Source organism: Diabrotica virgifera, chromosome 7 (genome assembly GCF_917563875.1).
Source record: "Diabrotica virgifera virgifera chromosome 7, PGI_DIABVI_V3a".
Lineage (NCBI taxonomy): Eukaryota > Metazoa > Arthropoda > Insecta > Coleoptera > Chrysomelidae > Diabrotica > Diabrotica virgifera.
Genome location: NC_065449.1, coordinates 111,153,488 through 111,275,383, shown reverse-complemented (window position 1 = coordinate 111,275,383; position 121,896 = coordinate 111,153,488). Strand labels below are relative to the sequence as shown.

The following is a 121,896-nucleotide window of genomic DNA, read 5'->3' as shown; positions in this document are numbered from 1 at the left end:
GTCATCAATGATATTTTTGTAATAACAATTTTTACCCTTTTTGAACTTGGGGGGGGGGGATTTTTGGGGAAAATAACCGCTACCCTCCAGCCAGACCGGCATTTTTGTATTAGGCTATCACAGAACAGTCACACCTGAAAAATTTTCAGGTTGCCTAAAATACCTACTCAAAAATGTCTCACAGCTCTTATACTATCAGTCACTAATATACACATTACAGAAACTTTGAGTATAAAGTAGCCCACACACGTTAATTGTCAAGATCCGATACGCAAGTAATCACTTTAATTTCATCATTCTTCTTTATAAATACTCTACCATCGTAACTCCATGCCTCAGTCTTCCCGAACTTACTCCTTGCCTTCTTCAATAATGAATACCTATGTTTCGTTAGATCTTCATTCACAAATATTTTTGTTTCTCTTAATTGTCTTCTAGCACTTAGAATTTCCTTTTTCTTCAAATAAGAACTAAAGTCTACCACCACTGTTCTCGATTTATTAGTTTGCAAGTTTAATTTACCTTGTCTGTATAAATTAGAAATTTCGCTGGAATTGCATTTTATTTTCAATGTGTTGTTTATAATATTTATGACAACGGACATCAAATTTTCATTATTAGTTTCATTAATGCCATCAAAATGCAGGGTCCTTTTCTTTTGAAGTGCCTCTATGTCATCAATTGTTTTTGCTATGTTGCTAATTTCTGTTGTGTGTGTTTCTATGTTTGTTTTCATATTTAATATTTGTTGTGATACATCATTAAGTGTATCCTGAACTGCATCAAATTTTTTCTCCAAATCATCAAATTTTTTCTCCAAATTATCTAAATTCTGGTCCAGTTTTGTCATAAATTTTTGACATACTTTTGATATTATGACTTCTAAACTGTTTTCGTCCAAAGAAGCACCACTTGATAAGATTCCGCTTCTAGTTTTTGTTGCCATTATACGTGTATGGATCCCTTTAGCAGTTATTAATTTAATATTCACCAATACACTGTATTACTGTAATTGCTCAAATTTCTCTATTAATTAGTATATTTCTAACTTACTTGGACCTTCACTAAGTACTGCAACATCAGTTGTCACCACTCAACAAAGATGAGAACTTTATTACTGAAACGAATTACTACTTATTTTAAAAATTTCGGGAGCACTCATATACACGACTATTCACAACGAGTGACCATGACTAAAAAAAAAAAAAAAATAAAAAATAAAAAAATAATGTTTAAGTTAATGTTTTATGGTATGTTTAAGTTAATATGTAAATGTACGGTATGTTTAAGTTAATAGGATATGTTAACGTTTAAGAAATATTGCTCAAAGAAATCGGTGTTTTAGGAGAAAAGAAATTGTTCTCTCGGTGTAAAAATCGACTTCGGTCTATGATGGGCCAAGAGTGTTTGAATCATCTCTCTATAATGAGCATTGGCCACGATGCGATGTCTTAATGCAACTAGATATGTCCCACATAATCAAGAAATTTTTAATTAAAATCCCTCGAAAACTTCCCGGACTTTAACCATACATCTTACTATTATTTTTAATATTTTACTGTAACAAGTTGCAGCTCTTGTACTTTTTATTATTTAAAAATATATTTATAAACGTAGATCAACATTTTTTTAATGGTAGGAGGTAGGGCCCCCACTCCAATTCTGCCCAGGGGCCCCCACTGCCTTAAATCCGGCTCTGGGTCCATTGAACTATTAATTTTGTGGTGTGTGTAACACAAAATGGAAATAGATGATAGATGACGATAGGAATATACCACCAGATCGGGGAAGGACAGAAAGTCAATTATACAATTATTATTCGCCAAAGTAGTCATATTTCGCAGCTACGGGCACTGGCATAGTTTCGTGTATCCCCACCATGGTCACGCACGGAGCGAATACGAGGAGGAAGAAATAGCTAAAATGAAAGAAACGTTTTTAAAGATGGTCAAAGTACAAAAGTACATGGTTCAAATATGGTCAAGTATATGGTACAAATTCTAAGGATTTGTTCTAAATAATTTATTTAGCTAGATTAGCTACTAATATTTAATTCTTAACCCTTAAACGCCCAAGGGTGGGTAAAAAATGTCCACCTAATGCGTATTCCCTTGTAACATATTTATTACGTGTTTTAAAATTTTTCAAAAATTATTTATTGTTAAAAATACAGCTCTTTATCTAATGTTAATTTGGTTTTACCGATATTTTTGAAAATAAAAGTATTATCTTGAGTAAAATATGGGCGGGCATAAAAAGTACACCCTTGGTAAAACTTGTTACTAAAGATTTCTCTATAATTTCTCATTGGTAGGAACATAATCCATATAATTATCGAAGTATAATTACATTATCAACATAATTATCCGCCAATGAGGAGACTGAAAGGAAGAATGTGGAGAAAATCGACAAATCTGAATTAATGGCTTTTACTGGTATGTTAATTTTGATGTACATTGTAATTTTGTTGTAAGGTTTGTAAGTTGTTTATATTAATATTTTAGAAGATGCTGTGTTTATTAAGCATAAGATTCTTAAGTTTAATCCATTTCCAACAACTCTCAATAAATATATTAGCTATTTTCGAGGTGGACATTTTTTACCCACCCTTAGGCGTACATGGAACCTAAAAAAGGTTGGGCGTTTAAGGGCCAATTTCTCATATCGAGTTCAACTCCAGTTTAACCTGAACTTCTAGTAAACGTCAGTTTAAGGTCAAAATCGTCTTTCTCAATTCACGTTCAACCGATTGCAGTTTAAACTTGAACGATGCTTGAACGGTGGAATTCGGCCGTTCAAAGATTTCAGAACTCAGTTCAGATGATTCCATGGACTACGCATGCGTTGTACTAACACGAAACGCTGTCATATAATAAATATATCCTATTTTATTATATTAAGCCCAACGATAAATGATAACATTATTTTTGTTTTTATAATATTTATTTATAATTATTAAAATGACTATTTGACTATAAATACTTAAATTTAACTTTATTCAAAAACAGCATAAAAAATTGTAGTTCAAAATGGCGACAGTTTTTTACCTTTTGCCATCTATTGGCATTTCTCGAAAGCTGTAGAACGAGCGCTGACATGAACGCGGAATGAGAAATGCATTTCAAACAAAACCACAGATCACGGGTGAACCTGGTTCAACTGAACCATAGATTAACGCAGGTATGAGAAATCGACCCTAAGGGTTAATTCTTAATGTAACAAAAATGTAGGAAATGCTGCTTATAATACAAGAATATTTTATTTAGCCTTACCTCTTGCGCCATCTAGGTGTTCAGTAGTAGACGAAGAGAACCCGCGTTAATTCTTAATGTAACAAAAATGTAGGAAATGCTGCTTATAATACAAGAATATTTTATTTAGCCTTACCTCTTGCGCCATCTAGGTGTTCAGTAGTAGACGAAGAGAACCCGCGTAAAAGGAAACTGTAAAAGGGCTGGTATGACTTAATGTGCCTTAACAAACTAGCGACGGCACTCTGACAATCTATTGATAGTTCTGCTATCCTTATACTAAACGTTGCAGAGAAACTCATGATAGTCATTCATGATCAGCTTGAGAAAGGAGTGTGTGTTTTTGTTTGGTGGCGGTAGTATGTAGTTGAGTTGCGAATTATTATTATAATAATTATTATTACAGTGATGAGCGCGCTAATAACCGAGAAAATACCGCACAAGATAGAAAACATAATACATTGTAAAGTAAAAAAGGTGAAATTAATAGAGGTGGAAATTATCGATATAATCGTATAAAATTAACATAACATTACGTACATAGTTTCCCACCTTTAGACGTATTGGAGTAACCGGAGGAGTATGACAACTGTCACTGTGGCAGGAGAATTTGATAAAATACTCCTGTCACAGACGTCTAAAGGTGGGAAACTGTGTAATCTAATTTTAATTTATACGTTTATATCGATAAGTTCCACCTCTACTAGTTTTATCTCTTTTTACTGCACAATGTATTATGTTTTCCATCTTTTGAGTTATTTTGCCGGATATTAGCGGTTAATACAATAGCCTGCTTGGCAGTGGCGGCTCGTAATTTTTACAATAGGGGAGGCTATACCTAACTGTAAAATATCTAGACAAATTTGCACTAGCAAAAAAATGCGCCAAAAAATGTAATTTAAGGCCCCATCTTTTGACCATTTTTTATTTACATTTCATAATATCATCCTAATTCCTAATTTCATGATATCATCATTTTAAAAATAGTTAGTCTAATAGTAAAAGTTTAATACCAAAGTTTGTGTCGTTTATTTGTTAACAATTCCATCTATTTGTAAATAGATACCTATGCATATCAAAATAAATACAGATTTGAAGTTTTGCAGTCCATACATAATGAAGCTTCAAATTTTTTAAGATACTCAACTGAATATTTTTAATTCTAAACGCGGCCTACTGCGAATTCAAAAACACGATAAATTACCGATATTTTGCTTTGAGTTAGAGATATCGGAAAAAGTTATTTGAGCAAGTTGTTCCAAATATTATTATAACCCCACATACCAAATTTCATAACAAAATTCGCACTTTTAGATTTTTCATTATTTTTAGTCAGGACCCTAAAATTCGTTGTCCCGAGACGCACGCAACCACGCAACGGAGCCGAAAAGCTATTCTGCCTCCCTTGGTATATCTCCGGGCAGCGTGTGATGGCGCCGTAGATGCCACTGTTAGGAGACCGGGTCTCCGTAAACGCCTGCTGCGCTGCACGGAGCATTAGCAACGGAGAATGCTGGGCTTCTCGGCTCCGTTCGTGCATCTCGGGATAACCCAGGGTCCTGCCTACAATAATATGTAATAAAACTGAGACGCGATCATGCGTTCTAATGCTAATGCTCCGTACGTATGGATAATTAGTGATAATATGGAATTTACACGTTGTATAATAGTGAGAGTAATTGTTGTTTTCGCGATTCATGATAAACAAAACAGTATAGAGTGTGTAAAAAATTTATGGGGAGGCTGAGCCTCCCTTGCCTCCTCTGACGAGCCGCCACTGCTGCTTGGGGTACAAAGCGGTGGTAAGCACGGGTGAGTATAAAAATATATGGGGTTTTTTTGCCGTTCGTGATCGAGATAGTGCACCAAAATTTGGGAATAAGTATATCATGACATTACTAAGTAAAATCTCCAGGGGCGGAACGCTGCGTGGGGGACAAATGTTATACCGGGTCACAAAAAAAATAATTCACACTGCGGCTTTGACCCCTTAAAACTACCCTCATCCCCAACTCTGGTTTCCGGATCTGGGGATTTTACTTAGCTAAGTCATAGTCTACTTATTCCCAAATTTTGGTGCACTATCTCAATCTTTGCACGTCGCAAAAAAACCCCTTATATTTTTTATATTCACACCTACCCCCACCCCTTTATCGGCCACGCAGCGTTACACCCCTGGATATTGTACTTAGTTACCTCATGACCTACTTATTTCCAAATTTTGGTGCACTATCTCGATCATGAGCGTCACAAAAAAAATATAAAAACGGCGATTTTGACCCCTTATAACTACCCTCATGCCCAACTCTGGTTTCCGGCTCTGTGGATTTTACTTAGTTATGTCATGGTTTTACTTATTCCCAAATTTTGGTGCACTCTGTCAATCACGAACGTCGCAAAAAAACCCCTTATATTTTTTGCATTCACCCCTGCCCCACCCCTTTGTCGGCCACGCAGAGTGCCACCCCTGGAGATTTTACTTAGTTACGTTATGACCTACTTATTCCCAAATTTTGGTGCACTCTCTCGATCATGAGCGTCACAAAAAAAATTATAAAAACGGCGATTTTGACCCCTTATAACTACCCTCATCCCCAACTCTGGTTTCCGGCTCTGGGGATTTTACTTTGTAGTATTATTCTATTATTATCTACTTATTCCCAAATTTTGGTCCACTATCTCAATCACGAACGTCGCAAAAAACCCTTTATATTTTTGAAGTTATACTTCTTTACCGGCGATAGAGGGTGATTTTTTTATATGTTAAAACCTATCAGCCCGGCGCATGCGCATTATAACTTTGTTCTGATTGGATGTTCAAATGACATGTCAAAAATTATCCGATATGGCAGCTGTGGTTTGGAGGTAAAGGTAAAGGTAAACAAATGTATAATATATTAGTTTTTTTGTTGTGAGGACAGAAATAAAAAAGTTTATAATATTGTAGTGACTTTTAAATAGTTTTTAAAAGCAACAGGTACGTAATAATTGTTAATGTATCATGGGTATAAACCTACCTGTTTGATCTGCCAAAATACATAGTATGTAATACTTTTATTTATATAATTTGATTACCATCAAAATTTCTATCAATATTCACCTAATATATTGTTTTTTTACTCTATGTTTTGTTGTATTTTTTCAATTCTAAATCATTTCAATTCAAAATTAAAATAATTTTATCAATTTTCAAAATATCAAAATATCACAAGTTTAATCCGTTTAGTTAGTCGATCTTCGTAAATAATGACACATAGTGTCCGTGGCTAAGCGGAGAAGGCGAATGAATTCCAATACCAACCGCTCTTATCAGCGCTGGTTCGAGTCCCAATAGAAACTTTCTTTTTTGTTTTTTTTTAATACATTTTATGATTGTAAGTATATTTATTATATAATTGTATTTTCAGAAAATACGTATTTAGTTAAAAAAATTTTCGACAATTAATGTTCAGATATCATTTGTGGCTTGTTTAATGTGTTTGTGTGTGTTTTATTCTTTTATTATTTTAATTTTTGGCACTGTTCTAATAAAAATGTTTGAGAAGTAGTAAGTATAAATTAGTTTAATATTTAAACAAAATATAAATAAAAAGTATATTAATTTCGTTTAAATCATATAATAGAAGTATAACTTCTTACGTGCGTACAAAGTACACACACATTCTTTTTATATTCACCCCTACCCCCACCCCTTTGTCGGCCGCGCAGCGTTCCGCCCCTAGAGATTTTACTTAGTTACGTCATGACCTACTTATTTCCAAATTTTGGTGCACTATCTCGACCATGAGCGTCATAAAAAAAATAATAAAATCCGCGACTTTGACCCCTTATAACTACCTTCGGCCCCAACTCTGGTTTCCGGCCGTTGGTGAAGTCATCTACACTACTAATTCAACATATCCCCGTATAGTTTTTCCATATTTCTTATCACGCACAAAATCCGCTTCTATCTCTCCGACTAATTCGTTAGACATGCCAGAATAAGGTTCAAGAAGTGAAAAATTCTACGTGAAAAGTGGTCCAAATTTTTTTTAACAATTTTTTTAACCGAATTGCACAAATCAATATTTTCGGTCCAGAAATTTGTTTTAAGTTTTTTGGACCATTCTGGACAAAAAAGGCCTCTTATACGAGGCCTCTCGTAATTTTTCTCTAAAGTTGATCGTTTTCGAGTTATAAGCAATTTAAAATTGAAAAAAAAAAAACGAAAAATGGAGATTTTCAAGGCTTAATAACTCGGTTAAAAGTTATTATTATGAAAGTCGGAAAACGACTAAATCAAAGTTTAAAGCCCCCCATACAAGATCCTGAAGAAATTTTTGTCATTAATTTATTACTAAGGTGTTATTTTTAAGTAATAATAATGAGCGGTAAGATCGTATTGGCGCGGCTGTAAATGTGAGAGCGAGTAAGATGAACAGTTATTGGACTGCCGGAATGGCATTTCTCTCGCACTCATCATTTACGGCCGCCTAACACGTGCATGGCGCTCATTATTATTACTTAAAAATAACAGCTTAGTAATAAAATAATGACAAAAATTTCTTCAGGATCTTGTAGGGGGGCTTTAATCTTTGATTAAGTCGCTTTCTGACTTTCATAATAATAACTTTTAACCGAGTTATTAAGCGTTAAAAATCGCCATTTTTCGTTTTTTTCAATTTTAAATTGCTTATAACTCCAAAACAATCAACTTTACAGAAAAATTATAAGAGACCTTTTTGTCCAGAATGGAAAAAAAACTAAAAAAAATTTCCGGGCAAAAATATTGATTTTTGCAATTTGGTTAAAAAAAATTGTTAAAAAAAAATTGGACCACTTTTTACGTAGGCGACTTCTTGAACCTTATTCTGGCATGTCTCACGAATGTGATTATGCAAAAAAACTCATGGGAATATTTTTTCCAACGAACCCACCATTTCTGCCTTGTCTAATAGAAAGTGACGAACCAATTATTTTTTTAATAGAACTTAAGCGACGTTTATGTAAATGATTCATTTAATTTGTAAATTTATCTCAAAGTCACGTTCTAAATGTAAATAAAGACACCGATTATTTGTTTATCAAGTTTTTTATATTAAATTAATTGACAGAAATAGAAGAATGAAGAATGTGTGTAATTTATTTAATTCAAAATACATTTTACTGTTCTCAGAAATCAGAAAAAAGTTTAATTCAGAAATAAACACTGCTTTTCGCATAAATTCAATGTTCAAACTGTCAAGAAGCAGGTGAGTGGTAGCGTGTGGTAGCTTGAACATTGAATTTAAGGGAAAAGCAAGGTTTATTTCTCAATTAATCATTTTTCCATTTTTATGACAGCAGTAAAATGTATTTTGAATAAAATAAATTACATACATTATTCATTTTGTGTAAATTAAATTAATTTAAAAAGAATATTTGGACACCCTGTATCAATAATTATGTTAATATTTATATTACTAAATAGAAAATTGAATAACCTTTCAAATAAGCTATCACAGGACCCCTATTTTCATAAAAAATCCAACGATTACGTCATCACGCCTAGATGGATGACGTCATTAGTATGATAATATATACCAAAAAGTCATAAGTTAAAAACATAAATCGACCTGTTTCGGCATTTTTCCAAGGGCGTAAGCGCAAAATTTCGGCTCCAGTGCTTTTTAGATGCATTTATTTTTTTTTCGAATCCTGAGAAAATTAATAAATATTTTTGAAAAATTTAAACGCAGAATGAAAGATTACATTATTACCGAGGGCCGAAAGTCCCTTAGAATAAACAAAAAGTTTCGTGTGAATGAGATATTTGAAATTAAAAATCACACTAAATTTTCTCTTTTTTTGCATCCCTGTAACGTATAAATAAACATTATAGAAGTTTTCAAGAACGTTCGGCCTTCGGTAATAACGTAATCTTTCATTCTGCGTTTAAAGCCGAAATTAGGCGCCTACTCCCTTAAAGTCTCCGGTTTACGAAATAATAAATTTATTCCATTTTGCTTTGTCAGACTGTATACGTATTTATACTTTTTTATTTTTGTAGATTAATAATGAATATTCCAAAGAAAGTAGCTAACCAAGAATGCAATTGAGATGTTTCAATAGTTATTTTCCTAACTAGTGCGGAAAGTGATATTTTCACGCACTAGACTGCCGTTGACCCGAACGACGCGATAGCGGAGTTCGGACAAGCGATCGAGTGCGGGGAAGACACTTTCCGCATGAGTTAGGAACAATATTTTTTCTAGGGCCGTACGTTTGGAAAAAAGTCACAAAAAATAGAGTCATATCAATTTTTATTTAGGAGTTAAAATACACAAATAAATTCTTTGACAAGGTTGTCAAAACCAAACTTTCAATATACGACGATATTGGTTTCCATGACGACGCGACGATTCAAAACCATTGTAATTGTCTACTGATCTGACTTTTAAATATTATGTCAAAATAATTTTATTTCACAAGAGCTCTAAAATTATTGAATTTTTCCCGAGTGACACTTTGACAGTTTTGTCAAAGTGTCACGAGGGCAAAAATTCTATAATAATTTTAGAGATTGAGTGCAATTTGTTGCGATTATTTCATGAATAAAACTGTTCACAACCAAAATTTTATTGTAATTTATTTATGTAAGTAAAAATTAGTACAATTAAACACACAGTTGTTATAAATATTTTACGGTTGAAAGTCATCACTTTTATAATTTTTAAAACATTAATTGTCATTAATGTCACTGAATGTATTTTTTCATAGCAACGAAGGGCATCTGACGTATACTTGACGACGGGAAATTATCAAAAATTATCAGCTTAATTTAGATTTCTGTAGCTTTCTATTGGTCAGAATCTCCTATGAATGAAATAATCAGTAATTGCACAAGAGCTCTAAAATTATTGAATTTTTCCCGAGTGACACTTTGACAGTTTTAATTTCACTAGCCGAAGGCACGGTTATTAGACTTTATTATCTAAGAACCGTGAGCCGAAGGCGATTATTTTTTTTGCTGGTTTCATCCACACACATTTTCTTCCAAAGCGAGCATGATTTCTTCGCAACGTTTATTATCGGGATAACAGAAATACCAGTAGATTGTCGTATAAAATGTGCCCGGAGAATTCACCCAACCGATGGACGATGCGACAATCTACTGGTTTTTCTGTTATCCTGATGATATACTTTGCAGGAAGAAATCATTCTGGCAAAGAAGTAGCAAAATTAGAAAACGTAGAAATTAATTTACGATTGATTACTACTGTTCATATCAAAAATATGAAAATTTGGATTTAGGTTCTACTTACCCTCTACTTCAAAGTTGAATTTGTGCCGTTGGTTGCTTTTACCTGGGGGGTGACAGGCACCCCTTCTCGCGGGGTGAAAAACGCGTGTATAAAATAAGCCCGGAAATGGATAAACTGACTGATTATACGCAACTTTCGTTCTATAATGTTTTTTACGAAGTTAATACTTTTCGAGTTATTCGCGATTGAAAATGTTGATTTTTAACAACTCAAAAAGTAAATATTTTATCGAAAAAAATATTCCTATTGTAGCTTATGAAAAAAATGGTGTATCCGTAAAGTCTATAAATTGAGTAAAAGCAAAGTTGTAACTCATGATAAATACGTTCTTATTCGTCTAATTCCAAATCAAATAATTAAACGCGAAATCACCGAAAAATTAAGCACTTTTCGGGAAAAGCTTATTAACATTTTAAAAGTATCTGAAAAAAGCTTTAAATTTGTTTTTTGCAAAAGTTTCTAGCATAAAAAATAACCGAGTTACACTGAAAAAAAAAGTTAGCTCCTTTTTTTGGTAAAAACCTCTCTCCATTTATCACCCTAAATAAAATTAATCGTTACCGCTTTACCATTTATTTTAACTGTATGTGTATTGTTTATATGATCTGTAAGTTTGATTGGTTTAAAGTGCATATTTTTAAAAAATTTGGTTTTATAGTAAAAAAAATTTTCTAAAAATTTTTGAAAAGTTTCCTTTTTTCAAAATAACTTAGAAAGTATTAGTGATAGGAAAAATCTTAAAGAGTAAAAAAATGTAGGTTTTGCTATGATAAATATGCTAGTTTTATTTTGTTTTTCCGCAAGACAAGAATTGGTTAACATATGGCTGTTAAAAATTTTTATACACTCGTGATTAGTGACCCGTTCAAGCTTTTTCAACTATAACCCTTTCAAAAATAAGCACTTTAACCGGCGAGACTGACAGATCATATAAAAAATAGATAAGTAAGTAAATTGTTTGTAAAGCGGTAGCGAATAATTTCATTTGGGGAGCTAAACACAGGGAGATTTTCGAGATTTATTTACCAAAAAAAAAGAGGGCCAACTTTATTTTGAGCGTAACTCGCTTATGTTTAATGCTAGAAACTTTTGTAAACAATTAAAATAAAGCGTTTTATAAACACTTTAAAAAAGTTTGAATGGGTTTTTCCCGAAAAGTGCTTAATTTTTCGGTGATTTTACCTTGAAATATTCGATTTTGAATTAGAAGAATAAGAAAGTATTTTTCATGAGCTACACTTTTGCTAAGGATATTTTTTTCGGTTAAATATTTACTTTTTGAGTTATTTGCGAAAAACCGTCTAAAAACGTAGTTTTTTTGTCGAAAAATACACAGTTTCAATCGCAAATAACTCGAAAAGTATTGACTTACATAAAAAACTTTATAGAACAAACAATGCTTAAAATCAGGCAATTTATTTATTTCCGTTCTTATCTTGCACGTATGTTTTTTCACCCCTGAGAAGGGGTGACTGTCACCCCCCAAGTAAAAGCAACCAACGGCACAATTTCAACTTTGAAGTGGAGGGTAAGTAGAACCTAAATCCAAATTTTCATGCAATTCGGAGTTACCCCTGAAAATTACACGGTATCGCCGTATTTCCCGTTCATTTACTGGGCTAATAATAAATGTAACTGTAGAAAATTGGTCGCAAATTTGGAAATAAATCAGTTAGCGATTAATTAACTGGCGATGAATTGGCAGGCGATGATCTGGCGGCGATGAAACGTCCTAGGCAGATAATATAGGTGTGTACCCGAGGGAGCTTGCGAAGCAAGCGCAATAAGGGGCCACACTATCCCTTCTCCCCTCATTATGACCAATTAGTGTTTAAAATATTTTTGAAGCGAAAATTTCTTTAGCGACGTTGTGCCCTTTTTGGGTGGAAAAAAAGCATTTAATTAGCGACCGTCATCGCTACCGCGAGATATTAGTTATTTATATACAATAGGTTTGAAATATTTATAAGTTTGACCGAAGTTATAATTCTTGGAGGAGCGAGAGAGTGTGTACTCAAAGGAACTTGCGAATAAAGCGCATGAGGGGCCGCAATATCCATACTCCAATCATTATAGGTGATTAGTGATTAAAATATTTTTGAAGCAAAAACTTATTTAGCGACTTTGTGCACTTTTTGGATGGGGAAAAAGCATTTAATTCGCGACCGTCATCGCTACAGCGAGATATTAGTAATTTATATACTATCGGTTGAATTGTGTATAAGTTAGAACGAAGTTATCATGGTTGGAGGAGAGATAGAGTGTGTAAACGAAGCAACTCGCGAAGCAAGCGCATGAGTAATGAGCTCGCTGAAAATTAATATGACGTTGGAAGTGATATCCGGAGTACCTGGCGCCCAGGGTACCTACTGTTTACCTCGTCTTCTGGAATTTTCGGCAAATTCATTAAAAAATTAGTCGAAAATCATTACTCAGAGGTTTTTGGGGTCGGTTAAAACAAATATGATGTCGGCAGTGATCTTCGGAGTACCTGGTACCTAGAGTAGCTACTGTTTACCTCGTCTTCTGGAGATTTCGGAAAATTCATTAAAACATTTTAAGCCACAGATATTTACTTTCTCTTTTTTCTCTTTCTTTTCATACGAAGTGGTTCCTTTGATTTTATAAAGATTCATTAATGTTACCAACAGAATTTGAAGCGCCAAGTTTAAAATAATGTGTTATTTTTTAAAGATATCAAATGAAACTTTATGACGTAGAGGTTGCTCAGAAGATCGATTTCGATATTAAATACGTTTTCAGCGAGCACAAAACCCCCCAAGTATCAAGTTTTGAATAATTATTTATCAAAATTATCGAAAACTCCAGGCGACGAGGTAAACAGTAGGTGTCCTGGGCATCAAGTATCCCAGAGATCACTTCCGATGTTGAATTCGTCTTCGGCGACCCCAAAAACCCCCCGAGTAATGATTTTTGACTAATCGTTTAATGAATTTGCCGAAAACTCAAGAAGACGAGGTAACCAGTAGATACTCTGGGCACCAGGTACTCCGGAGGATCACTTCCGACGTCAAATTCGTTTTCAGCGAATCCAAAAACCCCCCGAGTAATTATTTTTGACTAATTTTTTAATGAATTTGCCGAAAACTCCAGAAGACGACGTAAACAGTAGGTTCTCTGGGCAACATATATTCCGGAGATCCCTTCCGATGTCATATTCCTTTTCAGCGACCCCAAAAAACCCCGAATAATGATTTTTGATTAATTGTTCAATCAATTTGCCGAAAACTCCAGAAAAAGAAGGAAAACAGTAGGTACTCTGGGCACCAGGTACACCGGAGATCACTTCCGACGTCATATTCGTTTTCAGCGACCCCAAAAACCCCCCGAGTAATGATTTTTGACTATTTTTTTAATAAACTTGCCGAAAACCGCAGACTACGACCTAAGCAGTAGGTACTCTGGGCAACAGATACTCCAGAGATCACTTCCCACGTCATATTCGTTTTCAGAGACCCCAAAAACACCCTGAGGAATGATTTTTGACTAATTTTTTAATGAATTTACCGAAAACTCCAGAAGACGACGTAAACAGTAGGTAGGTACTCGGTACTCTGGGCACTGGGCACCAGGTACTCCGGAGATCACTTCCCACGTCATATTCGTTTTTAGCGGCCCCAAAAACGCCCGAGTAACAAAATTGAACTCATTTCCGCCGATAATTGACGAGATCTGAATTTTTTTATTGTCTTTTTGAGATACACTTTAAGAATGCATTTTTGTTGCAGTGTTTCAATATTCAGCCCTGTGAGGTAATATCAAAAAACGTTATATGGCGTATTACACGTTATGTTAAAATAAAATTTGATCATAACAGCCTGTATAACGTGTTGCAAAAAATTAGATGTGGAATGTGATGTATCATGTTTTTAAAGTGCACGTTATAGAGTATGTTATTTTCAAAGTATCGTCTTGCGCGACAAGAATAACAGTATACAGAAATTGAATAAGTTAGACGAATACAGCGCGTATGCATTTTGGGTGTATATTAGTTGGGATTCGATAAGTTGGCTTTCGATGATATTTCGGTACGACGCTTGTGCATTTCACCCGAATAACGAGGGATGATCGGAGAATCTATCAGTGGTTCTGTTATCCTGATGCCAAGCTTTGAAATGAGACGTCCTCTCTTTGAAAGAATAATTAATACCAACCATAAATGGGTGTAAAAGCAGCACAATAAAATAATAAAAATTAAAATTTAAAAATTACGTTTTACCTAACAAATTACGACAGTTTAATAGCTGATCGGGGTTTGACTAGTCAAACCCCGATTTTATAAAATTAAATTCCGACCTGCGCCTTACCAACTTAGTCTCTCCTAGGTTTGACTAGTCAAGGGCCGAAACTGTAATTTATTTCGGGCTTTGACTAAGACCGTCTGCCTGAAATTTTAAATGAGTGCACTTCTAGGTTTGACTAGGCACTAGGCAATCCTCAGGTCTGACTGACGGTCTTAGTCAAAGCCCGAAATAAATTACAGTTTCGGCCTTTGTCTAGTCAAACCTAGGAGAGACTAAGTTGGTAAGGTGCAGGTCGAAATTTAATTTTATAAAATCGGGGTTTGACTAGTCAAACCCCGATCAGCTATTAAACTGTCGTAATTTGTTACAGTAGGTTTAGTAAAACGATTTTTTTTTAATTGTAATTTTTACTATTTTTCGGACTTTTCAATCAACACCTTTATCATCGGCGTATCTGATGCTGTTTAACTCCCCTCCTAATTTCTACTTCAGCGGACAGAATAAAGAACGGAAAATAAGCATTAAAATAAAAAGCACTACCAGATTATCTAAAAATAACCAAGAGAAATAATGCAAAAATATTATATTATTTTTATACAACAAATTATAATAATATGATTAATCCTCTAGTAGATCCAAATATCTCCACAATTTTTCGGGAACGGGTAAACTTCTTATTCCATCAGGGAGTTGGTAGTTTTCCCAAAGTCTGTCTCTGATAACACATCTAAAAAGTATGCCTATTAGTACAGCAAGTTTCAAAAACGGTAACAACGTGTCTAGAATAGGTAAAAAACTGAAAAATAATTGGGGTTTGTTTAGTAAAAAATTTTTGTAACGCAATTTTTTTCAAAATTTTACACATTTTTTATGATTTTGCCGAAACTACTGGCAACATTGTAATACAATTTGGTCGGTTTTAAGAGTAGCACTACAAAAATAGAGATATTAAATTAATCTTTACGGCAGAATTACGAGCTATTTGAGGGCTTTCGAACTGATATAGTTTCGATTTTTGAGCTCATCCCCTTAACCCCCAAAACAACCCTTTAATTGATTCAACTAAAGGAAAAAATGTTGAGAAAAATTAAAATATATCGTATTGCGGATATAATTCATGTAATCATGTAGCGTATAAATTCTAGGAATAAACTCTTAAAATATGCGCACTTCGATTATGGAGCTACAACCCCTTCGCAAGAGAACCACCCCATCTTCGCGGCTTAAGACAGAAATATACAAGAGCGGCTCTCAAAATACACGCCACTCGGTTATTGAATTGCAAGTTCTTTTGTATAGTGCAGTCACTGAAGGTAAAAATCAACTATTACTTTTGATTTCGGTAAACCTCCATCGATTTTCACGAAAATTGTTGAGTGGTTAGAGAATACCTCAAGAAACAAACGTGACAATATGGTGCAACTTGCACTTTTACCATGGGGTTGGATGTCACCCCTTTTCGGGGTTTAATTTCTGCAATTGAGGGGGGCAGCTCAACAGGGGTGAAATTTATTTAATTATTTATTTTTCATTAAGCCAAAAAAGTTAGAGCTCCAAGTCGAAGGCAAAGAGAATAATATTATAAAGAAATAAATAATTTCTACAAAAAATACTAACGGGTAAACATATTATAAGCCAGAAATTTTTTTTTTACAAAAATCAAAGTGGTATAATTTCTCTTACCTACAAATATGCTTTAATTGAGGAGGACTGATACCACATCTTTCTGGAGGTATCAAACCATCTTGAATTAAATCAAAATACCTCTCATACATCTTCTCCAATAATAACTGATAACTTTCCTGTGACATCTCAACGGGTATATCAATTTTTATTCTCGTAACTGTTCTTAGCAACAGCTGCAAACATGCTACTAGATTATAAGGATAAACATGGTTGAACTCGAGAAGACGATTTAAAATATGCTCGAATAATGTAACATCCTCATTTTGGGTATATACTTTTGCTCCAAATCTTAGAAATATTAATAGTTTATCTGGTAGGCCAAGTTGAAGGCAAATCTAAAACAATTAAAAGTATTAATATTTTAGAAATTTCAAAAATTCCTTCATAAAAGGTATATTTTTTTATTAAAATTGCTTAAAGGGCTACATCACAGGACGTTTTCGGAATAACAATTCAATTGTCATTGCTTTTTACAGGTTAAAGACATGCTTGAGCCATAAAGATATGAGTTAGTAACCAGCAACTGTCAGAAAACGTTCTGTGAGGTAGCCCTTTAAGCGATTGTAATAAAATATTTTTCTTCTTAAAGTGCCGTCTCCTCAATGGAGGTTGGCTACTACAATTGCAAACTCTTCTGTGTCTTCAGCTGTTCTTATTAGCTGTTCAAAATTTAGCAAAATTGAGGAATTTTAAAAATTTTCAAAGTTGACTCGTCGGAATGAGAAGTCCTTCATATTCACAATTTAGAAACAGACCTAACGTGATGACTTCCTAGGTCATTTCCTAAAACCTTCGTTTAGTTGTGTAACCCTGAATAATATACTCTACTGTCTCTACTGACTATGACCCTACCTAAAGTTGACCTACCTACGCGAGAATTTATGCATCCAAGTCAAGGGTAACATGTTTTTCTTGTGTTTTTTTATGGCGTTAGTGATGCTAAGACATCATTACTCTTATGTTATTCGTGGTGTAAGTCAAGGATGAAAGAAACCTATGCGTCCGAAAAAACGTTAACATATCTTGCTTTATTTTTGTGTTATTGTTTTGTCTACGATGGCGCATTGCGTCGTTGTAATCTTGTGTTAGTTTTTTTTTATGTTATAGTTAACACATCCATGTCTAGATCGTAAGACATGTTTTGATCGTTCGAGTGAGCCTAAGGTCTCTGAACGATATTATGACATAGTGACTACCATGTGTTTGTCTTCAATTTTTTTTTGACCGTTTTAGTTTCTTTGAGTTCTTTATCCGATTTCGAACTGTGTTTGCACCAAGTTGAAATCGTGGGGGAGGCAGTGCAACGATCCCAGTTTATCGTCCTCTAAAAATATCAGGTCCGATCCTGTAGTGACGAATAAATTAAACGCATGTGTTATACCGCGAGTTTCTTTTATATATCCCAAGGTCTGTATATGATATGATATGTTTTCCGTTTGCCCAGAAGTAAAGAGTTTGTTTATTTTCGGCGAGTTATCAAAAGAATTTAATGTTTTTTGAGACTGAATTCTGTCCACTAGAGCCAGAATGTTGATATAATAAATTCCATAAGTAGCGATAAAATTCTCAAGTGGTTTTGAGTTTAGATTAGTCGTTAGAGCTGAGCTAGCAATTTTGGTGAGAACCGAAAAACTTGTTTACGGAAAATGAGTATTTTCTGATTGGTTTACAACTCTTAGTGGGATGTTCTTAGGAACTTACCTTGGCTTTTTATTGGATAAACTATCTGATGATTGCTAAAATGGGAGGTAACTTCTGTTTTGAGAGAAGAAACCTTGTCTAAAATTGGGACAAGAACGAGGAGTCAACATCTAACTACGAGAGTATAGAGTCACGGACCGATTGGGTCTAGTGAGTTGTCAGATAGAGTGATCTCCATTTCAGTATGTTTTATTGGTGAGAAAACGAATGTTAGTTACAGTGAACACCACGACAGTATGTTTTATGTCTAGTTGTCTAGTGTATTAAAAAGAATAATTTCGTTATGTTGTTCTTAAGAAGAAATTAATACAAGTTCTCAGAACGAGTTTCTCCAACTTCATAATAAAATAAAGAAACTCATTTAAAAAAAAAAAACAAAAATTTTACTATGTTCAAATGAACGGTGCTTACATCGTTCCAATATGGAATGTTCAGTAACAATCAATCATTAGTAGTTACCTTTTTGCTAAAATAAACAAAAACTTTGGAATTTTATTCTCATATTATAAAATGTTGTGAAATATTACTCTAGTTCAAACAATTGTAAAGTGTTAAGTGAAAAGTGTTAGGCAACATCAGTTCCAGTTAAGCTAAACCAGATCCGTGTATCTCTACTCATCAATGCAGTCCAGGTCACCAGGTACTCATAATAAACTGTTTATTCTTTCTTTCGAACAGTCATACTCGCGAAGGTCTACTTAGTTTTATTGAATTATTTCAATTCATTTTTACTTTCTTAATTTTTTTTAATAAACGACTACTATGTTATAACTTATATAAGTATTTTTTCTTTTGCACACTTCACCTTTTATCCTTATTGTTGGAGAGGAGTACAGACAAAATTTACGACCGCAATGGTAAGTACCAACTTACATCAGATGGAACGACATTGCAAGTAACTTTCTTTAATTTTGGATAAGCACATTGCAGTATTCCTATTTTGATTTATTAATGGCGCCCAATATTATCTTTTAATTATATTATTTTAACAACCCACCCCTTTAATCTCTGAAGAATGTAGCTTACCGGGGCATCCCGAAAAGTAGCAGAATAGAACATCACGCCTATGACCTACATAATTACACTGTTTGGATATATTTTTTTTATCTTTATTTAACGCTACTTAATGTTTTACACAAATGACGTTATGACAAATATTTTTTTGTTTATTTAATTTAACGTGTCTAGGTTTTGTTTTCATTTACGCTACACAAATATGTCGCCCACCGTGTTTGGGGTATTACAACGTCAACTGGACGTTCAAGGGATATTGGCACTAAATTGATGCAAACAGATTATTTGGACTTTGCTCGACTCGCTGAACACGAATACGTCATCAGAACCGAGCCTCGGAGCACGTGGTGTCCAGTGTGACTGTTAAGTCACGTCCTCTTCTGGAGTTTCGAGTGTTTTCAGCATTAAAGTGATTCAAATAGATTACTCGATGTTTTTGGGGTTGCCGAAAACGAATACGTCATCAGAACCGACACCTGAAGCACCTGATGCCTAGCCTCACGTCAGGAAATTGATGCACACGGATTACACTAGGGAATTTTGGGTCACGGTCACTGCTAAGGCACGTCATCTTCTGAAGTTTCGGAGTTTTTCGGCCTTGAATGTATGCAAATAGATTACTACGCGGTTTTGGGGCCGCTGCATACGAAAAGGTCATCAGAACTGACCTCCGGACCACCCGGTGACCAAGATCACTGCTAAGGCATGTTATCTTCTGGAGTTTGGAGGGTTTTTGGGCACCAGGTGTATTGTACCCTCGGAGATCCGTGGAAAAAATTTACACCCAAAATAACAAAATTCAGTTTGGCAATACTGTAAATGTTGATAGTAACATATTATTTTTAAGATAAACACAACTGTAATTTAGTCCAAACAAATTAATATATTTTTTTGCCAACAAAAATGAGATTTTTCAACCAAATAATGTTTCAAATATGATGTGCAAAATAATTTTTAATTGGGTTCTGCTAATGGGCTTGCTCTTTTTTTCATTAAAGTAAAAAAAACTTCAAATTTCAGTCATTAAATCATTATTGTCCGGTTATCGTCTTAATTATTTTAACTGTACTAATATCCGCCGAGTAATTTTGAATGATTAATAGGTCGTTAAAACATTTTATCTGTAGCGGCTTCTGGAATATCTTAAAAATATCGAATTTCATTGATAAAATGCACATATCCCACCGAAATTCGCTTCGACCATACCAGGGTTCGGTTCTGTCAGCGACCCCAAAAACTCCTCGAGTAATCTGTTTTCAGATTAAAAGTACTTAGTACTGAAACTGGGCACCAAGTGCTCTGGTGGTAAGTTCTGATGGCGTATTTGTCGTCAGCGACCCAAAACCCCCGAGTAACAAAATTTGGCTCTTAATACACTTATTTTGACATGTTTGTATACTTTCGGATGCATATTATGCACTTTAAAATGCAACTATGCATTTCCACTTATTTTTCTATAGTAGACGATTCGTTTTGGAACAAAGTCGTAAAGAAATAAAATAAATATAATTTTGTATGATATACGACTGGTTAAAAATGTCTTAAAGTACATATTACCCTTTCTGGAATATAGCAATAAATACAAAATAGGACTGTTGTTATTCAATGTTTTTTAACCAATTTGGTGGCACTTAGAACCTTAATAATTCGCTTAGAAAATTTTTATAACACTTAAACCGTCTACCAAATTTCATTAAAATCTTAGGTTTTGCATAATAATTTTAATAGATTTTGCATAATAATTTTGCAATCTATTTTTTTTAAGGAAATGTTTTAAAAACTTTCTGAACAAAAAGTAGACCATTTAAAAGTTTGCTATTTTTTTACATATAAACAGGCTTAATCAGGCTCTATCTAATACACCTTACAGAATTAACATCGGATTATTTAAGCAGTCTCAGCAATGTTTTAAAGTTATAAACAATTTTTTGGCTTATAAACAAATTAGTGCTGTCGCCAGGAGGAAGTGCAACGGCCTCCTATATTTAGATGGACTTATCCTTGTTTTTTTAAGTTTTTTGACCCTAGTCCTGTCGCCAGTGGGGGTACAACGGCCTCCTTAATTCAGATGGACTTACCCAAGTTTTTTATGTATTTTGACCCGTAGAACACGAATGTTTGGGTAACAGTCGATCCGGATGTCGATAAGATTGTTATAAACAAAGAACTTGAGGAATCACATAACAGCGATTTTTCGCAAAACAAAACATTTTTTTGTATTTTGCATATTAAGCAAAAAATGTTTCTACAAGTTTTTTCGTAGGATGCATAGTTTCCGACATAAACGCGGTTGAACTTTAAAGAAATCGAAAAATTGCAATTTTTGAACCCGATTAACTTTTGATTAAAAAATAAAATAACAATTCTGCTTACTGCATTTGAAAGTTCAAACCAAATTCTATCGGTTTTGATTATTTTCATTGCTAAAAATTAATTTTTTATTGTTAAACAAAGCTATAAACACATAGTGATTGAATGATGTTTTCAATGCATTTCTCATTTGAAATCCAACGAGTAGGCGAGCATACACACAATTTCTATAGTCCTTTTCATGACCATTTTTCAGTGCGTAACAGTTTTTCGATTTCTCTCTAACGCATTAAATTGTATGTGACAGAAAAGAAGGCACGTCGGTGATTACTTTGGTAATTATTCTAGTTCGGTGATTATTCTAGCTGTCGATAGATGGCGTCATAATAAAAAAAGAATTATTTATTAAATAAAATAATAATATTATCAATATAATCTGTACCATTTATAAGATTATACAAATCAAAGAAAATACCATTTTATAAATGCAATAGACACAATTGATTTGTTTTTATTCCAAATTGAAAATAAAATTTGACAACTTTCAGATTTAACTAAAATGTCATGTTAGAATAAAAATGTCATAAATGTGTGTTATCACGGACTTACCTTTTTTTCTATAATTTGTGACGCACTGAAAAATGGTCATGAAAAGGAGAATACGTAGATTACGTACATTAAAACGCATGCATTGGGCACGGGAAACACTGTGTGTTTATGGCTTTGTTTAACAAATAAAAACTTAATTTTTAGCAATGCAAATAATCAAAATCGATAGAATTTGACTTGAACTTTCAAATGCAGTAAGCAGAATTGTTATTTTATTTTTTAGTCAAAAAATATTCGGGTTCGAAAATTGCAATTTTTCGATTTTTTGAAAGTTCAACCGCGTTTATCTCGAAAACTATGCATCATACGAAAAAACTTTTAAAAACATGTTTTGCTTAGAATGACCCATAGAATATAAAAAAAAGTTTTGTTTTGCGAAAAATCGCTGTTTTGTGATTCCTCAACTTCTTTGGTTATAACAATCTTATCGACATTCGGATCGACTGTAACCCAAAAAATTCATGTTCTACGGGTCAAAACGCATAAAAAAAAACTTGGGTAAGTCCATCTGAATTAAGGAGGCCATTGTACCCCCCCTGGCGACAGGACTGCCCGTAGAACACGAATTTTTTGGGTTGACCAAAACAGTTGATCCGGATGCCGGTAAGATTGTTATAAATAAAGAACTTGAGGAATTACATAACATCGATATTTCGCAAAATAAAACATTTTTTGTATTTCTTGGGTAATTCTAAGTAAAAAAATGTTCTTACAAGTTTTTTCGTAGGATGCATAGTTTTCGAGATAAGCGCGGTTGAACTTTCAAAAAATCGAACAATTGCAATTTTTGAACCCAAATAACTTTTGAACAAAAAATAAAATAGCAATTCTGCTGAAAGCATTTGAAAGTTTAAGACAAATTATACCGGTTTGATTATTTGCATTGCTAAAAATTAATTTTTTTTATTTTTAAACAAAGCTATTTTTTTATAAGCCAAAAAATTGTTTATAATTTTAAAACATTGCTGAGGCTCCTTAAATAATCCCATTTTAATTCTGTTAAGTGTATTCGATAGGTAGAGCGCCTCTTTATATGTAATAAAATTAGCCAACTTCTAAGTGGTCTACTTTTTGTTCAGAAAGTTTTTAAAAAATTTGAACTTAAAAAAAATTAGATTGCAAATTTATTATGCAAAATCTATTCAGTCGATTTTAATGAAATTTGGTGGACGGTTTAAGTAGGTCATAAGAATTTTCTAGGCGAATTACTAAGGTTATAAGTGCCACCAAAGTGGTTAAAAAGCATTGGATAACAACAAGCTTATTTTGCTCCCTTATTTTGTATTTATTGCTATATTGCAGAAAGGGTAAAACATTAAGACATTTTTATCCAGTCGTATACCATAAAAAATTCAATTATCTTTATTTTATTTATTTACGACTTTGTTCCAAAACAAATCGTTTTAAAGTTATAAGCATAGAAAGCGGAAAAAATCGATGTTTTTCGAAATTTTTAAATATTTTAATTTTTTTATTATCGTTCTCGGCATATTTGAGAAGGAGCATAAGTCAATTATTATTAATGAAGGTGTCACCTAACTTTATCTGCAAAAATCCGAATGCCACCTCTCACATCCAAAAATAGACGTTTTTTCACAGATCAGCCCTGGTTACCTGGACACAATGCAAGTCTCTAAAGGCTGTATTTAAAAATCGATTTATTTTGTGGTAAATGTCCTGGTCTATTACAAAAAACTGGCTAATCCCATATAAACACAATATTTACAATTTAAAACTTACTTTTAAAGGTGAGGCTTTTCCGCAGCTTTCGATTGGTAAATCAATAAACCTAAAACTTTCGTCCTTAGAACTAAAATCTAAGGATATATTTAGTTGAGCCCGGTTTGCCTTATCTAAAAAGTAAACCACCGCTCTTATATTTTCTTCTTCACTGTCAAAGTCACTCTTCCAACCAGCAATGTAATGGGGAGCTTTGTTTCCAAAAATTGCTCCGATTAAGATTCGTTCGAATGTTTTCTCGCATTTGTATATTTCATCTAGTAACATAGTTACCTAAAAAGTATCATTCATTAGGATTGCGTTGCATTGGAATAATACAGTTTTATCTGCCGCAGGTGACATTTTTAGTTATGACTGTTTATATTTTTATTAACCGTAAAAGGTTACTTTAATAGTAGTTAATACAACGGAGTTCTGATTTGAGAAATGATGTAAACATATTTAATAAAAGTTTATTTTCCACATATACACTTGTTTAACAATTATTATACAGGGTGTAACGAAAATACAGGTCATAAATTTAATCACATATTCTGGGATCAAAAATAGTTTGATTGAACCTAACTTACCTTAGTACAAAGGTGCATATAAAAAAAAGTTACAACCCTTTGAAGTTACAAAATGAAAATCGATTTTTTCCAATATATCGAAAACTATTAAAGATTTTTTTATTGAAAATGGACATATGGCATTATTATGACACTAGCATCTTAAGAAATTATAGTCAAATTTGGACACCTTATAAAAATTTTATTGGGTTTAGTTCCTTTAAACCCCCCCAAACTTTTGTGTACGTTCCAATTAAATTATTATTGTAGTACCATTACTTAAACACAATATTTTTAAAACTGTTTTGGCTCCTAGTACTTTTTCGAAAAGTCAGTTTTTATCCAGATATTTTGAATATTTTTCAAATCCACCACATATTTGTATATGGTTAAGTACGATTATGGAGACTTTGTAATAATCAGGGCTGCTTTATCCATTAGGCAATATAGGCAGTTGCCTAGGGCGGCACATTATGAGAGGGCGGCACAAATACTATACAAAAAATATTTATGGATCTGGGTTCTGTTATTAAAGAGTATGAAGCTCTTTCAAATTACTTTACCGCAAGGAAGCCAAAAGATTGTGCCCAAATAAAACATAAAAAGAAATAAGAAAGAGAAAACGAAAAATTCAATTTGACGAGGGGGCCGATGATGAACTAAACTTTTCAGCTAGTGATGAGATGAAAATCCACACATTCTATATTATAATCGATACTCTGATAAAAGACCTGCCTAGACGTCTGGAATCTTATCGACTTATTTATCAACCATTTCGTGTTATTAACAGATTTGCCAAAATTAAGCAATGAAGAAATTATTAAAGAAGCTAAAAATCCGGTACAAAATAAAGACGACCAAGATACATCATTCATGCATGAATGCATTCGGAATGCATTTGGAGTGCATTCGGAATGCATTCCGAATGCATTCGGATACCACAATAAAATCACCAATTGACATATAATATTTAAAGAAAGTTAGTGCAGTCACTGGCGGTGGATATATGAGCTATTACCTCCGATTTCGTTGAACCTCCATCGATTTGCATGAAAATTGGTGAGTGGTTAGAGGATATCTCAAGGAACAAAGGTGATATGGTGTCAACTTGCGCTTTTACCCTGGGGGTGGATGCCACCCCTTCTTGGGAGTGAAAATTATTTTATTAAAAATATCCCCAGAATTCGATAGAGGGGCAAATTCCAAGCAAAATGTGTTACATAAAGTTATTAAAATAAATCAAAACTTTTTGAGTTATTAAAGATCAAAGATTTTAATTTTTTGTGAGAAAAATGCATGTTTTTTACCGATTTTTCATAAATAACTCAAAAACTATAAGATTTTACAAAAAGGTTATTACTACTAAAATCAAATCTAATAAAAAATGAAATAAACTCCTTACTGAAAAGACCTTTTAATGTTAACTAAAAGTGAGTTATAGGTAATTGAATATATATGTTTTTCGGCAAGTAGGTACCCAAATCTAAGTATTCAAGCTTAAATAGCGGAAAAATGATGCATTTTATAACATAACCTTATCAAACATTAATTTGTCAAAGTACTCAGAAATATATATTAACCTTTAACTACCCGCGCATCAAGTTATAACATAACTACACGCGTGGCGTACTTTATACGCCACATGAAAATACACTTAAAAACAGCTGATTTGTTTATTTTTTTTTTGAAAAAATACACTTAGTTGTTTGTTATAAACCTTATTCGGCATCAGTGAATACTTGGAGTTCCTTCTCAGAAAGCCAATTGAGATTTATAACTAAAATCATGAAATAACTGGATTCCATGATAAATAAAATTACTAATAAAAATTTTTTTGAAATGTTATTTTTTACAGGAGAAAAAACATTGTTTATAAAGAAAAATATACTTTGTGCCATAATGACTAAAAACCAATTGAAATATGTACTTATATTACTACTTATATTAATATAATTTATTGTGGCGTATATTGTCCACCACCGGAAACAACAAATAATAAACTGTAAATTACAATCTTCCTAGAACGCCGATTATAACGAAACTAAAACCAAATTGTAAAGCACATTCCAGTGATAGGTTAGAGAGATAAACATGGTCACAAATAAAAATTTTAAACATATTTGCAGTAGAATTCTTATATCTGGCGTACAAAATACGCCAGCGCGTGTAGTTAAAGGTTAAATGAGCCCCCGAACAAGTTGATAGCGTTAAAATTTATGCACCAAATATTTTTCAAAATTTATCTTTTAAGAATTTTTCCAAAAAAGTTATTGTTTTTTTAAATAACTCCGTTAATTTTTACGATATCAGGTTTGCCTTAACACCATTTGAAAGTTAATTTTATTGACTATTTAAACCACGTTGATTTTAATCTTTCAAACTCCTTACTTTTTTTAAAAATAAAAGGTTAAATGGCCCCGGTTGCATATTTACAGATGCTTGCGTGTGTAGACACCAGGGTGTTGAAATCAGTTAGGGTTTGGAAAAACAGTACATTTACAGACGCTAGCGTGTGTTGACACTAGGGTGTTGAAATCAGTTAGGGTTTGGAAAAACAGTACAGTTACAAATACTAGCAGATTTGGACACCAGAGTGTTGAATCCAGCTAGCTTTTTTAGTAATTAATATACATGCATAAATGCTAACGGCTATTGACTTTGATTTTATATACCTACTGCTGTGGAAAAATTTAAGTGATTTAGGTATTAGTAAATAATTAAACGTTGTTGGGATATAAATAATAATATATTAACACAAAAGAACAACATAAAAAATAATGTTGCTCTGAAGCTATTTGCTTGTGGAATTTTTATAATTAACTATTTAGATGGGAAACAAGCCACAATTAAACTGAAAAAAATAATTTTATTAACGTTTCGACGTCCAAATCGGGTGTCGTTGTCAAAATACAAAATACATACTACTAAATTAAACAAAAATGTTGTTGCTTAGTAAAAAAATATTTTAAAATGTATAATAATATATTATGTCTGAATTGCCAATATAAATGAGTCAAATTAAACAAATTATTACAAGAATTTTTTACTAAGCAACAACATTTTTGTTTAATTTAGCAGTATTTTGTATTTTGACAACGATATCGGATTTTGGAGTCGAAACGTTATTAAAATTATTTTTTTTTAATTTAATTGTGGCTTATTTCCCATCTAAATAGTTAATTATAAAAATGCCACAAGCACATAGCTTCAGAACAACATTATTTTTTATGTTGTTTTTTTGTGTTAATATACAGAGAGAGTCTGTAATTTGGAATTAATTCAATATCTCAAATACTAATTGTTTTTTGAAAAATGCTCAGACCCGTTGATTAGTATTTCAAATTGTCCTTTTTGACATACAATAATAATGTATACAGGGTGTCCCAATTTAGAGATATGACGTCATCGTTGATTTTCTTAAATAGCAACACTGTCATTTTGATAGCAATTTTGATAGAGTGTGTAAAGTTATACACAACTGCAAAATATCAAATTTTTATTCTCTACCATTTAAAAGATAATAGAAAATAACAAAGTTATGTCTGTAATTTGGAATAAATTCAATAATTAAAATACTAATTGTTTTTTTGAAAAATGTTCAGACCCATCGATTAGTATTTTAAATTGTCATTTTTGACATATAATAATAATGTATACAGGGTGTCCCAATTTAAAGATATGACGTCATAACTAATTTTCTTAAATGGCAATACTGTCATTTTGATAGCTATTTTGATAGGGTGTGTAAAGATATACACAACTGCCGAATTTCAAATTTTTATTCCCTACCCTTTACAAGATACTAAAAAATAACAAAGTTACGAAAAACAAGTAATCAAATAATAATTGAATTTAATAATTATTTCAATTAAGCAAATACTCATAATGTTGCCCTCAATTATTGTCAAATTGTCAATGGGCAACGTTATGAGCATTTGCTTAATTGAAATAATTAAATTCAATTATTATTTGATTACTTATTGCTTTTCATAACTTTGTTATTTTTTATTATCTTGTTAATGGTAGGGAATGAAAATTTGAAATTTTGCAGTTGTGTATAACTTTATACAGCCTATCAAAATAGCTATCAAAATGATAGTGTTGTCATTTAAGAAAATTAACTGATGACGTCATATCTCTAAATTGGGACACCCTGTATACATGATTATTGTATATCAAAAAGGACAATTTGAAATACTAATCGACGGGTCTGAGCATTTTTCAAAAAAACAATTAGTATTTTAATTATTGAATTTATTCCAAATTACAGACCTAACTGTGTTATTTTCTATTATCTTGTAAATGGTGGAGAATGAAAATTTGATATTTTGCAGTTGTGTATAACTTTACACACCCTATCAAAATAGCTATCAAAATGACAGTGTTGACATTTAAGAAAATCAACGATGACGTCATATCTCTAAATTGGGACACCCTGTATACATTATTATTGTATGTCAAAAAGGACAATTTGAAATACTAATCGACGGGTTTGAGCATTTTTCAAAAAAACAATTAGTATTTGAGATATTGAATTTATTCCAAATTACACACTCTCTCTGTATTATTGTTTATATCCCAACAACGTTTAATTATTCATTAATACCTAAATCACTTAAATATTTTTCCACAACAGTAGGTATATAAAATCAAAATCAATAGCCGTTAGCATCTATGCATGTATAAGCACTAAAAAAGCTAGCTGGTTTCAACACTCTGGTGTCCAAATCTGTTAGTATTTGTAAATGTACTGTTTTTCCAAACCCTAACTGATTTTAACACCCTAGTGTCAACACACGCTAGCGTCTGTAAACGTACTGTTTTTTCAAACCCTAACTGGTTTCAACACCGTGGTGTCATCACGCGCTAGCATCTGTAAATGTACCGTTTCTCCAAACCCTAACTGATTTCAACACCCTGGTGTCTACACACGCAAGCATCTGTAAATATGCGCTCCGGTTACATGGTTCTCGCAGCAAAATTTAAGCTTTAAACGTTTCTATCTCGGTTATTTTTTACCCTACAGTTATATACCCTATAGTTTTATATGGTTATATAAAGTTAAAATATTTGATACAGAGAAAACTAAAATTTGGTTATACATATCACTTTTTACGTATATTTAAGTATTTTTGGAGTTATTATCAAAAGAAAATGAAAATTACGATAATTTTAAAAATTCTGATTTTTTTTAAATTATTTTTTTTATTTATGTTGAAATAAAAAATTGTTTTTAAATTCTAAACCGTCAAAATTGTTGAAATCATTATTTATGCTAATATAAAGAAATTCTTCTAAGGATTACTATAAATTTTAATTTGTGTGGAAATGGCGTATGTTTTATTTTTCACTTTTTCCTAAAAAGTTCTAAAGGGTTCTCTTATTTTCATCATAACTTGCTTAATTGTGATGATATTGACTTCTACTGGAGCTCATTTAATAGGTACTCCGAAGTACTTTCGATAAGTGTTTAGTAGGTATATTTTATAAAATGCATCTTTTTCCCGTTGTACTTGCTTGAATACTTAGATTTGAGTACTCGTCGAAAAAAATATACATTCAATTAACCATAACTCACTTTGAATTAACATTAGCTTAGTTCTTTAAGCAAGGAGTGTATTCAGCTTTTTATTATCTTCAATTTTGATAATAATATCTTTTTTTTAAAAGCTTATAGTTATTGAGTTCTACGTGAAAAACAGCTTTAAAATATGCATTTTTACGAAAAAAAAAATCTTTGATCTTTAATAACTTAAAAGGTATTGATTTATATTAATAACTTTATATAACAAATTTTGCTTAAAATTTCTGTATCGATTTATGGAATTATTAAAAAAAATAATTTTCATCCTCGAGAAGAGGTGGCATTCACCACCACGGTAAAAGCGCAAGTTGGCATCATATCACCTTTGTTCCTTAAGGTATCCTCTAACTACTCACCAATTTTCATGAAAATTGATGGAGGTTCAACGATATCGGAGGTGAAAACCTTCAGTGACTGCACTAAGTGGATTGAAAGATATTTTCCCTAATTTTGACATTGCTTTGCACATTTACTTGTGCATCCCAGGTGCCAAGGTGACCGCTGAAAGGCCATTTTCGAAAATGTCAAGAATTAAAAATAATTTCTCATCAAGTATGACGCAAGAACGTGCAATTTGTCGATTTTGTCAAGAAAATTTTTTGTTTTTTAAAGTATTTTTTGAAAAGAAGTCTCTGATGTGATCGAATTGGAATGACAATTTTTTCTGTTATAGGTATATACACATCGTAGTTTAAATCCATTTTTAATGTTTTTGCAAATTTCTGCAATTTTTTTTGCAAAAATGGTACATGGTTGAAGGGCGGCTACTAGAGAATTGCCTAAGGCGTCAATTGACCTAAACGCGGCCCTGGCAATAATATGAAAATTTATGTATGATTTACATTTTTTGGTATATTTTGAACCGTGTTAAAAAAGAAGCCATATCTCGATAAAAGGTGCCTTCTCGAAAAAATACAAAGAGGCAAAAAAGTTTTAAAAACATTGTGTTTAACTAATGGTATCGCAGTCATAGTTTAATTGGAGCGTACACAAACATTTGGGGGGTTAAAGGAACAAAACCCCCATAAAATTTTTATGTAAACATATTAAAAAAGAAGCCGCAACTTGATAAAAACTGCCTTATCGAAAAAATACTAAGAGGCAAAAAAGTTTTAAAAATATTAAGTTTAACTAATTGTACCACAATAATAATTTAATTGGAACGTACAGAAAAGTTTGGGGGGGTTTAAGGGAACAAAACCCCCATAAAATTTTTATGGGGAGCACAAATTTTACTATAATTTTTCTTTAAGATTCTCCTGCCATAAGAATGCCACATATCCATTTTCAATAAAAAATCTCTAATAGTTTTCGATATATTCGAAAAAATCGATTTTTATTTTGTAATTTCAAAGGGCTATAATTTTTTTTATGTGCATATTTGTACTAAGGTAAATTAGGTTCATTCGAACTATTTTTGGTCCCAGAATATGTGATTTAATTTATGACCTGTATTTTTGTTACACCCTGTATAATAAAACAACTTCAAGTTATTTAATAAAGTCTTATTGTTAACTTATAAACAATTTTAGTTCTTGCAGGTAGGGTAATGTGTACTTAGTTGACTGTTTTTACCTCAGTTAGAACCTTGTTAACTCATCAAAATTTAAAATTCTCTCAGATAGAAACTTGTAGAGATAAAACAACGGTCACTAATTTGCAAAAAGCTTTGTGGCAAAATTAACAAAAAGTACCCCGCACAAAACTTATGGAAATTAGGTCCCAGTGGATTTAGTTCATACTTTGGGAAAATGCCCTTTGAAGCATTGTGACGAAAAGTTCTCATGGGCACAACTCGATCGTATGGAGGATTTTCAAGATGTAGAGGCACAAACTCTAAAAATTATAAGATTTACTGGGTATCCCACTATCCAATGGCGACCTTTACTTTGACCTTGACCTTCAATGGACGTCATCTTCTAGAGTTTCGAGGGTTTTCAGCATTAAATTAATATAAACATATTACTCATGGGTTTTTGGGATCGCTAAACATGAATGTACCATCAGAATTGACTTTCGGAGGACGTGGTTGCAAGGGCCACTGCAAGGGACGTTATCTTCTAGAGTTTCGATGGTTTTCGGCATTTAATTGATACAAATGAATTACTGGAGGGTTTTTTGAGGTCGCTAAATACGAATATGCCAACAGAACCTACTCCCGGAGCACCTGGTTTCCAAAGTCATTGAAAGGGGCTCCTAGAGTTTCGAGGGTCTTCGGTACTACATTGATGCAAACGGATTACTCATAGGTTTTTGGAGTTGCTGAACACGAATACCCCATCAGAACAGACACAGAGTACCTGGTGCCTAAGACACGTCATGCTTTCGGTACTAAATGAATGTAAACTGATTACTCGCAGGTTTTTGGGGCTGCTGAACGTGAATACGCCATCAGATCCGACCCACGGAGCTCCTGGTGCCTAAGGCAGGTCCTCTTCTGGAGTTTCGACAGGTTTCGGCACTGGGGTACCTGGTGCCGAAGGCACGTCATCTTCTAGGGTTTCGAGAGTTTTTCTATCAAAATAGAATATAATAATTCGATCTTAAAATAAATGAAGGAAAAACATTGTCAGATATAAATTGAGTTTATATTTATAAATAATTAAAACAATTGAATAGCACAACATAATTGTTTTAATAAAAATCTACAAATAGCAAAAAAAACTTTTCACCAATTTGTACGCTTTCTTTGAACAGCAACTCAGAAAACCTCCGAGTACTCGGTGTGTACTAATCCGTTTGCATCAATTTAGTACCAAAAACTCTCGAAACTCCAGAAGATGGCGTGCCTTAGGCGATAGGTGTTCTGGTGTCTGTTCTGATAGCGTATTCGTGTTCAGCAACTACAAAAAGTCATGAGTCATCCATTCGTGTCAATTTAATGCCGAAAACTATAAAACTCGAGAAGATGAATAGCTTTAGGCACCAGGTGCTCCGTGGGTCGGATTTGATGGCGTATTAGCGTTCAGCGACCCCAGAAAGCCATGAGTAATACGTTTTTATAATAGTCCATTAAAATGTTACATTTTTTAGGCCGTACCTTGCATTTCTTAGAGGAGTCAATTTTATTTCTTTAATGTGTAGGGGGACCAGTAGAAGCTTAAAATCAAGTTTTTGAGGTCGCCATCCTTGTCCCCCGGTCGCCATCTTGGAAATGGGGTGCAAAGGGGTTTCGCGCTATATCTCGTAAACTACCAACGCTACGGAAAATCTGATTAAATATAAATTGTAGCAAATAAAATTTTCCATAATTTTGTTTCTATTACTTTTTATCGTCAAGTGACCAACAAAAAAGATATAACCAAAAATATGTAGATTTTTTTTAACAAGTTTTTTTTTAGATCTTATAACTTTTTTCAGTTCATTTTAAAATAAAATAACACTTTAGCAATTTTGTAGAGGGTTTTTCAGCGAACAATTTCCACTATAAAGTTGTTTAACTATATTTATTTATATAGGTTTTACAGCGCTCCAAACTTGACCAGATTCTCGAATGCTCATAGGGATACAATAAAAACAAAAGTTAGGCTTATTTTTCTATCTATATATTTTTTTAGTCATACAATTTATTATGATTTTAACATTCCTATGCTATTATTAATCTGTTTTTGTCTTTTCTTCCTACTATAAAACTTATAACTCTAAGCATATATAGAAAAGTCCCAAGAAGTTGTTGGAGGAAAAATTCGCCGCTTCAGAAGAAGAATGACGCAACCGCAAAATGCAAAATTTTTAAGCAGAGCAAAAAAAAAACGATTTTTGATATCAAAATCATAAAGTATGATAAAAATTAGCCATTCACCACACCGTGTTAAGGATCTCGAAATATAAGCGTTTTTTGTGATGTGCCGCTTGTATATGAAGTAACATAACTTTTTTTCTATTATATATTTTGACTTAAAATTTTCCAAAAAAACTCTTCATGAACTGTATTTTATTGTTGTGTTGGTTAAAATTATAAACTAAAAAGTTTGTCACTCAACTTTTTTAAGTAAACATGAAACTAACGAAATATGATGACAAAATGTTAATAAATTAACAACTCCTTTTTTAATCTTTTTAAACATTTTGGACAAATTTCATTGTTATCTACGTACTTCAAAGATGACACAGTAAACTTTTTAAAAGGAAGTATTTACAGCGATCAAAGATACAGCGAGGTAAATTTGAAAAATCATCAAAATTGATTTTTGGCATTTTTGTATAAAATTTATTTTTTTAACATGTTACACCAACTCTAGACAAAAATAAACTTCATATTCGGATTCAGCGACCTGTAAAACATAAAAATAGACCAAAATTGATCATTCACCTTAAATTTGATTTTCGTGGTTGGCATAACGGAATGCCGCTCGTAGATAGAAAAGCATTATTTTTCTACGAGAATTCGAGAATCTGGTCAAGTTTGGAGCGCTGTAAAACCTAGATAATAAATAAAATTAAACAACTTTATAGTGAAAATTGTTTATTGAGAAATCCTCTACAAAATCGCTATGATGTTATTTTATTGTGAAATGAACGTAAAAAAAGTTATAACTTCCAAAAGGAAATTTCTTACAAAATTTTGTCTTATTTTTGTTTATAACTTTTTTGTTGGTCACTTTACGATAAAAAGTAATAAAAATAAAATTGTAGAAAATTTAATTTGCTTCATTTGATGTGAAATTAAATTTTCTGTAGGGTAGCTAGTTTATGAGATACAGCGCGAAAGCCCTTTGCACCTCTTTTTCCAAGATGGCGGCCGAGGGACAAGGGCCACAACCCCAAAACTTGAACTTAAGCTTCTACTGAGCCCCCCTACACATTAAAAAAATAAAATTGACTCCTCTAAGAAATGCACATTAAATGTAACATTTCAATGGACTATAAAGTTAATGCCGAGAACCCTCGAAACTCCAGAAGATGACGTGCCGTAGGTACAATGTGACTCGTGGGTCGGATCTAATAGTGTCTTTAGATAACTTGTTTTAGGCACCAGGTGCTCCTGTGTCTGTGCTGATCACGTATTCGTGTTCAGCAACCCCAAAAACCTATAACTAATTCGTTTGCATTAATGTAGTACCCTCGAATCTCCACGAGACCCTTTTATTGACCTTGGAAACCCGGTACTCCGGGAGTCGGTTTTGGTGGCATATTCGTGTTTAGCGACCTCAAAAATCCTCCAGTAATTCATTTGCATCAATTAAATGCCGAAAACCACCGAAACTCTAGAAGATGACGCCCCTTGCAGTGGCCCTGGCCACCACGTGATCCGGAGGTCAATTCTGATGGAATATTCGTGTTTAGCGATCCCAAAAACTCATAAGTAATCTTTTTATATCAATTTAATGCCGAAAACCCTTCAAACTCTAGAAGATGACGTCCGTTGAAGGTCAAAGTCAAAGTAAAGGTCGCCATTGGATATCCAGGAAAAAATCCTAGACTACTAGTACTTTTCTTTGATTCAAACTTCTACATGTTGCCAGATAACCAGTAACTCAGGGAATTGAAATACCCACTAAATCTTATAATTTTTCGAGTTTGTGCCTCTATACCTTAAAAATCCTGCATACGATCGAGTTGTGCCCCTGAGAACTTTTCATCACAATTCTTCAAAAAAGAGTATTTTCCCAAAGTATGAACTAAATCCACTGGGACCTAATTTCCATAAGGTTTGTGCGGGGTACTTTGGAAAAGCCATGAATAGAAATAACTATCGATACAAAAATGATACTACTGGTAAGTCTAGTTTTTATAGTTGTTACGTATACATCGGAATGCTGGACCCATATGGAGAAATATAAAATGGTTATACATGTATTAGAGATGTACTGCTGGAGACGACTGCTGAGAATTGCATGGGTGGTCCGAAGAGCAAATAAATCTATATTGAACCAGGTAAATACAAACAAAAGCCTAAGAACGCAAATATCAGAACAAATAATGAAAGAGAAATGTAGAAGGCAAATAACTCGAGATAGATCTCCCACGCGATACATGAACCATATTGTTGATGATACCTAGTGTTTCGAACAAGATAACTTTTACTTTAGACTAACTTCTTTATCTTGTTCTACTCCTTATTTTGACAGTTCTTGTCCAAAGGCTTTTTCCATATACGCCTTCAACTTAGCTCCTTCAACAGCAGCATCAAGTTGCAATCTTGGTATTTGCTTTTCTTTGACTCTTGCTACTTTTCCTTTTCCTGAGATGATTGAAACACTTCTCAGGAGTGAAGCTCCCTCTCGCATGATCTCGTACGTAAGCCACAGCTGCAAACTCTTCTTCGCCAGCATCACAAAATCAACAGATGTGAAGTTGGAGTTCTCGATTACAATTCATTTCACGATACAAAAGCGTCTGGGCTGGTCGATCTTCTTTTATTAGTGCAACTTTGTGAAACATCTGTTTGATGTCTTCAGAAATAGCAAATCAATATCTTCGGAATCTCATCAGAACAGCAGCAAGTTGTTTAAGCAGATCGGGTCCAGTGTAAAGAAATGACTTTCCTACTTCTTGCAGCGGCATCAATTTACTGGAGTAAAAGGCAAAGAAATGAGGTAAGTACCATCGCTTGTCCTCTGTTTCGTTAGGGTCGACTTTAACCTTTTGGAGAAAGCCAGCTGAAATATATTCTTGGAAATTGGTTAAGTATAACTTAGCAAAAGCTGGATTTTTATTAGCTTTCCTTTCCATGGTTAACATTCTGTTTCTTGCCATTTATTCAGACGAAGGTAAAAGTAGAACATCATGTTTCTACATTAAGCCTGTTTCCCAACACCCTTCTTTCTTAATCGTCGTTTCTTCCAAAATCTTCAAAGCTTTCACATCCTCTTCGGTTGAAATAAAGTCACTCATGATTTCAGAGAGATCATCTACTTGTGGTATCTCTTCCACTTCAGTTCGTATGTTCACTTCATTTGATTGATTGGTTTCGACGACTTTATCATCATCATCATCACATCCTATATATTGCTCTTCATCCAAACCCGCTCCCACAAAGTACACAAGTAGTGTCCCCGCACACAGCTAATCAAAACTATCTCAGCAAATTAGAAAATATGATAGGAAAACTTACCGAACAAATAGGAAGCATACTTAATCTACTAACCACAGTCATTCATAAAATTGAATAATGGCAGCACAATATAAGTTTAAAATAGGAGTCTGGAATGCTAATGGCCTTCAACAACATATTGATGAAGTAAAGTCATATATAAATAATGAAAACCTTGACATGCTGCTTATATCTGAAGCTCACTGTACAGAAAAACACCACTTCCGTATACTAAAATACAAAGTGTACACTACGAAACATCCGAGCGAGAAGGCACATGGAGGAACCGCAGTAATTATACGGGATAATATTCAACATTTTGAGAGAGAAAAATTTTCTACAGAACACATACAAGCCACGAGCGTAACTATAACAAATGACTCCAGTCCACTAACCATATCTGCAATTTACTGCCCGCCCAAACACAACAATAAACAAGAACAATACGAAGAATACTTCAAGACATTGGGCAATAAATTTCTAGCCGGCGGAGACTACAATGCCAAAAATACCGTTTTGGGATCACGTATAACAACCACTAAAGGCCGAGAACTATTAAAGTCAATGAATGCAAATAACCTCAAATACCTATCTACTAATGAACCTACTTACTGGCCATCAGACATCAACAAACTTCCAGACTTGTTAGATTTCGCAACCATCAAAGGCCTAGATATTAAAAAATGCAAGGTGACCACATCTGATAACCTGTCCTCCGATCACTCCCCGATAATAATCACAATACATTCAAAGATCTTAAAAAAAGAAATGCCCCCTACATTATATAATAAAAAAACCAATTGGGATGAATACAGAAACAATTTAGATAACCTAATATCACTAAATATACCACTTAAAACAGAAAATGATATAGACGTCGCGACAGAAGACCTAACGACAAAAATTCAACAAGATGCATGGAACGCAACTCCAATAATATACCGAGAAGGAGAAGCAAACGAACTACCCCAATCAATTAAAGAGAAAATAAATATTAAGAGAAAACTGAGAAAACAATGGATGAAAAACAGAACACTAGAAAATAGAAGAAAATATAACAGAGCTACCACAGAATTAAAACAGACATTATCGAACAGTAAAAATGAAAACATTAAGAATTATTTAGAATCTCTAACTCCAACGGAAGCCTCAGACTACGCACTATGGAGGGCTACAAAAAAGTTTAAACAACCTCAACAGTTTAATCCTCCAATTAGAAACGGAAATAAATGGGCAAGAAAATGACAAAGAAAAATCAGAAGTCTTTACTGAACACTTAAAAAAAGTATTCCATCCATACGATCCAGAGCAGCATTCAGAAGATAAAGAAATAGACGAAACACTTAATGCACCCTTCCAAATGGACCTGCCTGTAAAAAAAATTCTAGTAAGTGAAACCAGAAATATAATAATGAATGAACTTGACATTAAAAAAGCACCAGGATATGATCTTATCACAGGAAAAGTGCTTCGGGAATCAACACCCAAATGCTTTAAATTACTAACATATATCTTCAATGCCGTCCTCAAACTAGGGTACTACCCAAAGATCTGGAAAGTAGCACAAATAATAATGATCCCTAAACCAGGCAAAAAATTAGAAGTTACCTCTTATCGACCTATTAGCTTGTTACCAACTATCTCCAAAATTTTCGAGAAAATATACGTCAAAAAGCTGAAGTCGATAACAGAAATGATGCACTTAATTCCAGACTACCAATTTGGATTCCGAAACAAACATGGCACTATCGAACAAGTACATAGAATAGTTAACAAGATTAACGATGACTTTCAACAAAAACGATATTGTTCTGCTGCATTTATTGATATGTCACAAGCATTCGATAAAGTTTGGCATATTGGACTCTTCTACAAAATTAAGAAGCTACTTCCATATCCCCACTTCCTGTTACTAAAATCGTACCTAACCAATAGACACTTCCTTGTCAGACAAAACCAAGAATACTCTTCTCTGAACGCCATAAAATCAGGGGTACCACAGGGCAGTGTACTCGGACCTATCCTGTATTTGTTGTACACAAGTGATCTTTCTACTACACCGATGGTTACAATAGCCACATTTGCGGACGATACAGCTGCTCTTTCTTCACACGAAGACCCAAAGATGGCATCAAGACAACTTCAAATCTGCCTTAACAAGATACAAAAATGGCTGTCGAAATGGCGCATGAAAGCTAACGAACTAAAATCTACACATGTAACATTTACACTCCGTAAAGAAACTTGCCCACCAGTACAACTTAACAACAACAATTTACCTCAAGCCGAAGATGTAAAATACTTGGGAATCCACCTAGACCGAAGACTAACATGGCGAAAACATATTTTCACTAAACGCAAACAGTTAGGACTAAAACTAAGCCGTCTACATTGGATTATCGGCAGAAACTCGAAGTTGTCTCTAGAAAACAAACTACTGGTCTACAAAGCCATTATAAAGCCCATTTGGACCTACGGTATCCAGCTCTGGGGAGCAGATTCTAATAGCAACCTAAATATAATACAGAGGTTCCAAAACAAGACGATAAGGCTGATTCTTGATGCTCCATACTACGTACCCAACTACGTGATCCAACGAGACTTAGCAGTTCCAACAGTGCAAGAGGTGATAAGTGAATATAGTGCAACATATCGCGAAAGAGTGTCTGAACATCCTAACGAGTTAGCCAAGCGGTTGTTTGAAGACTTACATGAACATGAAGAAAGAAGATTAAAAAAATTCAAACCAAGAGACTTAATTAATAGGTTTAAGTAATTAGTAATGTACATATCTTTGTAAATAATAACATATTGTAAATATTAGAGGTAATGCCACAAAGTTAGCAATAGCTACACTATAAAACAGGGTGCTTAATGGAGCATCCTGTACATGTCATAATCATTTATCAACAAAGACGCTTATTGTCATTACTGATAGACTGCAGAATAAAGGAGTTAAAAAAAAATACTGCTCTTCGGCGATTAATTGTCGAATGACTTCATATTTTTTCTTTTTAAGCTCTTTAAGATTCTTAAGCTTTTCTTCTTGAACTAAACTTAACGATTGAAGGCCTTGCAGTTTTAGCTGAAGGTACCTTAATGTCTTCTTACTTTTTTGCAGGTTCTTTTGTACATTGACTAACTCCCAGGTATCATCTATACTCAGGTCTTCTGGAGGGATTTCTTTTAGGGTTGAAAAGTCCTCAGAACATTGTTCAACCTTTTCTTCTTCTTCTATGATCTTAATTTGTAATTCAGCAATATTTTCTTCTGTCTGGGAGAGTTTGTCTCTTGGGGCATATTCTTTTTTAAGGTCGATTATCGACTGGTTACTCTTAGTTGAGTATACTGATGAAGCTCGTGACATTGAGCTTATTCGGCTTAAATTGATTATTGGTTGTCTTACTGTAGCTTGTCTAATTGGTTGACTTTCACCTTCGCTTGCTGGCATTGTTGTGGACAGTAGTTTACCTGCGAACTTGAAATAACTGTTTCCTTCTTTTGGAAAGTAGCCAACCTCTTCTTAATTACTTAGATTCCCTGGCTTCGACACCAAAATGTTTCAAACAAGATAACTTAACAAGATAACAAGATAACAATTACTAGATTTTGCATAATAATTTTGCAATCTAAACTTTTTTTAAAAAATTCAAATTTTTTAAAAAGCCAACCTCTTCTTAATTACTTAGATTCCCTGGCTTCGACACCAAAATGTTTCAAACAAGATAACTTAACAACTTAACAAGATAACAAGATAACAATTACTAGATTTTGCATAATAATTTTGCAATCTAAACTTTTTTTAAAAAATTCAATTTTTTTAAAATCTTGCACAACGAAAACTAGAACATACAAAGATTTGTCAATTTTTTTACATATAAATAAGCACTCCACCTATCTAATTAGACCGGGCAGTATCGTCGCCCCCGCTAGCGAAATTATTCCGATTCGATTTTTTTGCACAAACTTACTCAAAAAGAGGTCCTTATAACATATCCACAGGGTGCCGGGTGGTGCCGTGGTCGAAAAATTGTTTAAACAATTTTTTTTTAAACAAATTCACAAAAATAATTTTTTCGTTTCGAACAATGTTTTTTTTAGATAATTTGGGTTATTCTGAACCAAATAGGTCTCTTGTCATTTTTCTTTAGAATTGACTGTTGTCGAGTTATATGCGATTAAAAATTTGAAAAATGCAAAAACGCCTATTTTCAAGGCTTAATAACTCGATTAAAAATTATCATTATGAAATTCAAAAAGCGACTAAATCAATTTTCAAACCCCTTCTTCAAGGTCCTGAAGAGATTTTTGTCATTATTTTATTGCAAAGCTGTTATTTTATGAATAGAAATATGCTTTATTGTCATAAAAAATTTAACAATTTTATAGACAAAGCTTACAAGAATCATAAATAAAAACAATAACAAATACAATTTACTAAAATTATACAAATCGTCAATATAAGTAAAACATAATAAAGTCAAATAAAAATCAGTAACAATCTATTGCAAAATTAAAAAAAATTGCAAATTGCGTAATCTGCCTTAAGAAATTTAATAAGTAATTTAATAAGTTATGCTGCTGCATATGACACTCAAATATAGATTAAGATTCTACTTATACATAACAATACTGTAATTTCTTAGTTATTGGTTAAGAAACTCTGCTATTGAATAATATGGTCTTTCAGATAAATAGGCTTTAGTCATTTTACGGAACTTGGGGAAAGATGTTGCAGATTTAAGTTGTAGAGGGAGATGGTTGTATAGTTTTTTTGCAGAATATAATATAGATTTCTTTACTAACTCACTGGACGGGATCGGTAAATAGATGTCAAAAGTAGAATTTCTGGTGGAATAGTCATGTCTAGTTCTTTCTGGAAAAACATGTAGATGTTTACGAATTAAGCAAACAGTTTCTAAAATATATAAAGAAGGTAATGTTAGAATTCTGTGATCTTTGAAGTAGCTTCTGCAATGTGTTGTTCTTCTGAGGCCAAACAGATATCTCATTGCTCTTTTTTACAATTTAAAAATAACATCGGATTGGGCAGCTGTACCAAAACCCCAAAAAGGCAGACCATATCGAAGATGGGACTCGAACAATGAAAAGTATGTTATTTTGGAAGAGGCTAAATCCATTTCCTTAGAGACAGATCTTATTGCAAAGCAAGCTGAGGATAGTTTCTTGCTTAACACATCGATATGAAGGGACCATTTAAGGTTGCTATCTAAAAAAATACCAAGAAACTTTACAGAATCTACGATACTGATCTGGCTGTTATGAAGAGGTAAGGGTTGAAGAGTTCCTTTATAGGGTAATGCTACTGTTTTATCTACGTTAAAAGAGAGTAAATTAGAATCTGACCAGGATTTTATTGTGAGTAGATCAGAAGTTATAGTAGCAAGAAGAGTTGCGATATCTGAGTTGCTCCAAGTGATACTGGTATCGTCAGCAAAAAGAAAAACTTTTCCATCGATTTTTAAACTAGTGATGTCATTAATAAAGATAAGGAAAAGTAGAGGACCCAATACTGAACCTTGTGGTACCCCACATACAACATTTTTGAGACTAGAGTCTGTATCATTTGCTCTAACCAGTTGTTTCCTATTTTCCAAGTAAGATTGAAACCAGTTCAAAGAAATACCTCGAATTCCATAGAAATCTAGTTTTTTTTATCAAAATGTCGTGATTTACACAATCAAAAGCTTTGGCATAATCACAAAAAACAGTGGCAGTGTGGAGATTATTGTTTAATGCTTGATAAACCTCATGTAGTACAGAAAACATGGCATCGGTGGTACATTTATTATTTAAAAATCCAAACTGATTTTGTGATAAAATCTTGTTATCAACAAGAAAGGACATAAGTCGGGCTTTTAGGAGTCTTTCAATAATTTTGGAGAGTACCGGTAGTAATGCAATAGGTCTATAATTGCAGGCAATAGATTTTTCACCACCCTTATGAAGACGAATAATGCTGGCCGTCTTTAGGCACTCTGGAAATTTACCTTTCTCAAAAGAATCATTTATTAGAGAGATGAGGACTCCCAACACATTGTCTGGGAGATTTGAGAACATTTTTATGGATAGTCCATCGGTACTACAGGAAGATTTGCTTTTGATACTATTGATTGTTTGGATCAGTTCAGATTTACCAACCGGTCTTATAAAGAATGAATTCGAAGCCTTTCCTGAATTAGGGAGATAGAAAATGGGATCTTGTTGTGACACAATAGGTGATGTTATATTTTTACTCACATTAACAAAATATTCATTTAGATTTTCTGGGTCTGGAAGGGAAAATGTTTGAGCTGTGTGAGTTTTATTTCGAAGATCGTTTATTATGGACCAAGTTTCTTTTGCAACACTTTTGGAGCTTCTGAGACGATTTTGATAATACAATTTTTTAGCCGATTTTATAAGTTTTAAATAGATTGCCCTGTACTTGGTGATATATTCAGTAACAGAGACCTTGGTAGTAAATTTCTTGATATACAGTAGTGAACGCATGTTTTTGGCTGATATGCGGACACCTTTGGTAGTCCAGGGTTTGCAATGTTTTTGCTTAATTGTGATTAAAGGAAATGCTTTATTGAAGATACAGACCAGCTTATTCAAAAAATCACTGAAATTATAATCGACGTCCATGGAAGGCAAGTGCCACTCAGAGGTTAAGCATAAATTTTGGAATTTACGAAAGTTCCGACCGGAAAAAATCCTGCCTAAACGTCGAGTTTTCGAGGAGGACTTGCTAAAGATGTTAAGCTTCGTATAAACCGCTTCATGATCAGATAGTCCCGCATTAACAGTTGTAGCGCAGACATCAGGGGGTGAGAAATCTGAGACAATATAATCAATTATGGTAGATGAAGTTTGTGTAATCCTTGTAGGAGAATCAATGTGCATTGATAGACCATATGATTCAAATATGTTGACCAGGGATATTTGTGTAGCACAAGCAGCAGCATAATTAATGTTGAAGTCCCCGCATAAAATTTTTCTGCTTTTATGGGGCAGGTCATTTAACAAATTAAGCAGGTTCTGAAAAAATAGTCCCACGGAAGAGTCAGGTGATCTATAAATGCAAATAATATAAAGATTAAGGTTCTTACTGTAAACTAAGGAAAACTCAAAGAATGCTTCACTTAATAGAAAGTCATATTTTGTCACCAGAGAAAAATCATTATTTGTAGAAAGAATTAGGGTGCCTCCATGAGCTGAACTTGAACGGTCATACCTAGCAATAGTGGAATATTTTTCTACAAAAAAGGCTCGTTGACTTCAAGCCAGTGCTCAGTAACCGCAACTATCGGTGGAAACCCTAATTCCTCTAGAAACAGAAATAATTCATCAGTTCTATATCTTATAGAACGAATATTAATCAGAACCATGCTAAAGTTGTTATCACTAAAATAATTTGAGGATTCTAGTCCCTCAGAACACGTCGTGATGTTTAAAAATTTCGTCTTGGAGAGGCAGCGGAATAGTAGTTTCGGTGGCATTCCCTTGATTTTTGCAGGTCAATAATTCTTTCCGAAGTTAGAAAAGACCTAAAAGCAGCAAGATCAGCGTCTACCTCATCTGCACCAATTCCATAAGCATCATTAAAATCTAGAAGAATTTTTCGTAGATCTTCACTCTTTGTAGGAAGTCCTTCGGAAGCCAGAAACAATTTAACACTTGTGTTGGTATACCCATCATAAAATACTGATGCAGGTTGGTCGTGTAAATAAGCAAGATGAAGTTTAATGGCCTTTAAGATATCCGGTTCCCTTAATCTGGCTAAAAAATATCGACTATTAGAGTTATTGGTTAATCTAACTCTTGGTGGGGTCAATGGATCGAGATTAGTCGATGGTTTTATAGTATCTTTCTTAATGAAATTAATATGGATATGGAACGCATTCTTAGTTTTGCAAATTTCGATGGCCTGTTTGTCTGTTTGTATGTTTGTGCTCTGAACTTCATCTTTGTTGTTGCATAAACTGCTATTTGAATTTTCCAGGATAATAGGACTTCTGATATTCTTCGGATTCTTATGTGACTCAGATGAAAGCGTTGGTTCGGAATATGAAGATTCGATAGACCATTTAATGTTTACACTAGGTGGCCAAATGCCCTTATTAAATAATAGGTTAATAGATGTTCTAGATTTTATACCTATTTTGAATGAAGAACCAGTTGTTGTGTCGGCATCTTTAAGGAGGGCATAACATCTTATATATTCCTTGATACCTAGCTTCTCTTTAATATAGTGAACCACTTGTATAGGGGTGTATATTGGGCTCAAGTTACTAATAACTACAAAGTGACACTTATCTTCTGTAATTTTTGACTTTTGCTCTGCATTTGCTTCGAAATGTTGAGGCTCTTCAGTCTGGGTACTTGAGGTGGCATAACATGTATTTTTCTTCAATACCTCTTTTTTCGTTGGTATGGTAGATAGACTTTTGGTAAGATTGCTCATTTGATTTGATATTTCATTGATGTTTGAAGAGAGCCTATCTAATCCCAACTTAATATCAGTTGAATTTGATTCTTGGATTTGAACCTTAATAGTCTCATCTGAACCCCCGAAAAAAACTGACGATATATTAAAAATATCATGTTCCATCTGCCTAACAGATTTTAAAAACTTTTCAGGATTCAGCAGGTTATTTAGTTTATGGATCTCATCAATTTTTTTCGTAAGATAGTCCAGTTTGTCGTCATTTTTGGTCAACAAATCGTAAGTCTCAATGAAAACAGGCAAATTATCAGTAAGTTTCTTAGTAACTTGAGTTAAAGCTTCAAAGTTCTCTAGTGGTATTTGATTTTTTGATAAATTGGTTATTTTTTCGTTTAAATATCTTACGCTAGGCGAGTCACATACCGTACAAAAGAATCTTAGATGGGGAACTTTTTGTTCCAATAGGGCTTTAGTGGTGGACTTATTTAATTTTGTGCATCGCATACAGAAATTTCTGCGGCAATCTCCATCGCACCGCAATCGATTATATTTATCTGAATCCGCAAACTTTTCAAGGCAGTTGTCTCAGTTGTAAAACATGGTTTCAAGGTTAGATATGCAATAAACTGGGTCGAATGAAAATAAACAAAAAAATTGAACACTTACACTAGTTTCACAAGACTCCAAAACAAAACAATAACAAAACAAAACATTTAAACAATGAGCAGCTGGCCGATGCAAATCAAAACAAAACACAACCGACTGACTCCGCGGCCAAAGACTGACTGAACAATTTTTTTTAAGCAAATTCACAAAAATAATTTTTTACTTCGAGAAATTTTTTTTAGATAAAAGACAAAAACAGAGTATTTGGAATGTTCATTTAAATATGGAGTTACTACAAACAAAATGGTATCTTTGGACGGTGAAATGATTGAGAAAAGCAATAGGTTTAAGTACCTAGGATCGGTATTACAGAGTAATGAAGAAATAGATGGAGACGCATGCAGTAGAATTAGGGCTGGATGGATGAAGTGGAAAGAAGCGAGTGGTGTGTTGTGTGACAGAAAAATTCCAATGAAACTGAAGGGAAAATTCTATAAAACAGCCATAAGACCGGCTATGATGCACGGAACTGAATGTTGGGCAGTGAAAAAGAAAGAGGAACAACGAATGCATGTGGCGGAAATGAGAATGCTTAGATGGATGAGTGGAGTGGAGTATATTAGGGGAAGTCTAGGTGTGGCACCAATTGATGCCAAAATGAGAGAGCATAGGTTAAGATGGTTTGGTCATGTTCAACGTCGAGACGTTAATCACCCAATACGAAGAATAGCTGAAGTGCAGATTCCTGGAAGGAGTAGGAGAGGAAGACCAAAGAGGACCTGGGGGGAGACGATAAGGCAGGACATGTTGGTAAAGGGGATTAACATTGATATGACCCAAGATAGAATTGTGTGGAGAAATGCAATTAGGGAAGCCGACCCCGCATAGGGATAAGGCAAAGAGAATGATGATGATGATGATGAAATTTTTTTTAGATAGTTTGGGACATTCTGAGCAAAAAATGTACCTTGTGATTTTTCTCTAAAATTGATTGTTGTCGAGTTATACGCGATTTAAAATTTGAAAAATGCGAAAATGTCCATACAACTCGACAACAATCAATTTTAGAGAAAAATCAGAAGAAACCTTTTTTGCTCAGAATAACCCAAATTATCTAAAAAAAAAATCGTTCGCAATGAAAAAATTATTTTGTGAATTTGTATAAAAAAAATTGTTTAAACAATTTTTGGAGCACGGCACCGCCCGGCACCTTGTGGATATGTTATAAGGACCTCTTTTTGAGTAAGTTTGTGCAAAAAAATCAATCTAATCGAAATAGTTTCGCTAACGGGGTTTACGATACAGTTGGGCTATAGCGCTAATTGTTAATAATTAAAAATAGCTGTTCTGTAATTAAATAATGCCAAAAATCTCTTCAGGACCTTAAAGAAGGGGTTTGAGACTTGATTTATTCACATTTTGAATTTCAAAATAATAATTTTTAATCGAGTTATTAAGCCTTTAAAATAGCCATTTTCGCATTTTTCAAATTTTTAATCGCATATAACTCGACAACAATCAAGTTTAGAGAAAAATGACAGGAGATCTTTTTTGCTCAGAATGATCCAAGTTATCTAAAAGAAAATTGTTCCAAATAAAAAAATTATTTTTGGGAATTTGTTTAAAAAAAAATTGTTTAAACAATTTTTCGACCACGGCACCGCCCGGCACCCTGTGGGTATGTTATAAATACATCTTTTTCAGTAAGTTTGTGAAAAAAAATCGAATCGGAATAATTTCGCTAGCGGGGGCGACGATACTGTCCGGTCTAAATGCACTTCACAGAATTGAAATCGGATTTTTTAAGCAGCCTCAGCAATGTTTTAAAGTTATAAAAAAATTTTTGGCTTATAAACAAATTAGTGCTGCGTCCAGGACTGGGTGCTACAGGCTCCTTTGTTTAGATGGACTTATCCAAGTTTTTTTATGTATTTTGACCAGTAGAACAAGAATTTTTTGGGTAATAGTTGATCCGGATGTCGATAAGATTGTTATAAACAAGGAATTATGAGGAATTATATAACATCGATTTTTCGCAAAATATAACATTTTTTTATATCTCTTGGGTAATTCTAAGCAAAAAATGTTCTCACAAGTTTTTTCGTAGGATGCATAGTTTTCGAGATAAACGCGGTGGAACGTTCAAAAAATCGAAAAATTGCAATTTTTGGCCGAGAATAACTTTTGATTAAAAAATAAAATAGCAATTCTGCTGACAGCATTTGAAAGTTTAACTCAAATTATACCGGTTTTATTGCATTGCTAAAAATTAATTTTTTATTATTAAACAAAGCTATTTGTTTATAAGCCAAAAAATTGTTTATAATTTTAGAACATTGCTGAGGCGCCTTAAATAATCAGATTTTAATTTTGTAAAGTGTATTAGATAGGTAGAGCACCTCTTTATATGTAAAAAAATTAGCCAACTTCTAAATGGTCTACTTTTTGTTCAGAAAGATTTTAAAAAATTTGAACTTATAGGTCTGGATCCCGCGTATGAAAAAAAAGTTGATTAATAGCAAGCTGAAAATTTGTTAATAGCTTAAGGGTGTCTAGTCGGATAAACTTTGATATATGGGAACACTGGAACAGGGGCAGTTTTAATTGTGGAACAGGTTAAAAATTTGGAACGGTCACACCACGAAAACGGCACATTTATTTTGTCCGACAGAACAGACTTAAACTCTCCGAACAGAGATTAAACTCTCATGCAAAAATCAGACTGCTATTTATCACCTGTCATAATTCCTATCATTTGACATATTCTACATGTTCCACTCATTAAAACGCCCATTTGGTGATAAATAGCAGTCTGATTTTTGCATGAGAGCTTAATCTCTGTTCGGAGAGTTTAAGTCTGTTCTGTCGGACAAAATAAATGTGCCGTTTTCGTGGTGTGACCGTTCCAAATTTTTAACCTGTTCCACAATTAAAACTGCCCCTGTTCCAGTATTCCCATATATCAAAGTTTATCCGACTAGACACCCTTAAGCTATTAACAAATTTTCAGCTTGCTATTAATCAACTTTTTTTTCATACGCGGGATCCAGACCTATTATTTAAAAACATTTATATTGCAAATTTATTATGCAAAATCTATTAAATCGATTTTAATGAAATTTGGTAGTCCATTTAAGTAAGTTCTAATAATTTTCTAACCGAACTACTAAGGTTCTAAGTGCCACCAAAGTGGTTAAGAAACATTGAATAACATCAGGCGTATTTTGCCCCCTTATTTTGTATTTATTGCTATATTGCAGAAAAGTTTATACCTTAATACATTTTTGACCAGTCATATATCATACAAAATTTAATTAGCTTTATTTTATTTCTCTACGACTTTGTTCCAAAACGAACCGTTTTAAAGTTATAACAGTCTCGTGTCAACATTAGGGATGGCGGTTTTTGACAAAACACCGGTTTTCGGTTATACCGGTTTTTTTTTGCTTACGGTTTAACCTGGCGGTTATAACCGGCCAAAAAAACCGGTTTTTCCAAAAACCGGTTTTCGGTTTTTTTAATCCAATAGATTACAATGTTACATTTACAATGCATTTTAGTTTGCGATACTCCACTCGACTCGATACTCGATATCAACATGATCAAAAATTAGTACTATCGAAAGAACATCAATATCAATATAAATAAAACACAATAATTTAATAAAACCATTTTATTCTATTAATTATTATATTCATTTATTATTTTATTATTATTATATATTAATTGATTATTATTAATATAATATAGCGTAAGATTAATATATACATATTGCAATAATATACAATTTAACCCAACCCTTTCAACTTATAAAAAATTTCCCAGACTCTTTCAAATGGGATTTAAAAAAAATAATATCAACATAAATATTTTACTTAAAAATAAATTGGATAATGCAATTTATCTTTTATTTTTACTACCATCAAAAAAAATGTATCATGTATTTCTTTTAACACGTTTGTATATTTGTATAATAGGTACATTTTAACTCATTTAATACTTCCTGTAAGGGTGTATCGTTTTGAAAACGTAGGGAAATCCTTGGAGCTTCGTATTCGTAATCGGTAATTCGATATTCATAGTCAGAACATTATTTTTGGTAATCAGAAAAAGTCATTCACCCACTTCCAATGTCAAGAGTCAAGTGTGGAAAATGGATGATGTTTGCGTCTACTTCAACCAGATCACTTCTTATGTAAATATTATGATTACAAATACCTTTTCAACGAAATATTATAATAAAACTTAATTGTTTCTTGCTGATGTGAGTTTGCACTTTGAGTTTGCTTCTGTATTTATAAAATACAATTTGAATTATGGTTTTGTTTAGAATAAATACTTGAGAATAATAATTATGTTTGGGATCGAAAATAATACCTAACCTAATCCTAATCACCGTAAAAACCTAATAACCGGTTTTTACTTTAAAAAGAAAAAACCGGTTATAACCGGGACAAAAAAACAACCGGTACAACCGGTTATTGCGAAGTAAAAAAACCGGTTTTAGGTTAAAACCGGTAGGTTTTTCCCATCCCTAGTCAACATTGTTTCGAGAAGGTAGTGTTTTGGTGCGATCAAGCGATTAGGCTAATTACTTTATAATTGCTATCATTTTTAGTAGTTTCTTTGTTTATTTTGTAGAAATTCACAAATAAGGTAAGGTAACTTATTATTATTTAATATGAGCAACGATTCCTTCTGGACCGCCCGCTTTGGAATCTAAACAAACAACGGATATGGAAAAAACAGTTGAAAGGACGTATGATTTAAATAATAAATTTTCTGCTAGAGATGTAGGGCCTTATTGTGTTTTTTTTTAGAAAGCACAAATAAAAACATAGGCAAGCTTTTTCCGGTTAGAATAGGTTTTTATCTTCAGCAGGTAGATGAATTTAAAAGGGACATTCTTGATGTCAAACCGGTTGGCTTAAAACGTGTCAAAGTTATTTTTAAAACCTTTAATATTGCAAATTCGCTAATTAGTCATAAAATTATTACTTCTAATGAACTAATTGCATATATTCCTAAATTTTTCAACCATAAAAAAGGCATAATTAGAGAGGTTGATAGCTTTTTTACGGAAGATTTTATTTTAAAGGCGATAGAATCTAATAGTCCAGTCACAGAGGTTAAACGTTTAACACGGAAAGTAGTTAATAATAATACAAATAAAATCGAATATGTAAAGAGACAGCTGGTTGTTTTAACTTATGCAGGTAATAAAATCCCTGATTGTGTCAAAATTAACATGGTAAATTTTCCTGTCGAGCCGTATATACACCCAGTAGTACAGTGTCTACAGTGCTTGCGCTTTGGACACGTTCAGTCGCAGTGCAGGGGTAAACCGCGTTGTAATCAATGCTCTAAATATCATTCAAAAGATTTAAGTGTGATACAGATGAGGTATTCTATATTAACTGTCAAAACAGTGGGCATCCTTCTATTTCTAGAGAGTGTCCTGTGTATAAAGAGCAGTTTGAGATTAAAAAAATAATGGCCTTCGAAAATATATCTTTCAAAGAAGCTGAATTTATTTATCTTAATCCTTCGTACGCTAAAATAGCTACCAACAATTGATTCGCCATATTTAATAACTTAGAAAATTTCCCTGAACTTCCCACTTCTACAAACAATGAATCTAGTTATTTATTATCTAATCCTAAAACTAATCGAACCAGTTCGTATGCACAAGATTCCACACAGAGTAAGAAACGACGAAAATACAGTTCTCCTCCAGTTTCTCCAACTTTGACTCCTACCATTTTGCCGGTGCCAAAGCAAAGAATAGATCGGGTTTACACTTCAATTCTACCAAACCCTTACCGTGACGAATTTATGACATTCAAAGAGAAAATAATTAGCCAAATATCTGCTTTCGTCATGGACACAATAAAAATCCAAAATCGATAAATGATAATAATATTATTAGTTTTATTAATTCAATATTTGATAAAGTGAGCAATAGTGAAGATGTAATATTAGAAAATAGCAATTATAATATAACCGAAAATGACAGAACAAATCAATAAAAACATAGTTCGAATCCTACAATGGAATTGTAGATCTCTTTTGTCGAATCAAGCGAGTTTATTACAATTTTTAAATACGACGGACTGTGATATCTTAGTCTTATCAGAAATCTGGCTAAAACCGGTTTACGATTTCCGTCTAAAAGGCTATAACTCTATACAAAAATTGAGGAATGATGGTTATGGAGGTGTTGGCATTTACATCAGTAAACAATTTCACTTTACAAAAATACCTATTAATTACAACTTTAATTCTCGTATAGAAGTATGCGCAGTTCATATTCCTAAATTAGAAGTAAATATTGTATCAATTTATAAACCGCCAGACATAAAAGTAAGCAAAGAGGATTGGTCTAATCTGTTTGAACAATTTGGTGCCTCTACCATTTTCTGTGGTGATTTCAATGCTCACCACAGCTCATGGGATCCAATTCTAGATGATAAGAATGGGAAAATTTTAGTAGAAACCATGGACAATTTTGATTTAGTAACTCTAAATGATGGTACGCCTACCCGAATGTCCCCTAATTGTCGTAAATCTGCAGTAGACTTAACAATCATATATCCTCATCTAGCTGATAAAATATCATGGGAAGTAACATTGGATACTCTGGGCTCAGATCATTTCCCAATTACTATTGAAATTCAGACAAATTATTCGTCAATTCTAATTAATCCCACGACTAAGTGGAATGATTTACGGGCAAATTGGCAACTCTTTCAGAATAATATAGAAGCAAATTTTGCTAATACCTCACTAAATAATTTTAAAAACAATACGGAAAAAATAGCATTTCTTTTTGATTAAATTGCATCGGCAGCTTCCGGTTCCATGCCAGAAAAAAAACCATTTACACCACGTACCAAGCTGCCTTATTGGTGGGATGAGGAATGTAAAAATATGATATCGAAGCGCAAAGAATATTTACAAAAATACAAAAAACTGTCCAATTTTGAAAATTACATAGCTTATCAAAATATAGCTGCTACAACTAAACAACTCTTTACACAAAAACGTAAGAATAGTTTCATATCATACGTAAATCAACTGAATAAAAGTACACCAATTAAAAAAATATGGGATGTGGTTAGATCTATTAGCAATAAATCCTTTTCCAAAAAAACGCTTCCTCTGTCTGAAGACTTAATAAATAAAATATTAGATAATTTAGCTCCGGCATCTGTTTCTAATTTTTTTTTCGGAAAATAAAGATAAAAAACCTTTATATTATGAAAAGTCTGATTACATGTCAAAATCTTTTAATATTTCTAAGCTTGATATAGCACTTAAAACTTCTCGCAGTACGGCTCCCGGATTAGATGGTTTCACTTACAAAATTTTATCTAGTCTTCCACAGGTTGCAAAGCTATACTTACTAAATATATTTAATGATTGGTGGATGAAGCAAGACTATTCAGAACAAATTAAAGATATTATCATATGTCTCATTCCTAAACCACAAAAAGACTTAAGTTTACCCTCATCTTACCGTCCAATTTCTTTAATGTCATGCTTTATAAAAACGTTTGAACGATTGATAAAACTTAGGTTAGAACATTTTGTTGAAAGTAACGCTTTATTACCGAGTGCGCAATATGGATTTCGGAGGGGTCATGGAACTATATACGCTGTAACAAATTTAGTGACGGATATTCAAATTTGTTTTTCAAAAAATGAATACTTGCTCTGCTTATTTATTGATTTAAAAGGAGCATATGATGTCGTAGATTTGAATATTTTGTTGAAGAAAATGATTCAAATGGGTATTAATGCCAAAGTATCAACCAATATCTTGTATATGTTCAAGGATAGAAAAATATATGTTCGAGACCACAATAACATATTACATGGACCACGCGTTATATACAATAGTCTGCCTCAAGGATCTATTCTAAGTCCTTTACTTTTTAATATATATACAGCTGATTTGCATGATCTGTTGGATGACAATATTAAAATAATACAGTACGCGGACGATATTTGTCTATATGTCACCCATAAGACGTATGATCTCTGTTTGCAAAAAATGAACCATGCTGTGAGTTGTTTAAAGAGGTGGCTTTCCTATTCTGGTTTTAGTATATCGTCTGATAAATCGGTCCAACTGTGCTTTACTAGGCACAGATTACGGACACAAGATTTTATTACTATCGATGATTATACTATACCTTCAGTTACTAATTATAAGTATTTAGTCATTGTCCTGGATAGTAAATTGCTATGGACCAATCATATTAGCTATATTAAGCAAATATGTGAGTAAGGTCTAAATTTACTTAAAGTTATATGCAGAAAAAGTTGGGGAGCTCACCCTAATACGTCTCTCATGTTCTGTAGAGCTTACATAAGATCGATTGTGGATTATGGGTGTACACTATACGGATCAGCTTCTACCAGTAACTTAAACATATTGGATCGCATCCAAGCTAAAGCACTTAAGTTATGCTTGGGCGCGATGTTGTCATCACCAAATCATGCAATTCTTGCTGAAGCACAAGAACCTCCTCTATATCTTCGTAGACAGTATTTAGCTGCAAAACATATGGTTAAATATAGGTCATGTAATATGTATTTGTCTAATAAACTTAACTTGGTTAATATTGAAAATCTCACCAATCGTTACTGGTCAAAAAAACGATCCCCTCCTTTGGCTGATGCTTGTATTGATACCTACCCCTATGAAAAGTGGATTCATAACCACAGTAAATACCCACTTTACGAATGCAAATATGACACCTTAATTGTCAAACCGAGGGTCATATTCCCTGAGTATTCAAATCTATCATCCTTAAATAATGTGATCTTGAAATCCATTTTGGGAGCACAGGATAATGAAGTTGCAGTATACACAGATGGATCAAAGACTAGGGACAGCTCGGGTTTTGCCTTTTATGTACCATCCACTGGTCATACACAGCTGCATCGTGTGGCGAACTTTACTTCTATCTTTACAGCCGAGGCATTAGCAATTAAAAGAGCGCTGCAATGGTGCTTAGAAAATCAGGTTCAGAAAATTGCTATTTTGACAGATTCTCAGTCAGTACTATTGGCGTTACTTTCTCACCCAACAAAACATTATAAGAACATTATAATATATGACATAAGGAAAATTATTCAATATCTGGGAAAGCTTGACAGAAAAGTTCGTTTCATTTGGGTGAAAGGACACGCTGGTATTATTGGCAATGAGCATGTAGATATAGCAGCTAAGGACGCGTGCCATTTAGAGAATATTATCTATGTAACAGACGCAAAAGATCTTTTAGCGATTTTCAGAAATAAAATCAGAAGCGATTGGGAATCATTATATACAAGTATTAGTGAAAAACCGCAAAGTCACTATTATAGGATACATAGAGATTTGCCAAAGAACATTCCTCATCTCACCTTCCCTGTATCCAGACAATATTCTTCAATCATTACTAGGTTGAAATTACATCAGGGTCGTTTCCCGGCGCACTTACACAAAATAAATATAATAGATTCGCCTTTATGTTCTTGCAATAATATGTCGATAGGCGACTTAAACCATATATTTTTCGACTGCACTAAATATACACTTGAAACATTGGAACTAATGACGGAATTAAATAATATAAAATTTCCTCTCCCAGTAAATATTTCAGCACTCCTTGCTTCATTTGATAAAAGAGACTATGATATATTAGTTCATTTTGTGATTAGGACGAAAGCAGACATTTGATCTTTCTTAGGTTATAGTCTGTGTGACACACACACACACAAAGTTATAAGCAAAGAAAGCAGAAAAAAATCGATGTTTTTCGAAATTTTTAAATATTATAATTTTTTTATTAATGTTCCGGGCATATTTGAGAAGGAGCATAAGTCAATTATTATTACTGAAGGTGTCACCTAACTGTATCTGCAAAAATCCGAATGCCACCTCTCACATCCAAAAATACACGTTTTTTTACAGATTAGTCCTGGTCTATTAGTCCAAAAAATGGTTTAAACATATTGAAACACCTAGTATTCGCACTCCATTCTCAGAATGTGCTAGAATAGACGAAGATTAAAGGGAATTGGAGGAATATTGAAAAAATCAAGTAATAGCTTCATGATATCACGATACCTGCATCACGTTAACGACTAAGAAGAAGAAATATTTATGACAATAATAATTGTGTAAAATTTTTATTTATGAAAAATTACCCGACTTGTATTACCGTTGCTGCATCTTTAATTTGCCAGTCAAAACATAATTTTACAGCAACATACAATATATTATGGTATCTTCCCATCATGCAGACTTTACCATTATCGTCTTTATTTTCTTGGTGATATTTTAATATTGTTTTAACAGCTTCAATTGCACTTTCGTCGGAGTTTTTCTCAACTAAAACATATAATCTTAATTCTAAAAGTAGACTGGCAACAAATATAAGGAATTTTAAATATCCCTAAAAAACGCCAAATTTACACTTTCACGTTGAAAGTTTGGTCAATGATACTTCTCGATGTGTAGATTAAAAAAGTCCGTGGGACCTGGGTCTGAATAACTACTTTTCTCGAACTACAGCCTTCTGAAGTTATTGGATTCGAGTGCTCGGTTTATACGTTAAGTGCAATAATTCACGGTCAAGTGAACGAAAATATTTATTATTGGAAGAAGAGAGACTCATTTTCTTCATGTATACTTGCATCTTGTATATGAATTTATGGTCAAAAATAGATGCATCGTATTTTAGTCTTCAGGAAACCTCCGAAAAATCCTCAGAAGACTAAAAAGTGCGATATAAAATGTGCTACTAGAGCGATGTAAGAATTTTCATGTTTTCATGAACCCTTCACAGTTATGCAATACCAGCAAAGCTGCAGTTCGGTCTTATCTTTAGAATACTACTTAGCAGTGACGGATCTAGGGGGGAATGGGGTAATTCCACCCGTAACATACTCCAGAATTAAAGAAAGAAATTGTTCTTCATTGAACGGGAATGAACGAGATGGAGCCGTCAAAACACATTTATAACCAAAGACCGGATGGTGCGAGGAAAATACGTAGGCCCAAAGTACGATTTAAGGACAGGTGGAAGACGAGTTACGGGTGTTAAGAGTGCGAAATAGGAAAACCAAGTAAAAGGATATGAAGGAATGAAAGATGATTCTTGAACAGGCCGAGGTCCACCAGGGGTTCTAGAGCCAGTGATGATGAACTTTTTAATACCAAATATTGTACAATGGAAGATGCTCAACAAATATTACAGAGGAGGTTATTAATTCTTAATGTTGTACAAGCTAGAGTTGAGACTGATTAGAAGAAATGGTCAATGGAGAAGGCTTCATAATCATGATTTTGCATTTTTTCCTGTTTTCGACTTAGAATAGTACCTACCTAAAAACCTTACGATTGAGGTATATCAAATTAAACTGGCACCGTTACATAAAAGATAAAATCCACTCCTGTAGCTGGCTGTATACCATAAATCACAAAAATGCCAAGTTTCTTGTAAAAGGTATATATTAAAATAATATATATATAATATGTAATATATAATATATAATATATAATATATATATATATATATATATATATATATATATATATATATATATATATATATATTGATACATGTATCCATGTGACTTCCAAAGTAGATTACTAAATACTAAATATTTTTACCTACCTAAAAACCTTACGATTGAGGTATATCAAATTAAACTGGCACCGTTACATAAAAGATAAAATCCACTCCTGTAGCTGGCTGTATACCATAAATCACAAAAATGCCAAGTTTCTTGTAAAAGGTATATATTAAAATAATATATATATAATATGTAATATATAATATATAATATATAATATATATATATATATATATATATTCTTTATATATATATATATATATATATATATATATATATATATATATATATATATATATTGATACATGTATCCATGTGACTTCCAAAGTAGATTCTCGTAATACGTTGTTACTTCATATATACCGTTATGACTTCCGATTTCGGAAGTCACAACGTTTTGCCTATATTTTTACGAATTTGGCTACTAGATGGTATCAGAAGGCTTATATTAAAAATTTCGCTGGAAGTCATATCGTATCTAACATACTCATAAGATCAGATTTTAGTTCGACGGTATATCACCAGCGCTAGTGTCGCTCCCGTGCTACTATACAGGTTATGTACACAACGCGTAGCGTCTTCCGTATACCACACCGCTCGGTGTGACTTCCGTTTTTTGGCAACCCTGTGTAACGGTTTCCAGACATTTATCTGTTGTAGATTCGCGGTCCTAATCGTACTTAGTGTTTTGTGTGCCTTTTGTTTTTAAACATGAATAATAGCAGATCTGCTTTACTTTTAAAGTTAGCCTTAAATGAAGGTACAATAAGTGATTATATATCTCTATAATTATATATTTTCTGTACTTATTTCAATCTATAATATTTACTTACCTATTTACTTATATAAATTCATTTTTCTCGTGTTTTTGTTTACTTCCTTTTTTACAATGAACTTCTAATTTAATCTACACTCACCGGCACGAAAAACGGGCACCCTAAAAAAATGGGTAATTTTTGATGTCTCGTATCTCCCAAACCTTTGGTCCGATTTAAGTAATGTTTTTAATATGTTATAGCCTTATTATTTAACAATATAGCTATGATAACATTGTTGATAGACAGGTAAATTTTCATTGTATACCGGGTGTACCAATCAAACTGGGTTTTTTTCTCAATTTTCACAACACCCTGTGGAATATTCTAGCCTTTATAAAATATTTAAATTAAAGCCTAACTATAGCTCCAGGTTTTATCAACATTCTGTTTTTTTATTCATTCGCTTACGTTGGATAATAAAAAAGTTAAGGACTTTAACAACTAGCCATGTTCTTTATCGATACAGGTGTTTCTAAATATAAGTGCGACAAATTTTAAGGGGTAATTTCTGCATGAAAAAATAATGATCGTGTGGCAAAATAATTTTATATTTGCAAGCATTTGCGGACATAGCTTTATCAAGTAAACGATCATTATTTTTGCATGCAGAATTACCCCTTAAAGTTTGTCGCACTTATTTAGAAACACCATGTATTGATAAAGAACATGTTTAATTGTTAAAGTCCCTAACTTTTTTATTATCCAACATAAGCGAATGAATAACAAACAGAACATTAAGAAAACCTGGGGCTATAGTTGGGTTTTAATTTCAATATTGTATAAAGGCTAGAATATTCCACAGAGTGTTGTGAAAATTGAAAAAAAAAACCAGTTTGATTGGTACGCCCAGTATACAATGATAATTTACCTGTCTAGAAACAATATTATTACAGCGATATAGTTAAAGAATAAGGCTATAACATATTAAAGAAATACTTAAATCGGAGAATAGGTTTAGGAGATACGAGCCATCAAAAATGACCCATTTTTTGGGGTGCCCGTTTTTCGTGCCGGTGAATGTATCTATTAAATAATCTAAATTATTTTTAAAAATCTTATTAAAAGCTTAAATACAAGAAATGTAGGTAAATGTTCTCATTTAACGAAATTTCCGAAAATTGTGTATTTTTTTGACCCAAGTAGGCTGAAAAATCGATTTTAGAGTTATTGTTATTTCGAAAGTAATAAAACGTGTAAAAATTACAAAAAAATTGAATGTACAATTACAATTGAATGGAATTAAATACACGATAAAATGAATCAAGAGCGATAAAAAGTTTAAAGTAATAAATTCTAGTAATAATATAAAATGCAGTAAACTCTCTCTTAAGGGGGTAGGCGCAAAATCTCTGTCCAATGCTATTTAAATACATTTATTTTTTTCGAATCCTGAGAAAACTAATAAATATTTTTTAAAACATACACCCTGAATGAAAGATAACATTATTACGGGGGACCGAAAGTCCCTTAGAATAAAAAAAAGTTTCTTTTGAATGAAATATTCGAAATTAAAAATCACACTAACTTTTCTCTTGTTTTTTCATCCCATTATCTTTATTAAAATAAACATATATTAGGTATATAAGTTATTAAAATAAACATTATATAAGTTTTCAGGGACTTTCTGCCCTCGGTAATAATGTAAGCTTCCATTCTGCGTTTAAATTTTTCAAAAATACTTATTAGTTTTCTCAGAATTCGAAAAAAATTAATGCATTTAATTAGCACTGGACTAAGATTTTGCGCCTATCCCCAACGAGCACCTCCTCTATACGGACGGTATTTAAAACAAAATTCATTTGCCGATATACTGAGCCTGTACTCTTCCGGACAATCCCTTAAAATGATGTGTACCTAAATGAAAAAAAAAAATACATAGATATTTTTTCCAAATATTTTAGAATACAAAACTACAATATTTATATTTTATTATTTCAAATTAACACAGAGATGACAACGAGTGATATTTAATAACTCTTTACCTTATCAGCAGTAGGTAATAAAAATCTGGTTCTAGTGTGGGATCCGTCATTAAAATATTTTGTGTGTCGGTCATTAAAAGAAATATGACACCATAACGCGTTGCTCTAATAATACTTTAACATTGTTATTATGTTGTGACTAAAAAATGTTAACGGAATGTCTGCTTGGCAAAAGAAAACATCGGCACAATATCAATTTTCTTCTTTGATATGTTACCTATGTGTATGCCAAATTTCATGTCAATCTTAAGTGGTTTTTTAAAATTTATGGGTTTTGCAATATTTTACCGTCAGCGAACGGACTAATAGAAGAGGATCCGATATAAGGCCGATCTGCATCGATATATTTAATGGATAGCAATAATTATTGGATATGTAATTTAGTATGTTAACAATTATAAAAAACAAGGGGTGAATGATCTAATTTTCTTCTGACTATAATCAATTAATAATTAATAAATGACTTTTATCTACTCTATGTCATATTATAATATATAAATTTTTAGTTTGTGAAAACTGTCATTATATATAGCAGTGCTTTAAAGTAAGCATGAAGTAACAATGTATTTTAAATGGGATTTACTTTTTCTCACTGTTTTTGACACACTTTCATATAATTAAATATTCTTTCTTAACTTTCGCGTTTCATGGTGATGACATCTTCTTTTTCTTCAAGTGCCATCTCCGCGAAGGAGGTCGGCAATCATCATAGCTATTCGGACCTTGGAGACGGCTGCTCTGAAAAGTTCGTTTGATGTACATCCGTACCATTCTCTCAGGTTGCGCAACCACGATATTCTGCGTCTCCCTATGCTTCTTTTTCCTTGAATCTTTCCCTGCATAATGAGTTGGAGCAAGTTGTATCTCTCTCCAAGTGTAATATGTCCGAGATATTCCAATTTTCTGGTTTTAATTGTATTTAAGACTTCCATTTCTTTATTCACCTTTCTCAGAACCTCTTTGTTTGTGACGTGTTCTGTCCATGATATTTTTAGAATTCTTCTATATACCCACATCTCGAATGATTCCAGTTTTTTCATTGATGCCGCATTCAAGGTCCAAGCTTCCATTCCGTAAAACAGAGTCGAGAAAACGTAGCACCTAGCCAACCTTATTCTTAGCTCTAACCTTAGATCTCTTGTGCAGAGCACAAGAGAGTTGATGACATAATGAGCAATAAATTACAAAAAAAAAATTTGACAGTTTTGTGGTTTGAAAGAAATTAGAATTTTTATATGTCACAGTTCTAAGAATTGTAGAACAGAAATGAATTCCAGTGACGAAGAGTTACAGTATTTTTATTTGTTTATCGTAGATAAAATATTGTATGAAATTGTGCGTGAAGTACTTTTTGCGAACTTACGCGATGTATAGCACTCACTCCGTTTCATAAATAACTATTTTCATATATTAAAAAAAAATGTTTCGACCCGGGTAGATATTATTCCAGATTTTCAGATTTGGGCACAGAGTTGGATTGTTGGGGCATATATGGAGAGCAGGTAGCGCAACAACTATAAACTCAATTTTACAATGGAGACCCAGAGTTAGAAGGAGACGCGGAGGAACTAGAATAAATGGTTACAGGAATTAAAGGAAGATTTATATAGGGCAGGAATTAGAGACTAGCAGAAAAACAAAAGAGGATAGAAAGAAATGGAGAAGCATAGTCAATAGTATCGAGTAGCAGATTGGGAAAAATCTGCTCGAAAAAGATGGATCTAGATAGCTTTTTAGCGGGTAATCCCCACCTGGAGGGTTTAGCCATTTAATTTTTTATTACATATTATTATTGATACATCAAAAATTAAAAGGACGGTGCCTGTAATAAAATCTAAAATATTAAAATTTTCTATAAGTTCAAATTTATTTATTAACATTTTTGATATAATTTTCATAAATAAATGACTTACTATTAACACTTTTTTAATTAATTCCAATAAATCCATTTTACAGCAATAATAATATATTAGTATTTTTGTTAAAATAAATATCAATCATATTATCATAAATAACACAGGTTTACAAAAAAAACTAAATTTCGGACAATTTGACGAAACCATATGACAAGGGGGTTTTTGGAGTGGCTGATCACAAATCCGGGGTCTGCTCACCTCTATCGTGTCAAGTAAAGGTCATTTCAAGGTCAAATCAAGATAAATCGACAGTCGCTCTGAAAAAGTATATTGGGGGTTCTTGGGGTCGCTGAAGATGAATCCGGAGTCCGCTGACCTCTATCTCGTCTAGTTCAACGTCATTTTAAGGTCAAATCAACATAAATTGACACAATTGCTCTGAAAGTATAGGGAGTTTTGGGGTCGCTGATCATGAAAACTGCGGTCCGTTGAGCTCTACTACGTCATGTAAAGGTCATTTCAAGTTCAAATCAGGAGGAGTTAACAAAATTGATTTGACCTTGAAATGGCCTTTACCTGACGTGGTTGAGCTCAACGGGCCCCAGTTTTGTGATCAGGGACCCCAAAAACACCCTAATATACTTTTTCACAGCGATTGTGTTGATTTATCTTGATTTGACCTCGAAATGACCTTCAGCTACGCGTGATAGAGGTCAGCGGATCCGGGATTCGTTATAAGCGACCCCAAAACCCTCCTAACATACTTTTTCAGAGCGACTGTCGATTTATCTTGATTTGTCCTTGAAATAACCTTTACCTGACGTGATAGAGGTTAGCGAACCCCGGATTCGTAACCAGCGACCCCAAAAACCCCCCTAGTCATATGGTTTCGTCAAATAGTCCGAAATGTATTTTTTTGTATACCTGTATAATCAAAAGAATATCAATATTTTAATTTAAATAGACAACTTTAAAACACAGACAACTGTATTCACAGTAAAAGTTTCAAAAGATCACACATTACGCTCAAAATAGGAGGTAAATCTAGCAGACGAGTCGTTGTGACTTCCAAAATATGACAACACCGCTGGAAGTGACAACGCGCCTTGAACTACCCTATATATGGAAGCCATAACGTATGCTGTACGCTTCGGTATATACGTATATATATACAAAATTTATTTTGGTAAATCCTTTCCCCTCAATAGGTAGACCCATTTTATAAGCCCCCCTTTTACCAAATACACAATTTTTAAAAAATAATTCCTAGTAGAAAAGGTGGAAGTCGGACAGCCTCTTCTGTATACCGGAAGTCACAACTTAACGTGCATCAATATATATATATATATATATATATATATATATATATATATATATATATATATATATATATATATATAATATATATATTAAATTAATATATACCTTTTACAAGAAACTTGGCATTTTTAAAAGATAAAATAATTACAGACAATGACGAAGAGTTTCAAATTGATGAGAATATGGATGAACCGGGTTTCATAAGAGTTAGAATATTTTCTAGATTTTGGCAAGCTAGAAAACACCAAATATTCATTTCCTTCACGGATGATGATTATGAGCCTGCAGAAGAACCGATTAGCGGGTACTATTTATCGTACCTGCCAATCTGGTGCGAGAACTGTGGGTCCTTGTGCTCATATAACCAGTGTGTTACTGTTTTTACGCTTTGCAAGACATCAACCCAATGTTAAGTATCCTGATAGGTCGTAAGTTAACACGACATATGATGCATCTAACCGAAATCAGCAAAATATTAACGTACAGAGATAGTCGAAGATGACTAAAACCCGATTTTTCCATAGACAATTGTAATGAATATTTACAATTATGACATATAACAATTATTTATATTATGACATATGACAATTAACTAATATAAATGGAAAATAAGCCACAATTTAACTAAAAAATGATTTTATTAACATCTCGACGTTCATATTATACGTCTTTGTTACAATAAAATCAATATTTTAGTTAAATTGTGCCTTATTTCCCATTTAGAATAGTTAATTACAAAAATGCCCAAAAGAAATAGCTTCAGAACAACATTAATATTTAGCGGTATATAATAGCGGTAATACCAGGTACTTTGTTTTTTTCGTATTGTGATCAAGTCCATGTTCTCTACTTGACTTATATCTGGTATGCGGGACAAATTTCATGTCAGGTACTGTATTTTTTATGCTCCGACAACTTTTTGTTTAGTTTTGGACCGTGTTACGAGGGAATTCCTCCATTCCCCCTCCTAGATCCGCTACTGTTCAGTGGTATTCTAAAGATAAGGCGGAACTGCAGGTTTGCTGGTATTGCATAACTGTAAAGCATTCATGAAAACATAATAATTCTTACATCGCTCTAGTAGCACATTTTATATCGCACTTCTTTAGTTTTCTAAGGAATTTTTGGAGGTTTCCTGAAGACTAAAATACGATGCATCTAATTTTGACCACGAATTCATATATAAGACGCAAGTATGCATAAAGAAGATGAGTCTATCTTCTTCCAGTAATAAATATTTTCGTTCACTTGATCGTGAATTGTGCACTTAACGTAAACCGAGCACTCGAATCCAATAACTTCAGAAGGTTGTAGCTCGAGAATAGTAGTTATTCAGACCCAGGTCCCATGGACTATTTTAATCTACACATCGAGAAGTATCATTGACCAAACTTTTGTTAAATTTGACCGGGACCACTTTTCCATAACCTTTGTAGGTTAAGTTTTTTAGTTTTGAAAAACGTATTTTCTAAATCGAAAAGAAGCAGTTTTAAAATTCTTAGATCGTTTACAATGTGAAAGTTTAAATCCAGCGTTTTTTAGCCATATTTCAAATGCCTCTTCATTGTTGTCAACATTCAAAATCGAAATTTCATGTCATATGTTTTAAAGATTAAGCTCTAGCAATGAAAATTCCATAGTGACCGGTCAAGGTAAGTGAAACATTTTATTGATCTCATGAGCATAGTAAAAATCGCGCAACGTTTTTTTATTTGATAGATTTATAGAAACTGCGACAAAACGCAAAAATTGGATACGAAAAGGCCGGGGTCCCAAAATTGACATTATCAGCAAAATTCAGCTTGTTCGCATGATTTTAGATGTCAAATCTTAGACGACTGGACTCATAGGGCAGTCAATGAGGGTATTTGGCTCCGAATTTCATCTTACTACATCGATTTACTTGATATTTTCACAGTAAGTAGGGAATAGCTCAAGAAAGAAAGTCTACCCTATGTCGATGTGCGATTTTATCTTGGTGGTGAAAAATATTTTGGTTAAAAGAGTCACGGAAGTTGCTAGAGAACCTAATTTTCAGCAAAAACTGTTCTATAATTCTTTTTTGAAAACTCAATACTTTTAGAGTTATTCGTGATTGAAAATTGGCCATTTTCATTGAAAAATGACACCTTTTCGGACGGATTTTTGCGAATACCTTTAAAACTATGCATCTACAAAAATACTATATAAATTATTTCTGTAGGTTATAAAAAACAAAGAGATTCGTTCCTTCATAAATTTTTTAGTTAAAATACAAAGAGGGATATGGTAGGTAAGAAGAGTTTGTTTTTTTGCTGCATGCTCAAATCGGTGTATTCAACTTGAAATAACAGAGGAACTGTCGATTATAGGTGTATAATGATGCTAATAACTTTTGTAGTGCTTGAAAAGACCTTTAAAATGAGCAGAACTAAATGTCGATTACATTTAAACTAAGCGAGATAATCTGTAAAAAAGTTGATGATTAATGTATTTTAAGAAGAAATGAGAAGTATATTTAACCCCTCATCCATCAGAATTTAAATTGGACTGGATTAAAATAAATGGTTTAAAAAAAATAAGATTAAATTATAAAGCGCATTTTTAAATTTTTTTAAAGATCTTCTTTTTCCTCCATGTAACTCGAAAAAGATAAGAGTTCCCAAAATAAATACCACACAAAAATGTAGGGCTTTTTCAGATCTCTTATCACTTTCAAGTTACATGGAGAAAAAGGAGATTTTTAAGAAAATTTAAAAATGCTCTCTATAATTTGATCTTTTTTTTTTTTCAAAAACCATTAATTTTAAACCCGTCCAGCTTTTTGAATATAGAAATAACACTATAATAAAAGGTATTGTGGAAGGAAAACGATGCATTTAAATTTTCGTGGATGGATGTTAAAATTACTTCTCATTTTTTCCTAAAACACATTCGTTATCAATTTTGTTTGCAGCATATCTCGCTTAGTTTTATAGGCCAGGGTAATAAGGCAAAAATATACCCTGTTCGTGACACTCGAACAGCCAGGGTAAAGAAGCGTTTTTTCGACAGGTAATACCTAGGAGAACAAATTGTAACTATTTCCTGCTTAGGATCTGGCGGCCATTTTTATTTATAAACAATTTAATGTCAAAAAACGGAATTTTTTCCGTTTTTTGTCAAATCAATGGAAAACAGTGTACCTTGTGGTTACATTAGTACAAACATCTTCGAGAGCATGGGAAAACCTTTAAAATGACGTATTACAAAGTTTGATATACTTATTTTTTGTTAATATAATTGAGAAAAAGGGTCTAAATTGCAAAAAAAATTAATTTTGCAATAACTATTGTAAATATTAGTGTACAGCTTTGAAATTTTTGTCAAATGAGGGTTCATTGATGCTTAACACGTGACAAAATGTTCGAAGCGATTAATTTAATTGTTTATATTTTATTCAAATTGTTTATCCCAGGGAGCTTTTTTGCAATAACATAAGTCAGAAAAACAGAATGTTAGAACCATCCTGCAGGTATCAAATGAAAGAGCATAAGCTAAACTTTCAAACTTGTTTAAAAAAGTTAAGAAAGAGTGCATTTATTAGTAATAAATAATTATGCAAAAGTCTCGTCAATTTTCCCTTATAAACAATTTGAATAACTTTTTTGTTATGGTCGGTACAAACATTTTTTTAAACATTCTAAAAGATGGTATTTTTACACGAACTTAATAAAAAATAATTTAGCCTAGCTCAATTAGGTCCAAAGTTAGCAACATTTTTTTTTAATTTACAGCTAATTTGTTTATAATAAATAAGGATAAAAAATAGCGCTCTTTCGCTTTTAAAGACACGAAGTATTCATAAAAAAATTTTGGCTTTATTTGCTTTTCAAGGGAGTCGTCAATAAAGCTTCAGAAATGAAGTACAAACGCGCGAAAAGTAGAAGCATAAAATCCATGCGACCTAAAATTGAAATATTAAATTCAAAATCCTACAGTTTTTTGTATATTGGGAGCCAACCAATGGATTTTAATGTTTTTTTAATTTGTCTGTACTTTTAGCGTACTTTACAAGTATGAAGTCAGTTGATTCATAAATTATAATAAACAATTTCATTTATTTAAACGAAAAAAAAACAATTTATTCAATTTTTTATCCTGTTTTAGGTGCACAACTACCAAGTAATGCAAGTATTTTATGTATATAATACTTGATAAAAAATTGTTATGAATATAAATATATATATATATATATATATATAATATACAGGGAGGGGCTAAATTATGGAATAAATTCATTTTGGAGAAAACCCACGAAACAGGTCGATTTTTAATTTTTATTTTTAAATTACAATTTTTTGGCATATATTTCATATTAGTGTCGTCTTCCACCTGAGCGTGATGACGTAATCGATGATTTTTTTTAAATAGGAATAGGGGTCGTGTGATACCCCATTTGAAAGGGTGTTCAATTCTCTAATCAGTAATATAATCATTAATATCATTAGTTGTACAGGGCGGCCAAAAAGATCATTTTTGAATTAAATTAATCGACGAAAACTGAAGAATGTATACAATTTATTTATCTCAAAATACTTTCTATTGGTGTCAGAAAATTAAAAAAAAATGTTTATTTGGCAAATAAACATTGATTTTCGCTTAAATTAAAAATGTTAAAACTGCAAAGAGGTTGTTTGTGATTTAATTTAAGCGAAGAGAAATGCTATTTGTGAAATAATTTTTTTCTATTTACTGACAGCAGTACAATGTATTTTGAGTTAAATAAGTTACATACATTATTTTTTTTGCGTCAATTAATTTAATTCAAAAATTATTATTTTGGTCACTCTGTATAAACAATTATATTATTGTTTATATTACTGAATAGAGATTTGAACACCCTTTCAAGTGAGGTTCCACACGACCCCTATTCCCGTTTAAAAAAATCATCGATTAGGTCATCACGTTCAGATGGATGACGTCACTAGTATAAAATATATACCAAAAGATTGTAATTTAAAAATAAAAATCGACCTATTTCGGGACACTTAGGCACTTAGGCGATCTCAAAAATACCATACTTAATGGATCTTACTCCATTAATAACAAAGATACTGGGTGTTTTATCTATTTTGCCATTTTCTTAATTGGTTCATAACTTTTTAACCACAATGTATATTTATTTTATATTTGGCACGCAAATATCATTTAAGGTGTACAATAAATTAATTTATTTACAATTGTAAAAAATCCAGATCCGGATTAAAAAATATTGAAAAAATGTTCCGACTCCAAAACAACACCCTGTACATTATTTTTTTTAAATGGATTTTTCAGTTGAAAAGAGGGTGAAAAACTAAATTCAGTGGTATAATTTGAATTTTCGGCAAAATGATTTTTCTGGTGAAATTTGGAATTTGAATTCTGAAATTAAGTGAATTGCGAGAGCTATAAGTAGAAAAAAATTGAAATACAGCTTACAACTTGTTAACCTCACTGTATATTGATTTTATATTTAACACGCGAATATTCTTTTAGGTGTCCAATCAATTAATTTATTTACAATTATAAAAAATCCAGGTCCGGTTTAAAAAATATTGTGTAAATATTCCGACCCAAAAAACACCTTGTATATTAATTTTCTTTAAAATGGATTCCGCATTTGAAAAGAGAATGAAAAACAAAATTAGTGGTATACTTTGAATTTTCGACAAAATGATTTCAAGTAATTTGAATTTTGTAATTCATTGTTTACCAAATCATTTTTATGTCTTAGATTTTATATTTATATGAATAAGAAATATAAAAATATAAAAATTTTTATATAAAATATATAAAAAAATTATAAACCGTGACGCATTATTTATAAAATGATTATAGGTTTATATTGAAATGGATGCGTTTGTAAAAAATTGGATATTTGTGACGAAATTTTTATACTTAATTATAAATGTAAAAAACACTCTACTTATTTGAAAATAAAAAAATTAAAATGAAATGTATATTATAACAATTTCATAACGTTTTCACATATATTTTTAATTTAAGGCATGGTAATGATTAGTCAATTAAACGATTCAAATTACTGCAACTCTAAACAAAATTATAGAGTAAAAGTGGCACTTTTATTAAAATTTTTCTTTTTTATATACACTCACCGGCACAAAATTCTGCCACCCAAATTTTTTGATTAAGTTTGAGAATCTATAACTTTATTATTTGTACTCCGATTTTCAAGATTCTTGCATCAATTTGTAGGTACATGTATTGATATGGTTTGTTATTATTCCGGTAAAAAAAATGTTTGTTCAGATGGCATTATGCGGGGGTGAACGGAAGTGTTGTATTTTCTCCTAAATTTAAAAATTTCTGTGGAAAAATTAGAGCGTTGATTTCATTTCATACTGCTTTTGTGTTATCCTGGAGGTATCACTAAGGTTATGATTTTTTAAGTATCCGACTACCTCTTTTCTTGTAAGAGCTGTAAATAAAAACACTGCTTTGAAGGTTTATTTAAATAAAAATATTAAGCGCACTAAAATAAAGAAAAACAAAACAAAATTAACAACAAAACGAAACAATTCAGTAGTGGGTATGTCCATCCCTTGCAGCAACGACTTCTCGCAATCTGTTTGGCATAGAATAAAGGTGTGTTAATATTGCCTGGGGAATAGTCCGGTATTCCTCTACCAAGACCATTACTGTACCAAATTTTCTGGAGGCCTAGGATAACGGCGAACAGCTTTTTTTAATTCAGCCCATAAATGCTTAACAGGATTGAGATCTGGGCTGCATGCGGGCCATACTAATCTTATCAGTCCAACCTTTTTTTTATGATTCAGTGTTTTACTTACAAAAAAATGATACAGCTCTTACAAGAAAAAAGATAATTCAAAAAAACAAAATTTTAGTGATGTCTCTGGGATAATATGACAGGACTATGAAACAAAATGAGCCCTTCCTTTTTTCCATAAAATTTTTTAAAGTTAGAAGAAAATACAACGCTTCCATTCACCCCTGTATAATGCCATGCAAGTAATTTTTTGTTTCCGGAAAAATACGAAACGATATCAATAGATATATCTACAAATTGGTGCAAGAATCTTAAAAATCGGAGCACAAATAATAAGGTTATAAACTATTAAACTTAATCAAAAATTTTGGGTGGCGGAATTTTGTGGCGGTGAGTGTAGTAATACCTATATATTTATTACAATGTTTTATCAATTATTACATACATAACATTGTAGTTGTTAACCTAAAACAAGGTAAAAAAAATGTTTGAAAAATTTTTTTTAAACAAATTAAACTGTTTATTAGATAATTTATAAATCAACAGACTCCATATTTGTAAAGTACGCTAAAAGTACATAAAAATTAAAAAAACATTAAAATCCATTGGTTGGTTCCCAAGTTACAAAAAATTATAGGATTTTGAAGTTGATATTTCAATTTAAAGTCGCACGGATTTTATGCTTCTACTTCGTCGGTAGCAAGCGGGTAGCGTTTGTACTTCATTTTTGAAGCTTTATTGACGACTCCCTTAAAGAGCAAGTAAATCCAAATTTTTTTTCTGAATACTTCGTGTTTTTGAAATCGAAAGAGCGCTATTATCGATCCTTATTTAGTATAAACAAATTAGCTGTGAATTTAAAAAAAAATGTTGCTAACTTTGGCCCTAATTGACCTAGGCTAACTTACTTTTTTTTAAGTTCGTCTTAAAATGCTATCTTTTAGAATGTGTAAAAAAAAATGTTTGTACCGGCCATAACAAGAAAGTTATTCAAATCGTTTATAAGGTAATTAACGAGACTTTTGCATAATTATTTATTACTAATAATTGCACTCTATATTAACTTTTTTTTAAACAGGTTTAAAGGTTTAGCTTATGCTCTTTCATTTGACACCTGCCAAATGGTTCTATCATTCTGTTTTTCTGACTTATTGCAAAAAAAAGCTCTGTGGGATAAAAAATTTGAATAAAATATAAACAATTGCATGAATCGCTTCGAACTTTTTGTCATGTGTTAAGCACTAATGAACCCTCATTTTAAAAAAATTTCAAAGCTGTACACTAATTTTTACAATAGTTATTGCAAAATATTTTTTTTTGCAATTTAGACCTTTTTTTTCAATTATATTTACAATAGATAAGTGTATCAATCTTTGTAATACGCAATTTTAAAGGTTTTTCCATGCTCTCGAAGATGTTTGTACTAATGTAACCACAAGGTAAACTGTTTTCCAATGATTTGAAAAAAAAAAACGGAAAAAATGCCGTTTTTTGACATTAAATTGTTTATAAATAAAAATGGCCGCCAGATCCTACGCAGGAAATAGTTACAATTTGTTCTCACAGGTGTTACCTGTCGAAAAAACGCTTCAGTACCCTGGCTGCTCGAGTGTCATGGAAGAAACCTTATTACCCTGGACTATTAATGTAATGGACCTTTAATATAGCTAATTTTAAAGGTCTTTTCAAGCACTACAAAAGATATTAGTAGCATTATACACCTAAAATCGACCGCTTCTCTGTTATTTCAAGTTGAATACACCAATTTGAGATTGTACCAAAAAACAAACTATTTTCAGCTACCGTATCTCTTATTGTAATATAACTAGCAGATTTATGAAGGCAAGTATCTCTTTGTGTTTTTATAACCTACAAAAATGTTTAATATAGTTTTTTTTAGTTTGATGTATAGTTTTTAGGGTATTCGCAAAAACCGTTCGAAAAGGTATTATGTTCCTTTTTCAACCACGAATATCTCAAAAAGTATTGAGTTTTCAAAAAAAAATAGAACAGATAGAATTAGGTTCTCCAGCGAATTCCGTGATAGTTTTAACCAACAAATTTTCCACCCCTAAGAAGTGGTGGGAACCACCCTCAAGATAAAAGCACACATCGGCATAGGGTATACTTTGAATTAGGCGATAAGTAGAGGCTAGGCCCAATATTTCATTAAAATCCATGCAGTAGGATATAGTTCGGAGGTAATATCCTATTCTCGCTCCCATTGACTGGAGTATCAGTTGTAATTGCGTAATTATGTGCCAATGAATTCAACTTTACTTAGCAACAAGACAATTTCTCAGCACACACTACAGCATACACAATATGCAATAAGCTACAGTAGGAGAAAAAAATTTGGTTGTATTTGTCTGATCACTGCCACCAATGTCTTTTTGATTTTAGTCACAACCAGCTGTCACCAGACAGTTACGGTCTCTCCTGGAGTAAGAATAAAAAAACCAAAAGCTGAACAATAAGCTTGATAAAGAGTGGATAAAACATGGTATAAACAAAAGCTGAATTTGTAGCACTCTACGTCTACGTCTATTAAAATACACAAAATTCCGTCACTAAACATTTTTGATTAAGTTTGATAATTTATAACTTTTTTTATTTGTATTCCGATTTTCAAGATTCTTGCATCAGTTTGGATGTACATATTGTATTAACATAGTTTGTTATTATTTTGGTAATAAACAATGTTTGCTTAGATGGCATTACACGAGGGTGAATAGAAGCGTTTTATCATCTCTGTAGAAAAATTAAAGGGCATGATTTTGTTTTATAGTCCTTTCGTATTCTCTGAGCCATACATTTTGTTTTTTGAATCATCCGCAGATTTATTTAATTAAAAATATCAGACGCACCAGAATTAAAATAAAAAATAATCTAAGAGCTAGTGAACCCTCCGAGAAACGGTCTTCCTCTAAGGCTAGAAAATAGTGATAATTCATAGCACACCAAGGCTAAAAACCATGACCTAGCAGGCATCAGCCCTGTACGTGTATATACCAGGTGAATCTAAAAGTGCATAGTTTAGGGGTAAAATAAACTTTCTCATGTAAAGTTTAAATTTATAGACCAGTAAGGATCTGCGAAAAAACGTTTATTTTTGGATGTGAGAGGTGGCATTCGGATTTTTACAGATATAGTTAGGTGACACCTTCAGTAATAATAATTGACTTATGTTCCTTCACAAATATGCCCGGAACATTAATAAAAAAATTAAAATATTTCAAAATTTCGAAAACCATCGATTTTTTTCTGCTTTCTTTGCTTATAACTTTAAAACGATTCGTTTTGGAACAAAGTTGTAGAAAAATAAAATAAAGATAATTGAATTTTGTATGATACACGACTGGTAAAAAATGTCTTAAGGTATTACCTTTTCTGCAATATAGCAATAAATACAAAATAAGGGGGCAAAATAAGTCTGTTGTTATTCAATATTTTTTAACCACTTTGGTGGCACTTAGAACCTTAGTAATTCGCTTAGGAAATTCTTTGTAACATACTTAAATCTTGTACCAAATTTGATTAAAATAGACCTAATAAATTTTGCATAATAAATTTGCAATCTAAATGTTTTTAAAAAAGTTCAAATTTTTTAAAATCTTTCTGAACAAAAAGTAGAGCATTTAGAAGTTGGATAATTTTTTTACATATAAAGAGGTGCTCTACCTATCTAACACACTTTACATAATTAAAATCGGATTATTTAAGGGGCCCCAGCAATGTTTTAAATTTATAAACAATTTTTTGGCTTATAAACAAATAGCTTTGTTTAATAATAAATAAATTTTTAAATATTTTATTTTTTTTATTAATGTTCCGGGCATATTTGAGAAGGAGCATAAATCAATTATTATTAACGAAGTTATCACTTTACTTTATCCGCAAAAATCTGAATGCCACCTCTCACATCCACCTAAAAACAGATCCTTACTGGTCTATTAAGTATGTGTTTAAATAAGTCATTTAGAAGAAATGTGTACAATGACAGGCAATTCTGAACAGCATAAGAGCTTGCCAGGCAAAGGGAAAGATTAGGGTTTTTTCCCAAAATTATTTTTTTTGCATCGAACAAAATGATTTTAGGTTTTTTGAATCATTTCAAACAGAAAAGATCTTTAGTAATTTTTCTCTTAGGTGAATAGTATTTGACATATAAGCGACTAAAAATTTAAAAATTGCGAAATCAGCCATTTTTAACCCTAATGGTTGGTAAAGGGAAAGATTTGAATGTAATATATTAACAAAACGTTGGCAGGATCTTGAGGGCATTAGTAAGATAAACGACATTAAACCGAGGAACTAAAAATTGTTAGTTATTTATTTATTAATAAACTGATGTTATTTTTAATTAATAGTGTAGATTTTATTTATATAGGATTGTTAGATGTTGTTCAGGATGTTCAAGAACTTATAGATGTAAAATTGGGTGTGCAATTTTTAGACAAGATTGGTCGGTTATGCAATAGTTCTGATCTGATTGTGAAATTTGTTTGATTTGTTTAAAAATTGAAATTGAAAATTGAAAATTGAGCAATAGTAATTTGCTAAAAAAATTTTATATTAAAAATATTAAAAGTGTCAAACAATAAAATCATTAATAACTAATTCAGAATTAAAGTAAAGTGTATAGGTAATGCAGTAGGTGAAATTAAATTTATTGTAATATAAAGTTATAATTATCTGTAGTGCAATGAAACTTTACGGAATACAAAGTAATGTATGAAAAAATAATAAATGAAAAAATATTTTTTCATTTATGTTAATATCTGTTGAATTTAATAAATAGTTAAGTAAGTTTAAAATTGATTTAAAATTTTGAAAACATTACCTGGTTGAGTTGCATTGAATGGTTTCTTTGTAATGATATTTTTTTTGTTTTCAAGTCTATAAATAACACATAACAGATTCTAGAAAAAACACATAGGAGATGGACATAACATGAGTTTGGAAATTTTGATGAGGAAAGCAATTTGAGCACTACATCTTATTTCTTTTCGATTTTAAGAACAGGAAAAATTCCTGTAATTAAGTTACCTCATCAAACTTTCCAAACTCCTGTTATGTCCAACTCCTATGTGTTTGTTCTAGAATCTGTTATGTGTTATTTACAGACTTTAAAACAAAAAAATATCATTACAAAGAAACCATTCAATGCAACTCAACCAGGTAATATTTTCAAAATTTTAAAATAATTTTGAACTTACTCAACTATTTATTAAATTCAACAGATATTAACATAAATGAAAAAAGATTTTTTCATTTATTATTTTTTCATACATTACTTTTTCAACTTTTTTAGTTGTATTCCATAAAGTTTCATTGCACTACAGATAATTATAACTTTATATTACAATAATTTTAATTTCACCTACTGCATTACCTATACACTTGACTTTTAGTTATTAATGATTTTATTGTTTGACACTTTTAATATTTTTATTACAAAATTTTTTTAGCAAATTTCTATTGTTCAATTTTCAATTTTCAATTTCAGTTTTTAAACAAATCAAATTTCAGAATCAGATCAGAACTCTTGCATAACCGACCAATCTTGTCTAAAAAATCGCACCATCAATTTTACATCTATCCTGAACAACATCTAACAATCCTATATAAATAAAATCTACATTATTAATTAAAAATAACATCAGTTTATTAATAAATAAATAAGTAACAATTTTTATTTCCTTGGTTTAATGTCGTTTATCTTACTAATGCCCTCAAGATCCTGCCAATGTTTTGTTAATATATTAAATTCAAATCTTTTTCTTTACCAACCATCCCTTTAGCAAAGTACAGAGAAAAAGTATGATATTGAATACTACTATTGTTAAGTACATTGACTTTGAAATTTATTAGACTCTGCCAATTATTGTACAAGTGCGTATTACCGAAGATTGCCGAACGAAGTGACCCAAGTTCATTTGCCAGGGTTACTGGGTGACGAAAAAGTACATAACGACGAGAATACACACAAAACCAACGCTTCGATGAACGAACATTTTTACTCCTTACATTCAAGTTATTGTAATTTGTTTTAGATCTGTTGTATTAAAATTTACGTGAAATTCTGAAAATTCTTCACCACATCCACAACTATTGGTCCTTCGAACTGCGAATCTACAGTGCCAGCAGAACTACAAAGAAAATAGCAGCTTTACATTCTACGAACCGACGTCGTACTTGACCCGCTGTATCAACCCCAGGAAGCTACATTTACAACACTGAATACTGAATCCTTTTTATAATTTCACATTTTTTCAGTCTCTATTTGATAAATATTTTAAGTACATGAGTTTCAATCTAAATTAATATATTTATTTCGAATAGTGACATATTTGACGTTTTACCTACTCTCGTATTCATTGTGAATGTGCTAGCTGATTTTTTATTTTATTCTGACAGATCGTAACTAAACGTTAATAATAATTCTTACGTACATAATAATTGAATTACAAAACATTTATTTCCGTTTTCTGCACTTGAATAAACCATTTCTTTTTATTTAATTACATTCATCGAAGATCAAATATTTATTTCTTTAAACATCAAACACATTTTGATTGTTTATATCTGTATAATAATATACGCCACATACATACATAATATTTAATTATTTTGCATCCTCATAAATTTTGGTCAAATTGTCAAAAATGTCAGACCAAAACAAAACAAAGAGAATGGCCACTAAAGGTGCTCTTACACGTTTAACAACATATTTTAGAAGTGTAGAAAATAATGAAATTATCGACCTCGTAGATTTAGAAATGCGATTATCCAAAGCCGAAGAGCTTTTAGATGTTTTTAATGAGGTTCAGCTGCTTATTGAAACTGATGATCCTGACTGCGAGGAAAATTATGACACAATACATGCCATTGAAAGGCAGACTTTTGAGGACAGATATTTTAAAATAATATCTGACATCAAAAACCTTATTTTATCTAGACGACCTACTGACACGTCTGATTCACGTAGTGTCAATGGTTCAATAGCAGCTGGGCCTACAAATACAAGTAACATTAAGTTACCTCCATTGAATCTAGCTACATTTGATGGATCGTTTGATCAATTCCTCTTCTTTCGCGACAGTTTTAATTCTATTATTAATGATGATACTTCACTTTCCAATGTACAAAAGTTTCATTACTTACGTCTGTCATTACGTGGCATAGCTGCCGACACTATTAAATCTTTGCAAGTCTGCGATGCAAACTACGACATTGCTTGGAGTTTATTGATCGAAAGATTTGAAAATAAACAGTTACTTGTAAACAATCACATTAAAGCTCTCTTTAACCTACCACTAGTTACAAAAGAATCAAATCAAGGTCTCAGACAACTTCTAGATAATACACAAAAACATTTACGTGCTTTAGAAGTTTTAAAACGCCCCACTAAACACTGGGATGATTTGATTATTTATTTGTTAACAACAAAATTTGATAACTCAACAAGACGCTCTTGGGAGTCACAAAATTGTAAAGACAACCTACCAGTTTTAGATGATTTACTGAAATTTTTAAAAGAACGATGTCGTATCTTAGAGTCATTAGATAACTACAATGATAATAAACAGGATCAAAATTCACCACGATACAAAGGTAATAAGTCTGAAACAAGAGCCTTTGTTTCTAACACAGAGAATAGGTTTAAATGCAACTTTTGTAACAAGGAACATAAAATATATTATTGTCCTGACTTCTTAAAACTAAATCCTACTAATAGGTTAAACAATGCAAAACGTCTACGTTTATGCCTTAATTGTCTTGGCACATGCCATCGTACTAAGGATTGTCGTTCTACTGGTTGTAGAAAATGTGGAAAGATCCATCACACTCTGTTACACTTCGAGAATTCACAATCCTCAAATTCAGTTTCCACAGAAAACAATTCTTCTCAATCTTCATTACCTTCCAATGTTCCAAACACTGGGCTGCAGTCAAATGAATCTACTTCTACCTCTAACTTCTCTTCAACACATCATATAAGTTCAAGTGTTCACACTGCTATTAAACCGTATATTCTACTCTCAACTGCTGTTGTTAACGCTTTTGACAAGTTCGGCAACTCACATAAATGCAGAGTACTCTTGGACAACGGAAGTCAATCCAACTTTATATCTGAGAAATTTTGTGATATTTTACAACTTTCAAAGGAAAAAATCAACACTTCGATCTCGGGAATTAATCAATTAACTCACAATATTAACTTCCGGACGTCACTAACATTTAAATCAGATATTAACAATTTCTCGAAAAAAATATCTTGTCTAATTTTGCCCAACATAACAAGTAATTTACCTTACATACAGATCAATCGTTCCCAGCTCAATATTCCAACAAAATTACTTCTAGCTGACCAGAATTTTGAAAAACCTGGTCCAGTAGACCTTCTTATTGGAGCTGACACATTTTGGGATATTTTAAGCGTGGGACAAATCAAACTTGGTCCTGGGTTACCGATCATTCAAAAAACCACTCTTGGTTGGATAATTTCTGGCCCAATTCCAACAAATATTCAACACCACCCCCAACATAATTGTTACTTTTCTTCTACCAGTGAATTAGATTCACAGCTCACAAAGTTTTGGGAACTAGAGGAGTGTCCTAAAACTAAGTTTGTTTCCGAAGAAGACATCTATTATGAAAATCATTTTAAGCAGCATATTTCTCGCCATTGTGATGGTCGTTTTATCACTACTCTTCCACTAAAGGAATCTCCATCAGTTTTAGGGGATTCTCTAACTACTGCCAAAAAACGTTTTTTAAACTTAAAGAGAAAACTTGAAAATAACATTCAATTGAAATTAGAATATCATGACTTCATACGTGAGTACATTAAACTTGGTCACATGTCCCTAATAAATGACACTAATGATAATTCTGGATTCTTCTTACCTCATCACTGCGTTTTAAAGGAAACTTTAACCACTACAAAGTTAAGAGTTGTATTTGATGGTAGTGCGAAAACTACCACAGGCTACTCATTAAATGACATCATGTATGTCGGCCCTCATTTACAAGATAATTTATTTTACATTTTACTTAGATTTCGTCAACATAAATTCGTAATGGGTGCAGATATAACTAAAATGTATCGTCAGGTTTTCCTTACTCCTGAACAACGTTACCTTCAAAAGATCCTTTGGAGATTTAATAAAAATGATGAAATTTCTGCTTATACACTGAATACTGTTACCTACGGTACTGCATCAGCAGCGTTTCTTGCCATTAGGTCTCTTCATGAAATTGCTCATCGACATATCTCCGAATACCCAAAAATTTCCTCTATAATTTTGCACGATTTTTATGTAGATGATCTATTAACTGGTTGTGACACATCGGAAGAACTCCGAGAAATCAAGGAAACTATTTCATATTTATTATCTTCCTACGGTTTTCCTCTGAGAAAATGGACTACCAATGATTCGTCTCTACAAAATCATTCTGATCCTGATTTTTTGCATTTTGGTTCTGACGAACATAACAAAACACTAGGATTACTTTGGAATCCGTCTTGTGATTCCCTACAATATTCTATAAATATCTCCACAATTAACTTAAAGATTAGCAAAAGACAGATTTTATCCTGTACAGCACAAATATTTGATCCTTTGGGGTTACTTTCACCCGTAACAGTTACATCGAAAATTATTCTTAAATAGCTCTGGAAACTCAAGATAAGTTGGGATGAATCTGTTCCTGAAAGTATTTACACACTTTGGTCGAAATACTACTTCGAACTTACAAAATTAAACACTTTAAAAATACCTAGACATGTACTTTCTTCTAACCCAGTTTCTGTTCAACTTCATGGGTTTTCTGACGCCTCGGAGGCGGCTTACGGTGCATGTATTTACATATGCTGCACAGATACATTTGGAAATTACACTTCAAATCTTTATTGTGCTAAAACTCGAGTTTCTCCTATGAAACTTGTAACCATTCCAAGACTCGAACTTTGTGGGGCATCACTACTTTCTGAACTTGTCGAAAAGGTCACTTCATCTGTAAATGTCTCCTTTAAAAACATTACGTATTGGACTGACTCTAAAATTGTTATTTCATGGATAAACACCTCTCCCCATTTACTTAAGACTTTTATAGCAAATCGAGTCTCACAAATACATAAACTGACCAACCCTGAATTTTGGAAATATATTAATACTTATGATAATCCAGCAGATCTACTGTCACGAGGTATAAGTCCTTCTTCGCTCAGTAATTCCCACATATGGTTTCATGGCCCTTCTTGGCTCACTTTGCCTCAAGAAGAATGGCCTCAATATACAAAACATCAAGAAGTTTGTATAACTTCTGAATTACCTGAACTGCGTAACAAAACTCTTGTGTTTCATCACATCAACAACGAATTTACCTTTTACTACAAATATTCTTCATTAAATAAACTAACACGCGTCTTTGCTTATGTCTTAAGATTTAAAGACAATCTGTCGATTCATAAACATTTACGAATAACAGGTCCCTTGACCACAATAGAACTCAATAATTCCCTTTTAACCTTAATTAGGTTCGTACAACGTCAGTCATTTCCATATGATTATGATGCACTTTCCAATTCCAACCAAATTGACAAAAGAAGTAAACTTCTTGGCCTACCTCCATTCTTTGATACAACAACAAAATTAATACGCGTTGGCGGTCGTTTACATCATTCGTCATTTGATTTTAACAAGAAACACCCCATAGTCCTACCTCAGAAAGATCACCTCACGATACTCATTGCTCGCCATGAGCATTTGAAACTTTTACATATTGGTCCTCAAGCACTTCTTGCTTCCTTAAGAGAAAATTACTGGCCAATAGGAGGGCGCAATTTGGTTCGAAAAATTGTTCGTGATTGTGTCCGATGTTTTAGATTTAACAATAAACCCGAACAGTATCTTATGGGCAATCTTCCGGAGTCACGAGTTACCCCTTCACGTCCCTTCACGGTTTCTGGTGTCGATTATGCTGGTCCCGTTTTATTACGAGATAGAAAGGGTCGTAATTACAAAACTTCTAAAGCTTATATTGCTCTCTTCATTTGCTTCGCCAGTAAGGCTATACATTTAGAAGTTGTCAGTGATCTCACGACAGAATGCTTCTTAGCGGCATTACGCCGATTCACGGCCCGACGCGGTAAATGCTCCGAAATATTTTCAGATAACGGCAGCACTTTCGTGGGAGCAAATAATGAACTCAGACAATTTTTTAACACAAATGCTGATCACATTATTACAGACCTCTCAATCGACAGTATTCAATGGCATTTCATTACTCCACGTGCTCCCCACTTCGGTGGATTATGGGAGTCAAACATTAAATCAGTTAAGCACCACATGAAACGTGTAGTAGGTAATGCAATTTTAACATTTGAAGAATTTACCACGGTTTTATATCAAATAGAGGCTTGTCTCAATTCTAGACCACTCTATCCTCTTTCTAATGACCCAAATGACCCTAACCCTCTTACTCCTGCACACTTATTAATTGGATCTTCATTGACGAGTATACCACAACAAAACTTAATGGACATTAATGAAAATCGTCTTTCAAGATTCCAAAGGGTGCAACAGATATTACAGCACTTTTGGACAAGATGGTCCAAAGAATATGTATCCCATCTTTAGCAGCGGGTCAAGTGGAAGGAGAATTGCCAACAGCTGATCCAGCCTGGACGCATGGTTCTAGTAAAGGATGATGGACTTCCTCCCTTGAAGTGGCAGTTAGGCAGAATTTTAAAAACTTACACCGGAAGTGACAATATTGTGCGGTCGGTTGTGATAAAGACAAACTCTGGTGAGATTAAACGACCGGTTGTGAAATTATGTGTTCTGCCTAACCAAGATCAATAACTTTTGTTTGAAAACTATAATTAATATGATCTTTGACTTTTTCTTTAAGACTTTTTATTGAAACCCGGTCTTTGGGGTTTCAAGGTGGGGGAGTATATGTTAAGTACATTGACTTTGAAATTTATTAGACTCTGCCAATTATTGTACAAGTGCGTATTACCGAAGATTGCCGAACGAAGTGACCCAAGTTCATTTGCCAGGGTTACTGGGTGACGAAAAAGTACATAACGACGAGAATACACACAAAACCAACGCTTCGATGAACGAACATTTTTACTCCTTACATTCAAGTTATTGTAATTTGTTTTAGATCTGTTGTATTAAAATTTACGTGAAATTCTGAAAATTCTTCACCACATCCACATCTAACTATATTCTTCCCTTATACCGGAAAGTAATTATATATCTTATACTTGACATACTTTTGGTTGCCACTGCATATGAATGCGTGCATGTCTGTGAGTATGAGGATTGTACACCATGCGTACGTACATGTGGGTATTTATGTGCATGCATAAATATATGTATTTTGATATTGGCTTGATCATTAACTTGTGATTTATACCAGACCACTTAACTAACTCTGGTTTTTTGTTGTTTGTAGCATTTAATTTTACTTTAACCGGGACCTGAAGATGCTGCGAATATTGTAGAAAGCGAAACCGGTCGTCAGTTGTAAAATAAATTGTTTGTGAGAACGTCTCTCTTTTCTTTACTACAATAGTATGGACTCACATATGCAACCCATTCATTATTTCAAAAATTGTTTATTATGATGCCAATACATGTACCTACAAACTGATGTAAGAATCTTAAAAATGGAAGTGCAAATAAAAAGGTGAGAAATTGTGAAACTTAATCAAAAATTTCGTGTGGCAGAATTTTGTGCCAGGGAGTGTAGTAAAAAAAGGGCAAATATATTTCATATCGTGAAATAATACACATTGACTTACCTCTAGAACATCCTTCAATCAAAGTACTAATATAATCAACTACATGCTGCCTCTTTCTCCTATCATGTAAGCTATTTCGTGGTAATTCATTGAAGCAATCCAGATAACATCTCAAGAAACTTTCCATATTTTTTAAATAGAGTACCACGTTCAGTGCATGATATACAGACACAGACGTACATTGTAATTATGACATTTTATGAAGCATATTGTTTTTTGACGTTTGCACACTTTTGTGCTTTCCTATATGCTAAACCATAATCAAATTTAATTTTCAGATGGATGTTATTGAATGAAGATAATTGACTTACGGAACGAAATTTTATAGGTTTCTTTTTATTGGGTTAAGTATTATGTTATGTAATGTCAGTGTCTGTAATCGGCGGATTATGATGACTTATACAGTGGGAAAAATTTAGTTTTTGTCGAAATATTAGCAATGCCTTCACACATTTAAAATTAATATTCCATATGATAAATAACTACCTGCATTATTTAATTCTTTTTAAAGGCCCATTAGACCAGTCTATCTGTGAAAAAAATCATTTATTTCGGATAAAAATTTTATAGAGACATTAATTTGAAGATTTTATGAGGGGTACCTAATGAAAAATCCGTGGAGACGTCAGCTGATTTTGCTTTGATTTTAAACAATCTTAAATAGCGGAAATAATATTGTTTTCCTACACGTTTTTTATACACTTTAGAGAAAAAAGATTCATATAAAAGTTGTAAGAACACACAAAGTAATTTTATTTTGAGAATTTCCAAATTAACATACATAAACCATTGACTGAGGTAATTGCAAAATCCCTTATATTTACAGTAATGTATAAATGTTACTAACTTTGTTTTTTTTTTCATATTGACATATAATGTAACTACTCAAAATTCTGGTAGTTTATCAGTTATTAAAGTGTGCTAAATTTCAACCGAGGGCGATTATAACAACTACTGTACTTGCCCAAACAGTGACTTATGTCGGTATACTACTCTGGGCTAATTAGCAAAATTCATGGAAAAGTTATTTACCAGCAATTATTTACCAGTTATTTACCAGTAATCGAATTATAAGATCCTATATTATAATAATATAGGTATGCAAAGTCCGCAGATAGTGTGCTACTTTTTTTATAAACAAAATGGCGCCGACAAATCGTATTTTTTTCAATCATTGCTCTATAACTCCGAAGATTTTAACTTTACAACAAAAACACCCAAAAAAATTCACCGCAATTAAATTCTGCATAGAGATATGTTTTTCCCGATTTGCTTTGACGAAAATTTTCCCCGGAAAATTCGGGTTTTCCCAACACAATCTCTAATTTTCAAATAAAGTTTTAGGTAAGTAATTATTAATCAATAATTAAATAACTTAGTGACATCAAAACTTTCTTGGTATAGATTGTAATTCCAGAAGCCGGTGAAAATTAAACGAATATTTTAGCAACAATTCAATTGTTAATTAACAATTTACGATCGCAATAATAACCAAAATAATCATGATACATTAATCAAACTTATAAAGATTATAAAGATGAGATACTTATTTAATATTTTATCGACAAAATATAAATTTTTTGTTTTTTTGTATAATCTTTAAATTCTGAAAAAAAAAAATAGTTATAATACGCTGGTCTAATTAGTAAAGTACAAATAAAGGTTATTTATCAGCAATTCTTTGCTGTAATCAAATATTATGATCCCATATGTTAATAATATAGGTGTGCAAAGTCCGCAGATGGTGTACCACTTTTTTCATTAACAAAATGGCGCCCCCAAATCATGTATTTTTAATTATTGGTCTATAACTCCGAAGATTTTAACTTTACACCAAAAGCACTCAAATAAAAATTCACCCCAATTTAATTCTACATAGAGGCATGTTTTTACCGATTTGCTCCGACGAAAATTTTCCTCGGAAAATGTGGGTTTTCCCAACAAAATCCCGAATTTTCAAATAAATTTTTTGGGCAAGTAATTATTTATCAATAATTAAATAACTTGGTGAAATAAAAGCTTTCTTGGTAAAGATTATAACTACAAAAGCCGGTGAAAATTAAACGAATATTTGAGCAACAATCCAATTGTGAATAAACAACTTACAGTCGCAATAACAACCAAAATAATCATGAGACGTTCATCACACTTAGAAAGATTATAAAGATATGATGCCTATTTAATATTTTGTCGACGAAAAATATAAATTTTTTATTTTTTGCATAATCTTTAAATGTTTAAAAAAATAGTTATAAACAAATTAGCATTCCTCAGAAATTGTTTATTATAATATAATTTTAGAAAATTCTTAAAATCCGTATTTCAAAGGTCTTGAAAATGAATGCTTTAAATTTTTTTTCCAACCATTTGCAAAAAATTTATGAAACAGAAAATTAAACATACGATTATTCCGTTGTTTATAATTTGTTTTAATTGTTTTAAAGCTTATAAGTGAGTTTATAGTACAAACTAATTACTCTCAAAAAATATCAAACATTAGTTCAATGGTTATATTTTAATCAAAGATTAAAAATGTTTTTTTTGTAATTTTTAGCGCGAAAGTAGGCTTGATACAGAGCCGGAGATGTTCACTCGAAGCGACTGACACGCTTTAAACTCGCGCGAGTTGTGTATGTGGACGGGTATAATACATAATACATAGCGGAATGGGACGTTTCGATGCCGCCGGTTCATCGCTGGCCGTTTCGATGCCGCCGGTTCATCGCCAGTCCATTTCATCGCCGTCATACCTCGCATTTCCTAGAATTCCTAATTAATACTAAAAATAACTAATAATTGTAACTGTCGAAAATTCGGAAATATATCAGATAGCGACTAATTGACTGGCGATGAATCGGCCGACATCGGCATCGAACTGGCAGCATCGAAACGGCGGCGATGAAACGTCCTAGACCCAATACATAGCTACGGTACAGTATTAGTCTACTTTCGCGCGTGTAAATTACAAAAAAAATATTTATAATCTTTAATTAAAATATAACCATTAAACTAATAATCGATATTTTTTGTAAGTAATTAGCTTGTACTTTAAACTCACTTTTACGCTTTGAAAAAATTAAAAAAATATAAAAAACAATGCAGTAATAGTGTGTTTACTTTGCTGTTTCATAACTTTTTTGCAAATGGTTGGAAAAGAGTTTTAAAGCATTCATTTTTAAAATCTTTGAAATACGCATTTTACCTATTTTTTAAAATTAGAATATAATAAAAACTTTCTGAGAAACGTTAATTTGTTTATAACTATTTTTTTTAACATATTAAGATTATTCAAAAAAATTAAAAATTTATATTTTGTCGACTATTTCACTAGACTGTTTTCAACTGATTAAATGGCATATCAACGCATCGTTTTCTACTGACAAAACTCCTTAGCGACGTGATTTCTCAGCGACAAAATTATGACAGATCCGTCACGAAAGTGTCTGGTAATAACAAATAAATAAAGATTATATTTCGTTGATATGCTGTATTAATTGTCTCGTGAAATAGTTTTGTCGAATATCATTCGAGAGAAAATTATTTACCGGCAAAATTTTCTCCTGGTTTCATTCAAGTTCGTTGCTTTTTGGTAATTTTCGCTTATGAAATTTTGACAAAATCACTCAAATGACGTCAAAATTCGCGAAAATTGCCAGGAAACAAACTTTCATACCAGTCGAAAATATTGCCGGCAAAATTTTCTCTCTTGTGATATTATATAATACAAAATATTAAATAGGCTTCTCGTCTTTATAAGATTTCAAAGTTTGATCAGTGTATCATAATTATTTTGGTTATTATTGCGACCGTAAATTATTAATTAACAATTGAATTGTTGCTATAAGATCCGTCTAATTTTCACCGGCTTCTGGAACTATAATCTTAACCAAGAAAGCTTTTATCTCACCGAGTTATTTAATTATTGACAGATAATTACTTATCTAAAACTTTATTTGAAATTTAAAGATTTTGTTGGGAAAACCAGCATTTTCCGAGGAAAATTTTCATCGGAGCAGATCGGGAAAACCTGTCTTTATGCAGAATTTAATTTCGGTGAATTTTTATTAGAGTGTTTTTCGTGTAAAGTAAAAATGTTCGGAGTTATGGAGCAAAAATTGAAAAAAAAACACGATTTGGGGGCGCCATTTTGTTAATAAAAAAAGTAGCACAGTATCTGCGGACTTTGCATACCTAGATTATTAATATATATATTCATAAGCTTCGATTCCAGCAATAAAATTGCTGGTAAATAACTTTTACCAAAAATGGCCTATTCTCCGATAATCAGCCCAGACTATATATGAAACCAGTCAGAAAGCAAGAAAAGTGGACAGGTTACTTGCCACAAGTTACTTGCCTTTTGAAAAGGCTACTTGACTCATATTTTAGGGGAAAGTAAAAATTGACTCAAGTAAACAATGAAGTGATACGATAAAATACCCCAGATAATTGAAACAATATTGGAAAATAATATTTCAACCAACTACGATAGCTATCGCTTACCCTAGCCTAGTTCAGTCTCCCAAGGTGTGTGTTCGTCTTGTCCTATCTTAAATATGAGCCATGAAAGTCTGGATTGGAAGCAAACAAAACAATATTTTAACTAGTCATGTTTATTTTTCGATAAAGATATAATAAAAATATTATAGCCTCCAACCTCCAACCTGGATATTTCTAGAGAGACGAAGTCTAATCCTTATTTTTGTGTCAATACTCAGATCAATTTGAATTGTAATTATAAACCTTTATTCAAGTATCTATGGGAGACACTGGAGTAGTAACCTCATACAATCTTTAATATATATAAAAACTATTGTATTTACATTTAACATTTAATTTTTTAACTTAAAATACAAATAAGGAAAACATGTGACTATTGGCCAGATTTATATATACAGGGTGAAGCAAATAAAGGGCCTATTAGAAATATCTCGAGAACTAAAGGCAACAGAATCATGAAAATTGGAATAAAGGGGTTTTGAAGGATGATCTATTAAATGAAAATATTTTCATCTCTTTGCAACTTCCGGTTATGCCGGAAGTTGCTTATAATTTCGTTTTTTTTAATGGGACACCCTATATATTTTTACATTTTTGTATATTTTTTCTTTCTTAAAATATGAGGTTTTGTAATATTATACAGGGTATTTTAAAAGATAATTACGTTATTTTATTAATTTCGTAGCAAAATTAACACCCTGTAGAATTGTAGTAGTTTGACATCTAAAACTCTACTTACGTTCAAATGATTTGTAATATACTGTTAAGAATCATTAGTATAGCTAAATTTTTAATTTTAGTATACAGGGTTGGTCGAAACTCGGAATATGAGTATTTTCTGAGTTTTCTTAAATGGAACACCCTGTATTTTAGTATTCTAATGAAATGATATTTTATGGTACTTTTTTATTTCTTAAGCATTCCCTATACCTAACTGCTTTAATTTGTGCTTAATTGTTAATCGCATCAACAATCTTAACTACGTAGGTATTTTGATAGCTAAACCATTATTGGTAATTTTAAGGACCAGCCTGGATTAATATGTATTTATTTCTGAAAAATTATTTGTGATTGAGTATTTTCACGGCCAATCTAATAAAATTTTACGTATTTTTTTGTTGCAATTAATGTTTAGCTTGAATCACCAATACCTCACAAATTAAAGCAGTTAGGTATAGGGAATGCTTAAGAAATAAAAAGTACTATAAAATATCATTTCACTACAATACAAAAATACAGGGTGTTCCATTTAAGAAAACTCAGAAAATACTCATTTCGAGTTTCGACCAACCCTGTATATTAATATTAAAAATTTAGCTACACTAATGATTTTTAACAATAGTAGAGTATATTAAAAATCATTTGAACGTAAGTAGAGTTTTAGATGTTAAACTACTACAATTCTACAGGGTGTGAATATTGCTACGAAATTAATAAAAAACGTAATTATCTTTTAAAATTCCCTGTATAATATTACAAAACCTCATATTTTAAGAAAGAAGACATCGAAGAGAATCCAAAAATGTAAAAATATACAGGGTGTCCCATTTAATAAAACGAAATTATAAGCAACTTCCGGTATAACCGGAAGTTGCAAAGAGATGAAAATATTTTCATTTAATAGATCATCCTTCAAAACCCCTTTATTCCAATTTTCATGATTCTGTTGCCTTTAGTTCTCTCTCGAGATATTTCTAATAGGCCAGTTATCTGCCTCACACTATACATTGTTGTATTACAGATATTTACATAATATACTTCTATCATCAAGTAATGAGAGCTTTAAAAATAAAACACTTAACAACAAAATTGTTTGAAACTATTTTGTTAAGAATTTAATTCCACTGAACACTATCCTATTGACCCGTGTTGAGCTGCCCTCCCCCCCCCCACTTGCAAAAATCAAAAAACAAATAGCCCTGATTTATGAGCTATTTATGAGCTTTCATATTCCGCAAACTAAAAATTTTGAGCTCGTTCCACTGAGTAGGAATTAATACTAATAACTGAATCAGCCCCCCCCCACTACTTAAAAATAGGAATATTGAATCGGTTTTTGCGGCAGAATTACGAGCTATTTATGAGCTCGAAATTATATAGTTTCGATTTTTGAGCTCATCCCCTTTTCCTCCAAACAACCCTTTAATTGATTTAATTTAAGAGAAAAATGCTGAGAAAACTTAAAATATATCGTGTTGCGGATATAGTTCCTAAAGCTTATATACTCTAAGAATAAACTATTAAATCACGTGCATTTCGATTATTGAGCTACAGCCCATTCGCAAGAAAACCACCCTATCTTCCCGGCTTAAGAGAAAGTTGTACTTAAAGTGCATTAAATTAATTATTTGGCGACTACATATCATTTAATAATTTATAGGCTTCCAAACTACACGCATTTAGATCAGTAAATTGCAATTTAGTTTGTATAGTGCAGTCACTGAAGGTAAAAATCAACTATTACCTTCAATTTCGGTGAACCTTCATCGATTTTCACGAAAATTGGTCAGTGGTTATAGGATACGTCAAGAAACAAAGGTGATATGGTACCACCTTGCGCCTTCACCCTGAGGGTGGATACCGCCCCTTTTCGGGGGTGAAAATTATTTTACAAAAAATAACTGCACAAATCAATAAAAGAACAAACTAAAAGCAAAATTTATTATATAAAGTTATTAAAATAAGTCAATACTTTTTAAGTTATTAAAGATCAAAGATTTTAATTATTCGTGAAAAAAATGCATGTTTTGAAGCGGTTTTTCGTAAATCACTGAAAAATTGTAAGTTTTTACAAAAAAGTTAATAGTAGTTTAATTCGTATAGCTTATATTCTAAGAATAAACTCTTAAATCACGCACCTTTCGATTATAGAGCTACAACCCCTTCGCAAGAAAACCATCCCATATTCCCGGATTAACCTTTAACTACACGCGCTGGCGTATTTTGTACGCCAGATATAAGAATTCTACTGGAAATATATTTAAAAATTTAATTTTTGACCTTGCTTATCTCTCTAACCTATCGCTGGAATGTGCTTTACAATTTGGTTTTAGTTTCGTTATAATCGGCGTTCTGGGAAGATTGGAATTTACATTTTATTATTTGTGGTTTCCGGTGGTGGACAATATACCCCACGATTATATTAATATAAGTCGTAATATAAGTACATATTTCAATTGTTTCTTAGTCATTATGGCACAAAATATATTTTTCTTTATAAACAATACTTCTTCTCCTATAAAAAATCACATTTAAAAAAAAATTTATGAGTAATTTTATTTATCATGGAATCCAGTTATTCCATGATTCCAGTTATAAATCCCAATTGGCTTACTGAAAAGGAAATCCAAGTATTCACTGACGCCGAATAAGGTTTATAACAAACAACTAAGTGTATTTTTTCAAAAAAAAAACAAATCCGCTGTTTTTAAGTGTATTTTCTTGTGGCATATAAAGTACGCCACGCGTGTATTTATGTTATAGCCTGATGCGCGGGTAGTTAAAGGTTAAAAAAGAGTTGTACTTAAAATAATTTAAATTAATTATTTAGCGACTCCATATCGTTTAATAATTAACGAGCTCGCAAAATATACGTTTCTCCATTATTGAATTGCCATTTTCTTTCTATAGTGCAGTCACTGAAGGTAAAAATCAACTATGACCTTCGATTTCGGTAAATCTCCATTCATTTTCACGAATTGACAATAACAACTTGCGGTTTTAGCCTGAGGTATATGTCACCCCTTCTCGGGGGTGAAAATTACTTTATTAAAAATAACCCCACAAATCGAGAGAGGGACAAATTCTAAGCAAAATTTGTTATATAATGTTATTAAAATAAATCAATAATTTTTGAGTTATTAAAGATCAAATATTTTAATTTTTGTGAAAGAAAATGCATGCTTTAAAGCGATTTTCCACAAATAACTCAAAAACTCTAAGTTTTTACAAAAAAGTTTTCATCACTAAAATTGAACCTAATAAAAAATATAATAAATTGATTACTTGAAAAACCCTTTAATGTTAATTTAAAGTAAGTTATTGGTAATTAAATGTATATTTTTTTCTGCGATGTTCAAATCTAAGGATTCAAGCTTAAATAACGGAAAAGAGATGCATTTTATAACACTTAGGTACTAACTACTTGTCAAAGTACTTAGAAATACCTATCAAAAATGAGCTCCAGAAAAAGTTGATAGCATCAAAATTTATGTTGTTCTGAAGCTATTTTCTTGTGGCATTTTTATGATTAATTATTTATATGGGAAATAAGCCACAATTAAAATGAAAAAAATAATTTTATTAACGTTTCGACGCCCAAACATAAACGATTGTTTATGTTAGTAGTATTTTGTATTTTGACAACGGCACCCGATTTGGGCGTCGAAACGTTAATAAAATTATTTTTTTCATTTTAATTGTGGCTTATTTCCCATATAAATAATTAATCATGAAAATTTATACTTATAAAGTATATAGCTATAAAACTGTAAAAAATTTTGGGCCGGTTGTTCGAACGCTAATCAAAAATGGAATCAACTGATCATTATCAAATATTTAATTATTGTCACCAACTGTCAATGTCAACTTTGTTTGGGTTGCTAAAAACATAATTGATTACAATTATGAGATTTTTTAATCAATTATATTAATAATTTTTATGTTAATTAATAATTAATAATTCATTAATCAATCAATTACGTTAATTATCATAATGATAATTAACATAATTGATTACAATCAACTGATTAACGTACGAATGAGGGGTGTTGTTATTTGATAGTTGTTAAGGGGACTTAATTATAATCAACTTCTTAATTAGCGTTTGAACAACCGGGCCTTCATCTTTCAAATATAGATTATTTTAGATCATATTTAAAATAATAACTCCAACAATACACGATTGACGTAAAAAATGATAGATAACGAAATTTAAGTTTTTTTATTAGCAAAGATTTTACTTGTTTTTGATTTATGTATGAATCAAAATAACAAAGATAGAAACGTTTAAGCCTAAATTTTACTATGAGAACAATGTAACTGGAGCCCTTTAGCCTATTATCCTAAAAAATAAAGTATTTAAAAGATTAAGCTGGTACTTTATGTCTCGGTTGGCAGCCGGTTAGTTAACCGGAGTTTAATCGGGACCTCTTTAGGGTCTCTTGCGTTGTAATAAATGCAATTACAAGTATTATTATGATTATAAATAAGAATAATAATAATACTTATAATTGCATTTATTACAACGCAAGAGACCCTAAAGAGGTCACGATTAAACCCAGGTGAACTAACGGGCTGTTAATCGAGACATAAAGTATCGGGACTAAATATAATACAGTTTTATAGCTCTTGAAATTACCTTTCAAATAGTTGGATGTGCCTGATATCATAAAAATTAACAGCGTGATTAAAAAAAATTTATTTTTTTTGAAAAAATTTTTGGAGTATAAATTTTCATGCTATCAACTTTTTCTGGAGCTCATTTGATAAGTATTTCTAAGTACTTTGACAACTATTTAGTAAGTGTTATAAAATTCATCTCTTTCCCGTTATTTAAGCTCGAATCCTTAGATTTGAATAGTCGCAGAAAAAACTATACATTTAATTACCTATAACTTACTTTAAATTTACATTAAAGGGTTTTTCAAGTCAACAATTTATTATATATTTTATTAGCTTCAATTTTAGTGATGAAAACTTTTTTGTAAAAACTTACAGTTTTTAAGTTATTTATGAAAAATCGCTTTAAAGCATGCATTTTCTTTCACAAAAATTAAAATATTTGATCTTTAATAACTCAAAAAGTATTGAATTATTTTAATAACATTATATAACAAATTTTGCTTAGAATTTGTCGCTCTCTTGATTTGTGGGGTTATTTTTAATAAAGTAATTTTCACCCCCGCGAAGGGGCGGTATCCACCCTCAGGGTAAAGGCTCAAGGTGGTACCATGTTACCTTTGTTTCTTGAGGTATCCTCTAACCACTGACCAATTTTCGTGAAAATCGATGAAGGGTCACCCAAATTGAAGGTAATCGTTGATTTTTACCTTCAGTGACTGCACTATACAAAATAAATTGCAAGTTACTGATCTAAATGAGCGTAATTTGGGAGCTTATAGATTATTAAATGATATGTAGTCGCCAAATAATTAATTTAATGCATTTTAAGTACAACTTTCTCTTAAGCCGGGAAGATAGGGTGGTTTTCTTGCGAAGGGGTTGTAGCTCAATAATCAAAATGCACGTGATTTAATAGTTTATTCTTAGAGTATATAAGCTATAGGAATTATATCCGCAATACGATATATTTTAAGTTTTCTCAGCATTTTTCTCTTAAGTTAAATCAATTAAAGGGTTGTTTGAGGGTGAAGGGGATGAGCTCAAAAATCGAAACTATAAAATTTCAAGAGCTCATAAGTATCTCGTAATTCTGCCGCAAAAACCGATTCAATATTCCTATTTTTAAGTAGTTGGGGGGGCTGACTCAGCCCCCCCCCCCCCTCTAAAGTATTAAATTCCTGCTCAGTGGAGCGAGCTCAAAATTTTTAGTTTACGGAATATGAAAGCTCATAAATAGCTCATAAATCAGGGCTATTTGTTTTTTAATTTTTGCAAGTGGGGGGGGGGCAGCTCAACACAGGTACCTATCCTATTGGTTTGTTATCAATGTCTTACAACAGTAGAAACTGAATATACCCATTTTAACATCTTAGCATTTAATAAAATCATTTAATATTTCTACTATAAACATTAAGGATTCAACTTAGTAATGTATCCATACACCCTGTCAAGGTCATTTCAATGACTTACATAATTTACAAAAGATGATAAACAACAACAATCTAATATTATCTCAATCTATAATTTCAATAATCTAATATCTTCTAGAATATTGAATTTGAGAATTCACAATTAAAAACTGATCTTCCTCATTACTTCCTGTTTTTATTTTTAACCTAACAAGGTGTGTATGTATGTTGGGCCAATTAGTACAAACATCTAAGGTACATTTCCTTATCAATTTAATTGTAAAAATTTTCCTTTCAAAAATGTTAAAAATATTCATATTTTAATGTCAGCTGTCATACGTCAACGCAGAACAGATAAAAGCAGATTTGAATATCCGACTTTGTCAGTCAGCTGTTTCTACTAGGCCAACAATGGATGGGTGATACCTATGCCCAGAAAAAAGTTTTGTGTTTGTGTAAAGGCGGAGACAGATATCCGCGCCGCGAACTCCGCGCCGTGTGTGCGCCGCGCGTTCGTGGCGCGGTTATTGTTCGTTAAAATTGTTCATTTTGACGATCCAGAGGAAACTTACGAACGTTTAGTAATTGTAGATAATCATGTCTCTGTCCTGTACTTCTACTACACCTTATTTTGGTATTGTTCTGAAACTATTTTCCTGTGTCATCTTATGCAATTTACTATTTTATGTGGAATAACCATAAAAGTAAGATTACTACGATGTTATATATTTCCTATACTGTTGTACGGAGTTGAGTCGTGGACTCTCACAGACGCCACCTGCAAGAAAATTGAGGCTTTTGAGATGTGGCTTTATCGTCGAATCCTGAAGGATATCTTATACTGACCACATTACTAATGAGGGTGTTTTGCTGAGAATGAAAAAAGAAAAAGAGCTGTTAATCAAAATAAAAACAGCCAAAATCGAATACCTCGGTAACATCATGAGGAACAGTGAGAGATATGGACTGCTGCAACTGGTCTTGCAGGGAAAAGTAGACGGAAAGCGAGGACCAGGAAGGCGAAGGATTTCCTGGCTGAAAAATCTACGAACGTGGTTCACCACAACCACTACAAATCTTTTCAGAGCAGCAGTGTGCAAAGTGCAGATTGCCATGATGGTCGCCAACATCCGAAACGGATAGGCACTACAAGAAGATGTGGAATAAGCCACAGTTTGGGAACATTTCGGGAACTACCTTTTTCGCTTCCCGGCAACACAAATATAATGGTAGGGGAGCCCAAGCGGGGATTTTTGCAGTTACTCGAGCGCGTCAGATTATCATATGGGGAGAAACGTGGTACCCTGCAGATGTACCTCCACCATATATTGGCTCTTAACACAGGGGAGTTCGTTCAGGGGGGAACGAAAAAAATCTATCCTTAAAAATACTCGTAATTGTCAGATAAGGTAAATTAAGTACATGCAAAAGAGTCTATATTTCAAAAATATGACGATTTGAGCGGGGCGTACGGAAATGGGTGAGTCAAAAAGTTTCACAAAAAAAAGCGAATATTTCGCGAAATGAACCTCAAATTGAAAAACTAAAAATTACGTGTTCAATATTTTTCAAAAATCTATCGAAAAATACAAAACTTGACCCCCCACGGAGAGGGGTGGGGGGTAAATTTAAAATTTTAAATACAAATCCTACGATCTTTCGCAAAATAAACATCATATCGAAAAACTGCAAAATACACTTTATCAATATTTTTGAAAAATCTATCCAATGGTTCCAAACACGACCCCCCACGGAGGTAAGGGGGGTTACTTTAAAATCTCAAATGGTAGACCCCGTTTCTTATTGCAGATTTGGATTGTTTGTATAAAAATAAACAACTTTTATTCGAAACATTTTTTTGAATTATGGATAGATGGCGCTATAATCGGAAAAAAGATTGTTGGAAATGGAAAATTAAATTAAAAAATGGGAAGTCCCCACTAAAATGGCAAATTTTACTTAACTTTTTTTTTGGTTTTAGGACCTAATAATCACAACCCAATAGGTCCCCAAAGCGCTCGAGTGACTGCACATTTAGCATACTTTGCTCCCCTACCATAATATATCTGCTTGTTCCTACAACCAGAAACAAAATTAGAGAACTATAGGTACTTCCAAGTCATGCGTTACCTTTTTCGTTTTCCGGTGACACAATTGTAATGTATCTGCTTGTTTCAACTGCGTAGCTTTATTAGAAACGAAATTAGAGAACTATAGGTTCTTCCAAGCCCTGTGTTAACTTTTTCGCTTTCCGGTAACCCAATTATAATATATCTGCTTGTTCCAACTCAGTTGCTTCACCAGAAACGAAGTTAGGAAACTATAGGCTCTTCCAAGATGTGCGTTATCTTTTTCGCTTTCCGACGACACAATTATAACATATCTACTTGTTCCAACTCCGTTGCTTCACCAGAAGCAAAGTTAGGAAACTATAGGCTCTTCTAAATTGTGCGTTACCTTTTTGGCTTTCCGGTGACCCAATTATAATATATCTGCTTGTTCCAACTCCGTTGCTTCACCAGAAGCGAAGTTAGAAAACTATTGGGTCTTCCAAGTTGTGCGTTATCTTTTTGGCTTTCTGGTGATCCAATTATAATATATCTGCTTGTTCCAACTCAGTTGCTTCACCAGAAGCGAAGTTAGAAAACTATCGGCTCTTCCAAGATGTGCGTTACCTTTTTCGCTTTCCGACAACACAATTATAACATATCTACTTGTTCCAACTCCGTTGCTTCACCAGAAGCGAAGTTAGGAAACTATTGGGTTTTCCAAGTTGTGCGTTACCTTTTTCGTTTTCCGGTGACCCAATTATAATATATCTGCTTGTTCCAACTCCGTTGGTTCACCAGAAGCGAAGTTAGAAAACTATTGGGTCTTCCAAGTTGTGCGTTACCTTTTTGGCTTTCCGGTGACCCAATTATAATATATCTGCTTGTTCCAACTCTGTTGCTTCACCAGAAGCGAAGTTAGAAAACTATTAGGTTTTGCAAGTTGTGCCTTACCTTTTTCGCTTTCCGGTGACACAATTATAATATATCCGCTTGTTTTAACTGCGTTGCTTCACCAGACACGAAGTTAGAAAACTATAGGTTCTCCAAGTCGTGCGTTTTTCGCTTTCCGGTGACACATAATATATATCTACTTATGAATGTTTTTTTGATATTGATAACTATTTCCGAAGTGAAAGTCGAAAGGTCAAGTAAACTTGATTTCAAACTCGAATTGTGGCTTATGCCCAAATAAAATAGTAAATCTTATTTTTAATACATGTTATTTTTAATACAACAATGAACTAACATTTTTTAAAAAGGTCCGCATTCCGCATGTACATTTTTTTATTTCAGCTTCTATTTCCGTTCAGATCGGATTTACGTTGTTTCTTTAAATTAAATGGTTCTTTATTGAGGATCCCACGATAATGATTTTCCACGGTAAACATCAATAAGTTAAATATTTCCTTCCGACAGTTCCGACCATTCCATTACTAACAAATATTCAACTCATGCGCGCCAAAACTAACAAACCACTCGCAAACCCGTCAAAATACGTATTGCGAACCATCAAAGCGTTTGTTGAAAAACCGACAGAATTTAGATCGTGGTGCGCCGTGTGCGTGCCGTTTGTGCGTCACTTGAAAACACGTACTAATCTGACGAATACGCTGCGCGCGAGCGGCTCGCACACCGAGCAGAGCGCATATGTATATCCGCCTTAACGTGTAATGTGGCCGTTTTTTTCTGTTTTTACTGTTTGGGGTTGTACGGAGGACAAAGCATTTCCAACCAAAATTCATATTTATATTCACAAGATGCAAATGATAACACCTCAATGTTGTAGCGGTACTTTTTAAAACCTTTTGGTTGGTAGCGGTACTTGGCTTGGTTGGTGTCACGGACTCCGCAAATTTTGTATGTAATCCATTTTAAAAATAGTTCCAGGCTACCTAGACACCTGAAATTTTCAGGATAGCTTAGAACTAGCTAACAATGCAATATTTTACTGCTATTATACAGGGTGATTAATAATTAGTGGGGTGAAGCTCCGTAGATCCGTTATAGTAATGTATAGATATAAAACTTAATAACAAAAATTGTAGCGAACTTTGAGCTTTACATTACAAAATTAGTTATAATGTTACAGGGTGTTCGATAATTAACATAGTGGCTGACCAAACTTATGTTTTTTTAAGTAGAACACCCTCTATTTTATTTTATATTCGAAATCTTCGTAACTTTTCGATTACAAAAATATAAAGGTTTGGTATGTTACACGGGGTATTTACAAAGTTATAACCAATTTTATATGAAAATCGTAACAAGTTTAACTACCTGTATAAATAAAAGCAAGCACAAGGTCAATGGTTTATTGACGTCATATTTTTTTATTTATTGTCAAAATTTTCGTAAATGGTTATTTTGCTAATTTTCTTTATACTGAATACAGGGTGAGTCAAAACGCAAGTACCTACATTATTTTCTCAGTAATTTTAAATAGAACACCCTGTATTTTATATCATTATCGAAAAGTACCATTATCATACTATAATTTTTGTGTAACATTCGCTATGTGTAAATTTATTAGTTTTCCAGATATTTTCATTTTCAGAGCAAAATTATTAATAATTACGGGTCTAAATCTTTCCAAATTTTAAGTAAGCCATGACTGAATAATTGTCTAAAACTTACAGTTTACGATTACTGATTATCAATATGTAACCAAAGTTCGCTACAATTTTTGTTATTAACTTTTATTACTATCTATTACTTCTAACGGATCTACAAAGCGTTACCCCACTGACCAATCACACTGTATGTATAAATCGATTTTTTTTTAATTTCAAACTTCATATTTTAAAAATGTGACTAATGCAATGATATTTTAAAGTACTTTAATAAATCGATATCTACAAATTGATAGTGCCTCAATGGTATTAGACTACAGATCGAAAGGTCCCCAGTTGGAACCCGGCCATTGCGTATCTTTTTTTAAATGTTTTAATAAATAATTAAAAGTTTATATACTTAAAAGTATAATATACCATTTTAAACAACCGTGGTATTATAAAAAATACTATTTATATAATCATAATATAGAATTATAGAATTATAGAATCATAATAATTATAAATAAAAGTTAATACACCTACTAAAAATTCATATTTTATAAGTTAATTATTCTTTCCAAACATGTTGTGTCCTATATGTACAATAACAAAACCGTGATATTATAAAAAGTGCTTTTTTATTAGAGTGTAATTTTTGGACTTTTAAGCATGTTATCGTTAAATCGTTTATCGTTAAATTATTTTATAGTCTTCCCTATAAATAATAAATAGCTGTTTGTATAACAAGGGAGGAAAGTGCTACTTTTCCTCCCGAGAATGAATACTGCCCGACGCGTAGCGGAGGGCAGTAATTATTAAAGGGAGAAAAAGGCAGTTTACTCCCATGTTATACATATGGTTTTTCCACCTTCCTCAAATAACAAGTCATTTTTTCATTTTTACTTAATTTATTTATGTAACTAACCAACAAAAATTTATTAGAACTAAATCTAACAAGTAGGTACAATATAACTATCAACTGTAAAATATAAGTCAAATTATAAATGTAAATATTGTTAAATCAAAATAACAATTCACTGTTTTTTACCATTCTGCAAAATACAGGGTGTTTTATAAATAAACGTTAAAATGTATAGATACTTACGTAATAGAAAATAGATATTTTACAGGGCGTCAATAAGTTATATTTCATGAATGAAATACCATGACGTCACTTTTACTTTTCCTCCCTAAGGAGGAAAAATATCTTCCTCCCTAAGGAGGAAAAGTACAACTTTGCTCCCTACAATCAGGTCCGGAAAAGTATACTTTCGGTAGAGGTAGGTGGAAAAAGGTTTTATTATAAAAAAGTTCTTTTTTATAAAAGTGTAATTATTTACTATTTGACGTAAGTAAAAAAAGAGTTTTGTACTTATTTTTCTTACAAGACCTCTTTTTTTATTTTAGCATTATCTCCGATGATGACGTTTATGTCGAAAGCGCTCAGCTAAAGAAATAAATAATTTACACACTTTGACATATTACATTTTTTATTTCCTTTATTCATTCAAGTGTGTACAAACTTATCAGTCCTTCAACTACTTCTTTAAACGCATCTCTGTCTTTTGCAACGCGAAATATCTGTTTTAACACCGAAGTTAGTCCAATCTCTGATATACCTCAGCCAAAATTTCTTCTTTCTTCCCAAGTCTTTTTCCCCTCTACTCTTCCTTGCATGATGACGTGTATGAGAGAATTTATCGTTGCGAATTATGTGGTCCAGATACGACGTTTTCTTATTTTAATTGTGTTGATAAGCTTCCTGTCATCCAATTCATCTTAACACTTCGTCGTTTGAGACTTTTGCAGTCAAAAGAATTTTCAGAGTACACTTATATAGCCACATTTCGAATGCCTCTTATTTTTTTACAGGTTGGGCTTTTAGAGTCCAATCTTCTACGCCATAATAGTTGCGACTAAAAAAATAACCCTCGACGAACCTTAATCTAATGGCCATACTCAATTTCGTATTTGTAAACATTGACTTGTATTGCCTCACTACACGCATGATTTTCACGTCTTCGGTGTATTTACACTCAATTTGCGTCGGATTCCAGTAAAAGATTCTAATTATTTGCAGATGTTGGTTGCTAATTCCTACTTATTTTTGTATTTGCATCACTTTAGTGTGCTGTACTCGATCAAACGCTTTTTCGTAATGAATCAGACATGCGTGTATGTCACAATTGGCATCTTTGCATCTCTGCTTTAAGACACGTACTGAGAACAAAGCTTTTCTTATTACTGCCCTCCGCTACGCGTCGGGCAGTAAACTTCATTCTCGGGAGGAAAAGTAGCATTTTGCTCCCTTGTTATACAAAATAGCTATTTTCCCTATTTTTCCCAAAATCAGCGTTGAAAACAGTACGAGATAGCTATTTGTATAACAGGGGAGGAAAGTGCTACTTTTCCTCCCGAGAATGAAGTTTACCGACGCGTAGCGGAGGGCAGTAATCATTCAAGGGAGGAAAAGGCACTTTACTCCCATGTTATAAATATGGTTTTTCCACCTTCCTCAAATTAATAACAAGTCATTTTTTCATTTTTACTTAATTTATTTATGTAACTAACCAACAAAAATTTATTAGAACTAAATCTAACAAGTAGGTACAATATAACTGTCAACTGTCAAATATAAGTCAAATTATTAATGTAAACATTGTTAAATCAAAATAACAATTTACTGTTTTTTACCATTCTGCAAAATACTGGGTGTTTTATAAATAAACGTTAAAATGTATAGATACTTACGTAATAGAAAATAGATATTGTACAGGGCGTCAATAAGTTATATTTCATGAATGATGTCACCTTTACTTTTCCTCTCTAGGGTGGAAAAATATTTTCCTCCCTAGGGAGGAAAAGTACAACTTTGCTCCGTACAATCAGGTCCGGAAAAGTATACTTTCGGTAGAGGTAGGTGGAAAATAACTTATTGCTGGTTTCTGCTAATTATTATAGTCTAAGAGCTAGTGAACCCTCCGACTAACGGTCGTCCTGTAAGGCTACAAATTTGTCTAGTGATAATTCATAACACACCAAGGCTAAAAACCATAACCTGGCAGGCATCAGCGGTGCATGTGTATCTACCAGATGAATCGAAAAGTGCATAGTTTAGGGGTAAAATAAACTTTCTCCTGTAAGGTTTAAATTTAAGTATGTGTTTGAGTAAGTCATTTAAAAGAAATGTGTACAATGACAGACGATTCTGAAGATCATAAGACCTTGCCAGGCGAGGGGAAAGATTACGGGTTTTTCCTAAAATTATTTTTTTTGCATCGAACAAATTTTTTTTAGGTTTTTTTGAATAATTCCAAACAGAAAAAGTCTTTAGTGATTTTTCTCTTAAGTTAATAGTTTTTGTTATATAAGCGATTGAAAATTTTGAAAATTGCGAAATCGGCCATTTTTAACCCTAAATCGGACATTTATCTAAAAATTTCAGAGTTGCCAAGGTACGTAGATATTCTTTAAACATTGATTGATGAAATCCCAAACAGTTTTTTGCAATACAATGTCGGAAACCCCTTTGTTTTTTAATTGCTAATCAAGCAAGCGCGACACTGTAGTATAAGTGATGACGTTTGAGTTGGCATAAATTCATTATCTCGAGAATAGGCAAATTTCAAGAGAAATCCTCAGACAGGTCGATTTTTATTTTTAAATTAGGACTTTTTGGCATATATATAATCCTAATGACGTGATCCGTCTGACCGTGATGACGTAATCGATGATTTTTTTAAATGAGAGTAGGGGTTGTTTGATAGCTCATTTAAAAGGTTATTTAATTCTCTATTCACTAATATAAACATTAACATAAATATTTATACAGGGTGTACAAAAAAAATTTTTTTATTAAATTAACTTTGATTAAATTTGACAAATAGAAGAAAAATTTTTTGTGCACCCTGTATAAATAATTATTTTAATGTTTATATTACTGAATACAGAATTAAATAACCTTTCAAATGAGATATCACACAATCCCTACTCTCATTTTAAAAAATCATCGATTACGTCATCACGCTCAGACGGATGACGTTACTAGTATTACATATATGCCAAAAAGTCCTAATTTAAAAATAAAAATCGATCTGTCTGAGGATTTCTCTTGAAATTTGCCCATTCTCGAGATAATGAATTTATGCCAACTCAAACGTCATCACTTATACTACAGTGTCGCGCTTGCTTGATTAGCAATTAAAAAACAAAGGGGTTTCCGACATTGTATTGCAAAAAACTCTTTGGGATTTCATCAATCAATGTTTAAAGAATATCTACGTACCTTGGCAACTCTGAAATTTTTAGATAAATGTCCTATTTAGTGTTAGAAATGGCCGATTTCGCAATTTTCAAAGTTTTCAATCGCTTATATTATAACAAAAACTATTAACTTAAGAGAAAAATCACTAAAGACCTTTTCTGTTTGGAATTATTCAAAAAAACCTAAAAAAAATTGTTCGATGCAAAAAAAATAATTTTAGGAAAACCCGTAATCTTTCCCCTCGCCTGGCAAGGTCTTATGATCTTCAGAATCGTCTGTCATTGTACACATTTCTTTTAAATGACTTACTCAAACACATACTTAAATTTAAACCTTACAGGAGAAAGTTTATTTTACCCCTAAACTATACACTTTTCGATTCACCTAGTAGATACACGTGCACCGCTGATGCCTGCCAGGTTATGGTTTTTAGCCTTGGTGTGCTATGAATTATCACTAGACAAATTTCTAGCCTTACAGGACGACCGTTAGTCCGAGGGTTCACTAGCTCTTAGACTATTATTTATTATATCATTTTCTTAAATAACTGTACGTGATGGAAATTTTTCACTATTTTTCCCGACATCAGCGTTGAAAACAATATGAAAATCACTTATATATTTTAAACAACTTTTTGGTCGCAGACCTGTGTTATTTATCTATTAACGGCCGAAAGTAGCCTTTAGTAGCATCTTTCTCTAATTTTTAGTACTATACCATTTTTCTTAAAGTGAAGTGGAAGAGTTAAATTAAAAATTATTATATTAAGGGTGCAATAGGAACGTGCTGCATTTGTCTTTTACAACTATAACGTAGAAATAATTTGGCACCTGGTTCTATATTGGAAGTTATGACTCTTTTATAGCTAATTTAAATTGCAGTAGGTGTACAACTGCCTTTCCGTTCTTCATAACAATCATTCGAAGAAAACCGGCACGAGTCTGAAATTTGATACTGTTACATGCATATGGTTTACAAAACATTTTTTAAATTAGATTGGATGGTAAATTGAATTTCGTCCATTTTATGGTCTAAATGGCAGCACATATCCAATGTTAGTATGTAAAGGTAGACTTAAGTTTATTATTATATAAAAAGACTATGTCTAGGAAGATATTATAGAATTAAAAAAAAATCAAAATAATTTTTTTTTGATTTTTATGATATATTAATGCTATTAATTCAGTCAATATGTACTCTACGAGCCCCGTAGTGGGAAAGTTTTGGGGTAGTTCTGATTTATTTCATTACATATGTATTTTTGGCTGCTGAATCCGAATATAAGGTGTGCGGACAAAATTTCGTGACGGAACATTGAAAAAATCACGAAAAAAGCGAAACATATCTGCTTTTTCCCGCTTTTTTTTATTACATCTCGAAAACTGTTAACTTTGAGTAAGTGGTCTGTTAACATAAATTAAAGTACTTAAAATTCTCTACAAATATCACTGTTTACTTTTCTTTTCAGACGAACCGTTCGGTCTAAATTGCAAGTTCAACATTGCCAATTTTTAACGGTCTCTGCAAAACCCACTTTATGTTTTATTAGAATGCTGTCATTTGATAAATTTCTCCTAGTTTCTACTAGTGGAACTATAACTATTATCAATTTATTTGGTCAAATGTCACCAGGCATGTAACTTGCATCAAGGATTTAGTTTTCTCTACTCCCTTCAACAATGCTGTAAATATTGTATCATAATCACTTGGAGGAGCGTTGATGAATGGCTGGTAAACAATAAATGTCAGTTTATATGGTTATGGTATGTTTCTTGTGATAGCTTTCATGAATCTACTCCATCCTAAGAGGCCGAGAATGTCTCTGCTTTTCCCATAGAGCCTCAGAAGATCTAGCATATATGGAGTCACAGTTTCAGTTGGTGTGAACAGTGAACATTCTCTTCGGATCTGTTATCTGGATTTCTGATAAACCTTGAGGTTTTGTCCTTTCAAAATGAGTTAGTTGAATAGCTCCCTTACTTTCATAAACCTTAGGCGCGGGTTTCGTTTTTAACCGAGGAATGGATTGGTTAGGAGCTACTGCATGTTTTGGTGCAAGGTGCAATACAAGAAATGCCACCCATAAGGTGTGTCCGTCGATTGTATGTACGTTAAAATCAGTGTTATCGTACACCTGCTGTGTAAAGTACGGCTGATCAATTTTCTGCGGATGGCCTGAGATGAATGACACTTCCAGATGAACAGCTTCTATTTAGGATGAACAAAACCCCAAAGAGGAAACTGTATCAACCAATTTTCTTGAGCCGTACTTTTTGGAGAGAAGCACGGCCAATCCTACAAGGACTGGTGAGACTAATGATCTGGGCCTTACTGCCGCTACAATACTATGAGCAGGTACGTTGCTTTTGTTCTTCTTCTTCTTCCAGTTATCATACCCCCACGTTTTTTATGAAGTACGTTTTTCCATAAATATATGTAGTGTTTCAAGAATGACTTCATCATTTGCTTCTAAAAACTTATCCGGATGGGGGGTATTGTTGTGTCCCATAAACTTGGCTCCGTATATCCCCAACAATAATGGCAGCAGTCGTCTGAACAATCCGTAGTCTTTCCTCTTTTTCATTTTTTAACGATTGTTGGTACCAAGTGTCTTTCAAGATTTTATAACCTGTGTCTTTGAAACAAACTACCGACTTCTTGTTTTGAGGCATGGTAATAATTATATCGCTTCCGTATTTTTGGAGTAGATGAGCTTTGACTCTATTTTTGTCAGGACGATATTTACCCTTCATTTGGTCGATCAACTCATCGAGCAAAAACTGGCACTTCCCATTCCTATTCTCTAAATAATTGTAAACATCTTACATTGCTTTTTCAACATAATCAGTAAATGGACCAGGATTTTTAATCTTTTTTTGAGTGATTGGGCGATTGTAGAGTTTTCTCATGCATAAACTATGACACTGCCAGTCAGAGGCTATTAAGTCTGAGACAGGCAAAAGGCGTTTGATTATGACTTTTCCATACTCATCTCAACGTTCTTCTGCTCTTTTTAACAGTTTCTTTAAATTCTAAAACTCGAACCTGATACACCATATTACGGTTAGTTTTCTTTTTACTTTGCTGTTCTGTAAACTCAAGTGTTATGACGAGGCCACAAATAAAACATTGAGTTTTGAAATTAAAAGGTGGTACAGTAGAACGTCTTTGAACTTACTCCCTATCCTCCTCAACTTTCTTCCAAAAAGCGGTAATCATTTTTATATCATTTTAGTTTTTACGACATTTTTCATGAACCTCAACTTAAGAAGTTTTTTTACTTGTTGCACGTTGCACTAGTAGAAACTAGGAGAAATTTATCAAATGACAGCATTCTAATAAAAAATAAAGTGGGTTTTGCAGAGACCGTTAAAAATGGGCAATTTTTAACTTGCACTTTAACCTAACGGTTCGTCTGACAAAAAAAGTAAATAGTGATATTTGTAGAGAGTTTTAAATACTTTAATTTATGTTAACATATCATTTACTAAAATATAATTGTTTTCGAGATTTAAGCAAAAAATCGGAAAAAGCAGAAATTTTTCGCTTTTTTCGCGATTTCTTCAATGTTCCGTCACGAAATTTTGTCCGCAAACCTCATATTCGGATTCAGCAGCCGAAAATACATATTATATAATGGAAGAAATCAGAACCACCCCAAAACTTTCCCAGTCAAAACACAATTTTATTGAATTATAAATATGATGTGTATTGCAGATATATTATGTATGTATGCGATGCGTGTACAATGGCGTAACAATAAGAAAAATTCACATCATACATACAGGGTGCTAGCAGGTTGCGGCATTAGTACGAGGAAATCCAATTACTCGTTTGTCGTAAGAGATACGAAAAAAAAAATTAGGTAAAAGTTAGAGCATAGATAGGACCATACTCGTAAAATATTTTCAAATATACAGGACGTCAGATCATATACCGGAGCAAACGCGGATACAGACCATTTTCCAATGGGAGAAATAAAAATTAAGATAATTAAAACAGAGACAAAACAAAAGAAGATTGAACCTGGAGAAATTATATGCACAGTATAATGGGATTTATCTCATTATTCAGATATTTTAGAAATCCTTAAATTAACTAAAGTATTCGTTAGATATTTATTTATGAAACAGTAAACATCACACATCACGCATATTTGTTATAATAATTTTTGGATCAGGACGTTGGACATTAAACTATTCAATATATATATATATATATATATATATATATATATATATATATATATATATATATATATATATATATATAGACTAGTCAACGACAGCAAGGATAGGAAAAAAGAATTACGAGAATCACTGAAATTAGACATACCAGAATATATACGAGATAACTTAGTATCGTTATGCGAAGAATATGCCGACATATTCGCCCTAAGGCATGATATGTTAACCTGTAACAATTTCTACGAACAGAAACTAAGAGTTAAAGACCAAACTCCGGCATATATCAAGAATTATAGGACACCTCATGCGCAAACAGAGGAATTAAATCGACAAGTACAAAAACTAAGAGACCAAGGAATCATAGAACCATCTACATCCGAGTACAACAGCCCAGTAGTACTGGTACCGAAAAAAGCTATAGATGGAGGAAAAGCATGGAGATTATGCATAGATTTTAGACAATTGAACAAGAAGATTAAATATTAAGATTTAAAAAGTTACCCTAGAGAAAGACAAGTACTAAGGATAATTTGAAGAAGATTAATGTCAAAAGATCTGGAAAAATAGAATAATTGAAGAGAATTTTGTACCTGCAGTACAAAAAGTTACAGTACCTTAGTACCTACAGTAAAAAGTACTATTTAAGAAGAATACTTTGTATGGCTTCAAGTAACATAATTATTAGTATAATATATAAAATAACTTTAAATTTCTATAATATAGATATACTTATTTTATTCGAATGAGGTCATGTAAGACTGTATTTCAATTAAAGAAATAGAGATTATTTTTGTGACGTAAAAGTGACTATTCGCGTGAAGAAACTGAACTTCTATTTAGCTAGTAACAAAAATTTAGATTAACTATTTAGCTATTGTAGGTTTTTCTCATTAGTAGTTTTTATGTAAATATTTTAATGGACGTCCAGACTTAATATTAATTACTCAGCAATTGCAAACTGAAATTTTCTTTATGTATAGGAGATTTTCATGATATTTCAGGAGATTTTCATTAGTAGGAGATTTTCATGATATATTTTTTAACAGAATATGGTCTATTTTTATTAACACTTTCTTTCGATTTTTTTTTTCATAATTGAATGCTGAATTTTTTTTTGATACCGACTTTTTTTATTTAATTTTTTTAAATATCGGTCGAATTTTAGTATAAATATTTTATAATAAAGTACAATTAAAGACAATTTAGACAATAAAAACCAACTCTTGTCAAGGAAAAGGTACAAAGTGAAAATTAGAAGATATTAGCATACCCATTTCGTGTTTTGAAACTAACTGGATCTCACCTAGACTGAGTATATCAGATCAGACAGGAATTTAGGGATGCAAGATGTAGAAGAAGATTTTAGAAACGCACAAATATCCATTTTGTCTTTTTGGAGCAAACCTTCTCACGACTAAGGACGTGCAAAAGGACCGGAAGCAAATTCAAGGGTATAAAGTTGCGAAAAACTACCCATCGAGTGGGTAAGGGCTAGAAAATGAAGAATTTATAAAGTAAATGATAAAGAAATAATGGAGAAATATGAAGAAGAAGATTTTTGTTTAATAGTACACGATGAAGAAAGTACTAGGTATAAAGAAAATGAAGAAATATGTAATTATTGTGAAGTACCAGACAAGAAGAAGAAAAAGAAGAAGGAAAAAAGAGATAATGTCTAATAGAAGAATATGTAAAATTTGAGAACATCAAAAGATTTGTCTTAATGGTCTAGTAAAGAAGTAGAATTAACAAGTAAGTTCGAATGAAGGAGTTGTTTTTTTTAAACCTCTGAAATCAAAGTAAAGTATAAAATACAATTTCTGAGTATAGATTTTCGCGAGTCATAACGAAAGAAATAACTAAGAATAGACGATGTTTGATAATTAGTGAAATAAATTGTATATATTTGTAAATTTTGTTTATATACTTTTTTTTGTAAAAATTTGTATAATACATATAACGTAGTCAGTTGATGATGATAGTAAGAAAATTTTCTTCTCTTCGGGGAGGAAAAAGGAAGCACGGTACATGGCTCAGAAAATTTTCTTTTCTAAGGGGGATGATATAATGGGATTTATCTCATTATTCAGATATTTTAGAAATCCTTAAATTAACTAAAGTATTCGTTAGATATTTATTTATGAAACAGTAAACATCACACATCACGCATATTTGTTATAATAATTGCAAAATAGAACACCTTAGCTGAATTGCACGTTCTGTTTACTCAACAAGGTTGTGACTATTCATTTGACACACTAACGAGAATATATACAAACATATTTACAAAACGAAGTATTTGATACATATGGGAACACGATTAGATTTAAGGGATTAGTGGGTCAGTCGAATTAGTTAGTTAGGTTTGGGAGGTTGCTGCCGTTAGAGCAGAATAATGTAATCACCTATCAACTGAATACGTTTATATGGTATTAGTTTAACCAAATAAAGTAAATATGAGTAGATAGTGTATTCCTGATAGTCAACCCCATTCCAGTAGTATAGAAATCTCCGCTTACCACCATAACAGGAACTAGTCTAATTAACTTTGCTGGTGTATTTTCATTTTTCATTTCAATCAATAATTTATTTCTTCCAATAAAGTCAAAGGCTTGTCTAAAGTCTACGAAGAGGATGTAGAGTTCTGTGTTGTATTCGTGGCATTTTTCGATTGTCTGTGTAAAGGTACGTATCCATACGTTGGTGCTCCGTGCTCCGGGTAGCTGCTCAAATGGATACGGCATGCGCTTCCCCACATATAAACCGCAAACCGGTTGAATCGAAGAGGGTAAATAATCATCATATATTGTGCATCTATATATTTCTGTGAAAAGTGTTTCCCATAATCTATTGTCAATTTTAACTACTGGTCTGCCTTTCCTTTGTTGAGCTTTTAGGTATCCAAATATTTTAGCGCTGTTGTTATTATTCTTTTCTAGGTCCTTTGACAGCTCTTTCATCCACAGTTTTTTTTTTGTTCTTGCAACATTGATCTGCTACTTTCTTTTTTTCTTTCTATTCGTTTCAATGATGTTCTTTTTTATTTGATATCCATTTATCTCTTGCTTGGTTTTTCGTTTGATTTTGATTTCGCATTCTGGATCAAATCACTCTTTTCTTCTTTTTGTATCCCTCTGTCCTAGAACTTCTTCAGCTGAATTCAGAATGGAATATTTTATATTTTTCAATCCTCAGACGGATTATGGGCCCCATAAAAATGGACAACGGAGAAATAAGAAGAAGAATGAACCATAAACTAAGAGACCTAATGAAGGGAGAAGATATGGTTAGATTGCTGAGACGGCTGGGACACATAGAGAGAAGGAAAAACGACCTACTGATTAAGATTACCAGATGGAAACTAGAAACTGAAAGACCAAGGGAAAGACACATAGAGAGGTTCCAGGAGGACGAGGTAATGAAAAATATCAAAATTCTGAAAGTGACAAAATGGAGGGAACTATGCACACATTGAAATTAGTGGCAGAAAATTGTAACGAAAGCCAAGTAATAAAACAAACTTTGACAACACGCAAGTGGAATGCAGAGTGATTTACCGCAATAAACGAATCAGAGAGCTCTAAGTAAGAACGACAAACATTTCATCAGGAATTAAAAGTCTTGATGATGATGATACAGGACCACACCTTTCGACAGGGTGAAAACAAATTACCATTTTTTACATGCTATAATGTATTTTTACATTCTTGGACTATTCTCGATGTTATTGCTTTTGCAATATAAGGTTTTGTTATGTTATACGACGTAGTTTAAAAGATGTTTTTTTATTAATTTCGTAGCACTATTAACACCCTGTAGAACTGTAGAAATTTGACATCAAAAAGATCTGCTCAAACGACAATAATTGCGACATGTTTAATTCTGGTATCAGGAATGCGAGATACCCAGTGCGAGAAAGTGCGAAAACTATAGAATTATAAGCCTCATGAGCCATTTACTTAAAACATTTCTAAAGGTCATTCACAAACGAATAGGGTAGCAGCACCATTTTTGGCCACTTCACCGTTAGTGGCCACCTAAACCAATAATCTAATATAATAAGGTCCGAGTTTACCGCCTTTACGGAAATCGGAAGAATTTCGACTATATTCGTTCTAACACGATGGCTCTACAATTTGCGACTTATTCTGATTTACAGGTTAGTTTCTATTCTACTTATTCTTGAAGTAGGTGACACTGTGTATTAGACCTTCTGTTAACGATATACGTAAGAAAACAGGTAAGTTTATTTAAGCTGTATTTAAGCCAAATATTAAAATTTTGTGATCAACGTATGATTTTAAGTTTTGGATATGATTTCTTTACGATTTCATCTGTTTTTAAACTCCTTATTTTATCTCGATACATTATTAAATTGAGTGGCCACAAATGGAACACTTATTTTTGTATTCACACCATTAATGGCCATTTGCTGGCTACTATTAGAACACTTCTGACCTATTTGTGGCCACAGCAACTGTTTAATAGTGGCTACTAATGGAACAGTTAAATCCAATTTTGGTCATATGACATAATTTACTGACTACTTTAAAAACACGCGTGTTCCCATAGTAGCCAGTTATACTCTACAGGGTGTTTTACTCGCAACGGACCGTTCGTTAACAAAATGATTTAAAAATATTTTGTAATAATCAAGGTATCCCAAAATGGGGTTGTAAAACAAAAATATAATTTTTTATGGAGAACCCTGGAGTATGCATTTACTATACATTGACATTTATTTAAAACAAATAAGAAACCATACCGTTACCGGTAAAACATCATGTACATAAAAATATAACTAATAATTTATTTATAAATGTTTGTTATTATTACAGATAATGGCACGGAGTAAAAAGAAAATTGAAATCAAGAAAAAAAATAATAATGTACGACAACGACCAAAACGAACATTTTTTCAATACGAACCTCAGCAAGTAAAGAATGCATTGGAAGCTATTCGAGGTGGAATGAAAGTAAGTACAGCATGTAATTTGTATGAAGTACCCCGTTCCACAATACGCAATAAGTTAAGTGGAAGAGCTCCATAAACATCAGTCAAAGTCGGAAGAAGTCCAGTTTTAGGGAAGATCATAGAAGATCGGCTGGTACACTGGATCAAAACTACAGCTAAAATGGGTTTTCCTATTTGTCGAGAAGGCTTTATTTTTCAATAAAAAAATTGGTAGAAGACAGTCAACTAAAAACCCCTTTTAAAGCAAATACTCCTGGGAGGAAGTGGTTTCATCTATTTATGCGTAGATTTCCAGAACTCTCATTAAAGCAGTCTGAATACATAAATAGAGCCAGATCATTAATTACTGAAGAAAAAATCCGAAACTGGTTCAAAGAAACTTTGGATTTACTTGGAGATGATAAGCATGTTTTGGATGATCCGGCAAGAATCTGGAATATGGATGAGACGTCTTTCTATTTATGTCCAAAAGGCGGTTTAATTTTAGCGGAGAAAGGTCTTCCAGTTTACAATACTTCATCCTCCTCGGACAAAGAAAATATAACCACTTTAATAACAGCAAATGCTTTAGGGAAAATGGCACCACCCCTTACACTTTTTAAATATGATCGGCTTCCTGAGAAGATCTGCAAAAATATTCCAAGAGACTGGGGAGTTGGAAAATCACCCAAAGGATGGATGACATCAAAGTGTTTTTACGAATACTTTTCAAATGTGTTTATTCCTTTTATTCACGAAAGTAATATTGCGTTGCCGATTATAGTTTTTTTGGACGGACATTCCTCGCATTTAAGTTTGCCTTTAAGTCGATTGTGCATTGAGAATAAAATTATAGTTGTGTGTTTACATCCAAATACGACACACATCCTTCAGCCGTTGGATGTCAGTTTCTTTTTTCCGTTAAAAAGTAAGTGGAAAACTGAAGTAAAAATGTACAGATTTCACAACGGCAGAGATGTCAAAAAACATGACATTCCACAACTCCTTCAAAAAATTATGGATGAAACTGATTTTACTAAATCTCTACAAAATAAGTTTAAAACATGTGGACTTTTTCCGTTTTCTGCTAATAACGTAGATTATTCTAAAATCACATTAAAAAAGAACACATAGTAGTCTCTAGCAAAACGAAAACTTGTCTGACACATTTAAAATATTTGGAGTCTAAAATTCATCCCGACGTTTTAAAACAATTCAAACAGTCCAAATACGATGCTTTTGATGAATCATTGTACAATATATGGGTACAGTTTAAAAACGAAGAAGATTTATTACATGACCCCATTGAGAGTGTCAGCAAATTGTCGGCTGAGGAAATTCCTAACCATTATATGGTAGACAATTCCATTGTAATTGAAGTGGAAGATAATAATGTACTAACATCAACTCCAACAGTCTCTAATATTGTAGAATTTGACTTTCCAGAGTATAATAATCCTTCCTTTAAAGAAAGCAGTTTCATAGACAATGCTACAGAAATGTTAATAGATAAAGAGTTAGCAAAAAATTCTGATGTGGTTATTGACAATGAATCGATGGATCTATTGGAAAATAGCAGTGTTATTAATAAATTGACGGACTCGCCTATACCTTCAAATGTTGACTTAATGACTTCATCTGTTGGTACTACCATTTTCTATACTCCGAAAAGAAGGCCTGTAGACCTATTAAGCAACATTCTAATTTATCCCAGTGACGAAAACATTTCCAAGAAAACCAGAAAGCGTGAAATCTTACCTTCTGTGCTAACATGTAATACATGGTTGGAACTTGCGCTGGCTAAAGAAAAAGAAAAAGAACTTGAAATGGAAAAAAAAAGAAAAAAAGAAGCAAGACAAAGAGGCGAAAAGAGCCTGTAAAGAAGAGAATCTAAAAAAACTTCTAGGAAAAATGGAATTAAGATAAAATCTAAAGAGACTAAAAAAAACCGAACTAATAAACAAAACAGTTTCCGTGAGTAATGTAAAGGCCCCTGAAGATGTAAAACAAGTAATTGGAAACGGGTTAGAAAAGACCAATCTCACACAAGAATCAGGGGAGGAACCTGTCTGTGAGGAGGCCAAAAATATACAGAATGTAGTTGAAGAGAACCCTCTTGACATATGTACTGCGGACAAAGTATCTACATACGTAATTGTACAGTACGAAAGTAAGTTTTTCCCAGGAATAATTACTGACGAAAAAAATGGCAAGGTTTTAATCAGCACAATGAAAAACTATGGGAATGATTGGAAGTGGCCACAAAAAAAGGATGAAATTTGGTATGAAAAGGATGAGGTAATGGAAGAAATTCAACCACCTTTAAAAAAAAAATCAAGGGGTTACTTTTTTGTTGAAGAGATCAATAAATATTATAAATTTTAGTAATTCGTGTTGATTAAAACTGTTGTAATAACAATTTTTTTTATTAAAACTACTATCCTTTTCATGTAATTTTATTAACATTTCTAGTAATTAAATATAATTTTTCTACCTTTAGTAAAAAAATGTGTTAGGTAACTAAAAATACTAGAAACTATCATCCTTATCTATGTAGAATTAAACAAATGGCCACAAATGGTTTCTGAATAAACCACATTAGGAGCAAAGTGGTCACAAATGGTACAAAGTTAGTTTTTATATGCTTCCTGAATTAAAAATACCTAACAAAATGTCCTTATAATTTAACTTCAAACGTAAGTGGCTATTAAATCAAACAAAGTTAACGTCATACGTTTGCTCAATTACAAGTCCGCAGCTCTAATTTTTGATTTTTAATGATTTATTAAGGCCAAGAAATTCCTTAAGATGGCCAAAAATGGTGCTGCTACCCTATATTATACAAAGTGCGAGGAACAACTAACAAGAACACAATTCGGATTTCTGTGAAGCTCTGGGAACATGGGAGGCCTTTTTGCTGTGCAAGTGCTATTTCAGAGATGCAGGGATGTAAATTGTGATATATACGTATGCATGATAGATTACCAGAAAGCATTTGACAGAGTAAAACATGACAAATTATTAACTCTAATGCAAGAAATTGGAATTGACAACAAAGATCCAAGAATTATCAGAAAAAATTATTACAATCAAACGGCCAAAATCAAAATAGAAGACCAGTTAACTGATAAAATTGCAATAGAACGAGGAGTACGACAGGGCAGTATTTTATCTCCACTACTATTCAATATTTACTCTGAATGGGTATTTAAGGAAGCTTTAGACGGTTGTGCGAAGGAAGTATTGATAAATGGTGAACGGTTGAATAACATTAGATATGCAGATGACACCATAGTTTTTGCCGATAATCTAAATGATTTACAGATTTTAACAAATCGTATAACAGAAGTCAGCAACAGATACGGATTAGCTCTTGTTATAAAGAAGACGAAATTTATAACAATTAGTAAAAAACCAATAATAAACGCTCAACTTACAGTCAACCAACAGAATATCGAAAGAGTTGAGCAATATAGGTACATATCTGGGTACGAATTTAAATAGCCAATGGGACCACTCAACAGAAATTAAACAGCGAATAATAAAAGCGAAAGCAGCATACGTTAGAATGAGACCCATTTTCAACAGTCGAGACACAGTGGACACTAACTGTTGCATCTAAGAATCGGCTCGAAGCTTTCGAAATGTGGTGTTATAGGCGCATCTTACGTATATCCTGGGTTGACAGAATTACTAATATGGAAGTCCTGCGTAGAATGGGGAAAGAGTGTGAAATTCTCATAACCATCAAAACAAAACAAAATAGAATATCTAGGACATGTAATGAGAAATCAAGAACGTTACGGCCTTCTCCAACTGATTCTCCAAGGGAAGGTAAATGGTAAAAGAGGACCGGGAAGAAGACGCATTTTCTGGCTTCAAAATTTACGAAAGTGGTATAACACCACTACCACTGAACTGTTCCGTGCTGCGGTAAACAAAGTCAAGATAGCCATGATGATCGCCAACATCCGGAACGGATAGGCACTTTAAGAAGAAGAAGATCAGGATTAGTCGAAACTTGGAATAAGTATTTGCTTAAATGGAATTTTAGTTGACACTATATGAAGCTATTGGAGGCGATGTAGAACCATATTGGAAGAGGTATTAATTGAGGTGATTGGAAGGCACCATTCTCTCCTTACAATATCTGCCACAAAAGTAAAAGTTCATTGGATAACAAACGTCCCTTCGTTTTGGCTTTTTTATTTTTGGATAACGCGTGGAGATTAGTTGTGGCTAGATCCTCCACCAAGGAGCAGGTGAATCAATTTTATTAATAAAGGTTTTCGATTAAATAAATTTTTTACATTTTTTTTATACCTCAATAAATACAACCCAACACACACACAAATATAATATATAGGTGTCTCAAAAGTAGTGGAACGGTAAAATATTTCTCGAAATAAACATAGTGTTGAAAAACTGAGAAATACGTTTTCACTAATTTTTTAAAATCTATCGAATGACAAAGAACACTACCCCCTCTCCACCCCCTAGAGATAGGGCGGGGGTAACTTTGAAATCTTAAATGGAAACCCCAAGTTTTATTTTTTATTCGAGACAATTTTTTGAACTATGGATAGATGGCGCTATAATCGAAAAAAACGTTTATCCTGATGTCATAGGTAAATAATAGGAACGGTCTTATATCTCGAGAAATGCACTTCCAAATGAAAAACAAAAAAATACGTATTTAATATTGTTCAAAAACCTATCGAATTGCATCAAACACGACCCCTGCTCCACAACCTGGAGGTACGGAGGGGGTAACTCTAAAATCTTAAATCTCCCATTTTTATTGCAGATCTGGATTCATCATGAAAAATTAACATTATTCGAAACAATTTTTAGAATTGTTGATAGATAGCGCTAATACATAGTTTTTCCAATTATAGCGCCATCTATCAAAAAATTCTCAAAAATGTTTCAAATAAATGTTGCTCAATTTTTCGTGATTAATCCAAATCTGCAATAAAAAATATAGGTTGCTGTTTAAAATTTTAAAGTTAACCCCCACCCCATCTGTAGGGGATGGGTGGAGGGTTATGTTTGGTATTATTCGATAGGTTTTTGAAAAATATTGAACACGTTTTTTTTTGGTTTTTCATTTTAAAGTGTAGTTCTCGAGATATTAGAGCGTTTTTGTAATTTACCTATGGTATTACATGGTATTACAATAAATTGTTTTTTCCGATTATAGCGCCATCTTTCCACAATTCGAAAAAATGTCTCAAATAAAAGTTGCCTACTTTTACATAAGGAATCAAAATCTAAAATTAAAACTGGAGGTTTCTATTTAAGATTTTAAAGTTACCCTCCATCCCACCTCCAGGGGTGGAGTTGGGGATCGCATTTGGTATCATTGGATAGATTTTTAAAAATGATTGAAAACGTGTTTTTCAGTTTTTAAATGCGATGTTTAGTTCGCGAAATATTTGACCGTTCCGCTACTTTTGGGACACGCTGTATATTCTTTCCGAGAATACAGAAAATTGCGCATTATAGGGTTAAATCGGAAAATAGTAATTTTAAGGGAACTATGTTATTAAGTTATTAGCTTATATTTTTGGAGAGATTTTACCTTAAAAAATTAACTAGATTATAATTACCTATTCTATTAAAATAGAATGAAATAAACCCGGTACTGTAATAGTGCTTATATCAGCTTATCGTCACCCTCTGAACCCAAAAATATCTCGGTCCATTATTCCCCGAGTATTTCCGTTTTATTTTTATAAAACACCTTAATGATGATTCGTCGTGAATCTATGTAGATGGGCCATTACACTGATTCACATGTGCAGCATGTGTCGTTCGTCTTTACCACTTGCCATACGACACCGACAAGACGTGGTGCTGTTGCCGCTGTTGGCGGAGACCGCCTCGTAGCCGAAGCGCTCCAGAGGTGGCAGCTGTTGCTGTTTATGACTCCTGGTTGTACGCGTGTGTGCTTTCTACATACAATACAAAAAAAGTACACACACCCGGTGAGGATTTAACTGCATGTTCGAGAAAACTACAAACATTTTTAAAATAATAATAGGTTTTACTTTTAGAAATATACTAACTACATCATCATATCATCAATTTAAAAGGGGAATAAGAATAATACATTAATGAAACTTTATAAAAATCATGATACCATCACACTCTGGGCCAAAATTAACCGCCCAAGTTAAAAATGGGTCATTTTTAATGTCTCGAATTTCCTAAACCTGTTGTCAGATTTAAGTGTTTTTTAGCCTTATTCTTTAACAATATCACTGTAATCCTATTGTTGCTAAACAGGTAAATTTTCATTGTATACCGGGTGTACGAATCAAACTGTATTTTTTCTCAAAGTTCCCATTACCCTGTGGAACATTCCAGCATTTGTAAAAGACTGAAATTAAAACCCAACTATAGCCTCAAGTTTTCTTAACGTTTTGTTTTTTGATTCATTCGCTTTTGTTGAATAATAAAAAAGTTAGGAACTTTAACAAATAGCCACGTTTTTCATCAATACAGGGTATTTTTAAATGAGTATGGCAAACTTTAAAGGGTAATGCTGAATGAAAAAATAATGACAGTTTGCTTTATAAACGTATGTCCGCAAATGTTTCGTTTCCGATATACAGGGTGTTAAAATTTTTCTTACAAACTGACGACTTATCTATTGCTTTAAAACTGGTTAAGATATATGCAAATGAAATTTGGTGGGTTTTAAGACGTAGTTATTGCACATTTTTTGACATACAATTAAGAATTTAATATTCACCATTGGCGCGCATACGGGTAATATGAGCCTCTATTACCCGTCTGTGCGCCAATGGTGAATGTTAAATTCTTAATTGTATGTCAAAAAATGTGCAATAACTACGTCTTAAAACCCACCAAATTTCATTTGCATATCTGAACTGGTTTTAAAGTAATAAATAAATCGTCAGTTTGTAACAAAAATTTCAACACCCTCTATATCGGAAACGAAACATTTGCAGACATACGTTTATAAAGCAAAGTGTCATTATTTTTTCATTCAGCATTACCCCTTAAAGTTTGCCATACTTATTTAAAAATACCCTGTATTGATGAAAAACGTGGCTATTTGTTAAATTTTCTAACTTATTTATTATCCAACATAAGCGAATGAATAAAAAAGCAAAATGTTAAGAAAACGTGAGACTATAGTTGGGTTTTAATAGTTCAGTCTTTTACAAGTGCTGGAATATTCCACAGGGTGATGCGAACTTTGAGAAAAAACACAGTTTGATTCGTACACCCGGTATACAATGAAAATTTACCTGTTTAGCAACAATATGATTACATCGATATTGTTAAAAAATAAGGCTATAACATATTAAAAAATCACTGAAATCGGACAACAGGTATCGGAAATTCGAGACATCAAAAATGACCCATTTTTAAGGTGGGCGGTTAATTTTTTCCCAGAGTGTATAATAAAGGTTATTTTTGGAACTTTTAAAATCCCTTTAACTTTCTTTTGGTTTTTTAATTTGTATGAAATTTTATTTTAATTCCAGAAATTTGTATTGTGCTCGAGTGAGGTACTGCTGCGATCACTGAATAATATACACCTTCATTTTTTACTTCATTTTTTCTAATACTCTAAAATCGCAGTCTTATATGGATTTGTTAAATATCAAAGTACTTGTCAAAATTTCGCGCGTATTGAAAACTAAAATAAAAACTATTAAACGCTGCCAAAATGTCTAGAACTCATTTGGATGCCATGATGCGCAAAAAACAAGCGCAAGTTCCAATCTCGAAGAAGGTTGGTAAGTTGCTACAGATTTGAACAGGAGCCGTGCATAAGGGAAATCAAACAAATATGGGATCATTTTCACTCTATAGCAGGGTTAGGTGGTTCAAGAGGGCAGAAGATCTCAACAGATCAACATGATGAATAGTGTTAGTAGATTATTTGAGAGAAGCTGCTTTTGCCATAGCTCGAAGGCAAGCGAAGACACAGCGTCTCTGGGCAGCATTCTCACTGCACGTAGAATAGAAATATGCTTTATTGTCATGGATAATTTTACAATTTTATAGACAAAGCTTACAAATAGTCATAAATAAAAACATTAACAAACAAAATTTACTAAAATTATAGGTACATTCCATGTCAAATCACTCAGGCAAAAAATTTTGGATCTCCGACTTGTCTGAAAATTGGTATATAGCTTCTGCGGGACGTAAAAATAAGATATTTAAGGTCAAAAAATCTTCTTCTTCTTTTTTTCTCAAAATGTTATTTTATGCGATTTTACAGTGATTTGGTGTTTATTTAAACAAATTTGCATTTTCTGTCGTAAAGTATCAATGAAAAACATAATATTTTAATAGAAAGGACTCAAAAATGTCATTATATGGCATTATAACAAGTTATTTTGAATCAAATCAAGTCTTTGATCAAATTTTATAGTGTAAAAAACGTTAAAATACCGTTTTTTATATTTTCCTCCATTCCCAAAATACATCATCATCGATTTGGCTGAAAATTTTCCCACAGATAGCCAAAAGATAGGACTTTAAGTGGTTAGAAGGATTTGAATTATATTACAATACCAAAAAAGTTACATGCAGTAATATCAGACTCAAAAGTATATATTAGTCCAGTCGGGATAGCATTTGACCTTGAATGCCGAGCTGCCCAAAATTTTATTTTTCTGATCTTTAGGGGAGTCAATAGTAGCCTAAATTTAAAATCACGGATGAATTCCTCCGTTACGTTAGCCGCCATCTTGATTTTAAAGGAGAACCTGTTTTGCTCAATATCTCCGCCATTTTTAACTTTTCGACAAAAATGGTAGGAACTGAAATTGTTCCAAATAAATCGTATTTACAATTATTACAATTTCTTTTTAACAATTTTTGCCGTGAGGTGGATATTTTCGAGATAATTTTACTTACAGTAGAGGCCTATATTTTTGACTATAATATTGCATGTAACTTTTTTGGTATTGTAATATAATTCAAATCCTTCTCACCACTTAAAGTCCTATGTTTTGTCTATCTGTGGGCAAATTTTCAGCCAAATCGATGATGATGTATTTTGGGAATGGAGAAAAATGTAAAAAACGGTATTTTAACGTATTCTACACTATAAAATTTGATCAAAAGCTTGTTTTGAATCAAAGTAACTTGTTATAATGCCATATAATGACATTTTTGAGTCCCTTCTATTAAAATATTATGTTTTACATTGATACTTTACGATAGAAAATGCAAATTTGTATAAATAAACACCAAATCACTGTAAAATCGCATAAAATAACATTTTGAGAAAAAAAGAAGAAAAGGATTTTTTGACCTTAAATATCTTATTTTTACGTCCCGCAGAAGTTATATACCAATTTTCAGA

The 121,896-nt window shown here is 32.5% G+C and overlaps 1 protein-coding gene across 1 annotated transcript; it reads right to left on the bottom strand.

Moving 5' to 3' along the window:
* Positions 1 to 15,367: 15,367 nt before the first annotated feature.
* On the bottom strand, positions 15,368 to 83,563 carry LOC126888179 (uncharacterized). Its single transcript, XM_050656171.1, has 5 exons — positions 83,276 to 83,563; positions 56,303 to 56,472; positions 23,860 to 24,132; positions 16,483 to 16,820; positions 15,368 to 15,526 (listed from the first exon to the last, which is right to left on the bottom strand). The coding sequence occupies exons 1-5, from the start codon at positions 83,400 to 83,402 to the stop codon at positions 15,418 to 15,420; spliced, it is 1,017 nt and encodes a 338-aa protein (XP_050512128.1). The 5' UTR covers positions 83,403 to 83,563; the 3' UTR covers positions 15,368 to 15,417.
* Between the last annotated feature and the right edge of the window lie 38,333 nt (positions 83,564 to 121,896).

Excerpts from the sequence above, each read along its gene's own strand:
- LOC126888179 (XM_050656171.1), bottom strand. The coding sequence starts at position 83,402 with ATGGAAAGTTTCTTGAGATGTTATCTGGATTGCTTCAATGAATTACCA. Across the intron at positions 24,133-56,302 it reads AAATTAAAGATGCAGCAACG|GTAACTATGTTACTAGATGA; the intron begins GTAATACAAGTC and ends GATACTTTTTAG. Across the intron at positions 15,527-16,482 it reads CAATTAAAGCATATTTGTAG|ATGTGTTATCAGAGACAGAC; the intron begins GTAAGAGAAATT and ends CATACTTTTTAG.